The 144,179-nt window shown below is 44.1% G+C and overlaps 1 protein-coding gene and 1 long non-coding RNA gene across 2 annotated transcripts; one reads left to right on the plus strand and one right to left on the minus strand.

Annotated features, from left to right (window-relative positions):
* The first annotated feature begins 22,433 nt into the window (after positions 1–22,433).
* On the plus strand, positions 22,434–87,195 carry SLC27A6 (solute carrier family 27 member 6). The gene is made up of 11 exons (XM_040415982.1): positions 22,434–22,719; positions 22,806–23,433; positions 45,384–45,593; positions 47,798–47,956; positions 52,455–52,579; positions 62,907–63,101; positions 67,723–67,813; positions 68,317–68,515; positions 70,247–70,344; positions 75,400–75,530; positions 86,843–87,195. Exons 2-11 carry the CDS (start codon positions 22,953–22,955, stop codon positions 87,017–87,019), a joined length of 1,866 nt encoding a protein of 621 aa, XP_040271916.1. The 5' UTR covers positions 22,434–22,719; positions 22,806–22,952; the 3' UTR covers positions 87,020–87,195.
* On the minus strand, positions 54,085–69,174 carry LOC120988489. The gene is made up of 3 exons (XR_005776136.1): positions 69,134–69,174; positions 68,165–68,169; positions 54,085–54,204 (listed from the first exon to the last, which is right to left on the minus strand). It is a non-coding gene; the product is annotated as an uncharacterized LOC120988489 (long non-coding RNA).
* Positions 87,196–144,179: the final 56,984 nt, after the last annotated feature.

Consider the following 144,179-nt stretch of genomic DNA (forward strand, 5'->3'; position numbering starts at 1 on the left):
TCTACTGAGCTGGAGTTTCTGGAACTTGCCAGTATGGCTTCTTTAACTGGAAAGTGCAAAAACTTGCAAATCACATCCCTGGGTGGTTAGCTAGCTTGCGGCTTTGGGCGGAGTGCTCTGTGAGCCCTTTCAATTAGGACCTCATGTGCAGAGTCCGGACCCAGTAGTTTAAGGCAGATCTGGATAACCGTTTCAGGAATATCTACTGCTGGAATTGTTTCAGGAATGCCTATGAAGCGGAGGTTGTTCCGCCTACTGCTGTTCTCTTGATCTTCCATTGTGGTATATAAGGAGTTAATATGATTCTGAGCTAGAGATAAGCTGGAGGTCACCTCGCTCTGATGTTGTAGGATTGCTGCCTGGGTTTCTTCCAAGGTTTCCACCCTCCAACCTATGTGGCGTACGTCCTCCTTTATTGAGGAGAGGTCCAGGCTAAGGGGTCCCAGAGCGTCTGCCAGGGCTTCTTTAAGGTAAGCTCTGGAAATGGGTAGGCAGTCTATATCACCGGGATCTTCCCCTACCTTATCGCCGCCTATAGCCGCTGCCTGCTTGTGGCTTGAGCGAGGTGTTCTGGGCGCCATCTTGGATTCCCTGCTCACTGCTGCTGCAGCCGCCTTTTTAATAAATTTCTCCATTTCTCCGGATTGGCTCAGAGATTGGGTATGTCCCATCTGGTCAGCGGGTTTCTGGCCACCTATTTTGACCATTTTGAGGTCCAGTGCGCTGAAGATAAGGAGCTATGAGGGATATGCTGGCAGGAGAGCTGCACCTCACACAACCATCCGACTCCGGTGCAGGCTCCGCCCCCTTGCCTCTTCCCTTGTTCTGACGTTACCTCCTGGACTGACCTCAGCTAGTTGACCCGCCTCGCCTTCAATTTTTGTTCTACCTCTTGTCCGCTTATTGTAACTTCTCAGTGGCTGTCCTCTTCCCTGCTGTCTCTTTCTCTCTGCTTGCACTTAGTAGGTTAGGGAGTGTCGCCCAGTTGCTCTGCGTCACCTAGGGCGGGTGGTGCAAGTAGGCAGGGACAGGGGACCGGGTGGCAGCTCAGGGGGTGCACCTCCGTTCTATCTTGATTCCCGTGACTCTACCAGTGACAGAATCACAGACCCAAATTCAGCATGGACCCTATACAGAGCCTCACCGAACATGTGCAGGGTCTTGCTCAAATAGTACAGGAACTTGGGGAGAGACTACAAGTTCAGGAGACCGTCCGAACTCCCCCTATTCTTGCTCCCGCCACCGTTCAGGTGGAGCCTCACATTAAATTGCCCGATCGGTTTTCGGGTGACCACAGAACTTTTTTAGCTTTCAATGAAAGCTGTAAACGTTATTTTCTACTACGACCTTACTCCTCCGGCCCTGACCACAGAGGGTTGGTATTATCATTTCCTTGCTTCAAGGGGACCCCCAGGAATGGGCCTTTTCTTTACCACCAGATTCCCCTTGTCTTAGCTCTGTGGACCTCTTTTTCCAGGCGTTAGGGGTTCTTTATGATGGCCAGATAATGTAGCAGAATCCAATCTTAAGGCCCTCACTCAGGGAAATCGTCCCGTGGAGGATTATTGTACGCAGTTTCGCAAGTGGTGCGTTCCTTCGGGCTGGAACGAACCAGAGCTCAAATGTCAATTTAGGGCAGGCTTGACTGAAAAGTTAAAGGATATTTTGGTTTGTTATCCCTGTCCTGACTCTTTAGAGGAGACCATGATGCTAGCCATCAGACTAGATAGACGGATCAGAGAGAGACAGCGGGAGCATTTGTTTTCTCCTCATACCCTTCTTCAACCTGAGAGACTCCCCCCCTTGAACCCAGGATGGAAGCTCACCCGGACGAGCCCATGCAACTCGGGATGACGCGAAGAGAACTACGTTGTCGTCGCGGCTCTTGTTTTTATTGTGGGGATCCCGAACACTGGATCCGTCAGTGTCCTAAAGCTCCGCCTTCTGGAAAATCATCCAAGTCTGAGGGATTCAAGGACAAGGTACTCCCGGAGGTGGTAAGGAGTAAACTATTGCTGCCGGTTTCTATTATCTGGGGTCTTAAAGGGGTCAGGAAATGCCTTTGTGGATTCGGGGTCAGCTGTTAGTTTTATTGATTACAAATTCGTTGATCAGATTCCTATACTAGAATTCCTATACTAGAACTACCCACCCCGATCCAGGTTGTCGCCATCGATTCTACTTCCCTGCTAGGGGCACAGTAAAACTCTGTACTCCGGAGGTTACCCTATCTGTAGGGATCTGCCACTCTGAGAAATGTTCCTTCTTTGTTTTAGAGAATCTTCCAGTTCAGGTAGTCCTTGGTATGCCCTGGCTTCAGCAACACAATCCGGTCATTAACTGGAGTTCGGGCGAGTTAGAGAGATGGGGGCCTAACTGTAATTCTTGCTTAGCCGTAGTTCAAGCTGGGGTCTCATCAGATATTCCTCATTTTATTGCTGATTATTCAGATATTTTTTCCACGACTGAGACAGATACTCTCCCTCCCCATAGGTATTATAACTGTGTTATTGACTTGATACCTGAGTCCAAATTTCCTAAAGGATGGATTTATAATCTGTCCGGTCCTGAGCGCAAGTCCATGAAAGACTACATCCAGGAGAGTCTCAAGAAGCCAGAAGAAACACACCATTTTCGATAATGCGGTGCAATATTCCTCCACCGGCCTGTTTCCATGACTAAGAGACTTTTATTGACACTCTGCCACTGCAGACTTATCAAGCTTGTTGTAAAGTATACCTAGTGCCTGTAAAAACGTCTCAACAGTAGTCTGACAAGGGGAGACCGTGGTGAGAGAATAAGCCCATTCTTGCGTGTCTCCCTGCAACAAAGAGATAATAATGCCTACTCTTTGTTGTTCAGAACCTGAAGAGTATGGGCGTAAACAAAAATAGCTTGCAGCTCTCCTTGAATGTCACAAAATGTTTACGATCTCCTGAAAACTGATCAGGCCACTTAACATGAGGTTCAAGATTCTGAAGAGAGGAGGCCGCTATAGGCGGGGTCTGAAGCAACTCCTGCTGCTGCTGCCTCTATGCCAGTTCCTGCACCATTTGGGCGACATTCTGCACCTGATCGGCTAGGACTCTCATGGCATCCATGGTTTAGGTAGGGCCTCTGATTCTGTCACAAACGGTAGGGATAAGCGCAGCCCTGAGCTCCACCCACACCACTTTCCCTACCTACTTGCACGGTCCATCCTAACCGACGGTGCACAACTGGACGGCAGTCCCTGGCTTAAGTACATGCAGAGGCCTACAGGAAGGAAACAAGGTGGAAGAAAACAAGAGACTTAGGGCTCTTTCACACTTGCGTTCTTTTCTTCCGGCATAGAGTTCCGTCGTCGGGGCTCTATGCCGGAAGAATCCTGATCAGGATTATCCCCATGCATTCTGAATGGAGAGAAATCCGTTCAGGATGCATCAGGATGTCTTCAGTTCCGGAACGGAACGTTTTTTGGCCGGAGAAAATACCGCAGCATGCTGCGCTTTTTGCTCCGGCCAAAAATCCTGAACACTTGCCACAAGGCCGGATCCGGAATTAATGCCCATTGAAAGGCATTAATCTGGATCCGGCCTTAAGCTAAACGTTGTTTCGGCGCATATCCGGATCCGACGTTTAGCTTTTTCTGAATGGTTACCATGGCTGCCGGGACGCTAAAGTCCTGACAGCCATGGTAAGTGTAGTGGGGAGCGGGGGACCAGTATACTTACCGTCCATGCGGCTCCCGGGGCGCTTCAGAGTGACGTCAGGGCGCCCCACGCTCATGGATGACGTGTCGCATGGATCACGTCATCCATGCGCATGGGGCGCTCTGACGTCATTCTGGAGCGCCCCGGGAGCCACACGGACGGTAAGTATACTGCTCCCCCGTTCCCCACTACTATGGCAGCCAGGACTTTAATAGCGTCCTGGGTGCCATAGTAACACTGAACGCATTTTGAAGACGGATCCGTCTTCAAATGCTTTCAGTAGGTAAGCTACCAGGCTGGGTAGAAACCAAACAAGCAAATAACAAACAGTAAGCAAAATCAGCACACAATGGAAGCTGAGGTAAAGTGCCAGGAGGTCATGTCTGTACAAAGGAATAACACAGGATCAAGGTCAAATACAAATCGAGTTCAGGAGCCTGGAGATCTCGTCAATACAAAAGGATTACACAAGATCGAGGTCAAATACAAGTTGAGGACAGGAACCAGGAGGTCACATCAGTACGAAGGGATTACACAGGATCAGGTTTCAAATACAAGCCAAGGTCGAGTTCACAAAATCACACATGCAGGAAAACGCTAGTGAGCAGTAAGACCAATCACAGGCAACTTGTGGCCGGCAAGTTGCCTGTTAAATAGGCCAGACTAAATGGTCACGTGACGTGGTCAGCGTCACGTGACCCTGCGTCAGCCCCAGCCAAAACTCTGAGCGCCGACTCATATCCATCCGTGCTCGTCCCTGCCCCTGCTCGTTGCCTAGGGGATGGAGGATGCCGGCCGCGCTGAGCAAGGGTGTGCCGCCAGGTCCTCCCAACGCCCTTGTTACCAGTGAGATGAGGACAACAGCCGCGTACGACGCCGGCTCCTCCTCCCTCTCTATCAGCGGGACGCCGGCGGTGCTGCAAGGAGGGAGCGCACCGCCGGCTCCCTATTACACATTTACAATATGAGGACCTTCTTAAGATGGCTCCTCTGCCAGTTTTCTGAGGCCAAAACTGCTTTCCCTCACTTCCCATACACACTTGCTGTAGCCAGCAGCTCCCTGCCAGCCAATCAGATTAGATTACTGAGAGACACGCCTCCTCACTCTGAAGCCTAATGCAGGCATGCAGTGTGGAAGACCGCCCCTCTGTCTTCTGTTTATACTTATCACGGTCGGCGTGGCTATCACATACGTGACACAGAGGGAGGGAACGAGGAAGGCCCTGACCAAGTGAGAGGGAAGATGGTGACCCCTGACTCACCTGGCGGCTGGCACCTGGCTGCCCTGACGTCCCTAGACGGGTTCCTCACCCGTACGCCGATCACGTGCCTAAAGCCCTGGCTTTCCCTGAGCTGAGCCCTAGGTAGTGAACAGGGCGATGGGAACACTAGTCCGCACCACTAACTCTAAGGGAAAACACCAAGGGGAGGACAGACAACACGGACTCAACATATATTCCCAGGTGGGCGACAACAGGAGACAGCAATAAGCCCAACAGGGATCCGGAGGGTAGCTCTCAGGAACGACAACCAGGATAACCACTCCAGTGGGTCAGTATAGATGTCCAGGCAGGAAGCTCTATAACTGGCAACTAGAGAAGTGTGAGGGGAGAATATAAGGAGGTAGGGAGTGGCAGACAAGAAACAGCTGAGGAGGAGAAGCTACGGATCCCTGAGAGAGACAAAAAGGATAGCAAGGCAAACACAGAAAACAATCACAAAGAAACAAAGTGATCTTTCGATATAGAGCGCGCAGCCACCCGCTGCGACTTCCTGACCCCGGGTATAACGGAGTCAGATGTGGCTCTTGATACCCTCGTGACAATACTAAAAGGAAAACAGATAAGCCCTAGCAACGGTCTTTTAAGGGAACGGTGGAAAGGGACAGAGGACATTAATGAAAGCTGTTATTATAAGGTAATTACAGATCTTTTGACAATCATTGACAGACTAACTCAGGTATACAGTACAGACCAAAAGTTTGGACACACCTTCTCATTTAAAGAGTTTTCTTTATTTTCATGACTATGAAAATTATAGATTCACACTGAAGGCATCAAAACTATGAATTAACACATGTGGAATTATATACATAACAAACACGTGTGAAACAACTGAAAATATGTCATATTCTAGGTTCTTCAAAGTAGTCACCTTTGCTTTGATTACTGATTTGCTCACTCTTGGCATTCTCTTCATGAGCTTCAAGAGGTAGTCCCCTGAAATGGTTTTCACTTCACAGGTGTGCCCTATCAGGTTTAATAAGTGGGATTTCTTGCCTTATAAATGGGGTTGGGACCATCAGTTGAGTTGAGGAGAAGTCAGGTAGATACACAGCTGATAATCCTACTGAATAGACTGTTAGAATTTGTATTATGGCAAGAAAAAAGCAGCTAAGTAAAGAAAAACGAGTGGTCATCATTACTTTAAGAAATGAAGGTCAGTCAGTCAGCCGAAAAATTGGGAAAACTTTGAAAGTAAGGGCTATTTGACCATGAAGGAGAGTGATGGGGTGCTGAGCCAGATGACCTGGCCTCCACAGTCACCGGACCTGAACCCAATCGAGATGGTTTGGGGTGAGCTGGACCGCAGAGTGAAGGCAAAAGGGCCAACAAATGCTAAGCATCTCTGGGAACTCCTTCAAGACTGTTGTAAGACCATTTCAGGGGACTACCTCTTGAAGCTCATCAAGAGAATGCCAAGAGTGTGCAAAGCAGTAATCAAAGCAAAAGGTGGCTACTTTGAAGAACCTAGAATATGACATATTTTCAGTTGTATCACACTTGTTTGTTATGTATATAATTCCACATGTGTTAATTCATAGTTTTGATGCCTTCATAGTCATGAAAATAAAGAAAACTCTTTGAATGAGAAGGTGTGTCCAAACTTTTGGTCTGTACTGTACATGCCTAGCTCTAATAAACTAGCAAATAAAGAAAAATATGACAGTTATCCTTTAACATTTAAGCTCCCAATGACCGTCAACTGTCCTTCCTACATAAAGTGATGAGACATGTCCATAAACTAAAAAAGGGTAAATTGATTATGTGGGGGGACTTCAACTCCATAATCGACCCCTCCCTAGATTCCACCAACTCATCTAGATGCTCTACTAGTGGCCTATCATCCTTTTTTCATTCTGAGGGACTTATTGTTCTCTGGCGAGTGCAGCATAGTCAGGAGAGAGATTACACCTTTTTCCCCACCTTTCACGGGTCTTACTTCCGAATAGATTTATTTTTGGTAGACCATACCACGCTGTTCCACACCACAACATCGGAAATTGGCATTATTGGAGGGTTAGACCATGCCCCCATCACTATCACTCTGGAGGATCAGTACCAATCTCATTCATCCCCTGTTTGGAGGAACAATACATTCCTGTTTAACCACCCTAGATATATCGCACTGAGATATTACATTCTCTGCAAGAGTACTTCCTCTTTAACGTGGGATCAGTATCAGATCCTTTTATAATATGGAAGGCCCACAAGGCCTTTATTAGAGGCTTGCTTATCAAAATTAACCACAAAGACAAGAAAAGAGAAAGCAGTCATGTTAATAATAGAGAAAATCTCTGTGCTAGAAAAAATAAATAAACAAAACCCCACACCCCATACCTCAGCAGAGTTGTGGATAGATAGGGATAAGTTGAGATCTGTACTGCTTCAGGATTATGAAAACGGTCTACTTAGACTGAAGTCTAAGTACTATGCACAAGGCAACAAAGCAGGACGACTGCTAGCTCAACAGCTTAAATCTCAGCAAGCTAGGTCTAATATCCCACATATCATCAATCCCCATACTCGTGCTAAGCTTATAGATCCAAGAGATATTGCTGAACAATTCAGACTTTTCTCCATTAACTTATATAATCTTTGCTCCCTTCTCTTACACCTTCCCAATTGGATGATTTAAATACCTCCCTCACTGAATCTGAAATTCAAAAACTGATCTCATCTCTCCCACAAGGGAAAACCCAGGGCCTGACTGTCTGTCTAACGAATACTATAGATAATTCCACTCTACATTAACTCCTCATCTATTGCATATATTTCAACAATGCATGACGGGCACCCCTTTCCCCACAGGCATGCTACAGGCCCAAATTATCACACTCCATAAACCGGGCAAACCTAGTGATGCACCTCAAAATTTTAGGCCTATTTCCCTACTGAATTCAGACATTAAGATATTTGCTAAATTAATTGCCTCTAGATTATCCCCTATCCTTCCATTGCTTATTAATGCTGACCAGACAGGCTTTGTTAAATGGCGCTTAGCATCTGACAATACCCGTAGGGTACTGGATTTATTTAATTATGCGGAATCTCACCGATCTCCTCTCTTGGCGGTGACCCTGGATGCTGAGAGGGCGTTCGACCACCTACATTGGGCGTTTTCTTTCTCGGTCCTTGGAGTTATGGGCTTTCAGGGCCCTATTCTAAGTGCTATATCCAGCTTGTACTCTACTCTGACCGTGAAAGTATTCGTGAATGGAGTGCTATGTACCAGTTTCCCAATCTCCAATGGCTCACCCCAAAGCTGCCCACTGTCACCCCTGTTATTTATTTTAGCCCTGCAGCCCTTAGCACAACATATAAGGAACACTGTTGGAATAAGTGGATTTAATGTCGGCTCCGCCACTCACACTATATCACTGTATGCAGATAATATTATACTCATCCTTTCAAACCCAACCCAATTCCTTGAAAAGGCATTGATGACAATCTCCCACTTTGGCTCATTATTCTATTACAAGGCCAATGAATCGAAATCTCAGGCCCTTCCCATCCACTTCCCACCTAATGAGTTGAGACAGCTTAAAGCTCTTTATCCCCTGGACTGGCAGACCTCTCAGTTGACATACTTGGGAATGAAACTTACCACCCCTAGCTCTCTCCTCTACAAACAGAATTATGAACCATTCCTTTCTACTCTAGCCCAAGATCTTAATACATTTGCTATGCAAGACGTATCTTGGGTGGGCAGAATAGCCTCATTCCAAATGATGACCCTGCCCAAACTAATATATATATTCAGGGCTCTTCCCATCCCTGTACCAGAATCCTTCGTTAAGAGAGCACAAACCCTCCTGAATAAATATCTTTTGAAATCGGGTCGTCCCCGAATAGCATATAATTTGATGACGCGGCGAGGAGCAGGAGGTTTAGGCCTCCCTTTCATTAAAGATTACTATAGAGCTATAGGCCTATCATTCCTCAGGGAATGGTGGAGTGACTCCTAATAAATCATGGATTCAAATTGAATCAGGGTCAGTTAGTAGAAGTTCCCTGAGAGATTATCTCGTCCAGATCTTGTGGAACCCAACCCCTCCCAAAGCCAATTTGCTCACAGTGACTCACGCTGGGACTTTATGGCAACATTTCCACAGTTCCCATGGAGACCAGGGCAACCTTCTCTATAAGTATGCCTCAACTTATATACTAGAAAGATGTATTGAGGGCCTTGATCTCTCTGTATGGCACATGGCGGGGGTAAACACAATTGACCAGATTGTCCAGGAAAACTCGGTGCTTCCATTTAAGTCAATACATGACTCTTTTCATATCCCATACAGGGAAATCTATAACTACTTGAGAGCGCAACATTATCTTGATACAATCACGAAAGCTACCCCAAAAGTTAACTCTGACATTATTAGATTATACCACAATCCCTTATTACATAAAAAGAAAACTACAATATATATATATATATATATATATATATGACCTATTAGGTGATAAAGCGATATTTGTCAAGTCTAGACCCATTCTATCATGGGAATTAGACCTTGGGAGATCTTACCTGGAGGAACAATGGACCAAAGCTATAGTTTTCTTTCATCTAACTTTAAATGTGTCACTCACTATGAAGCAGGGGTGAAGACCCTCTTGAGATGGTACTTTACACCTGACAGGTTGAGTCGTATACAGGGAGTGCAGAATTATTAGGCAAGTTGTATTTTTGAGGATTAATTTTATTATTGAACAACAACCATGTTCTCAATGAACCCAAAAAACTCATTAATATCAAAGCTGAATATTTTTGGAAGTAGTTTTTAGTTTGTTTTTAGTTTTAGCTATTTTAGGGGGATATCTGTGTGTGCAGGTGACTATTACTGTGCATAATTATTAGGAAACTTAACAAAAAACAAATATATACCCATTTCAATTATTTATTTTTACCAGTGAAACCAATATAACATCTCAACATTCACAAATATACATTTCTGACATTCAAAAACAAAACAAAAACAAATCAGTGACCAATATAGCCACCTTTCTTTGCAAGGACACTCAAAAGCCTGCCATCCATGGATTCTGTCAGTGTTTTGATCTGTTCACCATCAACATTGCGTGCAGCAGCAACCACAGCCTCCCAGACACTGTTCAGAGAGGTGTACTGTTTTCCCTCCTTGTAAATCTCACATTTGATGATGGACCACAGGTTCTCAATGGGGTTCAGATCAGGTGAACAAGGAGGCCATGTCATTAGATTTTCTTCTTTTATACCCTTTCTTGCCAACCACGCTGTGGAGTACTTGGACACGTGTGATGGAGCATTGTCCTGCATGAAAATCATGTTTTTCTTGAAGGATGCAGACTTCTTCCTGTACCACTGCTTGAAGAAGGTGTCTTCCAGAAACTGGCAGTAGGACTGGGAGTTGAGCTTGAATCCATCCTCAACCCGAAAAGGCCCCACAAGCTCATCTTTGATGATACCAGCCCAAACCAGTACTCCACCTCCACCTTGCTGGCGTCTGAGTCGGACTGGAGCTCTCTGCCCTTTACCAATCCAGCCACGGGCCCATCATTCTGGCCCATCAAGACTCACTCTCATTTCATCAGTCCATAAAACCTTAGAAAAATCAGTCTTGAGATATTTCTTGGCCCAGTCTTGACGTTTCAGCTTGTGTGTCTTGTTCAGTGGTGGTCGTCTTTCAGCCTTTCTTACCTTGGCCATGTCTCTGAGTATTGCACACCTTGTGCTTTTGGGCACTCCAGTGATGTTGCAGCTCTGAAATATGGCCAAACTGGTGGCAAGTGGCATCTTGGCAGCTGCACCCTTGACTTTTCTCAGTTCATGGGCAGTTATTTTGCGCCTTGGTTTTTCCACACGCTTCTTGCGACCCTGTTGACTATTTTGAATGAAACGCTTGATTGTTCGATGATCACGCTTCAGAAGCTTTGCAATTTTAAGAGTGCTGCATCCCTCTGCAAGATATCTCACTATTTTTGACTTTTCTGAGCCTGTCAAGTCCTTCTTTTGACCCATTTTGCCAAAGGAAAGGAAGTTGCCTAATAATTATGCACACCTAATATAGGGTGTTGATGTCATTAGACCACACCCCTTCTCATTACAGAGATGCACATCACCTAATATGCTTAATTGGTAGTAGGCTTTCGAGCCTATACAGCTTGGAGTAAGACAACATGCATAAAGAGGATGATGTGGTCAAAATACTCATTTGCCTAATAATTCTGCACGCAGTGTATACCCGGGGGTGTCGGCTTGTTATTAGAGGGAATGTGGCTGCACTGGCACTTTCATATTCTTTGGTCATGCCCCCAAATTGGAATGCTATTGGCAGCAAGTGTTTGCACTGATCTCCCAAATTACTTTAGTCTCGACTACAGCTTCCCCTGAATTGGCCCTGCTATTTTTGGGCATACATTACTTTCACCAAGTTTAGGCTACTTTCACACTTGCGTTCAGAGCGGGTCCGTCTGATGTCTGCACAGACAGATCTGCTCCTATAATGCAGACGTTTGGATCCGTTCAGAACGGATCCGTCTGCATTATGGTTAAAAAAAAATTCTAAGTGTGAAAGTAGTTCAGACGGATCCGTCCAGACTTTACATTGAAAGTCAATGGGGGACGGATCCGTTTGAAAATTGAGCCATACTGTGTCAACTTCAAACGGATCTGTCCCCATTGACTTACATTGTAAGTCTGGACGGATCCGTTTGCCTCCGCATGGCCAGGCGGACACCCGAACGCTGCAAGCAGCGTTCAGGTGTCCGCTTGCTGAGCGGAGCGGAGGCTGCATCCACTCAGAATGCATTAGGGCAGTACGGATGCGTTCGGGGCCGCTTGTGAGACCCTTCAAACGGAGCTCACAAGCGGAGCCCCGAACGCTAGTGTGAAAGTAGCCTTATAGCATCCTTGTAGGCCATAAGTTATTAAGTGCCAAATTAGTAATTACTCGCCACTGGAGGTCACTTAACCCTCCAACCATACAAGAAGTGATACTTGCGGTGAATACCACCTGTTGATATGAAAGGTCCCTAGACTCCCTACCGATCTCTATGACTCTATAACTCCCGAAAGAGAGACAAAACATGGGCCCCTTGGTTAACACACCCACACTACACCCTGTGATGGTAGCTTATGTCTTTTTGACCTCTATGATGTGGAGACGCTGCCTGAGAGACATGTTTGTTGTCACCTGTTTGGTTTTCTTTTACTTTTGTTTGCTTATGCTAAGTACTGTTTAACGGTATAAAATACTTACCTTCTGTGCGAGAATAATCCCATAGAAAGACTCATGTTATTATCTCATCACCATTGTTAGGGCCTCGCCCCAACCATATTTTCTTGACATCTGTGCTTTTTCATCTTATGTAATCATACCATTGTCAACTTATTATGTGCATTTGATGTAAAACTGCTCACTTTTACCATGTATGTCAAACCATTCATGAAAAATTGATAAAAATGATTATTCACAAAATGACATACTGACCGGTGTGGGAATTTTTCATCAAGTTGCATGGGGACGTCAGCGTGACCATATGTACGATCTGTGGGCAGAAGGTGAAGCATGGCCAGTGCCGATGTGTGGAGCAGTAACTATGGTTAAGGACAATATATGTTCTTTATGGCCCACTGGGTACATGTGGTTCCAACCCAGGAACACCAGCAACATGGCCAGGTGATGGCAATGCCGCCTCCGAGTTCTCATGCTGTGATTGCGGCGCTATTGTCCTCCTCTGCCTCCTCATCCTCCACCTTGTCTTCATCCTCCACTGTAGGCACAGTTCGGAGTGGTCCTCCAGCATACCACTTGGAACCGAACCCGAGTTAGGGAAATTGTTTTTTTACAGTACAAATTAATTTATGAAGTTATTGCGCGAATTCTCGCAAGACTTTGCAAAGCAATAACTTCGGCTCATCTGAGCCAATACATTCTAATACTACTGTATGGAGCTCCTGCTCCATACAGTATTAGAACAAAGTTTTATGCGAATCAACTTCGGATGTATCATCCAAAGTTGATTCGCTCATCCCTAGTATCAACTGCTATAACATCTGACGTAATATTGCCCCTTGTCCACTGATGATTCTGGGGCATGAAATATTTTGATGAAACGCTTTGGGACACACATCTTTTTGTACCACCTTTATTCTTTTCTTTTGCCCCCTAGTGAGCACATTGACTCCAATAGGTAGGGATGTCCAGGGCCTTCAGATTAGAGAAAGGTCCCGAATGGGGCCGCTCTTTTCAGGTCGATAACTCAGTATTAGGAGGTCCTGTTCCTGTAATGAATGCTCACCACAGGTCCTGTTCAACAAAGGAGACAGACGACAAGCCGGGCAGCGCGATCAAGTGGACAAAGGTGAGTTAAATTATTATTATAATTTTTTTAACCCCTCCAGCGCTATTTTACTTTAACCATGTTATAAGGGAAAATAATACAATCTACAGAACACCGATCCCAAGGTCAAACTTCTGTGAAGAAGTTCGGGTTTGGGTACCAAACACGCGCGATTTTTCTCACGCGAGTGCAAAACGCATTACAATGTTTTGCACTCGCGCGGAAAAATCGTGCGTGTTCCCGGAACGCACCCGAACATTTTCCTACAACGCCCATGTGAAAGGGGCCTAACCTTTTAAGTTATTGTGAGACAAAACCAGGTGCAGGTCAAAAACATGTAAGAGATGAAAATCTTTCCATTATACCTTATCTTTGTATAGGCTTCACTACTGGTTTTGGCTCACATTAATTTGCAAATTGCGGATCCACAAAACACGGATACCGGCCACGTGCATTCCGCAATTTGCGGAAAGCACATGGTCACAACCATAATAGAAAATGCCCATTCTTACTCACCATTGTGGACAAGAATAAGACAAGCTCTATCATGGTGTGCTGTCCACATCTTTTGCGGCCCCATTAAGTCCTAACTGATGAAAATAACTGACCAAATAACTGATGTGTGAACTGGGCCTTAGGGCTCATGCATAACTGCAAAACACAGATACCGGCCGTGTGTGTTCCACATTTTGCGGGATGGAACGTCCTGCCCTCTATAGAAGGATCCTATCTTAGGCCTCTTTCACACGAACGTGTGCGCTCCGTGGCCGTATTGCGGACCGGATTTGCGGATCCGCAATACGCGGGTGTTCCGTGGGCCTTCTGCATCACAGATGATGACCCATTCACTTGAATGGTTCCGCGAATCCGGAGATGCGGAACGGAAGCACGGAACAAAACCTTACAGAAGCACTACAGAGTGCTTCTGCGGGGTTTTGTCCCGTACTTCCGTTCCGTAAAAAGATAGAACATGTCCTATCTTTTTGCAGAACGTGCGGATCGCGGACCCATTAAAGTGAATGGGTCCACAATCCGCTGCGGCTGCCCCACGTTGGTGTCCGTGCATTGCGGCCCGCAATTTGCGGGCCGAAGCACGGCCACGGGGTCTTTGTCCATAAAACAGACAAGAATAGGACTTGTTCTATTTTTTTGCAGGTCTGCAGAATGGACATACGAATCTTTTGTGGTTCGAATGAGCAGACTTGTAGGCAGTAAATACAACAGTTTAGTCAGTATGGGAATATACGGGAACACAATATTAATAGCGCAGTGATCATCTCATATACTTGTGGGCAGGGTGCATTGAGGGTCAAATATATGCTGCCCTAGAATCCAGATATCCTCTGCCCAGTCTTAGGCTACATGCACACGACCGCTGTGTGTTTTGCGGTCCGCAAAACACGGATGGCGTCCGTGCGCGTTCCGTAATTTGCGTAACGGCATGGACAGCCTTTAATATAACTGCCTATTCTTGTCCGCAAAACGCGGACAAAAATAGGACATGTTATATTTTTTTTTGTGGGGACCACAGAACGGAGCAACGGATGCAGACAGCACACAGAGTGCTGTCCGCATCTTTTGTGGCCCTATTGAAGTGAATGGGTTCGCATCCGAGCCGCCAAAACTGCAGCTCGGATGTGGACCAAAACAACGGCCGTGTGCATGAGGCCTTATGCCTTAGGCCTCATGCACACGACTGTTGTGTGCATCCGCGTCCGTTCCGTCATTTTTCACAGTTTAGCGGAGGTCCTATTTATTTCTATGGAGCTGTGAAAAAAAAATGATAGTTCTGTTTTTTTCTGCGCGTCCGTGATCCGTGATTCCAGTCCGTCGAAAAAATATAACCTGTCCTATTCTTGTCAGTGGAAAACGGAGGACGGACCCATTCAAGTCAATGGGTCCGTCAAAAAAAACGGATGCACAACTGGTATGTCATCCGTGTCCGCGTCCGTTTTTACACTTTTCATTAACCTTCCTTTTTTTCCCCTGTCAGACAAAAAAAAAGGAAGACACAAGGAAACACAACTGAAGCAAAATCGGACACGGACCACTGAAGCCAAATCACTGACAGTGAAAAAACACTGTTGTGTGCATGAGGCCTTAGGCCTCATGCACACGACCGTTGTTTTATTCCGTGTCCGTTGTGCCGTTTTTTGTGATTTTCTGCGGACCCATTGACTTTCAATGAGTCCGTTGAAAACTCGGCTAATGCACCGTTTGTCATCCGCGTCCGTGATCCGTGGTTCCAGTCCGTCAAAAAAATATAACCTGTCCTATTATTTTCACGGAAAATGGTTCGCGGACCCATTCAAGTCAATGGGACCGCTAAAAAACACGGAGGCACACAAGATTGTCATCCGCGTCCGTTTTTTTCCTATCATTTGCATGGCAAACCTGTCTTAGATTTTTTTTTTACTTTCCTTCATGTCTGGTGATCCTCCAAAAATAAAGGAAGACACACGGAAACAAAAACGGAAAAGGATCACGGAACAACGGAACCCCATTTTGCAGAACGGAACACAACAACGGTCGTGTGCATGAGGCCTTATTCACACAATCAGTGATTTCCATCAGTGATTTTGAGCCAAAACCAGGTGCGGCTCTAAACACAGAACAGGTGCAGATCTTTCCCTTATACCTTATGTCTGGAGGCTCCAATCCTGGTTTTGGCTCACAATCACTGATGGAAATCACTGACCAAGACACTGAGGTGTCAATGAGGTTTCATTTAGGCCTCATTCACACGGCTGTTGTGCGGCCGTTTCATGCATTGGGGACTGCAAATTGCGATCCCCAATGCACGGGCAATATCCGTGTGGCAGCCGGGTCGGATTGAGACCCATTCAACTTGAATGGGTCTGTGATCCGTCCGCACCTTAAAAAAATGCGGACAATAGGCATTTTCTATTAAAATGGCGGCCATGTGCGGGCCGAAAATTGTCGGCCGGTATCTGTGTTTTGCGGATCCACAATTTGCAGATTGCAAAACACTACGGTCGTGTGAAGGCGCCCTAAATCAATGAATTAACTTTAATTTCACATATGTGGTATACTATATTCAATGTTTCAAATGTAAAATTGCATAAGTGAGTAGCACTTCCCGTAAATTAAAGACTAGGATTCAGATCAACTGAGGGATTCTAGTAATTTTGGAACATTCAATTCGTCAAATGTGTTCTGAATGTACATTCTGGTAATTTGGAGAGTTTCTCGTTTCATGGTATAGAACGGGTTAATAGACCTGTGAGGGGAGGAGAAAGGAGATAAGCTCTTCTGAAACCTGAGTTTCAGGGTTTTTATGTAGTTTTTGAAGCAAAAACCAGGAGCGGATTGGAAAATAGTGGAGAAGTTGCTGCTCTTAATACTTTCTCTCCAATGATCCACTCCTGATTTTGGCTTCACAAACTGCATCAAAAAGCCTGAATGTGTGGCAGCCCACTGAGGCATTTTGGATCCTAATGCTAACTGCCTCCCTGGCAGGTTCCAGTCACAGGTCTAATTTATTGTCTTTTTCCCCTCTTTTTGGATTGCTTTTAATGCTTTTGTTATAAACTGATTTTACCTGCTTATCACTGTATATAGGTGGGTTGGGTGGTGACTGTCCCCAGGTGTAGATTGTTGCATTCTCGTGGTTGGGATGTGTCTGCTGCCTTGTGCAAATAGATCTAGCATGCAGGTCATGATTATGGACAAGTGTTGACCTAGGTGTCTTCTGGGTTCATGTGTTTCTGCTGTGCTCCACCAATATTGTTTAGATGATCTTAAAGGATTGAAATAAAGATGATGGTTTTATGAAGATTTTGATGGACTTCATTCACATGTTGCTGTTTTGGAGACTTGGTTTTCCATACACAGCTAGGTCAGTTGATTGAGGAACTTTTTGTTTACATGAAATGGGTTCTCCAGGCAAATCGTCTAATCGGTAGTTGTTACTAACTTTTAGAAGGAAGATCTTTTTACGAAGTACTTGCCTGTCTCTCGCTGATGTTGTTCTTCCGCCTGGGTTCCGACTCTATTTGGTTTCTTTTCTTGTTCAACTGCATATACTACCAGCACAGGATAATGTGACCACATCTGGTCGGGACTCGGGTAAAATAGCCTACAGTCTAGTACAGGGATGTTCAACCTGCGGCCCTCCAGCTGTTGTAAAACTACAACTCCCACCATGCTCTTCTGTAGGCTGTCCGGGAATGATGGGAGTTGTAGTTTTGCAACAGCTGGAGGGCCGCAGGTTGAGCATGCCTGGTCTAGTATGATGGAGATGGCAGCATCAGCAGAGCGAGGGTTGGGTAAGTACCCTATAAGAGATCTAACTACTGATCAGATGAAATGCTGGGAGAACCCCTTTAAAGGGCTTCTGTCACCCCCAAAACCCCTTCCTTCTTTTTTTTTTTTTTTTTTTGGGCTTGTTAAAATCCTTATTTAACTACTATTCCCTATATAGGGCTTTTACCTTTTTGTCTGTGGCTTCTTTTCCTTAAAAAAAAATCTTTTAAAATCTGCAAATCCCTTCACTACCAGCAAGTAGGGCGTCTACTTGCTGGTAGCCGCCGCAAAAAACCGCCCCCTCCTCCTGTTGATTGACAGGGCCAGCGAGCGCTCTCCTCCTCCGGCTTGCCCTGTCATCATTTCAAATCCCGCGCCTGAGTGCTGTCCGCATCTTTTGTGGCCCCATTGAAGTGAATGGGTCTGCATTCGAGCCGCCAAAACGGCGGCTCGGATGTGGACCAAACCAACGGCCGTCTGCATAAGGCCTTAGAGTAAAAAAAAAGTTGCCAAAATGCCCTTTGCAACTATTTTTTTCCGCTAGACGACCTTAAAAAAAAAAAAAAAAAAAAAAAAATGCACCTTCCCCCACTATCCGTTATCATAAGAGTAATGTAACACAAATGGCTTTTTCTTAAAAATTTCCTTATTTATTTTTTCGCTCTGTTGCCAAATACTACATTTAAAATCTGTAGTGAAATTTGAAGCCCTACATAGAAAGCAGTTTGGCATTTTAGGCTACTTTCACACTAGCGGCACGGACCTCCGGCAGGCTGTTCCGTCGGGTGAACAGCCTGCCGGTTCCGTCCTGCCGCTAGTGACCGTGTGCCTCCGGGCTGCCGTTCTGTCCCCATTGACTATAATGGGGGCGGAGTTCCAGCAAGGCACGGCGAGAGGCTGCCGGAATAAAACTACAACATGTCCGACAGTTATTCCGGCAGCCTCTCATGTTGTAGTTTTATTCCGGCAGCCTCTCGCCGTGCCTCGCCGGAACTCTGCCCCCACCCTCATCATAGTCAATGGGGACGGAGCAGCAGTCCGGAGGCACACGGTCACTAGCGGCAGGATGGATCTGGCAGGCTGTTCACCCGACTGAACAGCCTGCCGGAGGTTCCTGCAAAAAAACAGAAGTTACTCCGTGTGCATTCCATTTCCATATGTCCGTATTTCCATTCCGCAAAAAAATTGAACATTTCCTATTGTCCGCATTATGGACAAGGATAGTACAGTTCTATTAAGGGACAGCTGATCTGTTATGCTATGCACACCGCAAAATACATACGGTTGTATGCATCAGCCCTTAGAGGAGAGACTTTTTAAGGCCAGTAGGTGGCAGCATTGCAAAGCTATGCTGCCTCCTACAGGTACTGAACAGCTAGCCCCAATACATGGCAGGTCAACTGGCTAGTGAATGAACACAATAAATCTCTCTAACCAGAAGTGGCTTCATGAGGTACTCCTATGTCGTCCTTATATTTGGTGAGTGATTGTCAGGGAGGTCAGATTTCTCCTGAAGTAGTCCCCTGCTTATTTTTATTACAAGCAGCAGATTTATGGGCTTTTTATTTATTTTTTTAAGTGTCCCAGAGGCCCTTCCACCTACTGTTGCAAACTCTCCCCTTACAGAGACCCTGGCAAGTTGTCTTTGCCCAGTTCCCCTTCCTGTTGCTTCTGCCCTTCCCCCCCCAGAAACTGGATCCTTTCTCTCTTGATACTTAGTACCTAATAGTCTTGCCAGTGGTGTAGCTAGAAATGACTGGGATCCACAGCAAATTTTTGAATGGGGCCCCCCTCCCCCAGTAATTATTTTTTATTTTATTTTTTTTCTCTCAACCCCTTCCTTTCATGCCGCCCCCATTCTTGTGGCTAGTAAAGATCGCTCTCTCAGACCAGGCCCGGCAGCTGTTCCATCCGTTTTCTACACTGTGTATACCAGGCATCCTCAAACTGCGGCCCTCCAGCTGTTGTAAAACTACAACTCCCACAATGCCCTGCTGTAGACTGATACCTGTAGGCTGTTTGGGCATGCTGGGAGTTGTAGTTTTGAAACAGCTGGAGGGCAGCAGTTTGAGGATGCCCGGTCTATACTGTCACTGTATATAATTTAATTATGTAATACTGTTGAGGGGGCCCTGACAATCTTTTAGTCCTCCTCCTGGATGGGCCCCAAAGCAGACGCTTCTCCGATAGTTACGCCCCTGAGTCTTGCTAGTGAGAAAATAGACACCCTCCTTCTGTCCTGTCAGTCTAATTTATGGACCCTCATATAAATGACTGCAACCTTCCACCTTTGGGTAAATACTGGAGGTATGAACCTTGAGAATGTAGTGTCTGGCATAACAGGAGGTATTAGGGTAAATGGACATGATCAGGATTGCGTGCAGAAAATCCGCCCGTAGGTCATGTATATTATATTCTATGAGAATTTGAAATTCTTATGCACACGATGCAGATTTAGTTTTTTTTCCGTGCTGATTTTAAAATCCACAGCATGTCAATTTTATTTTTCCTCACTGGATTTTCTCCATTAACTTCAACGGGGAGAGTAAAATCTGCACCAATTGATGCGGATTGACTACACAGTTTTCCCTGCGGATTGTCCGCACACAAATCCTGAACGTGTGCATTTACCCTTAAATCATTTAATTTCTACTTCGCTAGTGACAGTCGCAAGAAACCCATTCAAGGCGGATTTTTGTGTGACACCATAGACTAGCATTATAAAATGTCATGCGACACATGTTGCAGTGTAGTTGTACCCTGTATGTCGCCGTGTAGCCCTAGCCTTAATAGCGGCGGTCAGTGGCGTAACTACCAGGGAAGCGGCTGCTTCGGGGCCTGGGCTGACAAGGGGCCTGGGAGCAGTGTCTCGCACACATTACTGTGTGTACATAATTTTTCATTTTCAGGCCGGCCCCACCCCCGAAAACAACCCCTCCAAACCCCCCCCCCCCCTTTACATTTGGTGCGGTCACATAGGGGCCGGGCCCGCCCATCCATCCTACATCCCCATTCATTAAGAAATGGCCCGTTTTGGCGGGCATCTGCCTGCCTCCATCCATGATTATCTGCTGAGCTTCCTGCAAGCATGCCACCCGCCAGAGAACAAGTCGTCAGTGCTCTATGCAAATTAATCTCTTCAGGCAGAGCAGTGGCAGCGCGCCCACCAAGTGAAGTCCTCCTGAAGGGGCGAAGGGTGGCACAACAGGCCTGCACAGCACTCATTTTTTCAGGTGTGTGCCCTGGGCTCTCCCCCCCTTGCCCCACCCCTTGCCTGCTGCTGCACTAGTACACAGTGGTTCTGGGGCTTCTCTGGGCATGAGGAAAGAGGAGGGCAGGGCAGCGTCAAAGTAGTTCACCCTTTCCTCCTCTCCTCTCCCAGTCTGTCAAGTTCACAGGTACAGCAGCAGCCAAAGTTCTGAGTGTGCAGCCATGGCAGGCTGCCACAGGCTGCCATCCCAGTCCCACCAGCCATCTATATAATAAAATGCATGCATCTGCTTCTGTTATAGTACAGGAGGCTGGGATGGCCACCTGGCAGCTGCATGCTAGTAGCCAGATCACAACCTCTGCCCACTCTTCCTCTGCCAGCCTCCTGTACTATAGCATGCGGTACGTGGTAGCCCCCCCCCCCCTCCCTGCTCGCTGTTCCGCCATCTACTAATGCTTATTATGGCACTCTTAAGTTACATATACACAAATGTGATGGTTCTGGGCTGGCATCGGGTGCATGCGGAGGTAGAGAGGGGAGACTGCCATGTACCGCATGCTATAGTACAGGAGGCTGGCAGAGGAAAGAGTGGGCAGAGGTTGGGATGAAAATTCCAATCAACCCCTTTCACAGTGTTTTAAATATAGGTAAATAAACATAAAAAAAATTGCCATGTCCAAAAATGTCTTCACTATTAAAAAAATAAATAAAATTTTAGCCAAAAAGGGTACCAATAAAAACTACAATTCATCCATCTGAAAAAAAGCTTCAGCTCTTTAGGCAGAAATATAATAAAGTTTTAGCTATCAAAAAATGGCAATACAAAGACAAATAGTTTTTTTTTTTTCAAAGGTTTTATTTTAAGTAAGGGTCCATTCACACGTCCGTTGTTCTGGGTCCACATCCGTTCCACAATTTTTGCGGAACAGGTGCAGACCCATTCATTTCAATAGGGCCACAAAAGATGCGGACAGCACACCATGTGCTGTCCGCATCTGCAGTTCCGTTCCGCAGCCCCCCGCAAAATAAGATGGAACATGTCCTATTCTTGTTTGCAATCGCGGACAATAATAGGCGTTTCTATCATGGGGAACTATCAAAATGCGCAACGCGCACGGCTGGTATCTGTGTTTTGCGGATCCGCATTACCCTTGCGAATGTCTGAATGGACCTTAAGTGAGGGGGGCTCTGTAAAAAAAAAAAAAATTAGCTGTGGGGCCCAGTTAGTTCTAGCTACGCCCCTGGCGGCGGTTAGATCCGCCAAAGTTGTGTAGAGGCCGGCGCCTCTACCTAACTTCAGCGACTCCACCGCAGGGGCTTAACTGTGCCCCTTTGTGTCTTTGATTAGGTAACAGGCTACTAAACAATGATCGCATCCCAGCTAAATATTTTGGGGAAAGGTATACTTGATCCTATATATGCATCGTAAGTAAATGGGAAATACACAGATTTCTTCACATTGCTGGAGAAGTCCGACTCCTGCACTGGGAGCCTGAGATGTCCCTTTAGCTTTGCAGCTTCTTGTATAACGTGCTGCACTTCCTCTTTGTTTCTGCTCCCTCCCTGCCAGGCTTCCCCACAAGCCTTCATTGCACTGAGAGGCGTTGATCTGGGTGTTATCTAAGCTTTGGCCAGTAAACAAGTAGGTGGTGGCTTTAGTTCACTCTTGGGAGTGGACAGATTGGATAGCTCATTGTCAGCTTTCACACCCCCCCTTTTTTTTCCCCTAAAGAAATGCAGTAAGCCTATAATGCTTTCGTCTCGGGCTGAGTTGGAGACTTTCCCCTGTAGACTTGCAGAGAAAAGCATGGAGTCAGGAACAAAGTGTGCCTCCTTGTATCACACTATGTAAGGGACTCTCTGCAGACACAGTGAGAGGGGAGACAGACCATATTAAGGAGAGACTGCCCTATTATCACCACATTTTGTACTGCTCAGTCACTAGGTATATCTGATCCTGCTCAGAATCCATTGCTGTTGTTACTTTTACAGGACTTTGTGGTTGTTGATGTTCTGCTTTCTTTCTTTTAGGTTCCCGGAGACGAGGACAGTTACTTGTGATCTATGGCCATACCTTCCAGGAAAACCTTCCTTACTTAACGTGCAGTTCTTCATTAATAAGGTCACTTGATTTGTGTGAACTTTGTTTCTATACGATTAGCCCTGTGCACCAGCAGCATGGCTGTAAGTTGGATAGCCGGACTTGTCACAGGCTTGGCAGCTCTTCATTTTCTACAGAAGAGGTTTTTTCCATACTTCTGGCTGGATCTGAGATATATGTTGAAAGTAATCAGTTATGGTCTGGAGCTTGAGAAGTATAAAAGGAACGCTCATGTGGTGAGTGTTGTGGATCGCTTTGTCCAGCAAGCCCAAAACATCCCTGACAAGCCTTTCATAATATTCCATGGAGAGGTCCACACGTATGGGGAAATGGATAAAAGAAGCAACAGAGTGGCCAACTTCTTCATGAAGCACACGGCGCTGCAGAAGGGTGACACAGTGGCTATGCTGATGAACAATGAACCTGACTTTATTAATGTTTGGTTTGGATTGGCGAAACTTGGATGCCTGGTGGCATTTCTTAACTACAACATCCGATCCAGATCTTTACTGCATTGCTTTCATAGCTGTGGAGCCAAGATCCTTATTGTGGGAGCAGGTAATACCGTTGATGTCATTAGATTACACATGACTGTATGTTCGATCCGCATCCAATCTGCATTTTTTTTGCAGATTGGATGCGGAGCCATTAATATTAATGGGGCCGCCAAAAGATGCGGACAGCACTACATGTTCTGTCCGCATCAGTATGTCCATTCTGCGGCCCCTGAAAAAAAAATGGAACCTGTCCGTTATGCGGACAGTGATAGGACATCTCTAGAGGAATTTGGAGAAAAAAAAATGGTGTCATGCACACAGCCAGGATCCGTGTTTTGCGTACCTCAAAGGGAACACTGTTGTGTGCATGAGCCCTAAGGCCTCTTTCACACGGGCGTTGCGGGAACACACGCGAGTGCAAAACATTGTAATGCATTTTGCACTCACGTGAGAAAAATTGCGCATGTTTGGTACCCAAACTTCTTCACAGAAGTTCGGGCTTGGGATCGGTGTTCTGTAGATTGTATTATTTTCCCTTTATAACATGGTTATAAGGGAAAATGGCATTCTGAATACAGAATGCATAGTAAAATAGCGCTGGAGGGGTTAAATTATATATATATATATATATATATATATATATATATATATATATATATATATATATATATATATATAAATATAAATTTTAAACTCTCCTTAATCCACTTGATCGCAGAGCTGGCATCTCCTTCTGTCTTCATCTTAGCTGTGTGGAGCAACAGGACCTGTGGTGACGTCACTCCGGTCATCACATGATTCATCACATGATCTTTTACCGGAGTGACGTCACCACAGGTCCTGTTGCTCCACACAGCTAAGATGAAGACAGAAGGAGATGCCGGCTCCGCGATCAAGTGGATTAAAGTGAGTTAAATTATTTTTTTTGTTTTTAACCCCTCCCGCACTATTTTTTACTATGCATTCTGTATTCAGAATGCTATTTTCCCTTTATAACCATGTTATAAGGGAAAATAATAATGATCGGGTCTCCATCCCGATCGTCTCCTAGCAACCGTGTGTGAAAATCGCACTGCATCCGCACTTGCTTGCGATTTTCACGCAGCCCCATTCACTTCTATGGGGCCTGCGTTGCGTGAAAAACGCAGAATATAGAGCATGCTGCGATTTTCACGCAACGCACAAGTGATGCGTGAAAATCACCGCTCATGTGAACAGCCTCATAGAAATGAATGGGTCTGTATTCAGTGCGGGTGCAATGCGTTCAACTCGCGCATCGCATCCGAGCGGAATACTCGCCCGTGTGAAAGGGGCCTAAGGGTTCTTTTACATGGCCAGATAAATTGCCTATAATGAGCACTGATTGATGAACTAGTACAGAGATGGCCAACCTGTGGCTCTCCAGCTGTTGCAAAACAACTCCCAGACTGCCTACAACAAGGCATGGTGGGAGTTGTAGTTTTACAACAGCTGGTGAGCAGCAGGTTGGCCATCCCTGATCTAGTAAGTCAATCTGTGTTCGTTTACTACATTTATATGTTGCAATTATTGGGGACGGAAGTTTCTATGGACAGCCGTTGGTTTCTTCTCATACTCATTTCATTATTGGCAGCAGCACGTTTCCTATTTACTCAAAATGTTTCTTGGCAGCACATTCCCTTATGCCATCCTAAAATATGCATCAATGACAAACAAGCGAATCCTTGATTGTCCTTCTATTGCTGGACAAGTTTACATGGGTCAATGATCGGGAATGAATGATCATACAATGGTTCTGGAAAGCATTTGTCCAGGTGTTTTATTTATTTAATTTGCACCCTAGCATGAAATATCAGTGGAGAAATCCATAGTCACTGCTTCAGCTTTGTGGTCCCTGGCTCTCTTCACTAGTCTTCCAGTCCCCATTTATAAACTTATGTATGGACAGGGTTATATGCATAGATGTGGCTGCAGCGTTGACGTTATCTGGCAGTGATGTCACTTGGGGACATGTCACCACTGAAGCCAGTCATTGGCTGCAGCAGCACACGTGAACTTGTCCATGTGGAAGTTGACAGATGAGGCTGGAAGACCAGTGAAGAGAGGCGGGGTGCAGGTGGGGGTTATCTTTCTCCACACATATCGAAACCTCACATATCTAGTTTGATTAATGTGCCCCCTAAGGAAAACTATATTAATAGACCATTGTGGTGGTAGGTTATGATTCCCAGTCTCTTCCTAAGGAATCTGGTGGGAATTTCAAACTGCAATGAGAGTAGATTCAGCTAGTCAATGGACAGGGATTGGTGCTTATCCCTTTATTTCTACTACTCTTTGACAGCTGTCCTGTCAACCAAATGGCTTGGAGAATGTAAGTGTTTTCCCCGGTGCCTTCACAACTGCACTCGCAGAAGGGTGTCCCTGCCCCCAGGGCATGAAACAACGCAGAAGCGCATGATTAAAAAAGGCCGCCTCCCCTTACCTATTCAGTCGTTGTTTCCTATCCTTTGGATGCGTGGAAGCCTCTCAAGTGCCAGGAATGATTTCTTGCCCAGCCTTGATTCCTTTCCCCACACTTTGTGGGAGGGCTGGAGCAGGTAACGGGAACCCCGGGGACGCACCCCCTCCCTTAACCGTTCCTAGGTGTAAGCCCTGCATGCAGGCTGCCCCGGGCTCGCGATACTCCTGGGTAAGTGGATATCATGTGGCATCTGACTTGCTGACATCACCAGGCGAGATTCTCCTTGGGCAAGAGAATCTCGTGCTCTAACGTCCACCTCCGGGTGCCTCGGCCGTCGAAGTTTAAAAGCTGTGAAGATTATTCTATCCCGCTATCACCGCCAGCAGCATGCTTGCCCCGGTGGATGCTGAATCCGCAAGAAAGCCTGGAGATCCCGCTAGCTGTGCCCTCGGCCTGGTATTCCTGGCCCTATAGTCCCTTTTATTTTCCCGTAGGGCCCAGAGACCATGGCACCTTAACCAGCTGGGGGAGATTCAGGACGCAAGAAGTGCGCTATCTGCAGGAGGACTTTTTCCTCTAAAACAAAAAAGTCTTTGTCAAAAAATGAACAGAGAAGGAGGTCACAGAAGAGTTGCCACTCGCCATCCTTTCTTGATTCCATGAGAGCCATAATTAAGGAAGAAGTAAATGCGGCGGTGGAATCAAAAAATGACACCTCACTCCCCAAGCCAATCCATGTCTCATAGATCCTTTATTTCTGACTTGGGGGCTCGAGCTGGATGAAGGAGAGTTAGGCTGGTTTCACACGGGCGTTTATTCCACGCGGATGCGATGCGTGAGGTGAATGCATTGCACCCGCACTGAATACTGACCCATTCATTTCTATGGGGCTGTTCACATGAGCGGTGATTTTCACGCATCACTTATGCGTTGCGTGAAAATCGCAGCATGCTCTATTCTGCGTTTTTCACGCAACGCAGGCCCCATAGAAGTGAATGGGGTTGCGTGAAAATCGCAAGCGCGGATGCGGTGCGATTTTCACGCACGGTTGCTAGGAGACTATCGGGATGGAGACCCGATCATTATTATTTTCCCTTATAACATGGTTATAAGGGAAAATAATAGCATTCTGAATGCATAGTAAAACAGCGCTGGAGGGGTTAAAAAAATAAAATAAAAAATAATTTAACTCACCTTAGTCCACTTGATCGCGTAGCCCGGCATCTCCTTCTGTCTCCTTTGTTGAACAGGACCTGTGGTGAGCATTCTTTACAGGCCAAGGACCTGTGGTGACGTCACTCTGGTCATCACATGATCAATCACATGATCTTTTACCATGGTGATGAATCATGTGATGACCAGAGTGATGTCATCAAAGGTCCTTGACCTGTAAAGAATGCTCACCCCAGGTCCTGTTCAACAAAGGAGACAGAAGGAGATGCCGGGGTACGCGATCAAGTGGACTAAGGTGAGTTTTTTATTTTTTTTAACCCCTCCAGCGCTGTTTTACTATGCATTCTGTATTCAGAATGCAATTATTTTCCCTTATAACCATGTTATAAGGGGAAATAATACAATGTACAGAACACCGATCCCAAAGATTTTTTTTTTCTCACGCGCGTGCAAAACTCATTACAATGTTTTGCACTCGCGCGGAAAAATCGCGGGTGTTCCCGTAACTCACCCGCACCTTTTCCCGCAACGCCCATTTGAAACCAGCCTTAGTATCTGATCCAGACTCTGCCTCTTCAGATGACTGCTCGGGAAAACCCCCACCCACAACCGCACCACAGAGGATCCCCCCCCCCAGGGACAGGAAACCGCTAGCCTAGGAGATCCCTGAAATGTGCTGCAGGGCTATCACGCCATAGTTTTGGGCTGACAGGACCCTGGAACCGGGCGGGGGGGGAGGGGTCCAGGCCCTCTGTCCGGTTCTTGCGGCAGGAGCCTGGGCCCCTCAGTGGAATAAGGCCACGCGATGTTTAAAGACCAGATCCATGGGTAAGAGGAAGCAGCCCAGAGGGGTATTACATTCCACTGCATGGAGCACGAATCCTTGGAGGGAACATGTATTCTGGTGCATTCTCCGGCATGCGGCACAGATGAGGAAGAAGGAGCCTAGATCATGCAGCTTCTATGGCTGTGAAAGAAGGTACTCCTTATAATGACTCAACTTAAGTTACACAGCAAATATTTGGGTTGTCTGCCTCATGGCTTTAGGGCCTGTCTGCCTGCCTCGGGAGGACTGAATGACTGTCTTCAGGCCGCCTTGCCTGAATGTCTGTTATGTTGGTTTTTCTGATTACTAATGCCTGTATGACTAAAGGTCTTTACATATATGCCTGCTTGGTGGAATGTCTGTCTTTTTTTCCTGTAATTTTTTTTCCTGTAGGTCGGATGAACGCCTGTTGCATCTATACTTGTTTGGCTTGCATCTACAGCATCTGACTCCTGGAGAGTCTATGCCTGGTTGACTGAATGGCTGGCTGCTTTTGGGCCTATCTAGCTGGCTACCTTTTTGAGCCTGTGCCTGTTTGGCTATAGCTATATAAAAATTTGGAGCCTTTGGCTGACTGCTTGGAATCCAGGCTGGCTACATTTTGGTATTTGCCTGGTTGACCTCATGTACCTAGGGAGCAGTTTGCTTCTGTATTTATGCTTGCTGGGATGACTGCTCTTGCTGTCTCCTTCTGCTGTTGAGTTTATCTAGTGTGATCAGCGGACAGCTCCACATGGCCAACGGCTACTGGCAGCCGTGTCTGCATGGCTGGTGTCTTCTGTTGCCATGTCTAAATAGTGGACCACTCATGCAGCAGTGTCTGGATGAATGAACTTGGCTCTGAGTATCGGTGTCCAGCGGTGCCTAGGGTGCCGCCAAGTCTTTGTGGCGGTCTATCTTGGTGGCTATGCTGGCAGGGTTAACTAGTTCTGTGCCTATGTTTGGTTGTCAATTTGTAGTTTAATAGTCTACAATAGGCATAGCTCTTCAACAAAGCCCTATAATACTCCCGATGAGGAGTGAGAAAATGGGGGGCTGGACCATATTGCTTGAATGGCCTACAGTATGTATGGTGTATCAACAGAGCCGTATATGGCTCCTGGTGGGGAGTAATAAGATGGACTGGAACATTTAGTCTGGATGGCCTACAGTAGGTATGGCGCACCAGCAAACTCTATAAATACTTTCTGCGGATCTAGAATTCCAAAACTGAAGGGTCTAGTGTGCTCTTTGGACCTCTGGCGGCAGTCCAGTGAGCTCTCCTGGGGATGGAGGCCACAGTAGTTTTCCATCATTGATACCAGATTGCGAGGAAGGAGATTTGACGTCTAAAGTTCTTCTGGTAGATGTAACACAAGGCCTCCAGTGGATCTTGGATCAAAGCATCTGTCTCGTAATATATTCTGCACCAAAGGAACTGGTGTTCAGCAATCGTCTTCAGTTGGTCATTCCTTGTCAAGTACTTCTCTAAGATGTTTTGTTAAAATCTGTTACGATTATTTTGATAAACACTTGATGAAATACCCATTTTATAAGATTATGCTAGATTTTAGGTATAATGTCCAGTTATCATTCCTAGAATATTATTGATCTGACTTCTGATAAGCCCAGGAATCTAAAGGAATACGTAGCCACTGTCCGGACTTTTTGGAGATGCCTTATACGTTACCTAGGGGTAACTAAGGATTGGAAAAGTCCTCCGCGCTTTTTTGTTTCCTTTTTTGCCATGAATAAGGGTAAGGCGGCCTTGAAGAGTTCACTAGCCAGATAGCGTAGGTTTTGTGTGGGTGTTTATTTATTTTTTTTTTTTTTCTACCCCCTCTGGCTTACATCTCTTCTGGAATCGCAGCTAAGACAGTAGCCTGTCAGAGGGTCAGTAGGCCAAGGCAGTATAGAGTATTCAGAGTACCAGCCTAATTAAACACTTAGCCTTTATTCAAAGCGCTAAAATTACCCAACACAAAATATGCAAAACAAAAAAGAAATAGTAAATCAAAAAAGCTGTGTAAACTCTCAGCAGTCATTCGTATTCCACAATAAGGGATAGGGCAGATTTCTAGGCAGGATGGTGAAGGTCTGATGGGGGACCTTTCCCTGATTCTCGCCCTATGCTATCGATCCCTGCCTATAGAACGGAATGGCCACCCTGATAGGGGCAAACCCGTATTCAGAAGCCTCCTACAAGCCCTCGGATGACCCTGAAGACAGATATGCAAGGCACCTAAATAAGGTGGGTCTATTAGATACCCTACTATAAATATGAAAAATTATAAACGCTGAGTACACAAAAAAGCTAAGTACATCAAAATAGATGCTGAGTGCATCAGAGTAAAACAGTGCTGAATACATCAAGTTGAGTCATTGCTCAATACAGAATGATGAGTAGATGCTCAGTACAATTTCTGCAATATCGAATTGTATCCTGATTTAACACAAAAAACCTTCAGTTTGCAAAGGTCATCGCAATTAATTTATAGGTCCCTTTTATTCAAATGCGTTTCCCCCAGTGTGTAACGTGGGCTCATCAGGGGACACAGATGCAGTATTTTAGATATGCATCAGAAGTATTTCACAAAAGATCCAACCTGGTGTCCAATTTTTTTTTTATTACACCAGTTGGTCATGGGTAAAAGCTAGATGTTGATATTCATTCAGCAAAGGCAATAGTGAGAAGGTAGGGAAACTTTTTCTACTTGCGCAGTCTACCTCTTGGGAGGGGAGGGCTAATGTTTCTATTGTGCAAACCTGTTAGGCTGCCACGTGGTCTTCTCCTTCTACCTTACCATCGCTATTGGCTCCAGCTAAATGCTGCCTCTGTTCTTCTGTTGGTAAGAAGTTCTGCAAGCGGTGCCCCCCCCCCCATTAGGAAGGGGTATTCTTCTCTGTAAATCCTTTGTGCTGTCATGGGGGAAGGGAAAACTGATGATTACACTTACCGGTAATCAGATTTTCCAGACCCCACAACAGCACCCTTCCTTATTCCCTCCCTGATTTGAGTAAATAAATATATAAATTTAGATGAACTAACCTGGGCTGGAGTCCCTCTCATGCTCTGTAAACCACTGAAGTGGCAGAGAGGCTCCACCTTTTTTATTCTGCAGGTTTCCTGTCTCTGGGGGCGGATTCTGTCTGTGTCATCCGATTACTGGTAAGTGTAATAATCATTTTCTACCTGAAGAGACTGAATGTCTTCTAAAAACCATAAGAGCCACTATGGACATTGAGGAGGTGAAAGAAACCCACTCTGTCCAGGATCAAATGTTCCAGGGGCTGGGGGAAAGAAAAAGGGTCTTCCCCATCCATAACATAAAATCACTGATATCCAGAGAATGGAGGGATCTTGAAAGAACTGACAAATTCCTTTAAAAGGAAATATCCCTTTGCAGACACAGAATCTAATCTGTGGGACAAAACACTAAAGATCGATGCCCCGGTTGCCTGTATTTCAAAAAAGACCTCTTTGCCATTCGAGGGCATGGGTCTTTTACGAGATCCCATGGACAAGAAGTCTGAAAATGTATTGAAGAAGGCCTGGGAAACAAATACTTCCATGCTGCGAGGGAAGAGATCTTTTCTTCCTTGCCTGTTTTTAAGAAAGCGTCACATTTTTTTGCCAGATGCATCTGCAAACCTAGTCAGAATCTCCGCCAGGTCAGCTGCTCTGTCTAATGCCGCTCGTAGAGCAATCTGGCTTTGTACATGGTCTGGTGACACTGGGTCAAGAAACTGCCTTTGCTCTTTTTTTTTTTTTCTCCTGTGAGGGAGATTATTTGGCTTGGGGTTAGACTATATTCTTGAAAAGTCCTCGGATAAGAAAAAAAGATTTCCCCCTGGAAAACTGTTACTTTCATTAAAGACTGTCCTTTCAGAACCAGAAAAAAAATTGAGGCTGGATAAGAAGAAAGAAGGGTCAAGGAAGTGGCAGCCTTCTAGGGGCTGTTCATGTGTAAGGAGAGAACAATGTAATGGCCAACTTCCTCAGCAGCCAGACTTTGAAGGAGGGAGACTGGTCACTGAATTCTCAAATATTCCAACAGATCTGCAAAAAATAAATAAATGGAGTCCCAGATCTAGATCTATTTGCCACAAGGGGCAACAAACAGATCAGAAGGTTTTGCTCTCTTCCAACAGGACCAACCATTATAGGTAGATGCACTATCCCAGCCATGGCCAAAATCTCTTCTTTATGCTTTCCCTCCCTTAAGTTTGATTTTAAGAACTCTAATGAAGGTAGAGGAAGGAGCCCAGGTAATATTCATTGCTCCATTGTGGCCAAGGAGGTCTCGGTTCCCCCTCCGGCTCAAACTGTCAGCAGGAGTATTCTGGACCTTCTTCACCAAGGACCAGTATTTCATCCCAGACTATATCGGCTAAACGCTTTACCTTGAAGAAAAAAGGGTTGACTGATGCGGTAATCTCTATTATGATGTTGAGCCGAAAGCCTATAACATCATAAATGTATTTAAGGACCTGGAAAGCTTTTTTTTTTTTGTCCTTCTCAAATCACCTTTCTCCAGACATTCCTCTTTCAATTCTAAGTTTCTTAAAGGCGGGATTAGATAAGGGACTCCAGCCTGCAACACTCAAGGTGCAGGTTTCAGTGCCTTGCTGGATAAGAGGCTGGCGGACTCCCCACTCATCAAGTGTTTCTTAAAGGGGGCGACAAGAAGTTTACCTACCTGCTGTTCCATAATTTCCCCCCTGGGACCTGAGCTTGGTCCTCTGTCCTAACTGAACCTCCGTTTGAACCAGTTAAACTGATTTCTTTAAACATGCTTACCTGCAATAACTGCTAGAAGAATTGACGAAATTCAGGCGTTCTCTCGCAAGCCTCCATATCTTACGGCCCTGGACGACTGCATAATTCTCAGACATTGCCCTGCTTTTCTTCCCAAGGTGGTTTCCAGGTTTCATTGTGAACAGGAAGTTTAGTTGCCTTCCTTCTGTCTATCTCCAACTACGGAAAGAGGAAATTCCACAACCTGGATGTGCAAAGAAGCGTATTATCCTACCTGCATACAACCATTAACTTCAGACAGTCAGACCATCTCTTCCTCCAATATCTGGGTCCAAATAAGGGACAGGCGGCCAGCAAATCTATAGCAAGATGGATTAGAGATGTTATTGCCTTTGCTTATGTCCAAAAGCATCTTCATCCCCCTTCCTGGATAAAAGCTAATTTTACCAAAGCGGTGTCGTCTTCCTGGGTGGAATCCACTTCAGTCTCATTAGACCAGATCTGCAGGGCAGGCACGTGGGCAAGCCCTATGACTTTCTTCAATCATTATAAATTAGACGTTCTCTAGAACAGGGATTTATCCTTTGGCCGCAGTGTCCTTTCTACCATGGTCCCTCCCTGATATTGATTACTTTGTTAATCTTCCTGTGAGTGTCGTTTATGGAGGCGCCGGGGTAAAGGGTAAATTACTCTTACAGGTAATTGGTTTTTCCAATAGCCTCCACAACGCCACTAGGATTTTTCTCCCTTTTTTCCTTTTTGCCGATGTAATTTGTTAATGGTTAATGCATATCTTGTTCTTGCATCACTTCCGTGTCCTTTCTTATTGACTGAATAGGTAAGGGGAGGAGGCCTTTTTAAATCATGTGCTTCTGTGTGGTTTCCTGTCCTGTGGGCTGGGACACCCTCCTGTGAGAGCCGTTGTGGAGGCTATTGGAAAAATCAATTAGAGTAATTTACTCTTTTTATAAATCCACCAGGACTTGGTTATAACGGACAATTTTTGTGGCTTGTAACCCATTCTCTATGCCTCTAGTCACATGGGATATTATGGATTTGTTCTGGTAGAATTGTGTAACGGGGTTCCGAAGGTGCACTCGGTCCCCCATTGCCTGCAGAACTGTTGCTTAGCTTTGGGAATGAGGATCTGTGTTTGACCTCATTCCCAGGGTGGCTTTACTGCTGGGTGGCTCCCTGCTCCTAAGTCTGCCTTGAGCGCCGAGCTGATCACTCGGTGCTCAACTGGTTGGTCTGTCGGTCATGTGATGCTGGCCACGTCACATGACCCTCACTCCCCACTATAAATACAGGCAGCCTGCTAGCCACAGGTTGCCTGTTAATTTCTAGGTTCCTGGCTATTTGTTGGACTACTGAATACTCACCTGATTCCGTTCCCTGACTATCCTTTGCCTGCTTCTCCTGTACTGCGCATCCGTCCTGGTATTGTGACCTCGGCTCCCACCTGACTAATCTCTTAGGTCTCCTCTGGTACTTCTCTACTTTCCTGGTATTTGACCCCGGCTTCTCCTGACCATTCTTTGCTTAACCCTTTGTACTGCGTAGCTCTCTTGGTTCTGACCCAGTCCGTTCATGTTCCTTTTTTTTTTTTTTTGTCTTGTCTGTCTTCCCTGCACGTATCTTAAGTTAGGGACTGTTGTCCCCTGTCATCAGGACTCGTGAGGCAAGTAGGCAGGGCCAGGGGTGAGGGTGGAGCGCAGTGGTCACTATCCTTCCCTGTGTGTGTGTGTGGACGTGACAGTTACAAATTGAAGCTTTACTGTTATAAAGCAAGGGTTGGGAACTAAGTGAGGAGCAAAATGGCTGATCTCAGATGGGACGCATTTTAATGTAAAGATTAAGTTTACTCATAAATAGGATATTTTGATGGCATTTCTTTAATTTGCAATCCTGAGGTCATGGTTGCGGCAGCTTGTGCGTTGTGACCCCCATTCACTTCAGTGGCTTCAGTGCTACACAGCGATCAGTGGTCGCGGGACAAGTGTTGCAGCTGAGAACACTGTGTAGCCCCAGCTAAATATCGACTCGAGCATTCAGATTATTTAATTTGCTAACTGCACATTTTGGCAGTGTCAGATTAGTATTAGGCCCACTTAGGGATGTATTTCACAGGCCAATGATCGGCCAGATCATTGCTAGTGCGGAGAGGTGGATCTTAATTGTTATTAACAAGCATTCGTAGGAACACTCGTTAGCGATCTGCCAGTGGCCCCTGATTATCCAAAGCGTTTCGCTGGGTAATCTCATCTTTCATGCGGTCACAAAATCATTGTTTGGCAGTAGATCATGCCGTCTAAACGTGCTCTGCTGCTGGCAAATAATGATGCCGGGTGAGCGATGGAATTGGCTATCGCTCCTCCCCATACTGTCGAGGAGATCACTGCGTTTAAATGCAGCGGTCTCCTTCCCTGACAAGGAGGCGCTTGTCAGGAAGGAAAGCTTCCTTCCTGACAATCATTTGCTAAATCTAGAAGTGTAATAAAGATTTTAGAGTATTTTAATGGCCTGCCCTGATTTGTTTTGCTAGTTTTAATTGCATAGTAAATTCAACTGTTGCCTTTCACGCATAAAACAAATGACAAGTATGTGGTAGTACATGTTTAACACTGAAGGGTCCTTTGATCCCCTCTTAAGCCATTCAAGTTCTGGACTGTAGTTTTATGTAACATTAATTTATACCAATATTAAATAGAGATATATATATATATATATATATATATATATATATATATATATATATAATGTGTTATTATCACTGACAAGTAAAAGGGTAACAATGTTTTGAACTTTTGACTTTCAGGCCCCATATCTCACTATCCACTACATCTTAGAATGTGAGACTACCGTCATTTTATAGACAATCCTCTTGGCTATCTCATACATAAATTGGACTTGCATATGATTTTAGTTATGCAGATTCTTGTCATGTAACTGCAGGCCCAGTATCCAATGGCCTGGGCGGAGCTAAGCTCCATTCAAGGCCATTAATACTAGTCGTGATGTCACTGGGCCTGCGGTAAATAGTGAGAAGGCCGCGGCGCCAGCGCCGCTGCCTTCTCAAACAGCTGATCAACAGCGGTCCCGGGTGTCGGAGCCCCGCCGTTCAGATGACGACCTATAAAAAAACTGCAGAACCTCCTTTAAGCATGTCTCGACTGAAATCTGTTCCCAGGTCTCAATGTTGGTGCATACTGGTCGACTCGCAAATACAATTATTTTTTTATTTTTTCTCTCTATCAACTTGTGTTCAATTGGGCTGAAGTCTGGGGACTGTGGGGTGCCAAGCCAGCACCTCTACTTCCATGTCATAGAACCATTTCTTCACCCATCTCAACATATGCTTCGGGTCATTATCCTGCTGGAACAGTGTTGTCCTTTTCATACCGAACAGTACTAGAGTGTATGAAGTAACTCATCTTGTGGGATATTCACATATAGCTCAGCAGTGAGACCACATCGATCCTGGTAAAGTATCCAACACCTTTTGGCTCTGAAACAATCCCATATCATCAGGCTTCCTCCACCGAACTTGACAGTTCCTTCAATTTCTTGATCCATTAGCCCCCTTTTCCCTTGTTTCGTCCAGACCCATTTGCTCCCATTAGAGCCCAGTCTATTGACTTTCGTCTCATTGCTCCAAATCGTCTATTTCCAATTTTCTACTGTTCACATTTTTTTTATTTTTTTTGTAAACTCAAGCCGACGCTTTATAACGATATTGAAGTCAAGGCTTCTTCACCTTTTTTTTTCAGGCCACAATTCCAGACTTGTGTAATGCGTGGTGCTTGCATGGACTTCTGTGATCTCACTATTAGGAAGCATATGAATCACCTCTACTGCCGTGTTTGTTGTGCCAGAACTGATGGAGACCACCTGTTGACTCCAATATTTTGCCTGGATGTCCGCCTCTTGGCTTTTGAATGGATAGACTTCTTCATTTTGTATTCTTCCAACTGTCATGTCACTCACATTATGCAGTTTGGCAATTTTTCTTGGCTGAGATACCGCTATAGATGAGGTGGATGATGCGGTTTCCCTTTTCTTGGGAAATCTTCATGGCTGCTCCTGCATTAAATCCAGTAAAATTTTGCTTGGGAATCAACATAATACATAATGGCACTGAGCAATTGGGGAATGTGAGAACCAGTTGTAATTTGTAGTATACAAGAAGAAAGAGCAAAACAGTAACAATACAGTTACATGATAAGGATCTGCATAACTAATCATAGGCTAAATAGTTGCAAGTCCAATTTATGTATGAGATGGCAAAGAGTCTATAAAATGATGGTAGTCTCTTGTTTGAAGCTGTAGTGGATGGTGAGAGATGGAGCCTGAGAGTCAAAAGTTCAAAACAGTTACCCTTTTGCTTTTCTGTGTAGATTATATCAAATAAACAATATTTACTACAAAATATACTGCAAAGAAATTCCCTGTAAGTGTTTCCATTCAAGAACACAGGGGTAGACCTATCATGTGTAACATAGGGAGCTGCACAGGAGCCCACTACGCAATGGATTTTCCACCATGAAACTGGGGCCGTAAAATCTGTAGCAATTTACAGTTGCAGTAAAGTAGACCCAGACTTTTTAAAATTTCATTCGTATGCTGCAGAAAATCTGCATGGAATCAAAATTAAATTGATATCCACTGGGAATTTTAAATCCACAGCATGCAAATGTATTTGGTTTTCCATTGTGAATTCCAATTCCAGGGTGAACTTCAAAATTCACTGCAAAATCTGTTATTTTTTTTTATTTTTTTCCAGTGGATTCGAGACTAGGTTTTTATCAGCTTTTGTCATGTTTGAATGTGCAGCAAGCCAGTGCAGAGGATGGGAGTGGTCACGGTGTACTCCCTCAGGCCGTCGCTCCTTTGGGTTTGGTGCAATGGAAATTTAGTTGGAAGAATTAGGTCAGAAGTGAAAGTATAAGGCCCATTTCACACGGGCAAGTATTCAGCGCGGATGCGATGCCTGAGGTGAACGCATTGCACCCGCACTGAATACCGACCCATTCATTTCTATGGGGCTGTTCACATGAGCGGTGATTTTCACGCATCACTTGTGTGTTGCGTGAAAATCGCAGCATGTTCTATATTCTGCGTTTTTCACGCAACGCATGCCCCATAGAAGTGAATGGGGTTGCGTGAAAATCGCAAGCAAGTGCGGATGCGGTGCGATTTTTCACTCACGGTTGCTAGGAGACTATCGGGATGGAGACCCGATCATCATCATTATTATTATCCCTTTTTAACATGGTTATAAGGGAAAATAATAGCATTCTGAATACAGAATGCATGGTAAAATAGTGCTGGAGGGGTTAAAAATAAAATAAAAAATAATTTAACTCGCCTTAATCCACTTGCTCGCGCTGCCGGCATCTCGTCTGTCTCCTTCTTTGCGGAACAGGACCTGTGGTGATGTCACTCCGGTCATCACATGACCCATCACCATGGTAAAAGATCATGTGATGACCGGAGTGACGTCACCACAGGTCCTGTTCCTGGAATGAATGCTCACCACAGGTCCTGTTCAGCAAAGGAGACAGACGAGATGCCGGCAGCGCAAGCAAGTGGATTAAGGTGAGTTAAATTATTTTATTTTTTTAACCCCTCCAGCGCTATTTTACTATGCATTCTGTATTCAGAATGCTATTATTTTCCCTTTATAACCATGTTATAAGGGAAAATTATACAATCTACACAACCCTGATCCCAAGCCCGAACTTCTGTGAAGAAGTTCGGGTTTGGGTACCAAACATGCGCGATTTTTCTCACACAAGTGCAAAACGCATTACAATGTATTGCACTCGCGTGGGAAAATCACGTGTGTTCCCGCAACGCCCGTCTGAAAGAGGCCTAACAGTCTCTTAGGCCCCTTGCAGACAAGCGAGTATTCTGCGCGGGTGCAATACGTAATGCAAACAAGTTGCGCCCGCACGGAATCTGGACCCATTCATTTCAATGGGGCTGTGTACATGTGCGTTGGTTTTCACGCATCGCTTGTGCGTTGCGTGAAAATCGCAGCATGTTCTATATTATGCGTTTTTCACGCAGGCCCGATAGAAGTGAATGGGGCTGCGTGAAAATCGCATCCGCAAAACTCATTAAATCGCATTGCACCCACGTGATAAAAACTGAACGCGATCGCAGGCAAACTGAATGACTTTTCTTGCAAAAGCGCGCATTTTTCATTGAACGTATTCTCAACGCATCCGGACACGCTGGTCTGCAAGGGGCCTTACTTAGTACAAAATCTAACTTGATGTAAATCTAGTAGCAGGAAATTCAAAATGCAGATTCTGGCACCAGTTGATGAGATACGGTGGCAGGATGGATGACTATACAGGTGAAACTTTTTTTTTAAATTAGAATATCGTGCAAAAGTCAGATAAGGGCTCTTTCACACTTGCGTTGTCCCGATCCGGCGTGTACTCCATTTGCCGGAATTACACGCCGGATCCGGAAAAACGCAAGTGAACTGAAAGCATTTGAAGACTGATCCGTCTTCAAAATGCGTTCAGTGTTACTATGGCACCCCCAGGACCCTATTAAAGTCCTGGTTGCCATAGTAGTAGTGGGGAGCGGGGGAGCAGTATACTTAGTCCGTGCGGCTCCCGGGGTGCTCCAGAATGACGTCAGAGCGCCCCATGCGCATGGATAACTTGTCCATGCGATCACGTCATCCATGAGCGTGGGGCGCCCTGACGTCACTCTGGAGCACCCGGGGAGCCGCACGGACGGTAAGTCTACTGCTCCCCCCGCTCCCCACTACACTTTACCATGGCTGCCAGGACTTTAGCGTCTTGGCAGCCATGGTAACCATTCATAAAAAGCTAAACGTCGGATCCGGTAATGCGCCGAAACGACGTTTAGCTTAAGGCCGGATCCGGATTAATGCCCTTCAATGGGCATTAATTCCGGATCCGGCCTTGCGGCAAGTGTTCCGGATTTTTGCCGGAGCAAAAAGCGCAGCATGCTGCGGTATTTTCTCCGGCCAAAAAACATTCCGTTCCGGAACTGAAGGCATCCTGAACGGATTTCTCTCCATTCAGAATGCATGGGGATAATCCTGATCAGGATTCTTCTGGCATAGAGCCCCGACGACGGAACTCTATGCCGGAAGAAAAGAACGCAACTGTGAAAGGGCCCTAAGATAAGACAGAATTTATAATCTTTCCCCCATCTTGTTCAACCCCCTCAACAGACCTATCTGTCATGATCAATGGCTGCACACTCTCAACAAAGTCCGCTGCCTTGGAGTGACCTTGGATTCTGCACTATCCTTCCGACCGCAAATCCAAGCTCTTTCCACCACCTGCCGCCTCTAACTCAAAAATATCTCCCGCATCCGTGCTTTCCTTAACTTTGAATCTGCGAATATTCTTGTACATGCCCTCATTATCTCCTGCCTAGACTACTGCAACATTCTCCTCTGTGGCCTTCCATCTAGCACTCTCGCACCCCTCCAATCTATCCTAAACTTATAGGTGTCCACTGTAAAGTTCAGACTTGAGCTTTATCTGACCTAGTGGTGGTCTTGATGGTGGATGTCTGAGCCATAGTCCCTTACTTTGCAACAATGTCTGTAAGCGATATTTTGTTGCTTAACGCTGCGTTGTCTCTCAATTGCTTTCTTGAAGATGAATTTTGTTGGTCTCTGGAGAATCCTATATCCTTCCCAGGAGTAAGGGCTCTGGAGTGTACTTCCTCTCCTTTCCCTAACTAGAAAGCAACTTCCTCTCCTCCTCTTGGTAGGAGTGGGCTGGCCCCGTTTCCTGCCAGGAGTGGTCAGCCCTGTTCCTGCCAACCTTTACCAGACATACCTCATCTTCTGGAATGAACGACCATATAACATAAAATGCATACTATAACAATACAAAACTATTTACAATTGCAGGTACCCCAAGGTCTGGGGTAATGCAAATGTACCCATGGCGCAGCTTCCTACTGTCTATAAGCAGTGGTGTAGCTAGAAATGACTGGGCCCCACAGCAAACTTTTGAAAAGGGGGGGCCCCCCTCCCCCAGTAACTTTTTTCGCAACCCCTTCATTTCATGTCTCCCCCATTCCTGTGGCTAGTAAAGATCGCTCTCAGGCCAGGCCCGCCAGCTGTTCCATCCGTTAATTACACGGTCTATATTGTCACTGTATAACATTTCATTGTGTAATACTGTTGAGGGGGCCCTGACAAAATCTTAGTCCTCCTCCTCCTGGATGGGCCCTTTCTGGGTCAGGGCCCCATAGCTACGGCCCTGTCTAGAAGACTGGGTTAACACACAATAGTAGTGAGCAGTCTGGCCAATTATGCACACATTTATTGCAAATTGTTGCAATTTTGTGATAACTGCAGCGCAAAACAGCAGCAATTCAGATTAAAACACTACCATTTTTCTGCTCAGTAATTGGGAGCACAGCACAATACTTCAATGTTTGAACCAAGGCTTACAGATAGATGTACCAGTGGGACCTCTTGGCTATTGGGCCCTTTACATTGCATGTAAGAACCTGAGGTAATGAATTTTCAGCTCACAATTGCTGTCGAAGAGGGCATTATGGGGTGAAGCTATATGATTGGAAGGCATTGGGCCCATATATGTACTTGGACAGTGGCCCACGGTTTTTTGTCTTCCTCTGCAAGGGCATCTGTTGAACACATGTTCTTAAGATTTGATCCACTTTACAGTATTGGATCTGTACAGCACAGTCTTAACTGCTATCCTATGTCTTTTTTATAGATTGTGCAGGCAGCAAAACTAACTGATAACAAACCTCTAAAAATAACGTATGAGCAGCTGTTGAGTGAAGCAAGAACCCTCAATCTACACTGAATATCGCAGGTTGTCTAAGGACTTTGAAGGAAATCTTCAGGCTAAGGCCTCATGCACACGGCCGTTGTTTGGGTCTGCATCCAAGCTGCCAAAACGAGGGCTCGGATGCGGACCCATTCACTTCAATGGGGCCGCAAAAGATGCGGACAGCACTCCGTGTGCCCTTCCGCATCCGTTTCTCCGTTCCGTGGCCCCGCAAAAATATAGCATGTCCTATTCTTGTCCATTTTGCGGACAAGAATAGACATTTCTACAATGGGCCGCCCGTTCCGCAAATTGCGGAAGGCACACGGGCGGCTTCCGTTTGCGGACCGCAAAACACGAACGGTCGTGTGCATGAGGCCTAACTGGATGCATCTGCTAACCGGAGAGGGAATACTGGGCAGGAATAAGCTTGTTTCATGATGGCAGTGTTAAATGTAACCCTTGTGCGCACACTTTTTGTGCTTCTTTCCCTTTTTAAATGGCAGGCTCTGTCATAAAGTGGTTAATTCACAGCAATTCAGGGCCTCAGTCAGGGGATGGCTTTTTTTTTTTTTTTCTCCTCTACTTACTGCCATGCGTTATTCTACTATGAAACTTGTGCATTTCATAAGAGAACTGGAGCCAAAAGTGAGTCTACAAAGTACTGCATGCTGATCATTTGAACCAATTATGCGAAGTAAACATTTCATACTTTATCAGCCTTGCTGTTTTTTGAGGCAAGAGGACACGTTGTCTTTCTAATTTTAAAGGCTGATCAGGGTTGTACCTGATGCTTATTAAACGCGTATTGTTGGGGTATGACCATATAGGACAGGAATGATGTGGCTGAAGCCTGGAACCTAAAGTAACATGCAGTTGATCTGTTTTTTTTTTTTTTTTTTAACTTTTAGGCCTCTTTCACACGGGCGAGTTTTCCGCGCGGGTGCAATGCGTGAGATGAACGCATTGCACCCGCACTGAATCCGGACCCATTCATTTCTATGGGGCTGTTCACATGAGCAGTGATTTTCACACATCACTTGTGCGTTGCGTGAAAATCGCAGCATGCTCTATTTTGTGCGTTTTTCATGCAACGCAGGCCCAATAGAAGTGAATGGGGCTGCGTGAAAACTATCGGGATGGGGACCCGATCTTTATTATTTCCCCTTATAACATGGTCATAAGGGAAAATAAAAGCATTCTGTATTCAGAATGCTAAGTAAAATTGGGCTGTAGGGGTTAAAAAATTTTTATTTTTATTATTAAGCTCACCTTAATCCACTTGTTCGCGCAGCCGGCATCTCTTCTGTCTTCATCTGTGAGGAATAGGACCTTTTGATGACGTCACTGCGTCCATCACATGGTCCATCACATGATCCATTATAATGGTGATGGATCATGTGAGGAGTGTAGTGACGTCAAAGGTCCTATTCCTCACGGATGAAGACAGAAGAGATGCCGGCTGCGCGAACAAGTGGATTAAGGTGAGTTTTTAATAATTTTTTATTTATATTTTTTTAAACCCCTACAGCCCAATTTTACTTAGCATTCTGAATACAGAATGCTATTATTTTCCCTTTTGTATCATTTCCCCTTATAACATGGTTATAATCTACACAACCTTGAAACCAAACCTGAACTTCTGTGAAGAAGTTCGGGTCTGGGTACCACCATTCAGTTTTTTTATCACGCGCGTGCAAAACACATTGCACCCGCACAATAAAAACTGAACGGAACGCAATCGCAGTCAAAACTGACCGCAATTGCGTACCTACTCGCGCGGGTTTGCCGCAACGCATTCCAGACCTTATCCGACACGCTCGTGCGAAAGAGGATTTCAATTGATTAAATGGCTGCATGATTTTGTTGGAAAACATCTGGTTTAGGGTCCATTCACACGTCTGCAAATTGAGGATCCACAAAACACTGACCTATGATAGAAATGCCCATTCTTGTCCTTGATTGCGGACAAGAATAGGACATACACTTTTTTTTTTTTTTTTTTTTTTGGGCCGTGGATCGCAACACAGTGTACTGTCCGCATGTTTTGCGGCTCAATTGAAATGAATGGCACCGCACCAGTTCCGCAAAATTGCAGAACGGATGCAGACCCAGAACAACGGACGTGTGAATGGACCCTTACTTGCTAAACAGTTTGTAATGGCCACATGGTTCTAAAGGCTGAAAAAGCCGTTTCCTGGCAAAATCACGTGGCCACTTAATGATCAGTTAATTCATCTTGGCCACATGCTATTACCGTCTCCACCCTCAGACTCTGTGCACAGCTATGGTCAATATCTCCAGAATAGAGGGGATATTCTGCTGATATATCCAATAACAGTACAGTTGTTGCTCGCGTTGTAAGAACATAATGGAGGAATTTATCAATCCCTGGATGCCAGAATTCTGGCTTCAAAAAGTTACAAATGGGGAGTTTTTTGGGTCTCTTGCGGAAACCTTTTTCAACATTTTGAGCATTGCTCCTTTCAGTGCCACCTACAGATGTGGAGGGAAAAATAACTCCAGTATAAAAACTAACCTCAAATACACCTTTTTTACACAGTTCTGAAAATGTGAAATCCTGCTTTTGTCACATGACCACAGCGGTCAAAATGCAAAAGAAACAGTGATGTACCCTTTGGATTCAGATAAGTCCCCAATGTTACATTAAATTTTCTCCCATTTAACCCCCCCCCCAGTGTATGTGAGAGAATATGCGTTTATGCATCATTCACACGTCAGTGATTGTGAGCCAAAACAGGAGTGGAGCCTCAACAGACATAAGGTAAAGATCTGCACCTGTTCTGTGTTTAGAGCCACACCTGGTTTTGGCTCAAAATCACTGATGGAAATCATTGATCAAAACACTGACATGCAAATGAGGCATTAGGTAATTTATTGAATGTACCTTGAAATGATAGAGGTCAAACGAAAATCAAAGTTAAAGGAGCTACAGCATAAATGACTTATAAAATTACAGCCATAGATAACTTGCATAAGATGCTTCAACAGGCAGACTTCTTTGGGCTCCATGTTGTAGGGGAAAAATACTAGAGTACTGGCAAAAGTGCATTAGGCAGTATGCATAGTAGGAACATAAAAAAAGTGATCGGGCTCCATATCTGTATCCATATCATATACTGTAGATAATGATCCAAAATTAGGGTAGCAGATGTACTTTGTGTCAAGTGTAAACTCTTGCCCCAGTAAACTTCGAGAGCCTCATATTAAGGGGGTTGTCTGGGATTAAATACTAATGACCTGTCATTAATATCTGATTGGTGGGGTCCAACTCCCAGCACCCCCGCTGTTTCAAGGGGAAGCAGCACATGGATGACCTATCCTGAGAATAGGACCTCAGTATTTTAAAGCCAGACTACCTATTTTGAAAAGCTTGTCTGAGCTTTTGATATTGATGGCCTATCAGCAGAGATCCAACTCCCTGCACCCCCACCAATCAAATGTTTACAGAGACCACAACGATGCAGCCTCTTCCTAGATTAAAAACCTCATGCTCATCGGTCACATGGCACAGCTCAGTCCTACTGAAGTGAATGGGCCTGGACTGCAATACCAAGCATGGCTGCTATCTGAAGGATGGCACTGTGCTTGGTAAGCTGCGAGGATGACCTGGGCATCAGTCATCAATATTAAACACCCGGAAAACCTCCCCTTAAAGGTCCATTTCACACATCCGCAAAACACTGACATCGGCGATGTGCGTTCCGCATTTTGCAGACCGCACATCACCAGCACTTAATAGAAAATGCCTAATCTTGTCCGCAATTGCGGACAAGTATAGGACGTGTTCTATTTGTCCGCAATTCCGGATCCAGGCAGCACATCGTGCTGCCACATAGAAATTGAGTCCGCAATTCCGTTACGCAAAATGCGGAACGAAATTGCGGACGTGTGAATGGACCCTTAGGTTATTGGGTGGAAAATGAAGAATGGCAGTATGGTTGGTTGTTTTTTCTTTCTGCTGCTTTTGTATTGATTATGGTTTTTGTTTTTATTTTACAAGATATGCTTGATTCATTGGAAGAAGTCTTGCCAAATCTACAGGAAGACAACATTTCAGTTTGGGTAATGGCTGCAGAAACTACTCTTCCAGGTGTAAATACTGTCTTGGACAAACTGGACACTGTATCTGATGAACCTGTGCCCCAAGAGCTGCGCTTTGTCAGCAGCATAAAAGCTGCAACACTGTTCATTTTCACTTCAGGGACTACAGGTATGAACATATGATGTCCACAAATGGCTTTTTATGTAATGCCTGTTTGTTATATACGGAAACTCTCTAATAAATGAAGCAATTGTCATAATCTGATTTATATGGAAATGAATGAATATTACTGACCATGTCTACAGTTCCTGATATAAATCCACTTTCCATATTTAATTGGGTAATTGTTATAGTTTAGATGTCAGCAGGAAACCACTTTATTATATTTCCTATATACTTAGAGTTGTATGAGATTAAGAAACATAAGAACTCATTTACTAACCAGAAAGTAAGTCATAATAATCCAAATTATACCAAATAAAGGCTTGAAATATCTCGCTTTGCATGTAATGAGTCTATCTCATATGTTATTTTCATCTTTTAAGTTGCATTACAGAAATAAATGACCTTTTGCACAATATTCAAATTTTTCGAGTTTCACCTGTATATTGGCACGTCTAGGTGTCCACTGTAGAGTTGAGACTTGAGCTTTATCTGACCTAGTGGTGGTCTTGATGGTGGATGTCTGAGCCATAGTCCCTTACTTTGCAACAAATGTCTGTAAGCGATATTTTGCTGATAACTCTGTCTTTCCATATTTAATTGGGTAATTGTTACAATTTAGATGTCAGCAGGAAACCACTTTATTATATTTCCTATATACTTAGAATTGTAAGCGAGATTAAGAAATATAAGGACTCCTTTACTAACCAGAAATACGCCTATATTGGACGTATTTCTGGCGCAAATTGCGGTGCAAAGGTCTTTTTCCCCACTCCCGCCTAAAGTGGACATGCCATGTGGGGAAGGGTCGGCAAGATTGTCTCCATTACCATTCTCTATGCCTGGTTTAGGTGTACAAAATGGCCCAAATGTAAGGAATGCTAGGAAGCCTCCTCACATTTTAGAAGTGGCGGTGGATCTGCTGAGGTTATGTAGAGGCAACTCCGGTAGATCCACCACCAGCAGTAGGGTATATTAAGACCGGTGTCTAAAATGCTGGTCTTAATAAATGACATGCCCCCCCCCCCCAATAGTTTTGTCCAGAACCAGTTCCACGCTTGTCTGAGTTTGGTATTAATGTTCAGGCCTATTCATTTAAAGGCGTTTTCCGAGATATGCTAACTGATGAACTGGCCTCTGGATAGGCCATCAGTATCTGATCTGTGGCCGTCCAAAGCCCAGGACCGTGGCCGATTAGCCTAGGCGATGTGACCTCCCATTTATTGGTCACATGGGCTAGGTGCATCTTGGGCCCCACCCCATTGAAGGTAATGAGGCTGTGATGCCAAGCACTGCCAGTATACAATGTACAGCGGTGTGCTGAAAGGACGCGGCATCACTGAGTGCCGGTGGCTTCTCAAACAGCTGATCGGCGGGAGTCCTGGGTGTCAGACAACCACCAATCGGGATACTGATGACCTATCCTAACCCCTGAAGGGAACAGTGTATGGAAGCTGGCAGTCATGTTTTAGACTTTTATAACTTTAATTTTATGGCCAATTATGTTTGTTTTTTACAGCGGATAGCGTCCTCCTGCACTTCAGCTTTTGTGAAACTACAGCTCAAAGCATGTACTCTCTCTAGGCTGTCCTCAGAACACTGTTCTAAAACAGCCTAGGGAAGTACTTAAAGGGTTTTCGTCACTTCAGCAAATTTAAACTTTCGCTACATAATAAATGCTAATACAAGGCACTGGATTAATTTTTCCTTCATATTATACACTGCTCATTTCCATGGTTACGACCACCCTGCAATCCATCAGCAGTGGTCGTGCTTGCATACTATAAAAAAAGCACCAGCCTATGTGAGCTGCAAAGGTGCCGGTCACCAGAGAGACTGGCATATTTTTTTTTTTCTCATAGTATGCAAGCACGACCAACACTGCTGGATTGCAGGGTGGTCGTAACCATGGAAACAAGCTGTGTATAATGTGATGGTAAAATGAAGCCAGCCAGAAAATGAAGCAATATGGACAATCACAATACATTAGTAAGAGCCTTGTATTAACTTTCTCTACATGATAAATGCCATTTCCTGAAGTGAGACAACCCTTTTAATACATTCTAAGCTCTGTAAAGGATTTATGGGAAACATAAGTACATTTTGGATTTACAGTTATGTCATATGATATTGATTTACATAAATGTTGCATTTCTAAATGGAGTATCATCTGCCACTTTTCTATTAGAAATTTTTCTTATTTTTCACAGGTTTGCCTAAAGCGGCTGTTATTAGCCAGCTACAAGCACTGAAAGGGGCTGCTGGCATATGGGCATTTGGGGGCACCCCGGATGACATAGTATACATCACTCTACCTTTGTATCATAGTGCTGCTTCTCTCATTGGGATTGGTGGATGTGTTTATCTAGGTACGGTTAATTTATTTATTTTTCACTTTACAAAGTGTGTTTTCTAAAATAAAAAAAAATAAAAAAAAAAAATATATATATATATATATAACCTAATCACCTAACCCAGTGATTGCTAACCTCCAGCTGTGGTGAAACTACGACTCCCAGCATGCTCAATTTCATTTCTATGGAGTTCTGAGAACAGCCAAGCAAGTGTGCATCCTGGGAGTTGGTTTTACTACTGCCGGAGGTTAGCCATCACAGTCCTAACCTATGTGTGTTCTCCTCCCTGACTGCGAACAATACATACATTGTATACAAAGGACAATGTGTGGCTGCAGTGGGGAAAGCCTCTGCATACAGCAGATCCATACATTGTATAGACATGGAAGACCCTCTCTTGTGGATTGGAGCATCATGTTTACAAGTGCATCAGTGGGCGCCACTGGGAGGCCGCTATGGGTATGGCCACACAGTCAATTTTTCTGATGCAATTTTGGGAGCCCAAAACAGGAGTGAATTCAGAAAAGAGGAGTCGTATCTGTCCTTTTACATGTTCTCTCCTTTTATACACTCGTGGTTTTGGCTATCAAAAGGAACCTGAAAGTGTACCTTTTTACCCTTATTTGTCAAAAATAAGACCAAGAACAAGAAAGCTGTATGAAGACAAGCCAAGTCCCAAACAATCCATTTAAGGACATTTATTTTCTTTCCGTGTCCGGACAAGGATAAGATTGTAACGCAAAATACGGAATGCAGATGGACATCATCCATTTTATTTTTTATGCGTATCTGTGTTTTGCAGACCACAAAATGCATATGGCCGTGTGCATGAGCGCTAATGTGGCTGTGTATATTACAAACGTATGTATATTATAAAAGATTTATTAGAAAAGTGTGTGTGTCTCCCAATCCGCTGCCAAATTCAAAGGGAATGTTGGAATTTAACATGACCAATCTAAGCTGCTGCTAAACATGTGCTGCTGTGGGTTTTATTTCTTTTCCAAACTTTTATAGCGCTGACCTATTCTGTAGTGCTTTACAGACATTGTCATCACCTACTGTCCCAGTGGAGCTGACAATCTAAGTTCCTATCAGTATTTCTTTGGAGTGTGGGAGTACCCGGAGGAAACGCACACAAACACAAGGAGAACATACCAACTCCATGCAGATGTTATCCTTGGTCAGATTTGAACCTAGGACCCCAGCGCTGCAAGGAAACAGTGCTAACCACTGAGCCACTGTGCTAGTTTTAATTACATGCCACCCTCTTAATGGAAATTCACACTGAATCCCACTGATGACACTTTGTGGACATGTCTGAGCAACTGTTTTAAAATGATTTCACCCTAGAAGATAAGAAATAGCAATATATTAATAAGATACCAGAACTGCAGCCAATCTGGGGTTATGAGGTGTCACCTCTCCTCCTGACACGTCTATTTTAGCATCTACTTGCACTCCCCATGTAATAACAAGCCTGGAGCATCTATGAATAAATGTTGTGCCATTACCTTTTTATTCCTGTTTGATGTTAGGATGAGATACCAGCAGTTGGCAATAAAGGCCTAGATGGGTGTTACCAGTCTGACACTGGCAGCGCTAACTGGATAGTATCAGACAGTGCAGGGACACAGTGTACCTGATGACACCCATCTGGACTTTCATTGCAAATTACTAGTAATTCACGCCTAACTTCTAGCAGGAAAAATGAATAAATGGCACATCGTAGAGTCATTAAAATAGGTGCTCCAGAATTGTTACATGGGGAATGTAAGTAGTTACTAAAACCGATATACGGCTCCTCTTGAAAGGAAACCTGTTGCTATGAAAATGCAAAATCTGCAGGCAGCATGTTCTAGAGCAAGAAGAGCTGAGCAGATGGATTCTGGGCTCTGAAGTCAAGGAGACGGTCCTATCGGTGACTGCCAGCTATCTCTGTATACACAGTCATAGAGGGCAGGCTGTCGGTCACTGATAGGACCATCTCCTTGACTTCAAAGGCCAGAATGAGCAGGAATTTAAATGAATAAAATACAAGTTTTTATTGACACGTCCCACAAAGCGATCAATCTGCTTAGCCTCTCCTGCGCTGATATACTGCCTTCAGATCAGACAATGTTCAATGTGACAAGTTCCCTTTAAAAAATAAAAAAAAATTTCCGAAGAGCTTTTGATGTCATCGGTGGGGTTCTGAGTGCTGAGACCCTGACTGCTGAAATGAGGAGTTTAAAAAGTCCTCACACAGAATACAGCTTCTCCTCGCTGCTTAAGACAGTCTGAAGACTGCTTCATAGTAGTGATGAGCAAGCACCAAAGTATGCGGGTGTTCGGCCCGAACACATTGCTATATTCGTGCGCTCGGCCGAGCACCCGAGTATAATGGAAGTCAATGGGAGACAACCAGGCACCCCCTGCTTGGAAGAGAAGAGGGTGTCTGGTTCATAAAAATAAAAAAAAGTTTGAAATTTGATGGAAACGCCACCAAAATGGTTTGGAAACCGCATTAAGAGGATGGCTGGATGCATCTTGGACTTCTATTGTACAACATACAATAGACAACCACACAAAGGCTATATGCCAAAAGCCAGGTATGTGCAAGCCATCAATCTATCCATGAGATGGATAACAGCCAGCATACCTTACAATGGCAGTCTTGTGCACTGAGATATATTCCAAACCAGCTCTCATCTGACTGAGAACCAGTAAACCTCAGTTATTTTGCATCTGTTGGATGGCTTGGGTGGACCTGCACATCTAGATCAATATCATTAGGGAGACAAAAAGTTTTCCGATTGTCCTACTTCATAGACTTTCTAGACTTCAACAGTACTTCTAATCTCTATCTCCTATACATTGGGCTAACAGCAACATACAGTATACCAAACGCAAAGATGTATTTTTGGCAGTCCACCAGAACATCAGAGTCTCTGCACAAAAGAGGGGTTGTACCCACTCTGCCTGGTAGGACAAGCCATGCTCTGTATGCTGGTGTCATTGAGTGCTTTGTATATATTATATTGCTCTTTACTTCATATACTTAAAGGGGTTGTTTAAAGCCTGCTCAAAACAACAAAATCTAGTAAAATAAAAACTGAAACCATCCACTGCTACCATTCCAGTCCTCTTCTCCAGTCTGTTTCTGCAGAGTTGATGTAGTCATATATACCATGTGACCGCAGCAGTCAATCACTGGGCTCACTGCTGAGACTAGTGTTTGGTTTTAAGCATGTCACCACTGCAGCCACGTAAACCAACACCATCGCAGAGACCTGAAGCTGCAGTGCTGGAAATGGCAGGAGAGTTGGGCTACTTTCACACTAGCGTTAATATTTTTCGGTATTGAGATCCGTCATAGAGTCTCAATACCGGAAAACACTTACGTTTTGTCCCCATTGACAATGAATGGGGACAGAACTGAATGCTCCAAAATGCATTCTGTTCCGTTTGGTTGCATTCTCATACTGGAGAGCAAGCCACAGCATGCTGCAGTTTGCTTTCTGTCATGGGAAAGCGGAGCAAGACCCACAATGCAAGTCAATGGGGACGGATCCATTTCTGAAGCAATAGAAAACTGATCTGTCCATTGACTTTCAATGGAGTTCATGACGGATCCGTCTTGGCTATGTTAAAGATAATACAACCGGATCCGTTCATAACGGATGCAGATGGCTGTATTATCAGTAACGGAAGCGTTTTTGCTGAACCCTGCCGGATCCAGCAAAAACACTGGTGTGAAAGTAGCCTAAGGCCTCATGCAAACGACCGTTTTTCGGGTCCGCATCCGAGCTGCAGTTTTTGTAGCTCGGGTTCGGACCCATTCACTTCAATGGGGCCGCAAAAGATGCGGACAGCACTCCGTGTGCTATCTGCTCCCATTGCTCCGTTCCGTGGTCCGCAAAAAAATATAACCTGTCCTATTCTTGTCTGTTTTTTGCGAACAAGAATCGGCATTTCTACAGAGGGCCACCCGTTCCGCAAATTGCAAAAGGCACACGGGCGGCTTCCGTTTTTTGCGAATCTGCGGTTTGCGGACCACAAAAAAAGGAATGGTTGTGTGTATGAGGCCTAAGGCTAGTAAAGCTATCCTGCAGCCTGTTCCTCTGCCTGATGGCTTTACTGCAGGTGTTTCTAACTGTTAAGTATAACTTTTATTATTTGATTATATTTAGTGGTTTCAAAGTACTCGGGCTAATCCTTTTTTAATATTACCTTAATTGGAGCAGAAAACGCTAGACTTTCGCTAGTTTTTAGCACATTACTTGTCAGTACACTGTTACAGCTCAGAAATGCCTTCCAGGTATAATTTTCAGTCTCCACTGTCTCCTAAATGAATTGCCAATGAGTCCTTAGGCCTAACAGGTGGTGATAACCTAATTTCTTTATTACGGTTCCATTGCCTCAAAGCTTAGGTGTGCTCATTAATATACATTTTATGCCATGTACAAGAACTTTTAAGAGCGCAGCCTCATGTCTCCATTTAACCTGATTTTACTATTTTATGTATACTGAACAGGATCAACATGTGTATTGAGAAATAAGTTCTCGGCAAGCAAATTTTGGGATGACTGCAAAACGTATAAGGTTACAGTATTTCAATACATTGGGGAGCTCTGCCGATATTTATGCAAACAGCCTGTGGTAAGTCTGCAATTTAACTATTTACCCATTTTAGACATTTAAATAGCATCCATCAGTAGGATAACCTCCTATTAAACCAGGAATACATCCTGGTAGGGTTGATTCTGCTTAATAAAATGATACCTGCCTTGTGAAAATCAGTAGCCACATTCTTGAAGATACCTTTATTTCATTCTTTATGGAAATGAGGGCTTCAGTGCACATCAGCTACTCAGCTTTCCAGTCCTAGGTGTGGTCCTTGGTGCACTGAAACTCTTGTTTACATGTCGTCCACATTGTGAAAAATCAGTGGTGGACTTCATTTTAAAATACTACTAACTCTTTAAAACAATATAAAAAAGAAAATAAAATAAAAAAAGACAAAGGGGCTAATACAGTGTATGTGTACTACTGCTTGTACTAGTATTGTTGCTTTTGGTACTATGGCTGGTACTGAGTGTAAATAATACTGCCAATAGCATTGGTACTATGGTTGGTACCATAATGCCTCATGCACATGACTGTGGAAAAAAAAAACGTCCGTTAAAAACGGACACAGTCAGTTTTTCATGGCCATTTTGCATCATGTGTGCATCCATTTTCTGGCTGTGTGTCCGTTTTTAATGTCAGTTTTGGATCAGTTTTTCATGTCCCTTTTTAAAGGGGTTGTCCAAGTTATATTTATTGATGACCTATCCTCAGGATAGGTCATCAATATCACATCGGCTGGGGTCGGACACCGGCACCCCCGCCGATCAGCTGTTTGTATAGAAGCGATCCGTACCATTGAAATGAATAGGACGGCTTGGGTGTAATTACACCTGCTCACCACTACAGATGCAACGGCGAGCAGGTAAACAATGAAGAGGAGGCATTATGAGCCGATCTGATATTAATGACCTATCCTGAGGATAGGTCATCAATAAATATAACTTGGACAACCCCTTTAAAAACTGACATGAAAAATTTATAAATTTGGCAGTTATTTCTAGACCCACCCTTCTGAGAACACCCAAAGGATGGTAGACCCCCTGCTAAAATAATGTCCCCCATGTAGGCCCCCAGCTACATAAATGTCCCCCACAGTGTGTAATTTTTTTTTTTTTTTTTGTCACCAGCTTTCATAATGCCCCCATGGTTTATATAATGCCCCCATAGAGTCCCACAGCCAAAAATAATAAATCCTCATCTTATCCACTTGCTCGCGCCGCAGCAGTCTCTTCTCTCTTCACAGAACGAGACCTGCCGAAGGTGCGCGATGACGTCACTGCGCGCTCCCATGTGGTAACATCACCACGCAGATCGCAGGTGCTTCTGCAGGTCCTGCTCAATGAAGATAGAAGAGACTGCCGCTCTGCGAGCAAGTGGATAAGGCGAGTTACCCCTAAATGGCCTGTATACCCGTTTTTTAACGGCTGTTAGACGGGTGCACTCCTGTCAATCGGCCGTTGATTTCAATGGGGTCCGTCCGGCCGTGAAAGGCCAAAAACATGTCCTATTTTTGGATGGACACTATTCACTGGTCGTTAAAAGAACGGCCATGTGAATAGCCCCATAAACTTTCACTGGTGCTAAAAATGTACGTATGACGGCCGTTACTTAGACGGCCGTCACACGGCCATTTTTCACTGTCATGTGCATTTAGCCTTAGTGTAGTACTGTTGGTGCTGTTAGCACTATGGCTGGTACTGTGTGTCTGACTGGCATTGTTACCACATTTATATTATACAGGGTGGCACACAACAAAGTAGCCCGCCTCTAGCGATCGTATTACAAGATGAACAAGCAAGTAGATTGTGTGGTGTGTGTGTTTTTTTTTTTTTATTATTTTTTTATTACCCACATGCTTGCAAAAAAATGCGAAAAGTAGTCCCAGTTCACATCTCTATGCCTCCTTTAGGCACGTCAGATTATGTTGGCTGGTGCTGTGGATAGTGTTTTTGACGTTTGTTTTCCTTGAGTTCATCCAAGGGATGTGGATCGTTGTATAAAATTTCCCAGAGATAAAAATCGCATGTGGCAAAGTCTGGGGAACGTAGTGGCCATAACAGTTTGCTCACAGTTCACTCCTCCGTAAACAGTTGATGAACCCGTGCCAGTGAGTTCCGGGAGGTGCGGCATGTTGCCCCATCTTGTTTGGAAAAGCAGGACATTTTTTCTTCTGCAGTATCACTGAAGAGCAGCAAGCAGTTTCAGCCAACATAATCTGATGTGCCCAAAGATGCATAGACGTGAACGGGGGCCACTTTCAGCATCTTTTGTGACTTGTGTGTAATTTAACAAAAATAATAATCCACTTGTTCGTTCATCTTGTCATACTATCGCTGGAGGCGGGCTACTTTTTCGTGCTATTGGTAACTGGGAGATTTCGTCAAAGAAAATGGCTAAGCTCGCTGTGTAGATCAGTATGAAGCATAAACCCAGCCCCCCACCTCGTAAACATCCTGGCTCACGTGCTAGTATAAGAGGGGGAGAAGCGAGAAAAGAGATGGCTGGATCTCCTTTTCCTGAAATTTTTACTTTTGACAAAACAAGAAGAAAAAATAGATTGTTACGAATTGTTTGAGGTTCTTTGGACTCTGCTGACAGGTCCTCTTTAAATGTTTTGTGGCTGTATAACGCCTTATCCATGGACCCTGCAGCATGCCATCCGGTCTGCATTATAGAGCTGTGTGCAATTCATAAACTGCAATACGTTGACTGTCAATGTGCCTAAGGGAAAGGTGGATATGAATCTAAGAAAGAAAACCTCTGTGCCTCCAAATTAAACATAACACATGGATCCATGTGTTAGCTATATGCATAACCTTTTAATATGCATCGCTAAGATTGACCAAGAGAAACTGGTAATATATACTGGGCTGTCTAACTTCATATAGTTTAAGTACCCCGCTCCTACCCAGCGGGACTGGTCAAGGGAAGCATACTTGCCCACTCCTGTTTTCCACTGTGATTCAGTCCAGTCATGTGCCCCACAGTGGTTTTGTACCCACCGACTGGCATGTCACTGCTGGGTCATATGGCAATTGGGGGCACATCACCACTGCAGCTAGTCATTGACTACAGTGGCACATCTTTCCCCATTCCTACCAGAAGTTTACACAAAGCATAGTGAAGACTGCGTAGAGGACCCAGAACTTAATATTGGGGAGCAGGTAAGTATGCTTTCCTTGACTGATTCTGCTGGGTGGGGGAATAAAAAATAAATGGTGTTGGACAACCCCCTTAAACCTGTGTTTCAGTGTCAGTCATTGCTGGCTTACAAGAGTCATCAAGTACAGTACCTGTATATAGATGTAGTATATACTTTATTATCAGTGGAGAAAGGCAAGCACATGATATTTGCCATAGAATAACCCATACATACTGCGTGAAATATCTAATAAAAATAAAGACAGGCCATTCATATTGGGGGGGAAAAGTCTGTCTATGGCCAGCTTATCTCACTGTATGTGCTACAATATACAGCTTCAAGGGACCTTCTGTCCCAGCCAAGGTAACCTGATCAATTTGGCTTGCAATGGAAGAAGTTTGGGAGCCTGTATACATTTGATGCCAAGTTAACCTCTTATGGTGTGACACTTTTGCTGAACCTCAAGTCATTTAATGTCTAGTCAAGTAGCCATGGATGAGGTGTAGGGATCATGGGTGGTTGAATAAGCATACACTCTTCTTGCATTTATGAATTTCTTGGCTTCAGTGGGAAGTAAGGTGGAAAAGCTACACTGTTGGTCCCCATGACCTTGAAGCGGTAAGATACAAGGAATTTGGCAACTTTGTGTATAAGGTGAAGGATATCTAACAGGTTAAAATAATGGACATCTAGGTTCATCTACTGCACCACAACTACTTATGAACACTGGTCTAGCACACTTAGAAACCATGTAATGGGTCAAACCTTGTTAAGCTTTTAAGGCTCTCTTCACACTCCATTACACTATTGTGTGCATGTCCAGCACAAACCTATGCATAGGACCTTTATTGACTTGGGGTAAACCAAAAGATTGTATTTTTGGCATATGTGGGCTGTTATGCATTGATATTTTATATTTTTAGAGCTGTATGAAATAACATAATGGACTATGCCTTGCACAGGCATATAGTAAACATGCCTACTATACTAAAGAGTGGCATCCACTGTAGTTATACATCAGGAAATCCTCTGACAGAAGGCAAAAAACAGACTAGAACCAGACAGATACTAACTTAAATGGATTTGTTGATGGTAGGTTCCCTTTAAATTGTGCACTCTAGTGTTTTATCTGCATATTTAGTAATTAGAGAGAAGTCCCAGGATTCCAAGTCTTGATCTCCAACATATTAAGTAATTTCACAATGTATGGAAGTCATACAATCGTTATTTTGTCAGTCAGTATGCAGGAAAACTTGAGTAGCTGGTCATTGCAGAATTTCCTAGTCTTTTTAATAGAGTACAGTTCAATTCTAGCTTTTATTAAAAAATATCATAAATTGACAAAAAAAAAAACCTTCGAGCAATAAACAAAATGCTATACAAGACCCTAGTGTGCCTCACTCCCTGGGTATCCCTGGCCTCTAACCTACTCAATGTTCTATTGTGCAAGATTGTGTCATAGAAAACGGATCCATCCACATTGACTTGCATTGTGTGCCAGGATGGATCCGTTTGGTGTCCGTCTGCAAAGTGGAATGAAGACTGAACTGATGCATTCTGAGCGGATCCTTTTCCATTCAGAATGCATTAGAATGCAAACTGATCAGTTTTGGACCGCCAACTGGAGAGCCCTGAACGGATCTCTCAAACAGAAGGCCAAAACGTGAGTGTGAAAGTAGACTAAAGTGCCCTAACTGCTAGTAGATGACAACAAGATGGGCAGTGGACACTCTAAAGGAGAAATGGTAGGAGCAAAGTACGTAAACAACCATACACATTAGGGATCGACCGATTATCGGTTTGGCCGATATTATCGGCCGATATTGAGGATTTTGAACGTTATCGGTATCGGCATCTATTTTGCTGATATACCGATAACCTATTGGGAACACAGAACGCGCTGCTCTCAGCGCGTTCTGTGTTCCCTCAGCAGCACAGGGGAGAAGGAAGCAGTGTCTCCCTCCCCCTGTGCTGCCGCTGCCGCCGCCGCCAATGACAGGAGAGGAGACAAGAGGAGGGGAGGGGCTGTGGCCGCTGCGCCACCAATGAAGATGAGTCTTTCATTAATTCATATACAGGAGGCGGGAGCTGGCTGCAGAATCACATAGCTGACTCCCGACCTCTATGAACGGCAGCTGTGGTCCGCGGTAGTTAACCCCTTAGGTGCCGCGGATCGCAGCTACCGCTCATAGGGGTCGGGAGCCGGCTATGTGATTCTGCAGCCAGCTCCCGCCTCCTGTATATGAATGAGAGACTTATGTTCATTGGTGGCGCAGTGCGCCCCCCCAAGCCCCCTAGTATTAATCATTGGTGGCGCAGTGCGCCCCCCCCACCCCCATCCCAATAGTAAAAACATTGGCGGCGCAGTGCGCCCCCCATCCCAATAGTAAAAACATTGGTGGCGCAGTGCGCCCCCCACCCCCATCCCAATAGTAAAAACATTGGTGGCGCAGTGCGCCCCCCCCCCCCAGTATTAATCATTGGTGGCAGTGGCCACAGGATCCCCTCTCCCCTGCTCCTCCGATCGGAGCCCCAGCAGTATAAGCCTGGGGCTCCGATCGGTTACCATGGCAGCCAGGACGCTATTGAAGCCCTGGCTGCCATGATGAGCTCCATGCTGCTGTGTGCACAAAGCACAGAGCAGCAGGGACAGTGTGAGGTCTTATTCACCCTGATAGAGATCTATCAGGGTGAATAGGACAAGGGTTCTAGTCCCTAAGGGGGCTAAAAGTTAGTAAAAAAACAAAAACAAAAATATTAAGTATAAATTAAAAAGATTTAAAAAAAAATAATACACGTTAACAATAAACATTAATTTTCAGCAGATTTGTGTAGGAAAATTTTTTTTTTTTCCTCAAAAATAAAAATACCCAGAATATCGGTATAAATTATCGGCTATCGGCCCTAAAAAATCAATATCAGTCGATCCCTAATACACATTATAAACCAACACCATGTGTAGAAAAATATGTTCATAAAGCAGAGATACATAATTCTGTCAAAATGGCACCTAAACAAACACACACACAAAAAAAAAAAGGGTGCCATGATGTTGGCGTAGAGTATAGTCACTCTCAATGACAAAAAGGACAACTGGCAAGTTGAAAAACAACAAAATAGGTCTTTAAAAATGCTAATATTGTGAGAACAAGTTATAATGTAAGTACAGATAAATAAAACAAACCAACTACATGGCAGAAATGAGCAGAGCATTCGAATGCAATAACTCACGACCCCCAGGCTAGGCACTAAGTAGACCTTCCAAACTAAATACAGCTGGCCGGCTCAGGTATGTGGAAGAAGCTCAGTAATGAGGTTGATGTATCAGATCTTTGCAACATAATTGGTTTTAATTTTTTTGCTGGCATGTTGAAAAGCGAGCTGTGATTGGTTGCTATGAGTAACTTCACTTTTTCCTTTGTACTAAATTTAATGTTTTATACATCTCCCCAAATATTACACTCTTGATCTTCTGATATTGAATAGGAAGTCTAAACTTGTAGTCTGTGCTGCAGCATGTAGGTCTTTGTGTCTCTTCTGGAAGCTTCTATAGCTGAAAGACCCTCTTTGTTATCTGTTAAAAGGAAAAGGAAATTCTCCAGTGAATCGGGAACAGGAATGTGGTCGGTCCTGCTCAGTGAGCGGTGCCTCTGTCTGTATACCCTAGTGTGTTTTCACTCCCTGCGGTTTCTAAAAGGGCAGTTTGTCTACGCCAGGGTTTTGTCCCATGTATTAATGCGACTTTTAGTTAATGGGATGCTTCTGATGGATGTCGCTAGAATACATCGCATTAAATATGAAATGCTAGAATGTACAATTTGTCCTTTAAAAAAAACAAGCCCTCATATGGCTATGGGAATAGCAAGACAGATTAAATAAATTCTATAAAATATATTCAATCCGGGTCCTACAATGTGCCGATTAATGGGACTCGAGCAGTTAAGGACAAATTAAACACAACATATATTTCTCAACATATACAATAGCTACTAGATGTAATATGTTGACTTCTTGGTCTTGAACTTAATTGTACCATCAACGCTCTGTTTTTTTTTTTTTTTTTTTTTGCGGGACAAGTTGTACTTTTCTAATGGAATCATCTTAAATTGGATACAATGTAGTGGGAAGCTGTAAAAATCTCCAAATGGGGTGGAATAAAAAAAAAAACTATTCTGACCCATAGCAACCAATCAGATTCCATCTTTCATTTTTCACAGCTCCTTTGTTATAGGAAATTAAGCCAGTTTACAGTTCCCTTTACACCAATTTGATCTTCCCTTTAAAATTTTCATATTTTTGTATGGTTTATATTTTTAAAGACTTACCGTAAATGTAATTTTTTTAAGAACTTTCCTAGAGCACTTTGACATGCAATCATCTGATCATTTCTTCCATAGAGAGCAATGAATTATCATGGCAGTCTATGGGAGATTCACTGTTACTATGGAGCCCTGTCAGACAGGCAGGTCTCTGATCCTTCAAAGCCAAATGGCTCCCTCAATCTCCGCACAATTGACCATAGCATCTGAGGGGTTAAATGTCCATGATCAACAATATCACTGATAGCAGACATTGTCTCGAAGTGTCTGATGTGTAAAATGGCAGGCATCGGGTGGGTGTGGCCATGTTTGGACCCCAGACGTTCACATCCGTGACATTCCAACTCACTGGAATCCCACGTTGCATTAACTGGATCATTTTTATGAGCAGAGTAAAGTGGTAAATAATTGCATTGTTCCCCTGACAACTACAGCAGGGAGCATGTGTTACTTGGACCTCAGTCAGTGGCAGCTCATAAGGGACGCATGTGGAGTACTTGGGCTCTTGGAAGGGGACCCTTGTCAGTAGGGACACCTGCCGCATAAACAATGCCACCCCCCTGATATTTATCTTCATTCACACGCTGAAACTGATGCAACAAGGGATGGTGGAAGAACAGCTTACACATCTTGTTGGCTGTTGGGTACCCACACAGACTATCCCATGGATGAAGATGAGGAGCTACCACTGGAGAAGGAGTAGCTGGTAGTAGAGAAGGATGAGGCCAACTATGACGCTGGCCATAATGACTAATTATTGCAGTGGGGTTGGAGCCGGAAAGAACTAGATCCTTGGGCAGGCTGGCAAGCTGTGTGCTTGCGAACCTACTGATGGGAGACTTTTTCTGTTTTTGAAAGGGAGGAAAATTTGCTGTATTACCAGGATACCCTGTGTATGCAGTTTGTGGAGACAGGCCTGCCACCACTTGGCCCTTATCCACCTCTTCTGAGTTGCCAGCCTCCTGCCATCTCTATGACCACAAGTAGCAGAAACTGCAACAGAACAGTCTGAACATGATGCAGCAGTCTTTTCATGTGCCATGCCAGACTAATGCACATCAGCAAATTGTAGATGTTCGCCTGAACAACCAGGGTCAGTACTATGTCAGAGAGGTTAAGAGTGGCAGGTGGCATTACACCCAAAAGGACAAAGTTGTAGCCCACAAGTGTACAAATAATCACATTTCTCAAAGGAAAAAATAGCTTTATATGCTTTTTTAACAAAAATAGATAAAATAAGGAATTGTAAGATGGCAAACTAAAGGGGTTAGGCTACTTTCACACTAGCGGCACGGACCTCCGGCAGGCTGTTCCGTCGGGTGAACGGCCTGTTGGATCTGTCCTGCAGCTAGTGACCGTGTGCCCCCGGACTGCCGCTCCGTCCCCATAATTGGGGGCGGAGTTACGGCGGAGGCACAGCCGCACACGGCGAGAGGCTGCCGGAACAAATGTCAGACATGTCGTAGTTTTATTCCGGCAGCTTCTCGCCGTGCCTCCTCCGGAACTCTGTCCCCGCCCCCATTATAGTCAATTGGGACGGAGCGGCAGTCCGGGGGCACACGTTCACTAACCCACCCTTATTACAAAGTAGCCTAACCCACCCTTATTACAAAAACAGATGGCCAGCAGGCCTGTGTTCAAAAGTAACATAAAAACACACTTTTTAAAGCACCACGGCTTCTAGCAGCCCCCATCGGACCTGAAGTGACTGGAATTTGTTCTTGGTCACATGACTGCAGATCAAAAGTGTGTTTTTGTTTAATTTTGAACACAGGCCTGCTGGCAATCTGTTTTTGTAATAAGGCTAACTACTAGATGTAATATGTTGACTTCTTAGTCTTGAAACTTCATTGTACTATCAACGCATTCTGGAGCGAAATGTGCTGCCCAGTGTCAAAAAGGTTGGTCTCCGTTGCAAGTGACTGGTCCTCCAACAGGATAATCCAAAACAGTCTGTCTGAAGAAGGTACCCTTCAAACCTGAGACAGCTGGAGCAGTTTACTCATGAGGAGAGGGCCAAAATACCTGTGGATAGGTGCAGAAGTCTCATTTGGGAGTTAAAGAAATCGCTTGATTGCAGTCATTGCCTCAAAAGGTTGTTCAACAAATATTAAGTTTGAAGGTATTGTCGTATTTGTCCATGCCAGTTTCGTTAGTTTTGTTTTATAAATTATTCTGTTGAACCACAATTCAAAAGCAATGTTTTTTAGTTTTTTTTTTTTGTAGTTTTTTTTTATCAGCTGATTTTTAGTAAATGTTCATTTGTTACTTTTGTCAGTTTCAAGTTATTTCAGTGACCATTGTGGGTCCTTCTTTCTTTAATGGAAGGGTGCCAATATTTTTGCGCACGTGTATGTATATTCAATATTGCCAATTGCAGCCTGTTATGGTGACATAACTATGGATGAGTTCACTGCTGAGCTCAGGTGATGTTTACTATGGACTACAAGTTGGGGTTCCTGACTAAGGTATCTGGCTGATATGGGGACTCCTGGCTTGTTTGGCAACCACTGCATTGATGAATGTAGCGTAACAACTAGATTTTCTCAGCTGGCGTGTCTACTTTATTTCTGCTATAGTGCACAACATCTCCCATAACATGGTATCTGCATATTTAACAATATTGTAGTTGTTAACTTTAGGACATTTTAGGCCCACCCCAGGAATCCTCAAACCCAGCTTGCCAATTCCACTCTTAGGTAGGGTTTACATAAGCCCTATCTATTTTTGCCCATAACAGCCCAAGTTTGCTGGAACTGTCTCTTTAAAATTCTTTAAAATTAAGCACAGTCCCTGAAAGTTCTGGACTGTTGGCAACTGTTTTTTTTTTTTTTTTTTTTTTTTCTCAAGCAATATAATATTCTTAACTTTTTTTTAATTTTTTGTGTTGACTCAGAGAGAAAATGAAAGGGATCACAAAGTCCGCATGGCTGTTGGAAATGGTGTCCGAACTGATGTCTGGAAAGATTTTGTCACAAGATTTGGAGATATAAAGATTTGTGAGCTATATGGAGCCACAGAGGGTAATGTTTGTTTTATGAACCACACTGGAAAAATTGGTTCTGTTGGCCGCAGCAATTTCTTCTACAAGGTAAGGCATTGTGCTAGTAATTTAAAATCAATTTGTAAAGGGAGTCAATCAGCACATTTGACCATGCTAAACTTCTAACCAGGGGCGTTGCTAGGGTCTCAAAAGATCCAATAAATATGTTGCCCCCTCCCCCCGCACTTTGCTGTACTTGCTATACAGCAGCACTTACCTGTCACATCCAGGGCCTCCAGGTGACGTCTCCTCTCTGTCATCATCCTCTCTGTAGATCTTCTCTCTCATTATCTTCTCCACACGGTCTGGACAACTTCTCTCAGCCGCCTCCTCGTCTCTGCAGAGTGTGACACACAGACATCTTAGTTTCCTCACATTCTATCATTATCCCCCAACTGGAGTCCCCACAGTGTTATCCTGCTGCTTGCTGTGCCCCCAGGAGTGTAGCTATAGGGGGTGCAGAGGTAGCAGTCGCTACCGGGCCCAGGAGCCTGAAGGGGCCTAAAGACCCTTGTGCCACATAAGACGCACAAAGCACTGAGGGAAGGGGGGCCCAAGCTGAACTCTTGCACCGGGGCCCATGAGCCTTTAGTTACGCCCCTTCCCCCTCCCCCCAATACCCCAAAATACTATCCTGAAGAAACATTACTGCCCCCCATAGTAATAGTACTCCTCATAGTCCCACCAATAGTAATTCCCTTCTAGAATGCCCTCATTAGTAACACTGCCCCAACCGTTATAATGTGCCTCAACATTGCCCCCATTAGAAGAGCCCTCCCATATTAATAATACCCTCACAGTCCCCAGTAGAAATAAGGCCCCCTATTGTTCCCCCAGTGGTAATAAAGCTCCCTACAGACCCCTCAGTAGTAATAAGGCCCCCATAGTGCGCTTAGTAGAAATAAGGCGGATCTATAAGACCCTCCTATAGAGCCCCCAGTAGTAATAAGACCGCCTAGAATGTCCACTGGATCTGCAGTGCCCCCTGCAGTTATAATTCTCCCTTCACCATACAGTCCCGTGTAAATAACATCATCACCTCCTCCCCAGCCGCCTCTAACGCACAATCCCATGTAAACATCACCCCCTAAGGCTACTTTCACACTTGCATCCGTGCGGATCTGTCCTGTACTTGTACAGGACGGATCCGCATCGATAATACAAACAAATGCATCCGTTCAGGACCGATTCGTTTGTATTAGATTTGAATTTCTGAGTCCCAATACGCATCCGTCCTGACTTACATTGAAAGTCAATGGGGGACGGATCCGTTTACAATTGCACCATTTTGTGTTAATGCAAAGGGATCCGTACCCATTGACTTACATTGTAAGTCAGGACGGATCCGTTTGGCTCCGCAAGGCCATGCGGGCACAAAAACGCTGCTTGCAGCATTTTGGGGTCCGCCTCCAAAACGGAACAGGGGGCCGTACGGAGCTGAACGAATGTATTCTGAATGGATCCGCATCCATTCAGAATGCATTGGGGTTAAAATGATGCGTTTGGGGATCCGCTTGTGAGATCCGTTTCAAGGCTCTCGCAAGCAGCCCCAAATACAAGTGTGAATGTAGCCTAAACATTAAGTCCCATGTACATAATCATTCCCCCCCACCATCCACTTTCAACATACAGTCCCATGTAAATAACATCCCTCCCTCCCCCAGCCACCTCAAGCACACAGTTCCATGTCAATAACATCCCTCCCTTCAGCCCTAACATACATCCTAGTTAAATAACTACAACTCCCAGCATTGCTTTGCCTCTCCCTTCACTTACTTTTTCTCATGTACAGACATCACCATTAGGCTCCTTCTCCTCTTCACTCCGGTCCAATCCTGCACTGGTCACATGATGGGGACATCATCCAGGTCATCCTATCACAGCCTGTTTTACGGATCACATGACCTGTGATGTCACCACAGGTCCTTCAGCTCTTTCCAGTGTATTAGATTCAATTGTATTGCCGTTCTGTGTACGGCAATACAGTTGTATCTGGCAGGCAGGACATTCAGGGCATGGGACAAACCTGTGACGACCCTGCTTTGAACAACACTAGGTAGGGGCTGCAGAGCCAGTCAAAGGCAGTACAAACATAAATACAAAACATAGCTTTTGTGCTTTTTTTTTATTTTTTATCGGAAGTAGTTTGAACATGAAGTTATTCTGCTCCTCAAGTGTGCTGGTAGTGGGATTTCACTGTAAAATGCTTTCTGCATTGACCTACAGTACTTCCAAACCCTCCTCCCTGCTGAGTGACGGCTATAGTGGTCCCCTGGTGACATGCTATATCTGTCTCAAAGAAAAGAGGCTGTGCACTTGAGGCATAGAATTTGTCAGAACAAACTTCATATACACACTACTCCTGATAATAAAAGAATCCTCAAAGGTTATGTGCAGCAAGCCCCTGTGGGAGCCAAAACAGAGGATGGGAGTGGTAGTGGCCCTGATGAGATGTAGTGTCATGGTGTCCAACATCAGGACGTTGCTACTTGGGGTTTGATGCAGTGAATAAAATGATGATGAAGGAACCAGGCAGAGATGGTTGAACATATAGGGGCACATTTATTAAGACTGGCGTTTTAGACACTCTCTCCTCAGCAACTTTAGACTGACTCTACATAGCTCAGCCCCACCCATGGCATGAACTTGGACCAGTGCACTCCCACCTGGAGGTCAGGAATGGAATGTTAAATTCCATTTCTGTTGCCAAACATCTGCTAGTTAACAAGGCGTATTACATGAAAGGTGGCATAACGTACAAAGCATTACTATACCAACCAATTGTAGTACCCCCAGTTCTTTGTTTATCCTGTTCTCCCCAGCCCCTACCTAGTGCTGTCAACAGCTTAGCATGGTCAAGACTAAAATCACTGGCCAATATATATAATTCACCATTGCTAGGTTTAAGGATAGGTCACCAATATCTATACCACAAAAATTGTTATAGGTAACCGGTCACCATGAAATGCAGTGCAATCTGCAGGCAGCATTTTATAGAGCAGAGGGAGCTGAGCAGTTTGATGTGTTTTTTTTTTTTTTTTTTTTATGGGAAAAGATTCAGTAAAGTGTGTAATTGTCATTTAAACCTCTGCACTTTCTATGCATAGGGGTCATGTGGACAGTCCTATTCATTCTTCACCATATGCTCAGTCATGCAGAGTTAGATCAGGCACTGATGGTACCACCCACATGGCTCCCAGGCATAGAAAAGTTTAAACAAATCTTCCATAAAACTACAGATCAATTTGCTTAGCTCCTTCTCTAGAACATGCTGCTGGCAGATTGCGCTTATGTTGACAGGTTCTCTTTGCATTTAATTTAACTGCACATGAGTTCACTCATGTGCTTGTTTATTCCCATATCATCATCTTGCCCATCCATGTATGATTATTTTAATAAGGAGAGGCAGACAAACCACTACCAGCCACCTTTCATCCAATGATTTCCTGATTTGGAATTCAAAATCACAGGCTATTTTTACAGATGCAAGGCATCATGCAGACTTACTTTCATGTTATAATCACCAAAATCTGATCCTGGTTTCCCCTGAGAAAGAGGCTCTGATGCAGATTACATTGATGGACCAACAGATATCTATTGGATCTGTGGATATCCAGCATCTGCTGGTGGGTTTGGCCAGTTTTAGAATCCAGAAGGGTAGAATTGTACTCTAACCAAAGAAAGGGAAAAAAAGATATTGGCAGTGTTAGTAAGGCCATACATACTACCAGAAAATGAAAAAAGAAACTACCAATTTAGACTTGGTGTTCTAACAAGATAATGCCCACCCACATACACACTCGCTGCGCTACACAACATGCACTTCAGGGTAAGCAGAAGCTCCCCAGGCCAGCTCTATCATCAGATCTATCTGCCATTGATGATGTCTGGGCTGGATGGGGCAACATATTTCCCTGTAGCCAAAAACCACCTTGACTGAACAGTCAAAGTTGAATGAATTAGGAATGACCTACCACAGGAGGATATGACAATAGCAGCTTGCATAGCAGCAAGGGGAGATGCCACCCGGTATTAATGTGATCCTGCGTAAAACATATATACCCTGCTGCAGAACCCAAAATAAAGGATGCACCACCTTGGTTGTGTGGTCATTGACCAAGCATCACTAGCAGTTTATACTCTGTCAATGTCAACTCCATCACATTAAAGAGGTTTGCCAATTTTTAAGTCGACACAACCCCTTTTAAAATGATTTGAGTAGGAGTTAACTAGCTGATTGCCGGGGGTCCGACCACTAGGACCTCTTATTCACTAAAGCAGGGGTCCCACCCTCCTGTTCTGATGGAGCGGCAGGTTGTGCATGCACACGGCCGCTCTATTCATTTTCTATAGGGGCACCAAAGATGGCAGAGTACAGTGTTATCTCTGTTGCTCCCGTAGAGAATGAATGGAGCGTAGTGCGCTTGCACGATCTGCTGTTCCATCACAACCGGGGAACTGGACCTTTTGTTCTTGTGATCTGTGGGGATCCCCCGTGATCAGCCAAGCTGATGCATATGGGAGAATCAGGAATGGTAGTGTTTTCTTGTGTGTATGGCGAGCCTTACTATTGAAACCTGATCTGCACTGTGTACTGATCACTGTTTTTATCATGTTTAGACAAAATCCTAAATTATTTTATTAATACATCAATTTGGTTTGTTTCCAGCTTCTCATTCCATTTGAACTCATTAAATATGACATTCAAAAAGATGAACCAATCAAAAACAAAGATGGCTGGTGTGAAAGCGTAAAAACCGGTAAATACTATAGTACTACTTTAAGTATGGGTTCAAACTTACAGGACTCCTAAAACTTATGTTCAATTATAAGCCACGTGCACTTAGTGACACGCAAGTATGTTCCAAACTACTAATTTCACTAGAGGGACACATTTCATACCCAATATTACCGTCTTATTCCTAGGAATATCTCCCACTATCTAGTCATTATAGACATGTCCAAGCACTGCACACTACATAAATATCCTATGATGTAGCATTACAACCTGGATTTTAAATTTTTTATCAACTGTATATTAAACACATCCAAGGGTTAGTGTTGGAAGTTGCATCTAAAAAAAAAAAAAAAACATTCAGAACGATCTGAACCCAAACTAAAGCCACATATCTATGCATGACCACTGTGACTCATGCAAAACACCACCCCGTACACTGTATATATGTATAATATATTTGCATCAATTTTATGAATTAATAGTCTTTCTTTCTTTCCCCTCTCCCTATTCCTCCTCCTCCCCAAGGTGAAGCTGGACTTCTGATATCCAGAGTGAATCATGCTAATCCTTTCTTTGGTTATGCTGGCAATAAAAAGCACACGACCAAGAAACTGTTGTGCGACGTATTTAAGAAAGGAGATGTTTTTTTCAACACGGGAGATCTGATGGTTCAAGATCATGATGGTTTTCTTTACTTTCGTGACAGAATTGGAGATACATTTAGGTCCGTAAAATATATGGAAGTGTTCTTTCTTTTTACATTTGGACTCCGCAGCAAAGTTTCACATGGGGAGGCAGATTTTGTGGATAAAGATTCAATACTTGCTTCAAATGTGTGTTTATTCATTTAAATCTGTGCAGTTTCTAGGCTTAAGATTCTGGTCAGCAGTCTTGAGCCTCATTCACACACCAGTGTTTTGGTCAGTGACTGAACACTGACGTGTTGATGAGGCATTACTGAGTGATTGCCAGCCTTCTGTGTATGTGTGCAGAACGAGATGGTTGTCAATCGTGGAATACCCCTACTTATTAGACTCCTAAACAGAGGTTAAAGAGGACCTGTTGCCACAAAATGCAAAGCAATCTGCAGGCAGCACGTTATAGAGCAGGAGAAGCTGAGCAGATTGATATATAGTTTTGTGGGAAAAGATGCAGTAAAACCTGATATATCTATATACTTATCACAGGAGGTGAACAAAACAATCGATACAGGGAGGTGTCCTCAGTGACTGACAGACATCTCTTACACACACAATGCTGTCAGTCACTGATAACTCCTCCCTCCTGTACCGATAGTGGTTCACAGGAAGTCAACAAAACAGATATAAATTATTTAAATTACAGGTTTTATTGAATATTTTCCCACCAGGCTATATATCAATCTGCTTGTCTGAAAGGGGCCTAACACTTGCTCTTCAGAGTTAATGGCCAGCAGTGTGGGCAGCCAAGTGTAAAAAGATTGAGAAGCTGCCAACTTTTAAAACCTTGTGCAACTGGGCTACCAACATGTGAATGACTAGACTCATTGTGAAGACATAAGATGACACAAGGAGGTGGCAGGGGCTGATTCAGAATGTACAGTATGTTAGAAATCAACAGCTATGATTTCAGTGTTTCGGTCAATGACCTTAGGAAGTTTTAAAAGGAGAGTAAATGAATAGAACATTTACTTATTTTCAGTTGGCTCCTTTAATGTGCATGCAGAAATATTGCAAATGTAAGCACTATTTTACCTATATGTCAGCAATATTTCTCCACCACAGTGGTTTGTAATACTTTCTTGAAGGTTATGTCCACGTATGACATAACTTAGTAATGGAATTCATTTAACAAAAAAATAATTGAGTAACTTGGTAAATACATTTCAATACTTATCTTGCACTGATCCAGACTTGTTCAGAATTCCACAGGCTTCAGGACTCGGATAGCCAGCAATGCCGGATATGATTAACACCGGCAGGCTGTCCCTCTGCCGGAAGATTTTAGCAGTAGTGTGAAAAGTCTTTGGCGGAGTGCGACGTCCAAGCGGTTTCCAGAGTGTTAAGCCTGAGAACAGAAAGTGGAGAGGAACAGCAGGGGTATAACAGGGGCCTAATTTTAAAGTAGGATGGTCCAATGCCACAATAACAAAAAGTGGTATAAATTCCTGTGCATGAATTATAGAGCCAAAAGCTTCACAAGGTTTTCCCATAAGACTATCCGTAGGATGTAATTTCACTCCCACATTGCTTTGAGTCATGGATAATGGTGCTTCCTGTGTAGATTTTAGATGTTTTCTTGGCTCACACTTCAGCTAGGTCTACAGATGTACATTATGGGATAAGGTTGTAGCTTATCACTTATTCTTCAATCACAATCTTCAAAGGGATTGAACTAGGATCCTGGTACAAAAAATGAAAATATGCTTGGTACAACTATGAAAGATGCTTAATAAAACAATGGCTCCTCTTTCTAGGTGGAAAGGAGAAAACGTTGCAACAACAGAAGTCTCTGATATAATTGGAATGCTTGACTCCATACAAGAAGCCAATGTCTATGGAGTGGAGGTACCAGGTAAAAATACAGATTACATAAATTAAAGCCGATCAGTCACACTCTGATCTTCTGTAAACTGATCGCAGTATAGCATATAAAGGGAGAGGTTCCATATTTACATATATAAAGATGTTTAAATGCTACTAGGGCTTTTATAGAAAGCTTGTGAATCCCGATTCTCACACCCTTTTTTGACTTCCTTCTAATTGTATAAGGGGAGAGGGGACAATCGCTCTGTCGGCGATGGAAACTGGACTTGGTCCTGGCAGCAGTTAATAGGGTATTTCCACGAATAGCCTAGGGGCTATAGTGCTGCTGTAGTCCGGTGGCGCCTTCACTATTTTTACCTGCGCGCTCACACTGCAAATTAATGTGCACAGAATTGGTGGGGGGTCTCAGAGGTCAGAGCTCCACTGATAATTAAGTGATGGCATATTCTAGCAATCTGCAATCATTTATGGGAATACCCCATTCCTTATGAGAATGAACGGTGAGATGGCTTCCCTGGATTTTGAGACCGTGGACTGTGATATCTTCCATAAGCCAAACAGCACTTTTTTTTTATTTTTTTGTATTTTTTTATGCCTTTTTGGATGAATAGGAAAGGAGAACCATATGTGATGTGTGCCAGAGGCGTAGCTATAGAGTGTGCAGAGGTGGCAGTCGCTACTGGGCCCAGGAGCCTGAGGGGGCCTAAAGACCCTTGTACTGCAAAGACACCAGTATTATAGAAAGTGCATGCTGGTCAAGTTACACCTCTGGCTGGAGGGAAGGGGTAAGGTCAAGAAATTGGCGTGGGTTGGGTTGGCAATGTGGTTCCCTGGCCACAAAGCACTGAGGTAAGGGGGGGCCAAGCTGAACTCTTGCACCAGGGCACATGATCCTTTAGCTGGTGTATGCTACACTTGTAGAATGCCTACGACAATGCTATTAATTGTACAATAAGTATACTACAATATTTCAAATAGAAATTGAAGTCTTTCTGAAAAATGATCTCAAACCTATAAGAGAATCTGTACCACATAGGCCTATCTAAAAGGAGATTTACTATTTGACCTCTGGTAATGCTTTCTTTTTGAATATACAACAATTTAAAATCTTGTCAGGCATGTTCTACAAGGTCTGATAATTATACAATTTGAATAGAGTTGAGGAAAAGGCAGGTATAGCATGTTTTGCAGGACTGGCTTCACTTTGTAAATATATAGGTGCATTAAAACTGGAAACTCCAAAATTATATGACTGAAGAACATTAATTGTATTTATAAATTCATATTTAGTGCTTTTTTTTTTTTTTTTTTTTTTTTTTGCTGTAACTCAAGTTTAATAGATAATTACTTCATAGTTTTTATAAAATATCAGATTCAGTAAACTGCTTGGACTTGGCAAAAAATGTTCTGTAGTCCCATCTATTGCAAAGCAAATGAATTCTTCCTCCGTGACACTAGCAACAATAAAATGTAAATACTGTGGCAGGGAAATTACACTCATACTTAATAAAACCTAGCAATATCTGTCCCTATATTGGATAAAGTACGTGTGGCAGAAAAGGGAAAGTCGCTCATAGAGTAGTATGAAATTAAGAGGGTATTCAGAAACAAAAGGTGCCAAGAATTGTGCTCCACTTTTAGTGTTGTGCATAAGTGGGCACAATACTCGAGAGCGGTGGGACAGTGTTGCCGGTACCTCTCAATCCTCGTAAGTGTAGTGGACGGTTCTCCAGAGGAGTAATGTGAGATTCAGTGGGGGGATGTGTACCAGGACAGTACACAAATGTGATACCTCTTGGCACAAACACTACTTCAATGAATGTTTATAAAATCTTTTTTTATTTAGTAATAAGTGACAATGCATTTCAGAGTAAGTGTCCTCTATTCTCAGTCTGTGGGGTCCGTGCTGATGCAGATGGCGTGGATTCTCACATGTGGATAGTAAAAGCTGTGGGATACATGCTTTGAGAATCCACACTAATTGCATCAGCACGGACCCCACAGACTTGAGAAAGGAGTACACTTACTCTGAAACGCGTTGTCTCTTTATTAAATAAAAATATTTTATAAACATCCATTGAAGTAGTGTTTGCGCCAAAAGGAATCACATTTGTGTACTGTCCTGGTACACATCCCCCCCCCCCCAGAAAATTGGATAAAATGTTTAGGGCTAGGTTCATATCTTACATAGTTGGTAAGGTTGGAGAAAAACCTACTGTATAATCCTCCATCCAGGGAATCCATATGTTTATTCAGAGGAAGGCAAAAATCCTTATAAAAGAGATGCCAATTGTCCCAGATTAAGGGGGGAAAAAAGTGTGTTCCCTACTTCAAATGTAGCAGTCAGAATAAATCTCTGGATCAGCGTTCCATCTTCAGAAATCTAGTACCTGTAGCCCGAAAAATATTACATTCAAGATTCAAAGCATTCAGACCCTTCCTGAACTTGTCCAGTGATTCAACAATCACAAGTTCTTCTGGAAAACAGTTTCATAGTCTCTGATCTTACAATAAAGAGTCATTTAGTTATCCTCTAAGCTGTCTTTTTGTCCCAGACGAAATAAATCCAAATTTGTTAACCTCTCTTGGTACTGAAATCCAGCAATTCCTTTAATTATCTTCGTTGTCCTCCTTTGCACCCCCTAGCCTTCATATACACACAAGCCCAACATTGTAAACAACATTCCGTATACAGTCTGACCAATGAATTGTACAGGACGAAAAGATGTTCTCGTCATGGAGATCTATGCCGCTTTTATGCATTCCATTATTTTATTTGACTTTGCAGCCACTGCCTGGCATTGGACACTAAAGCGAAGTTTTCCCATCCACCAATATTCCTATTATGTATCGGTGACCTCCACATTTTCTGTCCTGGAAAAATCCTGTCATTTTTGCACTAAAACTAATAGGATCCACTTTGTGGTCTTGACTCTGTACAGATAACTTTACTGCATGGATCTGCTTATTACAGGCAGGATTAGAATGTCAGATATCACCTGTATATAGATAACACAGGATCCACCATTCACAATAGGTGGTATCACATCTTCTCTATTCTTTCCTTGTACAATGATCTCTGCACAGGTCACAGAGCATGCCTAGAGAACTCTTATAGAAGTCTGTGTCCACTCCAAACAATTTTTTTTTCTATTGCCCATGTGTCTGCTGTAAATTAGATTGTAAGCCCTCAAGGGCAGGGCCCTTTCTCCTTCTGTATCAGTCTGTAACTAGTCTTCTCCATGGTTATTGCAATTGTGTATGTGTACCCCTTTTTATATGTACAGAATAATAATAATAATAATAATGAGTGGCTCAGGCAGGACAGCTGCCCCTATAATCATAATTTAAAAAAAACAGAAGCAAACAAGGACTAGAAGTAGCAGCACACTGCTTTATGCACAAAGACACCTACAAACACTGAAAACATTAATAAATGTAAACTGCATTACTGCTATACTATATGAAAATTAGAAGCTCCTTGTACATATTTCTGATCAAAAATGTATGGCCCATCTCCCAGTGACAAGGTGGCTTCTGTCAGATGGGACCTACACTAACAGTCTTGCCTAGCCTGGGCTTTTGGCTTCCAAATTTCAGGGCAATGTAGAATCCAGCTATGGGATACTCTGATTGGAAGCACTAGGCAGATGGGCAGCCGTTCGCTAAATAGGGGAAGCCACTGATCAAATATAAGTAAGTATAGCAGTAATGCAGTTTACATTTATTCATGTTTTAAATGTTTTGCATGTATCTTTGTGCATAAAGCACCAGTCCTTCTTTGCTTTTGTACTGCAGCCATGGTAGCTTGCACCTGAACCCAGTGGTGTAGCTACGACTTTCGTGCACACAGCAAGGATTCAGCATTGCGCCGCAAAAAGAATAATCACATAAGGAAGGGATTGTAACTGCCCCTATGAAAAACCCCAGCAGGGGGTGCTGTGCTGTCCCTATAAGACCGATCCATCCCAATGTATAACCGGGTAATCTAGGGCATTTCCCCTTAGTGCTACTACACAGTACTAATGACCACATTGTGCCCCTTCTTGGTAGTTATGCCCACCTTTGTCCCCTTTCACAGTAGTTATGCCCACTTTTTGGCCCCTAGTGCCAGCTCCATGAAAAAAAACATACTTGCCTGCTTCCCTGATTGATATTTAATGGAGTGGCTTACTCTACTTGGACCATGAACTCCTGCCCATCAGCGTAGTGCTTTTTCCAGAGGTATCCCATAGCTCTGTGATGGCTAACCTCTGGCACTCCAGCTGTAGTAAAACTACAACTCCCAAGATGCACACTTTCTTAGCTGTTTTCAGAACTCTATAGAAATGAATGGAGCATGCTGGGAGTCGTAGTTTCACCACAGCTGGAGTGCCGTAGGTTAGCCATCACTGCCATAGCTGGATTCTACATTGCCCTGAAATTCAGCCAAAAGTCAAGGAGAGGCAAGACTTAGTGTAGGTCCTGTCTGATAAAAGCCACCTTGTCACTGGTAGATGGGCCCAACATATTCTTGATCAAAAACATGCACAAAGAGCTTCTAATTTTCATATAGGAACTATAGCAGTAATGCAATTTACATGCATTCATGTTTTCAATGTTACCACGTGTCTTTGTGCATAAAGCAGTGTGCTGCTACTTGTAGTCCTTCTTTGCTTTTGCATTGCAGTCATAGTGTGCACCTGAACTCCCTTTTATTCAGTTTTCTGCAAAAGAGTTAGACCAGCACCTCCAAACTATGTATAAAAGTCTTCAGAAAGTAAAAACAGATTAGAAAAAAGGATTTGTTATCTGGTTTAAACTGGCAGAAAAAAAGTCAGGGACACATTCCCTTTGAATTAGTGTGTATGTATAGAAGTCTTTTCTGCGTTCCATGAACAGATTTGTAGCACAAAGGCCATTATTTTATCATTGTGTTTTTTTAACTATTTGAAGAAAGCGGCCAGAAGGCACAACTGGCCAAATACACTACCTCCCCCCACATCTTTTGTACAGTAGATCTGTCGCCTTTCAAAAAAAAACCTCTATTATATTTTCACTTGTTAAGCACTATCATTTTTATATGCCTTTTCTTTTCTTTTAGGTCATGAGGGAAAAGTGGGAATGGTATCAATAATTCTGAAGCCTGGCATGACATTAGATATAAAGAGCATCTATGAGCATGTTGTGAACGATCTGCCTGGTTATGCATATCCACGATTCTTAAGACTGCAGGTACTGTTGCTTGAAATATGTCATCTATTAGAAAAATAGTCAAGTGTTATGATGTTTTCGAGCTCAGACAGCAAGAGTTGAATAGTTTGCAGAGCTACATTTATGTCAGATACGTGGATCGCTGAGACCGTATTATAGGTCATTGGGATTTGATTTATTGTGATCAACTAAAAAAAATTAAAAATTTTTTTTACCAGTTAATGTTGTGCTATGAAGATGTCACCCTAGTGTTTATCGCGGGGTCAAGCCTCCTATTTCTGAAATCTGCCACTAAAATCTCTAAGAGTATCACTTTAAAAGGTAATGTCATCCAAAATCTCCAGTGCCCCTAATTGCTTGTTACTTGACTAGAGTGTTCCTTTAAGAATGTTTTAAGCCATACTATTTATCGTGTTGGGCATTTGACCGCAAGAATATGCCCCCCCCCCCCCCCCCTTCTCATCCTCCTTTTTATTCCATCAAATTTCTGAGAAGTTACAAAAGGTATTCTGACCACAGCTAATGTTCTCAACAGGATTAGAGGATAATGGAAGAGAATTTCAATCAGTCTCTCATGGACTAGACTTTAAATTGTAACTCTTATTTTCATTTTTTTTGTTAATGTGTAGGGTAGAGCTGTTGCAATACCAAATTTTTTTATTAGATTTTGATACCATAAAGTATTGTGATACTCAATACCATTTGATACCACGCAAAAAAGAAAACTCCAAAAAGCCACATGCATTCCGCATTTAAAAAAATTGCGAATCACGTGATTTTTATTTTCTGTTCCGGCTTTCACCGCATAGATATTTTTTTAAAATAATTTCATAATTTGGACTTTTCGGATGTGGCGATATGTTATTTTTATTTATTTATTGATATTTTATATGTAAGATTAGGAGAGGGGGTGATTTTCTACTTTTTTTTTTTTTTTTTTTTTTTTTTTTTTTTTTTAGAACTCATGAAAAGGTAGTCTTTAACTTTTAATACAGAAGGCAGTTAACTGCCGCTGATCGCAGCTCTCTGTCAGAGGCAGGGTGCCGGCTATGCGATTCTGCTGCCAGCAGCTGCCTTCTGTATTAAAAGTTAGACTACCTTTTCATGAGGCCACATAGCTACAGGCGATCAGCTTCTCTCCTGGGCGTTCCTTCTCCTTGGCTGTAGCGCTGTCCAATCGCAGCGCAGAACGTCACAGCCAGGGAGAAGGAACGCCCAGGAGAGAAGCTGATGTCTCCTGCCCATTGCTCCGATGGTAGTAATTAGCATACAAAGCAGGAGACTGTAATGGGGGCACAGCGGGCAAACTGAGCAGCTCCCAGGAATAATGGTAAGTGCAGGGAGATCCCTGGGCGCCTCTCTATGTAGCCTGATAACTTAACAAAGTCCAGACCCATTTAAAGTCCTGCTATCTTTGGTGGTACAGTGCGCCCGCCCCTCTCTCATTGGTGGCGGCAGCGGCACAGTGGGGAGGGAGAGACTGCTTCTTTCTCCCCTGTGCTGATAGCAGCACGCTCATGTTCTGTGATACTAGACTGCGCAGCCCAATATCGAAAAAATGGAAGTCCCAGTATCATATCGATACCAGGACAAAAGTATCGATTGGATATCGAAATTTCGATACCTGCAACAACCCTAGTGTAGGGACAGGGAACATTTTTCTAATATACAGTACTTTATTTAGGGAAAACTTGGGCTGAAATGTCCCTTGGCATCAATCTTTTCAGAGCAGTTGCTAAAGGACATCCATCTTCCTAACTGCACAGTGTGGTGCTAACTAGGAAGGTGGGCTGGGCTGGTAGCTGGTGGACGCGCCCTCAGTGAACCCTCATATAGTAGGAATAATACAATCTTAAGATTAAATATATTGTAAGGGATCACTCGCTCTCAGGGGTCAGCAATGATAGACTTCTCATCAAACGGTGCTTTATTTGTCACACCGCTCATCACATTTACAAGTTTAGCATCACTCGGCACCATGAAGTCACAACTTCACCTCACAATGTGTTACATCAACACAAAACAACAAACGCTTGCCCGGCTAGGCACTCGCTATACAGAGGTCTCCCTAACTCGCCTCTAAATCCGTGTAGAAAGAGTAATAATTTAAACCATTTTTTTGATCGGCGCTGCAGGCAGGAAACTTGATATTAGTTGGTTCTTGGTAAAAGGAAAGCTTTTATTATGTCAACGTGTTTCAAGGGCGCACAGCCCTCTTCATCAGGACAATCTAATGCAACCTGAGCAGTGACAACATAAGTGATTTTTAACAGAATGGCAGGAGGGTTGCGGGCGGAGTATTAATTTGAGTGGCAGTGTGGGTGGGTATCGGTTTTCAGCCTCTATTGGTTAGTCTAGCAGCGGGGATGTGCTGTTGTCACGCCCCCTGTGCTGCGGGATACACACTAGCAGGGGAGAAGGCTGGGAGAGGGCAGCTCGGGTGTATCCGCCTCTTTCTATTTGTATGATGGCGGAGAACTGTCCAAGGACAGCCCACCTGTCAAGCGATGTCCGGCCGAACAGGAGTGACAGCTGATTCACCGCTCAGACGCAATTCACACTATTGTATTCAGCTTCGGTCTGACAGCCTCCTAGCTGTTGACCAGTGCAACCCACCAGTCCTCGTGGTGGAAGCAGCGAAATACCTTTTGGGGGGGGGGGGGGGGGGGGGGAATATGGTCTAGCAGTCCTCCTGACTCTGACAGTGTGACAACTTTCTATAGGCGTCGCTGGGTCCCCCAAAAAACTCAGGCTTCCTCAGCCTTCTCCAGGTCTGTTCCCTGGGGCCTAACTCAGGTCAGGTGATTGTGGGGAAAACACAGCAAATCTTAACATATAGCTACCTCTAATGGCTATGAGGCCTGTCGGTGCCTCAAAAAATAAATAAATATATATATTTTTAGTTCCTGCTCACTGATCAGCATGGCCAGTGTCAGTGAGCTCTTCTCCTGTACTCCCAACGCACGGTGTAATGAACCATTAGCTGGGAGAAGAGCCTGATGACCAGTGAAGTGCTCGATACAGGCAATGCAGGGGGGGTGGCTATTTTACTGTATATAGGAACAGTTATATACTACACTATAACTGTGTGTATGTATATGTGCGTGTATAATATATATAATTTAGTTGAACAGCTTCTCCCTGCATCTCTAGTAGTGACCGCCTATTGCTCACTCAGACGCTGTTCAGTGAGCATGAACGAAATGTATATATTTTAATCTTGTTAAGATTGTATTGTCCCCACCTATATAAGGGAGCAGTGAGGGTAGGTGCCCACCAGCACCAGCCCAGCCTGTCTTCCTAGTTAGTCTTCCAATATCAGATCTGTGAGTGGCAAAAGTTTGTGACCCTTTGCTTTTAGTATCTGGTGTGACCTCCTTGTGCAGCAATAACTGCAACTAAACAATTCAGGTAACTGTTAATTAGTCCTGCACATCAGCTGATGCTGCCACCCTGCCTGATATTTCTTTAAAAATAATCGCCCCTGCACCCCCCCCCCACCCGCACAATTTTCGCGCTCAATATGCTAATATTGAGCATCTGTACAGGGAGCAGGAGACACCAGAGTTTCTCAATGGGCGTCTCCTTCTCCCTGGCTGTGCCACGATCCAATCACAGCGGAGAGCGTCACAGCCAGGGAGGAAAAAAAAAACTAAAAAAATAACTCACCTTCCCTCTGGCTGTGACACTCTCCACTGTGATTGGGTTGCGGCACAGCCAGGGAGAAGGAGATGCCCATTGAGAAAGCCTGGCGTCTCCTCCTCCCTATACCGAGCGCAAAAAATTGTGGGGGGCCGATATTTTTAAAAATCAGGCAGGGTGGCAGCATCAGCGGGGGGTACCCCCAAAGTAAAGGTATTTATCACAATTAATTCAAAACCATGAAGGGTCCTCTTTAAACTTCTAAGATTCTAGCAAAGTGTCCAAATACTGCTTTGTCCTCCTTGCTAGGCAAAGATCAGGTGGGCTTCGGATGCCAAACCCCAGACATCAAACCTATGACCCATCTCATTCATGCCTGTAATACTAGAGGTATCCCCGCCATAATGCTCTTGCTGGATATCCACAAGGCCTTTGATAACCTAATGGATGAAGATAAGAGAAATGAATACGGCAGCACTGCCCTTACTGATTTGCAGCCCTAGATTGCAAGGAGCCGGTGCTGTGGTTCAATAATACTTCACTTTGCGGTGCTCAGCGTTAGAAGTAAGGCCAAAACGATATACAATGTATGGAGAAGAAGAGAAGAAGTTTGCGGCACTCGCCGAAGTAGTAATTAAGTTGCAGCTTTATTCAAGACTTCATTTAGAAGACAGTGCACAGATAGGATCCTGGGGCGGACACACAGTAGCAAAAGGTAGCAGCTACGGCCGTTTTGCGCGTGGGATCGCACTTCTTCTGGCCGCTATAGACGTCTTGCGCTTTATAGGGGCGGACTCACTGCAGCCGGTACCATCAGCCACAGCTGTGTGCCGCGGATCAGTGACATTAATAACCTTTAAAAGATGTGAACAGGGGAAGTAAATGCACATATAAGTAATAAGGGGGATATCCATGGAGGTACAATTAAGATACAATAATGCCAATTATGATGCACATTACAAATCACATTTTGGCTAAAGGTATGTGTAGTAATTGTCAGATCACAGATACTAGGGGCAAAATGTACCTAGCCACTGACACAGTAACAGTAAGCCGTTTATAAGAAGACCGACATGTCGTTCCTGTCATTTAATCCTGCAGCTCCCATGGCCCCAGTCAGCATGATCCACCTTGCTTCCCTCTGCAGGAGCAGGCGATGCCGATCCCCCTCTAGGAATGGGTCGGACATGCTCCACTCCGGCAAAGGAAAGACTACGTGAATGGGCACCATGGGTAGTGCGGATGTGCTCAATTAAACGTGCGCAACCTCTGCCCGACCGTATGGAACCGACATGTTCACGGATATGTTCGAATAAAGGGCGGATTGTTTTGCCAATGTAAAATCTTTTACAGGGGCAAAAGACAACATATACAACATAGGGTGTACGACAATTGATAAACTTGCGTACCACGTGCCTAGTTCCTCCTATCTCTAACTCTTTACTGCAAGTGTTGAGTGCACAAAAAGAACAGTGACCGCATCTATAGTTGCCTCTAGGTTTCTTAAGCCAGGTCTCTTCCTGCAGTGTACTGAATACACTTTTGACTAGCTTGTCCTTGAGGGTGGGGCACCTTCTAAATGTCACTAGGGGTCGTTGGTTAGAGAAGCTATTCAAAGAAGAGTCCCCTTTCAATAAATCTCAATTCTCATTGATAGCCCACCTAATTGCTTCAGCGGCAGGGATACTTAAAAGAAAAGGCAAAGCGGAGGGGTGTCCTATTCCTACTTTTTTCCATAAGTAGGGAATTGCGGTCCAGCTTAGCGGCCCTGCAAAGGGCTGCTGAGACGCTCCTCGATGGATAACTCCGATCCAGCAGTCTGTCTTTTAAGTTCACCAGCCTGTTTGAGAAACCCGGCATCTGTGTCATTAATCCTCTGTAAACGGACAAACTGTCCGTACGAGACAGCGTGCTTCACCGATGGCGGGTGAAAACTGGTCTGGTGGAGGAGCGAATTAGTCGCCGTGGGTTGCAAAAGCCCCTGGTGTGTACAGCACCATCTTTCACAGTAACGCGCACGTCCAGGAAATCAAGGGACGCACCACCAAAATTGATGGTGAATCTCATGTTCATCTGGTTGCGCGCGTTGAGGTAATCGACAAATGCATGGCAAGACGCTTCACTCCTCGACCAGCCCAGAAAAATATCATCCACATATCTCAAACAAGTGGATAGACTGCAGGAAGGGGTTATCCACCGAGAAGACTTGCGTCTCTTCAAATACCGCCAGGTACAGGTTCGCAAATGTGCACGAAACCGCTGTGCCCATTGCGGTACCTAGTACCTGGCGGTACCACTGGCCATCGAACTGGAAAACGTTGTTTGTGAGAACGAGATCCAATGCTTCATGGATGAAGTTTTTAAACACCGTGTCCTTGTCACTTGTACTAAGGACAAGGTTGATAGCCCTAAGTCCTAGGTCATGGGGATTCTAGTATATAGGCTCTCAACGTCCAAGGACAACGTCCTTTTGATAACCTAGCCTGGCCTTATTTATTCTGTCCTGAGCACCTGGTGTTTCCCCACAGAGTCTCTTACCTGGCTTTGTGTGCTTTATGCTAACCTCCAGGCATCTGTCCGCTAGAAGGACTTTCAGTCTAAACTGTTTCCGATCCATTCGGGCATGCGATAGGGATGCCCCTTGTCCCCTTATTTATATTGGTATTGGAGCCCCTAGCTTTCCACATATGTAACAACCAACCTCGATGCAACACAAAATGTTTGTTTGCAGACATCCTTCTGTTGCTTGCTTCCCCTCATACTTCTGTACCTTTATTTACTCCTGGTTGTCCACTTTTGGGGTAGTATTAGTAGTGCTAAATCTAGGGCTTTTAATATATCACTCCCACAATTGGTGGTTTCACAACTTTGCTCCAATTTCCCTTTTCAGTGGTCATCAGGACATCTGGGCTATTTGGAGGTTTGCCTTACAGCCTCCAATACACTGTATTTCCATTACTATCTTCCTCTCCTCTGTAAATTGAGACTACTTCTGGAAAGCTGGAGCTGCTACCATATTTCATGGATAAGAAGTGTTAATTCTCAAGTCTTTATTGCCTAAACTAGATCTATATATTTCTACAGATCATCCAGTTGTGGTTGTCTGATTTTCTGTGGAAAGACTAAATTCCTAGAGTAGCATGCTCCACCTTATACAGTCAGATGGAGGGGTTTCCGTTCCAAACCTCTCATACTACGGGGATGCTCAGATTGCCCACTCAGCACTTCTCTATTTGTCTATGGATGCCCATGTTTATCCTTCCCCCAAGGCCCTGGAAGCTGCCATCTCATCAAATGATTTCATTCTTTGGTTGCTTCCAGATTCCCACCTACCATTATCAACCCTGATATAAAACATTCCCTCAAGGTCTGGGACTCTGTGAAATACTTGGCTCATCTAATCTCTCCACACCTACCACTCTTACTGATTAAAAGAAAAAAAAAAAAACTTCAGTTCCCTCAGGGTAATGACTCATCTAGGGGCGTTTACACTCTGGACTGATAAAGATCTATCCAAGATCTGCCATCTGCTTTCCCTTGAAGGTGTTTAGTTAGGCTGCGTTCACATCAGTTCTAGGAGCCGGAGAACGTAAAGGACGGATTCGGCACATAACTGAGCCTAAGGACCCCATAGACTATAATAGGGTCCGTTAGGTTTCCGCTCAGAAGATGATTTTGGAGCAGAGGGAAAAGTCCTGTGCGCAGAACTTTTGTAGACGCTCCAAAATCATCTTCTGAGCGGAAACCTAACTGACCCCAGAGCAGAACTTTATCGGATCTTGGTCTATTTCCTTAAGGGCTCATGCACACAAATGTATTTTCCGTGTCCGTTCTGTGCGGTGTGTGTTTTTTTTTTTTTGTTTTTTTTTTCAGAACCATTAATTGCAATGGGGCTGTTTTCCGTATATCCGTTCCGCAAAAAAATTGATCATGTCCTATTATTGTCCGCATTATGGACCAGGATAGCACTGTTCTATTAGGGGCCAGCTGTTCCTTTCTGCAAAATATGGAATGCACACTGACATTATCCGTATTTTTTTGCAGACCTCAAAATACATATGGTCATGTGCATGAGCCCTAAGTCTGTAATGGTGCACAACCTTTGGAAGGACACCTGGGAGTCACTGCCAAATAGGAGGATCCCCACAAACTCCCAGAGACGGATTGTGTTTGTGTGTTTTTGTTTTTTATCCTAGCTACCAAACCGTTTACTGCGGATCTAGACTTCTGTGCAGTCAAAAGATGATTAGAATTTTAAATGATTAATTAAAAACTTACTTTCATCTTAGTGGTTTGCCATGCAACATTTTTGGAGGTCTGAAATAATTTAATTGACTACCCCATTTCCGATCAGCAGCACAGATCGCTGCTGTCCATTTGAGGACATATGTCATTTCCTATTTTACTGAGGGGTTGCACTTTCCCTCCCTTTCTTTAATTCTAATATACACAAATCTAGACTGCCTTTTGGCCAGATTTTGGAGGACTTCACTACAGTTTACAATATTAGTGTGCATAACAAAGGTCAACTATTTCCTGTTCATTACTTTTAGATTATTATGCTTATGTATCCAATGTCAAGCTTGAATGAAATTGGAATTGTATGAAAAAAATTGTATACAAATTTGGGGGGTCACTTATTATACTAAAATAAGCCTATATTGGGCATATTTCAGCCGCAGATGGCATCGCAACGGTAAGATTATGTCAATCTATGTGACGAAAGGAGCAGATTCGGAGGACATAGGCGGTGCTGGGTTCCTTCACAGGGGGGGCATGGCTAGGCACCAGGAAGGTTCGTACAGCCCCTTGGGCACCTTACAAGGCTCATTTACATATCTCTAAAATCATTTTTTAAACCAAATAAAAGGACACAGCCCTATATAGGACCAGTATATTGCGGACATGCTAGCGGCGATCTAGCCGTGCATGTCCGCAGCTCTATAACCGAAAAACGAGGTGACAGAATCCCTTTAATGCTGTAGAATAAATGGTCATACAGACAAAACATGAGAAGAGTACACTCTTTTGCCATACGTGCATCTAAACCTATATCTTGGCATACCGTAATTTGTAAACCAAGTGTATTCGCCAAATGTTGAGCTCAAAGTGTGAACATACTGTTACTTTTCTAGATGTCCTATAATTGGACAATAGGCAATATAAACCATGATACAGGGAATAAAGTAAATAGGCATTATTTTGCTGAACCATGTCGTAACATTCAGGGCTTACGTTTTAGGTAAAGCTTTCTGTGACCTTTTTAAAGGTGGTGACTTGTACAGTATAATCGCCATTTAAGAGAGACCTTTTAATTGGATTAATGTTTAGCCTAAAGCTTCAGCTTGAACTTGTACAAATTGCTTTAGACAGATGAACTCCGCATGGTGTGTCTGAACTCCTGATGCTCCTGCAAGCTCATCCACTTGCCAGGACTTCCAATATTAAGGGCCCCTTTTATATGGGCTGGGCAGACTGACGATGCAGATATCAGGAATGAATTATTCATGCCTGCTCATTAGAGGAGGTGCAAGGCGGCAGTTACATGCAGCAATCATCTCCTCTTTTGTGGGGACCAGCCAATCAGTGGAACCTTTTTAAACAGGACAATTATCAGGAATGAGTGTTCATATAAACATTCACTCCTGATGATGATCCATATAGTTAGAACTTTTAGGGTCCATTCACACGTCCGCATCCGTTCCGCAATTTTGTGGAACAGGTGTAGACCCATTCATTTTCAATGGGGCTGGAAAAGATGCATCCGCACTTCCGTTCTGCAAAAAATAGTCCTATTCTTGTCCACAGACAAGGGCAAGAAAAGGCATTTTTATTTATAGTGCCTGACCTGTCCGGTCCGCCGGTGTCTGTGTTTTGCGGACCGCAAAACACTTGCAGATGTGTGAAAGGACCTTTACACATGAGAGATTGGACATTGTGGAGGGATCTTGGGTATTGCACTCCTCCATAATTCTGTCACCGAAAGGTCACAAAACAAGTCTTTGTGACTTTTTAGTTTTTTTTTTTTTTTGCAGACATTTTGACACTTTGGCATTGTACACCATACAGTCGTTTTTGAAAGTAGATGGGGAAGTGGGCTTGGTTAGCCTGTCAAACTGAATTGAGCAACATTTATCAACTATGGCCAGTAATGAGCAAATTTCCGAAAAATTTCTTTATTTTTGGTCCAATTAGTCAGAATCAAGTTTTCAATTCTATTTGGACCCAAATTGATTCTGCCCTAATGAAGTGCCTTAATCTCTGGAAAGCTGTACATGACATTCGGGTCTCTCTCGTCAGTGAAAATTGCAATTCGAATTACTAGAAATTTAGATTTCTATAGAATCCAAATTTTTTAAAAATCCCTCTGTGGCTGTTTAAAAAGTAGAAAATTGTCTCAATCTTACTCCAATAAAGGGATGTCATAGAAAGTAGAGTAACTTTTCAGCACGGCGGTGTTGAGCCTCATTCACATGTCCGTGCTTAAATCTGTGAGAAGGTGGTCAGTGACTGTTCCATGTGTCCGTTTTTTTTGCTGTCAATGTGTCATCCTTGTTTCACGGACACTGAACAGCTGAAAAATAAATTTTCAAAGCATCTCTTCCTAATGATCCGTGAAACACTGGCATCCGTGGTTTTCACGGACCCATAGACTATAATGAATGTGATGGATCCATGAATATGGACAAAATAGAGCATGCATCCGTGCTGAAAACGCGGACTGTGCAAAAATACTGATGTGTGAATACACACATTAAGGCCTCATGCACACGACAGTATTTTTTTTCACGGTCCGCAAAATGGGGTTCCGTGATCTGTTTCCATCTTTGTTTCAGTGTGTCTTCCTTGATTTTTGGAGGATCACCAGACATGAAGGAAAGTGAAAAAAACTAAGTCAAGTTTGTCTTGCAAATGATAGGAAAAAAGCGGACGCAGATGACAATCTTGTGTGCCTCCGTGTTTTTTCACGGACCCATTGACTTGAATGGGTCCGCGAACCGTTGTCCGTGAAAAAAATAGGACAGGTCCTATTTTTTTGACGGACTGGAAACATGGATCACGGACACGGATGACAAACGGTGCATTATCTGGGTTTTCCACGGACCAATTGAAAGTACTGGTCCGCAGAAAATCACGGAAAACGGAACAACTGACACGGAACACAACGGTCGTGTGCATGAGGCCTAAAATGAATGGGTAGGTATGCTGTCTGTGGAGAACATGTCCGTGGAACACTGACCTGTGAATGAGGCTTTACTGCTCATGCACACAACCGTGTGCCAGCCGGGCACGTTTTTGCACCGCATCATGGATGTGGACCCATTCACTTGAATGTATCCGGAAGGTCCGGTGCGGAACGGAAGCACTACAGAGTGCTTCCATAGGGAAGCACTAGTTTTGTGGTGCGGAGGGACCACTGACCCATTCAAGTTGAATGGGTCTGCAGAATCTGCACGGATATTGCCTGTGCATTGGGGAACGCAAATTGCGGTCCACAATGCACGGAACGGGCAATTAACGGCCGTGTGCATGAGCCCTTTGACTTAAAAATGCACCAAATTTATCAAACATCATGCGACATTTGATAAATCTGGTGGAACTTGCATCACTTCAAAACTTTTTCAGACATGAGAATTCTCCCGTGGTATTTAATAAACCAATTATTTTATTTTTGTTTCTTTTTTTGGTAGGAAAACATGGAAATCACTGGGACATTCAAACAACAGAAATTTCGTCTTGTGGAGCAAGGATTCAATCCGTCGTTAATATCAGATCCACTTTACTTCTTAGATGATTCTCAAAAGTCTTATGTGCCAATGACCAAAGATATTCATGATAAAATCTTGAATGGTCAGTTAAAATTATAATTTTCCTTCAAGTGTCTGTGAAGCATACCATTCCCTCTCACTGAAATACTGGATACTGTGATGTAAACATTTCAGCAGATTAAAAACATGTTATCTATGCTTTATTGAATTTTTAAAGGGGTTATCCAATTTCTCAAACAGCCCCGCACTCATGTGCCGGGCCCCTCACAGGTAATATACTTACCCCACTCCCTGCGCCGCTCCTGGTCCCCGCACCGCCGCCGCTTCTCCCTGTACATGGCTGAAAACATCTGGTGTCGGGGAGCAGCCAATGGCAGGCAGGGATGGGGATGAGCCTCCCTAGCATCACGGGTGACGCTAGGGAGGCTCGTCCCTGCTTGCCATTGGCTGCTCTCCCTGACACAGGATGTTTTCATCCGTGTACAGGGAGAAGCAGCGGGGGTGTGGGGACCAGGAGCGGCTTGGGGAGCGGGGTAAGTATATTCTCTGTGAGGGGCCTGGCACATGGGGGGGCTGTTTGAGAAAATGGATAACCCCTTTTTAATGGTGACTGCTAAAACATGGGGTAGACATATTGTCCTTTACATAATGTTTGTATGTATAATTAAGGCTATTGGCACCTTTTTGAGTCAAATTTTATGATTGATATATATATTCATATATTCAATTGGGTTTTATTAACTTTTCTGCAGCTTTACATGAGTTAAATCTGTCTTTTTGCAAGCTGTCCATCCTAAGTTCTGTCAACCGATGGCTCATGTGAAGCCTTATCTCTGATATACTAAAATCTCATTTATAGCGAAACTCTTATCAAACTGATAAGAATATGGCTTAAACAGTTATTTATGATGTCAGGAGATCAGAGATAAGGCTTCACATGAGCGGTTAGCTGAGGGAACTCAGGAGGGACAGTCTACAAATAGACTGGATTATTAAAAATCTTTTTTTTTTTTTTTTTAACCATGTGCTTCACAAAAAACTGCTGAAAATTTTTAATAGAGACCAACTGGAGAAAATTATTTATCGGAAAATGTAAAATTCAATCATAAAAAAACTGTTCTGAAGGTGGCCACAGTCCATTAAACATTTTTCATTCATACAATGACACCACTGCATACTAAACTTACTTATACTTTCATTTCATGTGTAATTTTACAATACTGAACAATATGGAAAATACTATTCCTGATGTAGAGGTTGTGTTTTTTTTTTTATAAGTTAACTGTCAATTTATTCATGTTATGATGTTACAGAAATAGTAGAAATGTCTGCGGCTGACTCACAGGACAACTTTCAGTTTTTGAAAATGTTTTGCTCCGTTTGTCAGTATTGAATTATTTTCTAGGAACCTAAGAAGCCAGATGATTTGATAAAGATAATCTCTTAACAAATAAACTGTAAGCAGCATACATATACTGGCTAGTGTTGTAGCGGCTCGACAAAGATACCAAAACAGGACTGGTGCTCACCCCTAGGTATCCCCAATACCACACTAAAGAAAAAGGAGAAAATGTGAAGATGGGGGGCACTCTATAACTGGCAATACATGGACTATCGCAATCGTCTAAAAACCATATATTTAATGATATCACATCAAAAAACACACATCGATTTTATAATAAAAAGCATAGAAAAAATGGCCCTATAAAATGCTGTAAACACAATCTATATACCCACTATAATAGTGCTCTCAGTATATAGCTAACTATAGTTGGTATTATGCCACAACCTATACTGGTGGCATTATATACCACGATAGATGGTCCTACTGAATAAGTGGTCCCCTATCTTGGGACGTATAGCGGTATGTATATTTTAGGGCCATTGATGTCCACAGCCTTCATACATGGGGTGAAGTCCTCCAAAATACCATATAGTGGAGGGTCACATCTTATAATTTGTCATGCAGACCTTTCTAATCTGGAAATATCTGATATCCAGACTGTTTGGCCTGTGGGTTGAGACCAAATTTATAGTTGTATTCCGTACGTTACCAGTCCCGTATTAAAGATGTATGCCCACTCGGTATCTGGGCTCCTTGACTGGGGCCGTCCAGGAAGCACACACTTGGAGCTGCAAGGACCTTCATGTCATCCCAAATGAGGAGATGCATTTAAACAGGAGCGGTCAGATCTCCAGTCATAACTCTTCTAATAATATACCTCATGAATTAACAATTCTGGAACATCTTTTATTTTTTAGAATGTTGCACTGTTTATTTTATTTTTTTTCGATTCTTCCGGGAAACTAATGGAATAAATTTCAATTTGTGCATTACCATTCTCCTGGTCAGTGGGGAGCGTCCATATAATGCTGCATAAATTGGACAGTGGCCAAACTATGTAGGGACAAGACATGTTGACAAAGGGAATGGTAACACTTGTCTTTATTTTTTAACATTTCCAGAAGGAATAGGAGAGGAATTGCACAATGTGTAGTTCTACAAAAAAAGTTATCCACACAACTTACAGTATAAAAGAGGTGAAGGTCACTTTTTTGGCTGCCATGTTACACCACTATATTGAGAGTATTTTGCCACGAAAGTAAATGTGGGCCAGTGTCCTTAGTGATGCATATCTTGTGGCCATGTGGTTTTCTTAGCAGCAGGATGAATATGTTCCAGGTCACAGTTTAGCAATGACTGGGTGAAGCATACAGATCACCACACTGTAAGTGCAGGTGGCACCGGAGAGGGTGCATTTCACACCTCCTGTTATGCAGCGCTATTACTTACACATCAGTAAAGGCTACTTGTTACCTGTGATACAATTGTCTGATAATACATAACATCAATGTTCACTTTGCACAGTATCCTCTACAGTTTATCATAATCAAATGTGTATTTCATACACTTAAAAACTACATCAAACTGGTTAATAAGCAGAAACTAGAATTTCTATGCTTTTTGCATTCATCTGTAAAACGAATATTTGATACTGAGGACATTCAGATATGCTGTAACTGAGTCTAGTAATAAAAGCATGACAACAGTTGTGTAATGTCTCCTTATTGATGTGACCTTTTCATTATTGGCTACTGCACCATGGACTATTATCACATGTGCTTCTCGTGGTGTAGAAACTAGAGTTGAGCGGACACCTGGATGTTTGGGTTCGACGAGTTCGGCCGAACTTAAAAAATAATTTCGGGACTCGAAATTGACCCCGAACCCCATTAAAGTCAATGGGGACCCAAACTTTTGCGCACTAATGGCTCTAAAATAGTCCTGGAAAGGGCTAGAGGGCTGCAAAAGGCATCAAAATGTGCTTAAAAGCATGGCAACTGTTCTGCAAGCAAATGTGGATAAGAAAATGACTTAAAAATGACGCTCTCGCTTTTTGGTCAATGAGCTCAGGGCAGGGTAAAACGATTGTGTCCTGCACCCACACAACTATTTCTAGGTAGATCGCTTAGTTAGATTCTCTCCTATGCTCTCCCTGAAATCACAAGTCCAGCAGCATCCTCTCCCTACACTTGTAACAGCAGAGTGACGTGCAGCGCTACATGACCCAAGCTTATATAGAGCCTGGGTCACATGCTGCTCTTGCCAATCACAGCCATGCCATTAGTAGGTATGGCTGTGATGGCCTCTTGGGGCAAGTAGTATGACGCTTGTTGATTGGTTGCTGTGCAGCCTATTAAAAAGCGGCGAACACCGAACCCGAACTTTTACAGAAATGTTCGGGTCTGGGGTCCCAAAATCCTAAAGTTCGGGTTCGCTCAACCCTAGTAGAAACACAAAAGATCTTACGTGTGTGGAGATAAGATTTAAAGAAGGGGGGTCTCACTTTGGCAAATGGCATCTATCACGTAGACAAAGTGAATACAAGGCACCTACTAATGTGTTGTGATTGTCCATATTGCTTACTTTGATGGCTTGATTCATTTTTCTATCACATTATACACACTGCTTGTTTCTATGGTTACGACCACCCTGCAATCCAGCAGTGGCGGTCATGCTTGTACACGGTGTCTGATTCCTTGATGCTCTCTACTGTAGCTTCAGGACCTTCTGAAGTGTTGTGACCGTCTGAAGATCCTGCAGAAAATTGCAAATTTTATAGGAGTTTTGGTAAATTATTGTAAAAACTGCACCATGCTTTGAGTTTTGTAACCAGGTATAATAGCAAAAATCTGTTTTGTTGTAGTTTTGCCATTATTCACGGCACAGATAGCAATAAAACCGGAATTTGCATAAAATGTTTAGAAAATTTGCATGGCTGTAGGGTCCTTGGACGGCCACCCGAATTTTCCATATTATACTCCGCCATTGATGGCTTCTAAAAAGGGGTATCAGGGGGACTTGAGGTATTATTGATACATATGTATGTGGATTTACCTTCCCTTGTAATGAGGCATCTGTGCACCCCATGAGATTTCAGGACACTACTTCCATTGCATGAAGTATCGAATGAGCATATTCAACGTTTTGGATATGTTCTACTTGGGCCTCATGCACACGGTCGTTGTGCGGCCGTTCTGTGCATTGGGGTCCGCAACTGCGGTCTCTAATGCACGGGCAACATCCGTGCAGCGGGCCGGACCCATTCAACTTGAATGGTCCGTGGTCAGTCCGCACCGCAAAAAAATAGGACCTGTAATATTTTTTTGCGGTCGGGAACAACGGAAACAAACACCATGGAAGCACTCTGTAGTGCTTCCGGTGTTCCGTGACTCCGGTCTGCATCTCCGGAATTGCGGACCCATTCAAGTGAATGGGTCCGCATCAGTGATGCGGGTTGCACACGGCCGGCGGCCGTGGATTACCAACCCGCCATTTGCGGGCCGCAATACGGCCACGGCCGCCCAACGGCTGTGTGCATGAGGCCTTATTGGTATATTTTATTTAGCATCTGATTTAATACTTGATCTTCAAACTGTACTTTAAAATTATATACCTAAATTTGTAGTTAAATTGTAAATTCCAAGCCAAAGATGTGTATTCTGAGACACTGATACAACTGCTAGCATTTTCTCTTTTTGGCTACTTTCACACTTGCGTTCAGAGCGGATTCGTCTGGTGTCTGCACAGACGGATCCGCTCCTATAATGCAGACGTTTGGAAAAAGTTTAGAAAAAATTCTAAGTGTGAAAGTTGTTCAGACGGATCTGTCCAGACTTTACATTGAAAGTCAATGGGGGACGGATCCGTTTGAAAATTGAGCCATATTGTGTCAACTTCAAACGGATCCGTCCCCATTGACTTACATTGTAAGTCTGGACGGATCAGTTTGCCTCCGCACGGCCAGGCGGACACCCGATTGCTGCAAGCAGCGTTCGGGTGTCCGCCTGCTGAGCGGAGCGGAGGCTGAACGCTGCCAGACTGATGCATTCTGAGCGGATCCGCATCCACTCAGAATGCATTGGGGCTGGACGGATGCGTTCGGGGCCGCTTGTGAGCCACTTCAAACGGAACTCACAAGCGGAACCTCAAACGCTAGTGTGAAAGTAGCCTAAAATGGGTTTTCTGGCTTCAACAATTAATGCTTATTCATTGTATAGTGGTCCCTCAAGTTAAAATGGCCCCAGGTTATATACAATGGCAAGGGACCTTGTAAGGGCTCATGCACACAAACGTATTTTATTTCCGTGTCCGTTCCGTATTTATTTTATTTATTTATTGCGGAACCATTCATTTCAATAGGTCCGCAAAACAAACTGAAGTTACTGCGTGTGCATTCCATTTCCGTATATCCGTATTTCCATTCCGCAAAAAAATAGAACATGTTCTATTGTCCACATTACGGAAAAGGATAGTACTAGTGTTCTATTAGGGGGCAGCTGTTCCGTTCCGCAAAATACAGAATACACATGGATGTCATCTGGCGTCATCAAGTTTTTTAAGCCCTAACTCAAAGCTACATTCGGGATCTAATCAGGATGAACATTTCACTGATTAAAGGGGTTCTCTGGGAATTAAGAAAATGAAAATACTAAATAAAATGTATGTGTATATACACTGCTCAAAAAATAAAGGGAACACTTAAACAACACAATGTAACTCCAAGTCAATCACACTTCTGTGAAATCAAACTGTCCACTTAGGAAGCAACACTGAGTGACAATCAATTTCACATGCTGTTGTGCAAATGGGATAGACAACAGGTGGAAATTATAGGTAATTAGCAAGACACCCCCAATAAAGGAGTGGTTCTGCAGGTGGTGACCTGACCACTTCTCAGTTCCTATGCTTCCTGGCTGATGTTTTGGTCACTTTTGAATGCTGCCGGTGCTTTAACTCTAGTGGTAGCATGAGACGGAGTCTACAACCCACACAAGTGGCTCAGGTAGTGCAGCTTATCCAGGATGGCACATCAATGCGAGCTGTGGCAAGAAGGTTTGCTGTGTCTGTCAGCGTAGTGTCCAGAGCATGGAGGCGCTACCAGGAGACAGGCCAGTACATCAGGAGACGTGGAGGAGGCCGTAGGAGGGCAACAACCCAGCAGCAGGACCGCTATCTCCGCCTTTGTGCAAGGAGGAACAGGAGGAGCACTGCCAGAGCCCTGCAAAATGACCTCCAGCAGGCCACAAATGTGCATGTGTCTGCTCAAACGGTCAGAAACAGACTCCATGAGGGTGATATGAGGGCCTGATGTACACAGGTGGGGGTTGTGCTTACAGCCCAACACCGTGCAGGACGTTTGGCATTTGCCAGAAAACACCAAGATTGGCAAATTCGCCACTGGCGCCCTGTGCTCTTCACAGATGAAAGCAGGTTTACACTGAGACGTGACAGAGTCTGAAGACGCTGTGGAGAACGTTCTGCTGCCTGCAACATCCTCCAGCATGACCGGTTTGGCATTGAGTCAGTAATGGTGTGGGGTGGCATTTCTTTGGAGGGCCGCACAGCCCTCCATGTGCTCGCCAGAGGTAGCCTGACTGCCATTAGGTACCGAGATGAGATCCTCAGACCCCTTGTGAGACCATATGCTGGTGCGGTTGGCCCTGGGTTCCTCCTAATGCAAGACAATGCTAGACCTCATGTGGCTGGAGTGTGTCAGCAGTTCCTGCAAGACGAAGGCATTGATGCTATGGACTGGCCCGCCCATTCCCCAGACCTGAATCCAATTGAGCACATCTGGGACATCACGTCTCGCTCTATCCACTAACGTCACGTTGCACCACAGACTGTCCAGGAGTTGGCAGATGCTTTAGTCCAGGTCTGGGAGGAGATCCCTCAGGAGACCGTCCGCCACCTCATCAGGAGCATGCACAGGCGTTGTAGGGAGGTCATATAGGCACGTGGAGGCCACACACACTACTGAGCCTCATTTTGACTTGTTTTAAGGACATTACATCAAAGTTGGATCAGCCTGTAGTGTGTTTTTCCACTTTAATTTTGAGGGTGACTCCAAATCCAGACCTCCATGGGATAAAAAATTTGATTTCCATTATTTTTTTTTTGTGTGATTTTGTTGTCAGCACATTCAACTATGTAAAGAACAAAGTATTTCAGAAGAATATTTAATTAATTCAGATCTAGGATGTGTTATTTTTGTGTTCCCTTTATTTTTTTGAGCAGTGTGTATATATATATATATATATATATATATATATATATACACTGTATATACTGGCGTATAAGACTACTTTTGAGCCCTAGAAAATATTTTCTAGAGTGGGGGGTCGTCCTATACGCCGGGTATGGCGGGCGCTGCAGTGCCGGGACGCCCGAATTATCAACAGAGAGAGCCCGGGCTATTGCCTTGTATCCCCAGCAGCTGAGAGCTGCGATGTAACCCACGGCATATGCCCCCCCTGCTCTGTACCTTGTATGCTCCTTGTACCGCCATCCTCCCGGCCGCTCGCATCTCGCTCCTGCGCATGTGCGAGATCTCCGTGCGGCGTATCTAAGTGCGGCGCAGATGTGCATATGTGAATGTGAATATGAAGAATAACATAACAAAAACATGTTCAGGGTATAGGTGGCACATGTTTAGGGTCTGGAAGGCAGGGAGGGAGGGAGGACAAGGAAGGTGGTGGGATGCAGGGATGGTGGTGATACCATGGGATGGCGGTGGTACCTAGGGATGGTGGTGGGATGCAGGGATGGCAGTGGTATCTAGGGATGGTGGTGGGATGCAGAGATGGCAGTGGTACCCAGGGATGGTGGTGGGATGCAGGGATGGCAGTGGTACCCAGGGATGGTGGTGGGATTCAGGGATGGCAGAGGTACCCAGGGATGGTGGTGGGATGCAGTAATGTACTGCTGTGTGTTGAAAAAGGGGTAGTCTTATACGGCGAGTATATCCCAAACTCTATATTTTCTGTGTAAAAGTTGAGGGTCGTCTTATACGCCCAGTCGTCTTATATGCCGGCATATACGGTATATATATATATATATATATATATATATATATCATAAATATTTTGCCAAATACCTTTCACTAGTTATAATGGCTTGTTTTGTTGGGGAGTAATCATTAAAAGAAATAAAATGGCCGCCGTCCTATTAGTACACACAACCTGTCCTAATCACACAGGAGGACAAGTTGCTTCACAATGCTGATCTGAAGAGCTGCCTCGTCATCCTCTCTGCTTGTTAAGGATTAAGATCCTGAATACAGTTTAAGGCCTCATGTACACGACCGTTGTGTGCATCCGTGGCCGTTGTGTCGTTTTCCGTTTTTTTTCGCGGACACGTTGACTTTCAATGGGTCCGTGGAAAAATCGGAAAATGCACCATTTTGCAGCCGCATCCGTGATCCGTGTTTCCTGTCCGTCAAAAAAATAGGACCTGTCCTATTTTTTTGACGGACAACGGTTCACGGACCCATTCAAGTCAATGGGTCCGTGAAAGAACACGGATGCACACAAGATTGGCATCCGCGTCCGTGATCCGTGGCCGTCGGTTACTTTCATACAGACGGATTCGAAGATCCGTCTGCATAAAAGCTTTTTCAGAGATGAGTTTTCACTTCTTGAAAACTCATATCCGACAGTATATTCTAACACAGAGGCGTTCCCATAGTGATGGGGACGCTTCTAGTTAGAATATACTATGAACTGTGTACATGACTGCCCCCTGCTGCCTGGCAGCACCCGATCTCTTACAGGGGGCTGTGATCCGCACAATTAACCCCTCAGGTGCTGCACCTGAGGGGTTAATTGTGCATATCATAGCCCCCTATAAGAGATCAGGGGCTGCCAGGCAGCAGGGGGCAGACCCCCCTCCCTCCCCAGTTTGAATATCATTGGTGGCTAGTGTGCAGCCTCCCCCGGCCCCCTCCCTCTATTGTAATATCATTGGTGGCCAGTGTGCGGCCTCCGTCGTCGTCCCCTCCCTCCCTTTATTGCAGTGCTTCTCAATTATTTTCTGTCATGCCCCCCCCTAGGAAGAAGAAAACATTTTGCGCCCCCCGCGCGACTGTAAATAGTATCATTTGTCTATAAAATTGTTATAAGTACACCTCTGCATAACACTGTATCCTTATTAACGTATAAGAGAATAAAAAAAGAAAGAAATGTGGATCGGACACACACTTATGGGGGGATCTGTGGATGACGGACACTTATGGGGGGATCTGTGGATGACGGACACTTATGGGGGGATCTGTGGATGACGGACACTTATGGGGGATCTGTGGATGACGGACACTTATGGGGGGATCTGTGGATGACGGACACTTATGGGGGGATCTGTGGATGACGGACACTTATGGGGGGATCTGTGGATGACGGACACTTATGGGGGGATCTGTGGATGACAGACACTTATGGGGGGATCTGTGGATGACGGACACTTATGGGGGGGATCTGTGGATGACGGACACTTATGGGGGGATCTGTGGATGATGGACACTTATGGGGGGGATCTGTGGCTGGCACTGTTACAGGGGGATCTGTGGCTGGCACTGTTATATATGTGCCATCCACAGACCCCCCACCCCATAACAGTGCCATCCACAGTGCCCCCCCAGCCTATAACAGTGCCATCCACAGACCCCCACCCCTTAACTGTGCCATCCACAGATTTCGTGTGCCCGCCGCCGCCGTTTAAAGTTATTAAACATGCCCCCCTCACTCCTAATAGTACCGTATATCCGAATTTCTTCTGTATAATGCCGGCAGGCGGGCCGGGCGGCCGGCGCGTCTCTCAGTGACGTCACTTGTCTGCGCCGCCTGCTTCATTCATAAAGCAGGCGGCGCAGGCACGTGACATCACTGAGGGACGCGCCGGCCGCCCGGCCTGCCTGCCGGCATTATACAGAAGAAATTCGCACACCCCAAAGGCCGGCCCTGAACGAGCCCCCCTTTACGGAGCCTGGCGCCCCCCCTGGGGGGCGCGCCCCACTATTTGAGAAGCACTGCTTTATTGTAATATCATTGGTGGCAAGTGTGCGGCCTCCGTCGTCGTCCCCCCTCCCTTTATTGTAATATCATTGGTGGCCAGTGACTTGCATTGTAATTCAGGACGCATCCGTTTGGCTCCGCACGGCCAGACCAAAACGACTTTTTTTTCATGTCCGTGGATCCTCCAAAAATCAAGGAAGACCGCAAAAAAAAAACGGTCGTGTGCATGAGGCCTAATATGATCTTCAGCTGAATCTCTGTGGGAATGGAGTTCATGAGGAGACATGAAGTACAGAGAGGACGGACAGGACCGATTGTGATAATGTGGGGCTCTGGTAATGGAGACTGCATTCAAGTGCTGATGCCCATTAGTCATAGGCCCACCTCCTCTATGTACTACTTGTCTCCTCATAAACTTCCTTCCTACAGGGATTCAGTTGAAGATGTTATCATCTGGATTATAATCCCTGACAAGCAAAGTAGAGGGGAGGTTGAGGCAGCTCTTTAGCTCAGTATTATGAAGTAACTTATCCTCCTGTGTGATTAGGATGGTGGCCATTTTATTTCTTCTAATGATTGCTTCCAAGACAAGATAAGCCATTATAACTAATCAAAGGTATTTGGGAATGTGTCTATAATAAAGTAGTATTTTAATTTTTCCCCTCCCCACGACAGCACCTTAGAAAGATGGCTCCGCCTCCAGGACAGGAAACCTGCAGCATAAAAAGGTGGAGCCACTCTCCCACCTCAGTGAGGTTTCCTGTCCTGGTGCAGGAAGCCTGCAGTTTGGGTTTGTCATGACCTGGAAGCCCCGGTAGATACTGGAGGGTCAGTGACAGCAAGATTCTTACCTGCCACAGGTTCCTCTCCCATAGGTTTGGGGCTGGAGGAATAGGAGAGAGCGGCGGCTGTCCAGGAGTCCGCAGGTCTCCCTAGCAGGCAGGAGGTGTTGGTCCCTCAGGTGAGGAGAACCACACTATCATAGCAGGTGTGGCCAGAAGGCCCCAGCAAAGCACAGACCAGCCAGGACACCACGGGACACGGGAGCAGAATGATGACATCATACAGGAAGTCAATGCGTTCCACGGCCGTGCGCTTCCAGTCAGGTGACCGGAAGTTTGGCATTTCAGCGTTTTCAAGAGCGGCAGCAGGTATGGTAGCGATCCGGAGGCGTCGGAGTGAAGTTGTCCGGAGATAGACAGCAGAATTCCTGTCTCAGTGGTGTCCGTGGAGTGGTGGGTCTGCAGGATGCATTGGATCTTTCAGATGAGAGGGGAACTCTGGTGGCACATGGTAATCGTTTACAATATTGATTGTATGAGTTGTAATTTCACAACAGCTGGAGTGCCAGAGGTTGCTGACAGGATATGCCTAAATACCTGATGGGTGGTGGTACCTCCTCTGGGACATCACATTTTGGGAAAATGGGGAACTGGTGACCCCATTTGCTGATTGCCAGACCCCACTCTACTTATCCTTCAGAAGAGAGGTTGTCATGCTTGTACATGCATGGCGCAAGCCATGCATTAATGAGTAAAATAAAATGCCGCTAACTGACTCAGAATAGTATAATCATGAGGTCCAGAGTCCAGTTTTTTTTTTTTGTGTTCATATGGTAATACAGCACAATGCCAGCTTTTCTCACATACATCCAGTAATTACAACCCTTGATAACTTGTCACAGAACTAAAATATTTTTGAAATCACAGATTATGAAAAACACTTTTTATGACAAAAGCAGCTAAAGGATGCACAAAAACTGACAAATCACAAGTTAAAAAAATAAATAAAATTAAGCCCCTACAATCCCTTTCTAACATACATAGAAAGAAATTAAAGTTCAGGAAATGGTGAACAGAAAAAATTTCAGTTTGGCATTTCCTTGTGGTAGTTTTGTTTTCATGACTTATGCAGTTTTTCAGTACTAACAGTCAGAAAGGAGGCAATTCATTCCCCATGCAGTATATCAAGCAGTCAATCTGTAAATAAATTTCACATCACATTGTCCCATGAAAAATATTCTAGATTTTTAAAATCCGCACCTGGATCTGAATATTTGTAATTGCATGTAATTAAAAAGTTGGTATAGACACTTAGTTATTCAATAAAATTAGCACCATCTGCTGTTTGTTCTTTTCCTGATTCCTCTGTCCATGTTGTTGAGGTGGTCGCATATGCTCAGTTCCATTCTTCAACTGCCACCAGCCCTATCTTCTATTAGAAGTTGTAACAGTTACAGGGAGAGAGCTGGAGCTGAAGAGACATGTCCCCTGAAATAAATATAGAAAAGCAATTCCAGCAATGAATGGGGAGATCTCTGGATCCATGTGAGGTTACAGGGCTGGTTCTAGCTTTAAGAGATTATATTCTATGTAATTTTCATATTTTTACATCAATCATGTGATAATCCCTTTGAATATTAGAATTCTGTTACATTACACAAAATACTGTAATTTTTTTCACTTGCAAACATTAAAAAAAAAATGCTATGATTTGCTGTTACATAATTGTTATGGTGCCTTCTGGTGTTCTTATGATGTCCACCTAATGACCCAGATTTACTAATCCTAAAGATGACCTAAGCTTTGTGGCAGGCGCAGCACTATGAAGTGCCTTTTGCGCTGTGGCATTAGAAGAATTCTGATATCTCTGACTTTTTAATCTAACCAGACTGTCTATTACTCAGTAATTCCTCTAGCGCTTTTTTATGGAAACAGTAGGTTTAAAGAGCACACCAAATGCTTCAAATAACTTCTTTATTAACTTCAACTTTTCTTCATATATAACACTGCCGCATCCGCCATGTACAAAACACGTGTTGCATAAAGATTCATAAAATGGTGGTATGTATAATATGGTGGTTCAACTGTTCAATCTTGTCATTCAACATAAAATGGTGGATATATTTCCCTCTTGAGTATCTGTACTCTCACTTTAAGTTATTTAAGCACTTTATGATCTCTCTGAGGTCTAACTAATAGTTCTACTTGCTGAATTTGGTCGCAATTTGCAGTATGCAGTTAGCAGTAACTATTTTCAGATTGGTTGAGTATGATCTGGTATGGTTGTATGCAATTTGGATTGCAATATGGAATTTGAATGTGCAATTTGTATGGTGGAACTGTAAGTAAACATACATATAACTAGTTCTAATCACTATATTAACAGTATGAACATTATATAAGTTTTAAATACCTATTTTGGCCTCTCTGCTTCCATAAAACACAGCTCTTAGCTGAGTGAATGTCTGTTCAGTTCCTCTCCTCTGGTGTAATTATTCTAGCAGCTCCTGCTAGGGCGATTCCCTACACAGGCTGTGTGTGAGGCTGGCTGTGATTGGTCAAAACTCCTGCCCAGCAACAACAGTTTAACTCTATGATTTCTGTTGTTTCTGCTGTGTCATTGAGCTTATCTTACATTATATAGTGAATCTTAAAGGCATATTATCTTTTCTGCTTCTGTGAACACACAATATGTTATATGACATCCAAACAGGAAGTCGCTGTAAATAACTCTGCTTTTGTCTTTAACACACAAACATAGGAACTGTATTAAGGTTATTGGCAGGTCTAGCTGTATGAACACACAAGCTATATTGGTAACATTGGACAGGTTTTAGCTGGCCAGCTACAAGCTTAGCCAGGCTGTCTAGACCAGCACCAGAATGGATCATAAATGTGCAGGGATTAACCTTTTCTCTGACTTTATACCAATTGATTGGTTAGCTAATTTTGAGATTGATTTTTACTCTGGAATTGTGGCTGGCACATCTTTGGCCCTACTCTTTAATGTGAAGCTCCATGTCCCATTTCCCTAAGTGCCACCCTCTTATCCAGCATGTTGGAAAAGATTGTAGAAACACTAGATGCACCAAACTGAACCACTTTGTAGACAGATTTTTGGCTCCAACACATTAGTAAATTTGGGCCAATGTGTCCAGTGCTGGTGATAAACCACTTATATTGAACCAATGCTTAATGACCAGGCTTGATTTGGGGTGGTTGAGATGTGCTGCCTGCATCCCTGAACTTCATCCATTTATAAAATGTGCATCGGGACTGAACTTTATTGTTGTGTACTGAACTGCTGGCACCCCAGTGAAGTTAAAGGGAACCTGTCACCATGAACGGCACTGCAATCTGCAGACAGCATATTACAGAGCAGGCAGGGGCGTAGCTAAAGGCTCATGGGCCCTGGTGCAGCAGTTCAGCTTGGGTCCCCCTTCCCTCAGTGCTTTGTGACAGGGGCCGGGAAGCACAAAGCCTTAGTGCTGCCCGAGGCAAAAATTAAAGGGCTTCTGTCACCCCACTAAAGTCATTATTTTTTTTGGGCTACTTAAATTCCTTATAGTGCAATATATGAATATATAATGCTCTTACTCATTTTCCTTCAGCAGGTTCTTCAAAAAAACTGACTTTTATAATATGTAAATGAGCTCTCTACCAGCAAGTAGGGCGGCTACTTGCTGGTAGCAGCCGCATCCTCCTTTCATAAAGACGCCCCCTCCTCCTGTTGATTGACAGGGCCAGCAAACGCCCTCGTCCTCTGGCTGGCCCGGTCTGCGTTCAAAATCTGGCGCCTGCGCCGTACCTGTCTTCAGTCGGCGCAGGCGCACTGAGAGGAGGGCGCTTGCTCGGCCATTCCTTCCTCAGTGCGCCTGCGCCGGGTGTAGATGTGACGTCATCGGTGCAGGCGCATTGAGGATGGAGCGGCCGAGCGAGCGTCCTCCTCTCAGTGCGCCTGCGCCGACTGAAGACAGGTACGGCGCAGGCACCAGATTTTGAACGCAGACCGGGCCAGCCAGAGGACGAGGGCGTTTGCTGGCCCTGTCAATCAACAGGAGGGGGCGTCTTTATGAAAGGAGGATACGGCTGCTACCAGCAAGTAGCCGCCCTACTTGCTGGTAGAGAGCTCATTTACATATTATAAAAGTCAGTTTTTTTGAAGAACATGCTGAAGGAAAATGAGTAAGAGCATTATATATTCATATATCGCACTATAAGGAATTTAAGTAGCCCAAAAAAAATAATGACTTTAGTGGGGTGACAGAAGCCCTTTAAGACTGTACCACCCCTGCCAAATTCTTGACCTTACCCCTTCTCTCCAGCCAGAGGTGTAACTTGACCAGCATGCGCAAGGGTCTTTGGGCCCCCTCAAGCTCTTGGGCCCGGAAGCAACTGCTACCTCTGTACCCTCTATAGCTACGCCCCTGAGAGCAGGAGAAACTTTTCAGATTCCTATAGTTTTGTTGAAAAAGGTTCAACAAAACCTTTAATTTCTACATTGTAATCTGTTCTTTGAGCTCAGTTGCCCATGTGGGTGGTCTTATCAATGATTAACAGCCTTCCTGTGTAAATGTGTATACAGATATAGTTGTTAATCCCTGGACTGAAGGAATCCCTAAAGCAGGCATGCTCAACCTGCGGCCCTCCAGCTGTTGTAAAACTACAACTCCCACAATGCCCTGCAGTAGGCTGATAGCTGTAGGCTGTTCGGGCATGCTGGGAGTTGGAGTTTTGCAACAGCTGGAGGGCCACAGGTTAAGCATGCCTGCCCTAAAGAATTCTGCTCAGTACAACTTGAGAATGAGATGTTGCAGTGTAAAATTGCCTTGACAGCTTGCAGAGTCTGTAACCTTTAAGCTGTGTGTTTTCCAGAGGCTGTAACCATTATGCTGTGTACTCTCTCTAAGGCAGACCGTAACAATTCAGCCTTGTGTCCTCCATAGAACTGTAACTGCAAAGCTCTGTGCCTGTAAGAGACTGTTTTACCACCATGCCTTGTACTCATTTGTGAATGTAACCAATAAGCTAGATGCCTCACATGTAACCACCAACCGTCATGCCCCAGTGGAAGCAAGATCTAATTAATGTTCACTGCTACTTATATGCCTTTTACTGTGCCATCCTCAAGTGCAGTCCAAGTTAAAGGTCTTGGCCACACAAAGAATGTGAGTGATCCTCTTTACCACTTCATTGGACATTTTTGTTTCAAATAAAAATGTCCATCCTCATTTCAGTGGTTTAGAGCAGCAGCTGCTTAACTCTTTTATGACATGTCCCCTGATGCTTCTGTAAAAGCCAGTACCAAAAATTTCGACTGGCGATGGCACTTAGTTAAAATGCACTGGATTTCTTAAGAAAGTATACTTCCTGATTTCAAAAGCCAACCAGTAATAAGGTTATTAAATTGATTTAATGACATGTTTGTGTCATTATTTATTGGTTGTGTGTGATAATTTATGGGCCTGGATAAATGCCTTTTTTTTTTTTAATTATGAAATCCAAACTGGTGAAGAATAAATCTGATCCTCGCAGAAGGAATTCATTGTTACCTATTTCCTGGTCACAGCCTGGGCCACATTAAATGCATCAGTAATCGGATCGGACTGTGAGACTGGTCTTTTACTGTTCAAGCTTTGAGCAGCCTGTATTCATCTAATGAAGCATGCTATACAGCCCTGCCAGCATACTAATCATGCCCACTGCTGTGCCTCTGCCACAAGGACGTATCATCGCCTCACTGTAGAACTATGGGGATGACTGAATTGATGGGGACATCTTTCTTCTAACAATATTATATATGGGTAATACAGTACAGACCAAAAGTTTGGACACACCTTCTCATTCAAAGAGTTTTCTTTATTTTCATGACTATGAAGGCATCAAAACTATGAATTAACACATGTGGAATTATATACATAACAAACAAGTGTGAAACAACTGAAAATATGTCCTATTCTAGGTTCTTCAAAGTAGACACCTTTTGCTTTGATTACTGCTTTGCACACTCTTGACATTCTCTTTATGAGCTTCAAGAGGTAGTCCCCTGAAATGGTTTTCACTTCACAGGTCTTCCTTGTCAGGTTTAATAAGTGGGATTTCTTGCCTTATAAATGGGGTTGGGACCATCAGTTGCGTTGAGGAGAAGTCAGGTGGATACACAGCTGATAGTCCTATTGAATAGACTGTTAGAATTTGTATTATGGAAAGAAAAAAGCAGCTAAGTAAAGAAAAACGAGTGGCCATCATTACTTTAAGAAATGAAGGTCAGTCAGTCAGCCGAAAAATTGGGAAAACTTTGAAAGTAAGGGCTATTTGACCATGAAGGAGAGTGATGGGGTGCTGCGCCAGATGACCTGGCCTTCACAGTCACCGGACCTGAACCTAATCGAGATGGTTTGGGGTGAGCTGGACTGCAGAGTGAAGGCAAAAGGGCCAACAAGTGCTAAGCATCTCTGGGAACTCCTTCAAGACTGTTGGAAGACCATTTCAGGTGACTACCTTTTGAAGCTCATCAAGAGAATGCCAAGAGTGTGCAAAGCAGTAATCAAAGCAAAAGGTGGCTACTTTGAAGAACCTAGAATATGACATATTTTCAGTTGTTTCACACTTGTTTGTTATGTATATAATTCCACATGTGTTAATTCATAGTTTTGATGCCTTCATGGTCATGAAAATAAAGAAAACTCTTTGGATGAGAAGGTTTCCAAACTTTTGATCTGTACTGTATATTATGTATATTCAGTCTAAAACGTGGTAGCGTTGAATCCTGGTCCCTTGAAAGTAACTGACCTCATTTACTGCCTGTGACACACCAGATGCAGAGCAGCCAGGTTAGGAAAGTATGCTATACTCATTTATAGTAAACCATTGGTAACAATATTTCCTCTGATATTGTGAGAAAGCGTTTGGCTAGTTCATAAAAGGCAGTCCTACTACAAACAGAAGTTTGGCTAAAATAGTGGTAGTTCTCAATAGGGAACCAGAGCTAAGGAAAATAAAGATGATGGGCAAAGCTCTACTGATTAGGGTGAGCACCAAAGTGCTCGGGGTGCTCTACCGAGCACAATGAAAGTCAATGGGAGAACCCGAGCATTAAACCAGGCACCCCCTGCTCTGAAGAGAGGCGGGTGTCTGGTTCACATGAAAAAGTAAAAAATTGATGGAAACACTACTGAAATGGTGCGGGAACAGCATGGGGAGGATGTCTGGATGCATCTTGGACTTCCAGGTCGCTGCTGGGAACGATGTTGTCCGAGTAGTACGCCAATTTTACAGACTGACAATACTACGCACCAAACCGAAGATAAAATCGATTTTAGAGGAAAAATTGTTAGGAAACATTCTTTCCTGTATATTTACTTGTATATAAAGTACAAGTGCTGCCAAAAATTACAAGGAAGAGGCACTCCGATACAACCTGTATATCACATAAAGGAGAGCCTCATTCACATTGTGGTACAATTGTTCAGGTAGTGGGACTCCTACACTCATAAAGCCTATGCTGCCAAAAATTACAAGGAATCGGCACTCCAATACACCGTTTATTACACATTAAGGAGGGTATCATACACACCCTTGAAAAACTATGATTGACGGCCTGCTGGTGACCCTCAAAAACATTAGGAGCAAGGGCCTGCTGGTGACCATCTAAAACATTAGGGGTGAGAGCCTGCTGCTGATCTGACCATCTAAAACATTAGGGGTGAGGGTCTGCTGCTGAGCTGACCATTTAAAACATTAGGGGTGAGGGCCTGCTGCCGAGCTGACCATCTAAAACATTTTGTGGGTGAGGGTCTGCTGCCGAGCTGACCATCTAAAAAAAATTGTGGGTGAGGGTCTGCTGCCGAGCTGACCATCTAAAAAATTTTGTGGGCAAGGGCCTGCTGCCGAGCTGACCATCTAAAAATTTAGGGGTGAAGGTCTGCTGCTGAGCTGACCCTCAAAAACATTATAGTTGAGGGCCTGCTGGTGACCCTCAAAAACATTATGGGTGAGGGCCTGCTGGTGACCCTCTAAAACATTATGGGTGAGGGCCCGCTGCTGAGCTGACCCGCTAAAACATTAGTAGCGAGGGCAGCCTAATAAGCATGTTGATATGATGGAGGAGAAGGAGGACAAGAAAAGGGAGATTGAACCATATACCCTTTTTAGTGGTGGAAGGGGTGCATGGGAATACAGTGTATTCAATACACCATAAAAGCCACATTTAGAGTTCATTTATGTTCAGCCGCTTTCCTCTGGTGGAGTAGAGAAGTCAGGGGCAATCCAGGCCTTGTTCATTTTTATAAGAGTCAACCGGTCAGCATTTTGAGTTGACAAGTGGATGCTCTTATCATTTATTATGCCCCTAGCAGCAATAAATACCCGCTCTGACAAAACACTGGCGGCGGTGCAGGCCAGCACCTCCAAGGTGTAGAGTGCCAGTTCGTGCCACGTGTCCAGCTTGGACACCCAATAGTTGTAAGGCACAGAGGGATCACTGAGGATGCTGACATGGTCTGCTACGTACTCTTTCACCATCTTCCAAAAATTTTCCCTCCTTGTGACACTAGGCCACACATCAGGTTGAGGGTGCTGGCGGGGAATCATAAAACTGTCCCAGGCCTTGGAGAGTGTTGCCCTGCCTCTGTTGGAACTGCTGTGTGTCCCCCTAGTCTCCCCTCCTCATTTCGCCAAGGAACTACGTACTCTGCAGACAGCGTTGTCAGCTGGAAATTTTTGGAGCAATTTTTCCACAAGGACCTTCTGGTATTGCACCATTTTGCTCGTCCTCTCCACCACAGGAATGAGAGATGAGAAGTTCTCTTTGTAGCGGGGGTCGAGAAGGGTGAACAACCAGTAATCAGTGTTGGCCAAAATGCGTACAACGTGAGGGTCACGGGAAAGGCAGCCTAACATAAAGTCAGCCATATGTGCCAGAGTCCCAACAGACAAGACTTCGCTATCCTCATCAGGAGGATGACTCTCAATCTCCTCATCCTCTTTCTCCTCTTCTAGCCATCCACGCTGAGCAGATGGAATCAAACTTCCATGGGTACTACCCTCTGTAGCGGAGGCAACCGTCTTCTGCTCCTCCTCCTCATCATCATCCAATTAGCACTGAGAAGACGAACTGAGGGTGGTCTGGCTATCACCCTGTGTACTTTCTTTCTCCATTTCCACCTCTTCCACATGCAAAGCGTCTGCCTTAATTGAGAACAGCGAGCGTTTGAGTAGACAAAGAAGTGGGATGGTTACGCTGATAATGGCGTTATCGCCGCTCACCATCTGTGTTGATTCATCAAAGTTGCGTAAAACCTCACAGAGGTTAGACATCAATGCCCACTCGTCGCTTGTGAAGAGCAGAAGCTGACTGGAAAGGCGACGACCATGTTGCAGCTGGTATTCCACTACTGCCCTCTGCTGCTCAAAAAGCCTGGCCAACATGTGGAAGTCGAGTTCCAGGGCGTGCTCACGTCGCACAACAGTCGGTGAGCTGGCAATTGCCTCGTTGTAGGTTGAGTGGCGAGAGCCACAGGTCAGTCTGGTCCCTTATCCCCTGCCACAGCTCTGCGGCGGTGTGCTGTTTGTCACCTAAGCAGATCAGTTTAAGCACGGCCTGTTTCTGCTTCCCCACTGCAGTGCTACACTGCTTCCAGCTACCAACTGATGGCTGACTGGAGCTGCAAGATGATAATTCAGAGGTGGAAGTGGAGGAGGAGGTAGAGAAGGAGAAGGGGGGGGGGGGGGGGAGGTTGCAGCCACTAAAGTAGGTGGCGTCCAAAACACTGATGGAAGTAGGGCCCGCAATCCTTGGCGTCGGTAGCACCTGTGCCATCCCAGGATACGACTCGCTCCCGGCCTCGACAACGTTCACCCAGTGTGCCGTCAGGGAAATGTAGCATCTCTGGCCAAAAGCACTTGTCCCTGTGTCAGTTGTTAAGTGGACCTTCCCAATAACTACGTTGGTCAGGGCACGGGTGATGTTAGGGGACACTTGCTGGTGTAAGGCTGGGACTGCACACTGTGAAAAATATTGGCACCTGGGGACAGAGTACCGCAGGACAGCCGTCGCCATCAGGCTGCGTAAATCCTCAGTGTCCACAAGCCTAAATGGCCACATTTCCAAAGCCAGCAAATTCGGAAAGGTGCGCATTTAGTGCTATGGTCTGTGGGTGAGTGGCTGGGTATTTGCGCTTTCGTTCAAAGGCCTGGGGTATAGACATCTGTACCCTGCGCTGGGACACAGAAGTGGATGTGCTAGCTGATGGTGCTTGAGAAGGTCCAGGTGCATGGCAGGAGGCATCCGGGCCTGCGTCTTGGACAGGGGATTGGCCAGCATGTAACAGAGGGGATGAGGAGGCAGTGGTGTGACCCGTGTGAGAGATGGGCTTTATATCTCTATATAATGTGGTGTGAACATTCTGTAGTACACATTTCTGTCCACTAGATGGCCGCAAACCATATGTATGAGAAGGTCAATAAGGGAGGGGGAAAATGGGGATTACATTACAGTTTTCAAATATACCTATTACGTATACTTAGGACCTGACCTGAGTAAGGTTATTTCACTAGTTTATTTACAAATGCCTAAACAGGCAATAGAACCTATCTTGACCCAGGTGAAAATTAATACTTCACTTTTATTATGTTAAATATTAAAACCTAAACACTCAGTCTGTGCATAGTGCACTCTTTAATTATTTTTAAACAGAACCAAAAATAAAGGGGTATTAAAAACCCAGTCACCACTCCACTGATAGTAGTGTTTGTTGATCAGTTATACAGTAACTTGCCACCCTTATCACTGTAGTGGCAAGTTACTGCCGTAACACAGTCTGCAGTGTTATTGCCAACTGAGTAGGGTTGTCAAAACAACCATGTAATGTAGCGGGAAAATCGGCGTGTCTACCCACTATGAACTTAGCGCCTTGGGCATCTCATGTACTATCAGACTGACATGAGTGGCGGTTAGCACCGCAGACAGACGTGATACACAGTAACACATGCCGTGTGTAACTAGTTGTTGAACTGCAACTAGCAAAGAGGGCCAGCCGGACCTCTATCTGCTGATTGACAATGGAGTGGTGCACAGCATTTAAAAACTAAAACTGCCCCCCGACATGTTTCGCCAGTATTCTGGCTTCTTCAGGGGTAAATGGGCAGCCATGTGTGACCCCGACCAGCTGGAAGTTTAAATACTATGTGTGGAATATTGACAGGCTTGCCGTCCCAACTATCTTACGGGCAAAACGCTCAACCAACCAATGGTATCCAAGGACACTCCCCCTCATGCTAATTGGAGTGCCAGACTCCGTCGCCTACTTTGCGCGTCATCAGTGACGCGCTGTACTAGACATACCTGCGCGAACACTTAGAGCCTGTCAGCTGATGCTATGAAATTGAGCATGCGCTGCGCTATGTATGACTGCGCACCGACTTAGAAACCGGCATGAGAATGACTTGCTCAGAAAATAGCTGCGCTAGCACTTGAAGGTAAAAACTAGTGTTGTTGGAAAGTAGACACATGCTGCGCAGTGCAATGATGCGCATACACACTACCTAAAAACGAGTACTGTGCGGTGCGCCACTGCGCATGGGCCAAGACATAGACAAATGCTAGAGAGATATATAGTTACTCATCTGCTAGTTGCTGTAACGTGCAGGCTATAGAACGACAAAGCCCTACAGAGCAGACCCGAGTGTATGTCTGTGATGCAAATGCAGATAGTTTATCCTAACTGTCTTGGATTCTTAACAGAGGAATTTAAGTTGCATTATAATGACACATCATTTTCAGTCCTAGGGCTATACGGTTGAGGGGGTGGCATTGGTATTTGGGCTGGCAGTCCATGTACTTTTTGCCGAGAGAAATTGTCAGTATTTTTGTTACAAATAACTGACACTAGATGTTCCAACAAAAACGGAATTATTAGTCAAACCAGTGGAAGGGGTACACAAATTTTTTTTGGCTCAATGTCTGTATTATCGTATTTTTATTTTTTTACAGATTCCCCAAAATTTGAGTACCTTGTAATCTCCACCGTGATAGGCTCTAACATGCCTGGAGATGGAGGTGTCTGCCATGGTGTTTATACAGCTGATATGTTGGCAGATCCTTCTCCTGAACTCTTGGGATGTCTTTCCAACATAGATCTTGAGACAGGGACATTGGATGGCATATACAATGCCTTTGGTCTTGCAATTGATATATTGCCTTATCTGATATTCTCTTTTGTCCACAGTATTGACAAAGGATCGACATCTCTTAACAAGAGGACAGAAGACACAGTCCCCACAAGGGTAAGTACCCACTATCTTAGATTTTAGCCAGGTAGTTTTAGGCGGTGCTGGACGAAAGAAACTGTGGACCAATACGTCCTTTAGGTTTCTACCTCGACAGTAAGTTACACTGGGATTCTGCGTGATTACTGCCCTCAGGTCATTGTCCGCCCACAGGACGTGCCAGTGTTTCTTCAAAACACGAAACACCTGGTTGTTTTGGGCATCAAAAGTGCCAATGCATCTGACAATATGTGTCTTAGGGTCCCTAGAGGCAGGTCTTAGCAGTTCCATCCTATTGGTGTTACTTGCCCTAGCATAGGCCTGATGTAATACCTTTTTAGGGTATCCCCTGGCACGAAATCGATCGTATAAGGTCTTACACTCCTTAGCAAAACTAGCTTCATCTGAACAATTCCTGCGGGCCCTAATGTATTGGCCTACAGGTATTCCTTTCTTAAGGGGTCTTGGATGGTAACTGCTCCACTCTAGTAAATTATTCGTCGCTGTGGGTTTACGATGGATTTCAGACTGGATGTGGCCATCAGGGTCCAGGACAAGTCTGAGATCCAGAAAAGTGATTGTGCTATCTCAGAAGTGAATGCCATACCTATAAAATTGTGATTAAGTGTGGAAACAAATTGGTGAAACTTATCAGTAGTGCCTTCCCAGAGTATTAGTACATCATCGAAGTATCTACCCCAGAAAAGTATGTGCTGTGTGAATTCAAGAAATTCAGGTGTAAAAACAATTGTACTCCCACCACCCTAAAAATAAATTTGCGTAATTTGGTGCACACTTACTTCCCATCGAGGTCCCAACAGATTGGAAATAGCCCTAGGACTGCAAATGATATGTCATTATAATACAACTTAAATTCCTCTGTTAAGAATCCAAGACAGTTAGGATAATCTATCTGCATTTGCATCACAGACATACACTCGGGTCTGCTCTGTAGGGCTTTGTCATTCTATAGCCTGCACGTTACAGCAACTAGCAGATGAGTAACTATATATCTCTCTAGCATTTGTCTATGTGTTGGCCCATGCGCAGTGGCGCACCGCACAGTACTCGTTTTTAGGTAGTGTGTATGCGCATCATTGCACTGCGCAGCATGTGTCTACTTTCCAACAACACAAGTTTTTACCTTCAAGTGCTATCGCGGCTATTTTCTGCGCAAGTCATTCTCATGCCGGTTTCTAAGTCGGTGCGCAGTCATACATAGCGCAGCGCATGCTCAGTTTCATAGCATCAGCTGACAGGCTCTAAGTGTTCATGCAGGTATGTCTAGTACAGCGCGTCACTGATGACGCGCAAAGTAGGCGACGGAGTCTGGACTCCAATTAGCATGAGGGGGAGTGTCCTTGGATACCATTGGTTGGTTGAGCGTTTTGCCCGTAAGATGATAGGACGGCAAGCCTGTCAATATTCCACACAGAGTATTTAAACTTCCAGCTGGTCGGGGTCACACATGGCTGCCCATTTACCCCTGAAGAAGCCAGAATACTGGCGAAAAATGTCGGGGGGCAGTTTTAGTTTTTAAATGCTGTGCACCACTCCATTGTCAATCAGCAGATAGAGGTCCGGCTGGCCCTCTTTGCTAGTTGCAGTTCAACAACTAGTTACACACGGCATGTGTTACTGTGTATCACGTCTGTCTGCGGTGCTAACTGCCACTCATGTCAGTCTGATAGTACATGAGACGCCCAAGGCGCTAAGTTCATAGTGGGTAGACACGCCGATTTTCCCGCTACATTACATGGTTGTTTTGACAACCCTACTCAGTTGGCAATAACAATGCAGACTGTGTTACGGCAGTAACTTGCCACTACAGTGATAAGGGTGAGAGATAGTGCACATCTCGTCGCCCCCTATAACTGATCAACAAACACTACTATCAGTGGAGTGGTGACTGTGTTTTTAATACCCCTTTATTTTTGGTTCTGTTTAAGAATAATTAAAGAGTGCACCATGCACACACTGAGTGTTTAGGTTTTAATATTTAACATAATAAAAGTGAAGTATTAATTTTCACCTGGGTCAAGATAGGTTCTATTGCCTGTTTAGACAAATATACCTCAGTTGAAGATGCTGAAACCACTCCTATCAGGTTAAGGAGCCAATGGTCTCTACTTAAGGAACACCCCATTTTGTGATGTCATGTCTGCTATTTAAGTCAATGTAATGTGAATAAAGCTCTCTCTTCTACCATGGCTCAAAGGGGATGAGAAGATTCTTTCATGAAACCACCTAGTGTGTCTGGTCTCATTATTAGAGTTGAGTGGACACCTGGATGTTTGAGTTTGGCAGGTTCGGCCGAACTTGAAAAAAAAGTTCGGGTTTGAGACCCGAACTTGACCCCAAACCCCATTGAAGTCAAAGGGGACCCGAACTTTTGGGCACTAAAATGGCTCTAAAATAGTCCTGGAAAGGGCTAGAGGGCTGCAAAAGGCATCAAAATGTGCTTAAGAGCATGGCAACTGTTCTGAAAACAAATGTGGATAGGGAAATGACTTAAAATAACATAAAATACAGAAAAATTAAAAATAACAATCTGGATCTAGGAGTAGGAGGTTGAGGAGGCGGTGGATGGGTGGATGTGGCGGTGTAGGTTGACGTGTCGGTGTAGGTGAAAGCGGCGGTGAAGGAGGAATAGGTAGCCAACACTGATTTGTGTTATTTTTTATTTTTAAATTGGGGTATCCCCCAAAATATTGGGACATATAACAAAAAAAAAATAAGAATAAGTGCACTTGAGTACAGGAATGGATGGTTGAGGCTGGTATAAATGTCTATTCTGCACAAGGTACGGACAAGTCCTGTGGGATCCATACCTGGTTCATTTTAATAAACGTAAGCTTGTCCACATTGGCTGCGGCCTGTGATAATGCTCTCTGCCGTACTAAACACACGTTCACACTATACACTGGCTGCAGGGCAGGTCAGCACCTCCAAGGCTGACAAAGCTTTTCCACATTTTGGCCATGCTAACCCTGCCTTCTCAGGTTCTGGTGGTGCCCCAGCTGCATTGGCGACCTCTTCCTCCTCCTCTGCCTTCGCCTTGTGCTTCCACTGTGCCCCCGCTGTCAGGTGGGAATGCTAGCATCAGCATGCGCTTGTAGTCGCACATTCTCCGATCAGTAACAGATGTTTTCACTAAATTTAGTACCCTGTCAGCAATGCAGAACAGGGGTTCATTCACGGCAAAAGGGGGCTCATGTCACCCAGCAATACAACAGAGGATTTTGAGAGATTTAGGCCCCTGTCAGCAATGCAGAGCAGGGGTTCATTCACGGCAAAAGGGGGTTCATGTCACCCAGCAATACAACAGAGGATTTTGAGATATTTAGGCCCCTGTCACCCAGGCACAGCAGACATTCATTTACGGCAAAAGGGGGATCATTTTACTCAGCAATACAACAGAGGATTTTGAGAGATTTAGGCCCCTGTCAGCAATGCAGAGCAGAGGTTCATTCACGGCAAAAGGGGGTTCATGTCACCCAGCAATAGAACAGAGGATTTTGAGAGATTTAGGCCCCTGTCAGCAATGCAGAGCAGGGGTTCATTCACGGCAAAAGGGGGTTCATGTCACCCAGCAATACAACAGAGGATTTTGAGAGATTTAGGCCCCAGTCACCCAGGCACAGCAGGGGTTAATTCACGGCAAAAGGGGGTTCATGTCACCCAGCAATACAACAGAGGATTTTGAGAGATTTAGGCCCCTGTCATCCAGGCGCAGCAGGGGTTCATTCACGGCAAAAGGGGGTTCATGTCACCCAGCAATACAACAGAGAATTTTGAGAGATTTAGGCCCCTGTCACCCAGGCACAGCAGGGGTTTGTATACGCCAAAAATGGTAAAATGTCACCCGACAATTGAAAATAAGAATTTTTTCAATTTAGGGCACTAAAATTGGCACTTTTTTTAAATTAAAATAGCTCTAAAATAGTCCTTGAAAAGGCTAGAGGGATGTAAAAGGCAGTAAAATGTGCTTAAGAGCATGGCAACTGCTCTGCAAACAAATGTGGATAGGGAAATAACTTAAAATGAAATAAAATAACTAAAAATGACAAATTATTAACCTGCAACTCAGAGAAGGAGGTGGATATGGAATCGGAGGTTGAGGAGGCGGTGAATGTGGTGTTGTAGGTGGAGGCAGCAATGGAGGAGGAACAGGTAGCCAACAATGTTTTTTTTTTTTTTTTAATCGGGGTAGGTAGCCCCCAAATTATTAGCACAAATAAAAAATAAATAAAACAAAGAATCATTGCACTTGACTTGAGTACAAGAATGTATGTTTGATGGTGGTATAAATGTCTATTCTGCACAAGGTACAGACAAGTCTTGTGGGATCCAAGCCTGGTTCATTTTAATGAACGTGAGCTTGTCCACGTTGGCTGTGGACAGGCGGCTGCGTCTGTCTGTAATGACGTCTCCTGCCGTGCTAAATACACGGTTAGAGAGTACACTGGCTGCAGGTCAGGCCAGCACCTCCAAGGCATACAGGGCAAGCTCTGGCCATGGGGACAATTTGGAGACCCAGAAGTTGAATGGGGCAGAACCATCAGTCAGTACGTGTAGTCGTGTGCACAGGTACTGTTCCACCATGTTGTTCAAATGCTGCCTCCTGCTAACACGCTCCATATCAGCAGTTCGGGCCGGTTGTTGCGGCGAGGTGACAAAGCTTTTCCACATGTAGGCCATACTAACCCTGCCTTCTGAGGTGCTGGCGCTGACACAGCTGCGTTGGCGACCTCTTCCTCCTCCCCTGCCTTCGCCTTGTGCTTCCACTTGTCCCCCGGCGTCAGTCGGGAATGCTCTCAGGAGCGTGTCTACCAACGTGCGCCTGTAGTCGCGCATCTTCCGATCACGCTCCAGTGAGGGAATTAAGGACGGCACATTGTCTTTGTAACGGGGATCCAGCAGGGTGGCGACCCAGTAGTCAGCACACGTTAAAATGTGGGCAACTCTGCAGTCGTTGCGCAGGCACTGCAGCATGTAGTCGCTCATGTGTGCCAGGCTGCCCAGAGGTAAGGACAAGCTGTCCTCTGTGGGAGGCGTATCGTCTGTGTCCACCATATCCCCCCAGCCACGCACCAGTGAAGGGCCCGAGCTGCGTTGGATGCCACCCCGCTGTGAACATGCTTCATCCCCATCCTACTTTTCCTCCTCATCCTCCAGTAGTGGGCCCTGGCTGGCCAAATTTGTACCTGGCCTCTGCTGTTGCAAAAATCCTCTTTCTGAGTCACTTCTAAAAGACTGGCCTGAAAGTGTTAGAGATGACCCCTCTTCCTCCTCCTCGTCCTGGGCCACATCCTCTTCCATCATCGCCCTAAATGTTTTCTCAAGGAGACATAGAAGTAGTATTGTAACGCTGATAACGGCGTCATCGCCACTGGCCATGTTGGTGGAGTACTTGAAACAGCGCAACAGGGCACACAGGTCTCGCATGGAGGCCCAGTCATTGGTGGTGAAGTGGTGCTGTTCCGCAGTGCGACTCACCCGTGCGTGCTGCAGCTGAAACTCCACTATGGCCTGCTGCTGCTTGCACAGTCTCTCCAGCATGTGCAAGGTGGAGTTCCACCTGGTGGGCACGTCACAAATGAGGCGGTGAGCGGGAAGGCCGAAGTTACGCTGTAGAGCAGACAGCCGAGAGGCGGCAGGATGAGAACGCCGGAAGTGCGCACAGACGGCCCGCACTTTATGCAGCAGCTCTGACATGTCGGGGTAGTTGTGAATGAATTTCTGCACCACCAAATTCAGCACATGTGCCAGGCAAGGGATGTGCTTCAAACTGGCTAGTCCCAGAGCTGCAACTAGATTTCGCCCATTATCGCACACCACCAGGCCGGGCTTGAGGCCTTACTGGCAGCAACCACTCGTCGGTCTGTTGTTCTATACCCAGCCACAACTCCTGCGCGGTGCGGGGCCTGTCCCCCAAAAACATCAGTTTCAGAACGGCCTGCTGACGTTTACCCCTGGCTGTGCTGAAGTTGGTGGTGAAGGACTGTCGCTGACCAGATGTGGAGGTGGTAGAAGAGGAGGAGGAAGCCGAGTAGGAAGAGGAGGCTACAGGAGGCAAAGAATGATGCCCTGCGATCCTTGGCGGCGGAAGGAAGTGCACCAAACAGCTCTCTGCCTGGGGCCCAGCCGCCACTACATTTACCCAGTGTGCAGTTAGGGAGATATAGCGTCCCTGGCCGTGCTTACTGGTCCACGTATCTGTGGTTAGGTGGACCTTGCCACAGATGGCGTTGCGCAGTGCACACTTGATTTTATCCGATACTTGGTTGTGCAGGGAGGGCACGGCTCTCCTGGAGAAGTAGTGGTGGCTGGGAACGACGTACTGTGGGACAGCAAGCGACATGAGCTGCTTGAAGCTGTCTGTCTCCACCAGCCTGAATGACAGCATTTCAAAGGCCAGTAGTTTAGAAATGCTGGCATTCAGGGCCAGGGATCGAGGGTGGCTAGGTGGGAATTTACGCTTTCTATCAAAGGTTTGTGAGATGGAGAGCTGAACGCTTCCGTGTGACATGCTGGAGATGCTTGGTGACGGAGGTGTTGTTGTTGGTGGCACATCCTATGTTTGCTGGGCGGCAGGTGCCAACTTTCCTCCAGAGGCGGAGGAAGAGGCCGAGGCAGCAGCAGAAGAGGGAACAGGAGGGGCCTGAGTCCTTTCTTGATTTTGAAGGTGCTTACTCCACTGCAGCCCGTGTCTCGCATGTAGATGCCTGGTCATGCAGGTTGTGCTAAGGTTCAGAACGTTAATGCCTCGCTTCAGGCTCTGATGGCACAGCGTGCAAACCACTCAGGTCTTGTCGTCAGCACATTGTGTAAAGAAGTGCCATGCCAGGGAACTCCTTGAAGCTGCCTTTGGTGTGCTCGGTCCCTGTTGGCGGTGGCCAGTAGAAGGCGAACTGTTTTGGCGACGGCTGCTCTGCTTTTGCACCCTGCTCCCGCTTTTGCTACACTGTTGGCTCGGTCTCACCACTGCCTCTTCCTCCGAACTCTGAAAGTCAGTGGCACGACCTTCATTCCATATGGGGTCTAGAACCTCATCGTCCCCTGCATAGTCTTCCACCCAGTCTTCCTCCCTGACCTCCTTTTCGGTCTGCACACTGCAGAAAGACGCAGCAGTTGGCACCTGTGTTTTGTCATCATCAGAGACGTGCTGAGGTGGTATTCCCATGTCCTCATAAGGAAACATAAGTGGTTGTGCGTCAGTGCATTCTATGTCTTCCACCCCTGGGGAAGGGCTAGGTGGATGCCCTTGGGAAACCCTGACAGCAGAGTCTTCAAACAGCATAAGAGACTGATGCATGACTTGAGGCTCAGACAGGTTCCCCGATATGCACGGGGGTGATGTGACAGACTGATGGGCATGGGTTTCAGGCGCCACCTGTGCGATTTCTGCAGAAGACTGGGTGGGAGATAATGTGAACGTGCTGGATCCACTGTCGGCCACCCAATTGACTAGCGCCTATACTTGCTCAGGCCTTACCATCCTTAGAACGGCATTAGGCCCGACCAAATATCGCTGTAGATTCTGGCCGCTACTGGGACCTGAGGTAGTAGGTTCAGTAGGACGTGTAGATGTGGCAGAACGGCCACGTCCTCTCCCTGCACTAAAGGCTCCACCAACACGACCATGACCGCGTCCTTTATTAGATGTTTGCCTCATAGTTAGCGTTCACAAAGCAAAGTAAAAAGTGGTTAAGTATGTGAAAAATAATTAACCGCCAATATAAACCCTAATGTAGGGTATTGCACTCTATTATTATTTTTTAACTCTATATGACAGCAGTATTTGTGGCCTAAATGTGACACTCACTTCTGCATGTCTTATCCCAGATGTGCAGTATTTCAGAGGGTTTTTTTCACCCCAGTATGCCAAAGCCATATTTCTGTCCTAAATGTGACAGTGACTTATGCACGTGTAATCCCAGATGTGCAGTATATTAGAACGTTTTTTCGACCCAGTATGCCAAAGCCGTATTTATGGCCTAAATGTGACAGTGACTTATGCACGTGTAATCACAGATGTGCAATATATTAGAGGGATTTTTCACTCTAACCAAAAAAGCTGTATTTCTGTCCTAAATGTGACAGTGACTTATGCACGTGTAATCCCAGATGTGCAGTATATTAGAGGGTTTTTTCACCCTAACCAAAAAGCTGTATTTCTGTCCTAAATATAACAGTGACTTATGCACGTGTAATCTCAGATGTGCAGTATATTAGAGGGTTTTTTCACCCTAAACAAAAAGCTGTATTTCAGTCTAAAATGTGACAGTCAATTATGCATGTGTAATCCCAGATGTGCAGTATATTAGAGGGTTTTTTCACCGTAACCAAAAAGCTGTATTTCTGTCCTAAATGTGACAGTGACTTATGCACGTGTAATAACCAGATGTGCAGTATATTAGAGGGTTTTATTACCCCAGTATGCCAAAGCCGTATTTATGGCCTAAATGTGACAGTGACTTATGCACGTGTAATCCCAGATGTGCAGTATATGAGAAGCTTTTTTCACCCCAGTATGCCAAAGCCGTATTTATGGCCTAAATGTGACAGTCACTTATGCACGTCTAATCCCAGATGTGCAGTATATTAGAGGGTTTTTTCACCCTAACCAAAAAGCTGTATTTCTGTCCTAAATGTGACAGAGACTTATGCACGTGTAATCACAGATGTGCAGTATATTAGAGGGTTTTTTCACCCTAACCAAAAAGCTGTATTTCTGTCTTAAATGTGACAGTGACTAATGCACGTGTAATCCCAGATGTGCAGTATATGAGAAACTGTTTTCACCCCAGTATGCCTAAGCCGTATTTATAGCCTAAATGTGACAGTCATTTATGCACGTCTAATCCCAGATGTGCAGTATATTAGAGGGTTTTTTTACCCTAACCAAAAAGCTGTATTTCTGTCCTAAATGTGACAGTGACTTATGCACGTGTAATCACAGATGTGCAATATATTAGAGGGTTTTTTCACCCAGTAGGCCAAAGCCGTATTTCTTTCCTAAATGTTACAGTAATTTATGCATGAGTAATCCCAGATGTGCAGTATATGAGAAGCTTTTTTCACCCCAGTATGCCAAAGCCATATTTATGGCCTAGATGTGACAGTCACTTATTCATGTCTAATCCCAGATGTGCAGTATATTAGAGTTTTTTTTTACCCTAACCAAAAAGCTGTATTTCTGTCCTAAATGTGAGAGTGACTTATGCACGTGTAATCACAGATGTGCAGTATATTAGAGGGTTTTTTTACCCCAGTATGCCAAAGCCGTATTTATGGCCTAAATGTGACAGTGACTTATGCACGTGTAATCACAGATGTGCAGTATATTAGAGGGTTTTTTCACCCTAACCAAAAATCTGTATTTCTGTCCTCAATGTGAAAGTCACTTATGCACGTGTAATCCCAGATGTGCAGCATATGAGAGGCTTTTTTCACCCAAGTATGCCAAAGCCGTATTTATGGCCTAAATGTGACAGTCACTTATGCCCGTGTAATCACAGATGTGCAGTATATTAGAGGGTTTTTTCACCCTAACCAAAAAGCTGTATTTCTGTCCTAAATGTGACAGTCACTTATGCTTGTCTAATCCCAGATATGCAGTATATTAGAGGGTTTTTTCACCCTAACAAAAAAGCTGTATTTCTGTCCTAAATGTGACAGTGACTTATGAACGTGTAATCCCAGATGTGCAGTATATTAGAGGGTTTTTTCACCCTAACCAAAAAGCTGCATTTCTGTCCTAAATGTGACAGTGATTTATGCACGTGTAATTCCACATATGCAGTATATTAGAGGGTTTTTTCATCCTAACCAAAAAGCTGTATTTCTGTCCTAAATGTGACAGTGACTTATGCACGTGTAATCCCAGATGTGCAGTATATTAGAGGGTTTTTTCACCCTACCCAAAAAGCTGTATTTCTGTCCTAAATGTGACAGTGACTTATGCATGTGTAATCCCAGATGTGCAGTATATGAGAGGCTTTTTTCACCCCAGTATGCCAAAGCCGTATTTATGGCCTAATTGTGACAGTCACTTATGCATGTCTAATCCCAGATGTGCAGTATATTAGAGTTTTTTTTTACCCTAACCAAAAAGCTGTATTTCTGTCCTAAATGTGACATTGCCTTATGCACGTGTAATCCCAAATGTGCAGTATATTAGAGGTTTTTTTCACCCTAACCAAAAAGCTGTATTTCTGTCCTAAATGTGACAGTCACTTATGCACGTGTAATCACATATGTGCATTATATTAGAGGGTTTTTTCACCCTAACCAAAAAGCTGTATTTCTGTCCTAAATGTGACAGTCACTTATGCACGTGTAATCCCAGATGTGCAGTATATGAGAGGCTTTTTTCACCCTAGTGTGCCAAAGCCGTATTTATGGCCTAAATGTGACAGTCACTTATGCATGTGTAATCCCAGATGTGCAGTATATTAGAGGGTTTTTTCACCCTAACCAAAAAGCTGTATTTCTGTCCTAAATGTAACAGTGACTTATGCACGTGTAATCACAGATGTGCATTATATTAGAGGGATTTTTCACCCTAACCAAAAAGCTGTATTTCTGTCCTAAATGTGACAGAGTTATGCATGTGTAATCCCAGATGTGCAGTATATGAGAGGCTTTTTTCACCCCAGTATGCCAAAGCCGTATTTATGGCATAACTGTGACAGTGACTTATGCACGTGTAATCCCAGATGTGCAGTATATTAGAGGGTTTTTTCACCCCAGTATGCCAAAGCCGTATTTATGGCCTAAATGTGACAGTGAGTTATGCATGTGTAATCCCAGATATTCAGTATATGAGAGGGTTTTTTCACCCCAGTATGCCAAACCCATAGTTATGGCCTAAATGTGACAGTGACTTATGCACGTGTAATCCCAGATGTGCAGTATATTAGAGGGTTTTTTCACCCCAGTATGCCAAAGCTGTATTTCTGGACTTGCAGATAGCCTATGCTGGTGCACTATTGTTGCATAAAATGGCTGCCGATCATGTATTGATATTGACTAACTGAAGAAAAAAAAGTTCATTTTCAGCAGTAGTTGGCTCAGGGCAGGCTTAAAAAAATTGTGCACTGCACCCACAAAACACTTTTTCTGTAGATCGCTGAGTACATAAACCAGTTCTTGATAAGATTTCTCCCTGATCTCTCCCTCACAGCAGCTGGAGCCTCTCCCTACACTAATCTGAGCAGAGTGACGGGCGGTGCTACGTGACTCCAGCTTAAATAGAGGCTGGGTCACATGCTGCAGTTGGTCAATCACAGCCATGCCAATAGTAGGCATGGCTGTGATGGCCTTTTGGGGCAAGTAGTATGACGCTTTGCAGCCTTTCAAAAAGCGCCATAAAAATCGCCGAACACCAAACCCGAACTTTTATGTAAATGTTAGGGTTCGGGTGCCGAAAACCCTAAAGTTTGGTACGAACCCGAACTTTACATTTCGGGTTCGCTCAACTCTACTCATTATTAAAGCAGTATGGCACGTGCATACTTATACTTCTAATTGATTTGGCACCACACAAACAAGATGAGAAGCGCATTAATTGCGCTAACAAATGGCGTCCTCTGGGTGGGCAGACAACTGGCATAACTTCCAATTCAAACGCCATGAGAGCGACTTTTACGGAACCATCAGACGAGATCACATGCCGGCAAGGTAAGAAAGCTTTATTTCTTACGATTCTCCTCTGAAACTTCCGCTTTTGTGGGTTCTCAAGAGTTGAGTTGGTGTTATCGCGATAGAAGGTTTCAAATTATAGCTGATTTGTCCGTAAGAACCCGTTTGAGTATTCCTTCTTTGTGTGGATTTTCATGTGGTAGGACATGCTGGAACTAAGCGGAAGTTGTTAGACAGCTGACAGTTGCATATCCTGTGACGTAGTATTGGATCCCAGCCAGACTCTGACTAGAGTTTTTTTGGAAATAGGAACCATTGTATTCCCAGATCGGAAGGATCTAGATTATATATAGTATTGAGTTCCCCTATTCGGAAGAATCTATATTATATAGGTTTAAGTTCCCCTAATTGGATGACTTTTAGTTTGCTTCTTTTTTTTTTTTTTTTCTGTTTGTTTATTTTTTTTTTTTTTTTTGTGAATTCCCAAATAGGAGGAATCTAGGTTGCGAACTTTGTGATTTCCCGTTTAGGAAGAATCAAGGTTAAACATTTTGTGATTTCCCGTTTAGGAAGAATCTAGGTTAAAAATATTTGTGGTTTACCCGACTAGTAAAAATCTAGAAATTAACATATAAAATGGGTAACTCTAATGTTACAGGATATAGTGAGGAGATGTAACAGCAGCTCAGTTGATGCAAGAAAAAGAGCAAATGTTTCAGTTAAAAAGATGAAAGCATTAAGTCATACTATGTAGCAGAATTATCCGGTATTATCCGGAAATACGTAGTATTGTATAAGAGTTCCCCTAGAGGCTGCATATCGAAACTAAAGTTTCAGTTATAAAGTTAAAATCGTTCATGTGTGTAATTGATATTCCAGAAACCGGTAGATTAAATAAAAGGATTGTGGATAAGTGTATTGAAGGAAAAGAGAAGTTGGTTAAAGGGTAATAGGCTGGTGCAAGCTGAGTTATGGTGGAAATTGTCTATGAAAGGGACTGAAAATTTAAGTAAGTTTGAGAAATTATGAGCATTTCTTATTACAATATGGAGGATTTTGAATCCTATGAGGAACAAAAAACAAAACAAAAAAAAAACATGCGGCATCCCTTCCCCCACCACATCTGCTGTAACTTTCAAAAGTAATTATGGTTATTGTAGTTCCACAATAACTTTTCCTGTTTTTTCTCCCTTTGGAATGTGCTCATCTAGAGGGAACCCCTCCCATCGTGTATTTTGTTCCTTTTGTTTCCATGTGCTCTTACTGAAACCCCCCTCCTCAGGAATTCAACCCCCCCTCCATATGGGGGTTGGGGGGGTGAGGGGGGCTGGTAACTGGTAATACATCTGCAGACTGTGAAGATAAAAACACAGAAATGAAGTGGCAATTCTGGAGGAGCTGCTCAGCCCCTGACACTGTGGCGTGTCTTTTATTGGGGGAGCAGCCCCACCGCATGCGGACCGCAATAATCGACTAACCCCAGCAAAATATGCATACAATGGAGGACGTCGACGCGGTCCACATGCACCACAAGAGCAAACTACACAGAATGTAGCAAATAAACATATGAAACACAGAGAGGAAATGCACCAAACAGAAATGCTACTGACTATACTGGGAAGTCATACATGCAGGTATTAAAAGCTGAGACTTTCGCCAATATGTTCCAGTCAGGAAGATATCGGAGCCCATCAATGCACCACGTCACGGTCACTCAGCATGGCAAAGGGTCCTAGCCGCTACACTAACTATGGTGTGAACATGGTCTGGGGGTGATATAATTCAGCACACAGCCAAGCCTCCACACAAAGGCCCAGCATGAATACTGTGGTAGTACAATGTGAATGAGGCCAGGCCGTGAGCCACACCTATGCCAGACCATGTGATGGAGGTTACCAGGTGCAACAGAGTGTCCAAACACACTCAAATCTAACAAGACAAAAACACAGAAATGAAGTGGCAATTCTGGAGGAGCTGCTCAGCCCCTGACACTGTGGCGTGTCTTTTATTGGGGGAGCAGCCCCACCGCATGCGGACCGCAATAATCGACTAACCCCAGCAAAATATGCATACAATGGAGGACGTCGACGCGGTCCACATGCACCACAAGAGCAAACTACACAGAATGTAGCAAATAAACATATGAAACACAGAGAGGAAATGCACCAAACAGAAATGCTACTGACTATACTGTGAAGATATTAACATGTGTGTTATCTATAGATCTTCCAGACAGGGCTCCATTCATTAATCTTTCCCAATTGTATGCTTCACTAGTTAAGAAAGTGCCCACAGTGATTGCTCCATGATGCCAATTGGAAGTGTCCAATCATATCAATCTAAGGTTGCACCCATTCTAAGTCCTTATTTAGATATGAGTGAAAGTGTAGGGATATCTGCATCATTGTATGATGTATGACATATACCACACCCAGTAGTAACATCAATTTTGCCATGATAAATAGAACTTACTTATGCTGCTTTATAAAAAATTAGTTAAAATATGGAGAGTTTTCTCATGTTATTGGTGAGATTTGGAAAATTTTGTCCAATGTAGAGCTGGGGATTTAATGCATAGTGAAGATCATTGAGTCTAGGAGGACGCGTTTAGGTCAGGCATGCTCAACCTGCGGCCCTCCAGCTGTTGCAAAACTACAACTCCCAGCATTCCCAGACAGTCAACAGATATCAGCCTGCAGCAGGGCATGGAGGGAGTTGTAGTTTTACAACAGCTGGAGGGCCACAGGTTGAGCATCCCTGGTTTAGGTCATCAGTCAGTCACATTGTCATCAGGACAGGACAGAGAGTGTGGAGAAAGTTTTCACTAGACTCCAGGAAAGTTGGGTGGATTTGGATTTCTGATGTTACCTTAGATATGGATGAGAAAATCCTAAGTGCTGCCTTTGTGGATGGTTTTAAGAATTATCTGGAAAGGTCTAGTGTTGGCTAGGCTTGAGAGAAGTTCATTTTGTCCCTCCATGTTGTTAAAGGTGTATTGAACAAAGGCCTAAGGTGGGCATGGCTGCCTATCAGTCCTCCCCACTAGAGGGGGAAAGGAAGACTTTGTATGTACTTGCCCACTTCCTCGCCCGTGGGAGGAGCTACGAATGCAACGCCCATAGGGAATTAACAATCCAGAATCAAATGCTGGATCCCTATTAGCTATACAATCCTTAGGATCTAATTCCATTGCCTCATAGCAAACATGCTCCATGATCTCTCATGGCTAAGGGTAGTATCACATGTGTAGGAGTAGATAGTAATGCAATTCCTACTCCTCTCACAAATTAATCACTGTCTTAAGCGTGTACAAAATTAGATCCAACTACTCTGCTGCATCTGAAGGGGGGGAGGCTGGGAGTAGTAAATAAAAATACTTTCCCACCTATGTAAATAAAAATAAAATGTGCTTTCTGGGAGTAGTAAATAAAAATTCAAATTCACATGACTGTCTCCAATTAATAACCACATTTTTGAGTTTCTGGTAGATAATTTCAGGTTCCTAGAAGATGGATCATCTCTGACAAGACATGTTGTTCCTACTTAATCTGATGTTGTCAAGAAAGAACCACTCCCTCCAGCAATGTTAGTGCAGGAGACAGAGCTGAAGACTGAGGTTTGTAAGATGGCTGAAGGCAAGACTGCTAACATCAATATTAATCCAGGTATCACTCATTATTATGGTCAAATCTGGTGAAGCAGAGGTTTTGTTTGATCCATGGGTAAGCCCATCAATAATGAATGCTGAGTGTATGAAAGATGTTTGATGCCCTGATGCTGCCTGAGAAGGTAGAGGCTAAACTGTTACCTGAAGTCTACGCTAAGTGGAAGCCTGTGTGATATGGGATGGCTTAGTGGACTTCCAAAAAGTTTGTCTTTTTCAGATACAGGCTACAGAGGCTGAAAGGAAACATCAAAGGACAAAAGTAGAAGTGATGATTGGACTCTGGAGAGTTGGTAAGAAACTCTTCCTTCAGAGGGCACTCTACCTAAAGAGGATGGATTTAGAACATGGGCAAATCAAGAGAGAGAGAGAAGGTGTGATTGGGTTCTTGGTGGATTGCTCCTGGGTTCAACAATGCTGCCACTAGGTTAGTTGAAGATGAATGCTGTAATAATAATGGGAGAACTATGGGAGTTCCAGGAAGGCATATGCCAAGGTCATCTTACCCATTTCAGAGACTGCAGATTGACTACATTCAGAACAAAAGTGGAACAGTGTGAATTTGTCTGTGTCTGTATTGATCTCTTTCCAGGATATTCAGAGATTTGGCCTGTAGCAAAGGCTACAGCTAAAAGATACTGACTGTGGTGAGAGTACCTACCCCTGGGGGTTTTCTCCATCCGATATACAGTACAGACCAAAAGTTTGGACACACCTTCTCATTCAAAGAATTTTCTTTATTTTCATGACTATGAAAATTGTAGATTCACACTGAAGGCATCAAAACTATGAATTTTATTACACGACACGGAGGCTCCTATTGCTATCTCTTTCTTTACTAAAACTTATAGCAGCAAAGAAAAAAGCATCAATCAAACAGATAACCATGGCAACCAACTCCTCCCCACTGTGCCAGTATAATAGTCTCTGACTCTGCTAACTCCTCCTCTTTCTTTGCTGCTCCCTCACAGATAAGTACTGCTCCTTATATCTGTGGGTGGATGTATATGATTTATGCTTTAGGGGATATATTTTATGATAATTTTCTGGGTTTAACGAGGTATTCTCTTAGTTTGTTCTAGGGTTGTGCCCTCTAGGCAGTAATATCCTTGTTCATTTGATCGACCCCCCCCCCCCTTTTTCCCATATTGCCTTTCAGGTTTGCTCCCCGTTTATTTCCGATTCCCCTAACCGTTTGTATAACTTGTACCTTCCCTCCGTTCATCTTTTCTTTCATCCTGTCCCGTTTGCGGCGTTGTTTTTTCTACTGCCGTTCCTCCGTACGCTTCTGCTTGCGGCCGAGATCTCGCGAGATCTCGGCCGCCGTCTTCTTCCCCTTCTGCAGCTAATTTCGCGCTCTCCACAGTGTTCTCGCGGGAGAGCGCGAGACTTCCGCCTGTGTCTCAGTCGGCAGCACCGGGAGTTGCTGCATACAGTTCCGTCCTCACAGGTCTCTTCGTTTTTTTCAGTCAGTTATAGGAGCCCTCCTGTTACTAGCCCATAATAATACTACTTAGGCCCACCTTATTTGGCACATATATTTGGTTTTATTTACCGATCAGCCTGTCACTGTTGTAATATTACATCATGTCCAAGGCTCCCTTTCAGGTGTCTAGCCCTGTCCCTGAGGGCATGGATTCAGTGCCTCACATACAAGATTCTGACGCTGTTACTCCTGAGGCACAGTCCTTAGCCATACAGCGCTCTGTGACTGCTGCTATACAGGCCGCCATGGGGTCTATGTCCTCGGCCATTTCTAGTTCTATTACTGAGGCCCTTATGGCCGGCCCTTCCTCTTCGGCACCTTTGGGGCCCTCACCACCTCAATTACCATTACCTGCCTCCAGAACCACTATGACTGGTGGAAATATAGCCACCCTTGATGGCGCGCATCGATCGCGCAAAAGAGCCTACGCCCGCCAGGCAGAAAAGGCGAGGCAGTGGAAATGCGCCAGAGCGCAACAGGATAACGAATCGGGTTCTGAACCAGATTCTGATGAGGAGGCTCAGTATCAGTCTTTGGACTTGGTGGAGATAGTGGAGGAGGATCCCTTGGATTCGGACCTGCCAGGCCCGTCCTCGGGATCGACAGCGCCCATTGAGGTTCCGTTTGATACCTCAGCAATTTTGGATCCTGTAGGGGAACCCCTTTTTGACCCGAATGCTCTCCACCATCCAAGGTCGGCGGAATGGCTTCCGTCCTCTCATATTGCAAAATACTTAGAGGCCCGCATACGCCAACCTCTATCTAAAGAGGCGCGTAATAAACTAAAGGCCGAGTGTCCCGGACCTATTATACCTAACAAAGTCTGCGAGACACCCGCAGCTGACCCAAAAATGTGTCAATTCTTAGCTAAGTCGGGCTGGAACCCCATGAAGGGCCTTGAATCAGCCCTGAAGTCCTGTCAGGACAAGTTATTGGACCTTTTGGGCCCATTGCCGAAAATCTTTGAATTGGCTGAGTCAGCCAGAACCCAGAACACACTGGTAGACCCGGAAGAACTCCGGGGATGGATACAACATGCCGTGTGTATCACGGGCAACGTAAACACTTCGCTATCAATTGAGCGTCGGAAGGCAATCCTATTTAAAATAGAGCCTAAGTTATCCAATTTAGCCCTTACTGAGACAGGAAAAGAAGCTCAAGGCTTGCTCTTTGGAGATTCCTTTATTAAGGATCTCTCCCGATTTGTGGGAACCTTCACTGCCCTCGATAAGGCTCAAACATCCATGAAGAGAGTGTTCCAAGGACGGGTCTCTAACAGGACCGGAAGCTCTAGGGGCCGCCTGTCCGGCCATTCATCATACCAGACCCGCGGGTCTGGCAGAGGCTCCTTTTCTTATCGACCCTCCAACCAGGAGTTCCGTCAACCGCCTGCTTTCTTCCCCTCCCGAGGTTCGTCTTGGCGTTCACGTGGAGTCAGAGGTTCATCTTCCAGACGTCCTTTCGGTAAGTCTGATGTCACCATTTTCTTTGACTCCTTGTGTAGGGGGCAGGCTCTGTCTTTTTTCCCATGTTTGGAAAACCATCACGACAGACCCTTGGGTCCTTTCGACTGTTCAGGGGTTTCACATAGAGTTAGTTTGTCCCCATATCCAGATTCCGTCCCCGTATCCCACGATTCTCCCGGCCTCATCACAACTCCTTTTGCATCAGGAACTGTCAGCCCTATGTCAGAAGGGCGCCATAGAGCGGGCCCCCCCTTCCTTGGAAGGTGTTATCAGCAGCATTTTCTTAGTGGCCAAAAAAGGAGGCCAGATGAGACCCGTGATCAATCTCAGGGCACTAAACGCTTTTGTAAAATATCGACACTTCAAGATGGAGGGTATCCACCTCCTCAGGGATTTGCTCCTACAGGGAGATTGGATGGTCAAATTGGACTTGAAGGACGCCTACCTGACGGTTCCGGTGGCCGAACCATCCAGGGACCTCCTTCGTTTTCTCTGGGACTCGGAGGTTTGGAGGTTCCCCTGTCTGCCCTTCGGTCTCTCTTCTGCCCCTTGGTGTTTTACCAAGCTCCTTCGTCCGGTAATTTCCTGTCTCCGCAGTCAAGGAATTCGTCAGATTATTTATCTGGACGATATCCTTATATTGGCTCAGAAACCTTCCGTTCCTCTGACCCATCTACAGTGGTCCATGGACCTGTTATCCCGGCTGGGATTCCTCCTGAATTTGGAGAAGTCGTCACTTGTCCCGGCCCAGTCCATAGAATTTTTGGGATTCACAATCGATTCTTCCACAATGTCTCTCAGCCTTCCATCTGCCAAGGTTCGTTCCATCCGCAAGGAACTTCTTCATACTCTGTCTCTCCAACAGGTTCCCTTACGGCATCTTGCCCGTGTCATAGGTCTCCTCTCCTCGTCCATTCAGGCGGTGTTTCCGGCTCCCTTACACTACCGCGGCATGCAGCGTCTCAAGATTGCTCACCTCCACGCGGGAGCATCTTACGCGGATGTAGTCACCCTGGACGAGGACACCAGAGAAGAACTGATGTGGTGGATCCACAACTTGGAGACCTGGAATGGGAAGGCCATAGTTGGTCCCCTTCCGGACTTCACGATAGATTCGGATGCCAGCCTTCTCGGCTGGGGTGCTTACTGCGAGGGTGTGATGACAGGAGGACCCTGGTCTCCAGAGGAATCCAAGTTCCACATCAACGCCTTGGAACTTCTGGCGGGTTCCTTTGCCGTTCGCAGTTTTGCCAGCGGCTTGTCCAAAATTTGCATCAAACTGCGGATGGACAACATTTCCGCAGTTCGGTATGTCAATGCCATGGGAGGCACACATTCAGCGATTCTGTCCAGTCTGGCTCGGGATTTCTGGACATTCTGCCTAGACAGAGAAATCACAGTTTTGGCGGAGTATTTGCCGGGACTCCACAATACTCACGCAGACTGGAGCTCACGTTTCCTCTCGGACTCGGGAGATTGGAAGTTAGATTGCACGGTGTTCTCATCCATATCTTCCCATTGGGGTCCGTTCTCTCTAGACCTCTTTGCGTCCCGTTTGAACGCCCAACTTCCACGCTTTTACAGCTGGCGTCCGGATCCAGACGCGGAAGCAGTCGATGCGTTCCTCCAGGATTGGACCGGCCACCTGGCTTACGCCTTTCCCCCGTTTGTGATGGTGTCTCGAGTGTTATCTCAGACCCACCGCCAGAGAGCGGATCTTGTGCTCATAGTTCCGTTCTGGCCCACGCAATCATGGTTCACTCAGCTTATGGAATGCCTGGTTCAATGCCCTCTACTTCTTCCGGTTTTTCCGGGCCTCTTGTTGAATCCAGAGGGTCTAGATCATCCTCTCATCCTCGACGGCTCTCTTCATCTCCTGGCATGCAGAATTTCGGGGAACCCTGGGACATCGCTGGAATTTCGGAAACAGCTCGACGTCTTTTGGACGAAGCGTGGGCACCAGGAACCAGACGAGCTTATCGATCAGCCTGGAAGTCTTGGACTGATTGGTGCCTGGCTAGGCACCAGGATCCCGTATCGTGTCCTGTGACCGAAGTTCTTCAGTTTCTCGCTTCACTTTTTGAGGACAGTAAGGCTTACCGTACCATCAATTTATACCGTTCTGCCATTTCCGCATTTCATCAAGGGTTTAACGGGTGTCCTGCCGGTCAACATCCTCTTGTCTGCAGACTTCTCAAGGGTTCCCACTTATCCCGACCTCCTAGACCTCGTTTCTCTTCAACTTGGGACGTCTCTTTGGTGCTTACCTTGTTCTCTTCGTAGCCGTCTAATACGGACCTTTCTCTTCGTCATCTTGCAGCCAAGCTGGTGTCTTTGTTCTGCTTGATATCATGTAAAAGGGTGTCGGACGTTCGCGCTTTGGATCATGATGCTCGTTCATATACTCCTGAGGGAGTCACGTTCAACATCTCGCGTCGCACCAAAACCAGTATTCGTTCGGTGGCTTACCCCAGTTTCCCAGATTCTCCGGCTCTTTGTCCGGTGTTGTGTCTTCAGGAATATGAGGCTCGTATGGCTTTGCATCGTTCCTCTTCTTCTCCAGAACTTTTTCTATCTTATAGGCGTCCTTTCCGTCCGGTCTCCACTATCACCTTGGCCCGTTGGGTGAAATGGGTTATGGCTTTGGCAGGTGTGGATACTGCGATTTTCACGGCTCATTCTACTAGAGGAGCTTCTACAACTTCTATGGCGGTGGCTGGAGCGCGTTTAGAAGATATTATGAAGATGGCGGATTGGTCTCGTGTATCTACATTCCGTGAGTTCTATTTCAGGCCTTCTGTACACGTTTTTTCCTCGGTGGTAGGTCAGCTTTGAACTCGCAATAGGAGCCTCCGTGTTGTGTAATAAAATTACATGATTTTCCTATTTTATGACGTAAAGTCATGATTTTATTAAAGACACGGAGGCGAGTATTGCCCCTCCCATTTGATATACCCTCCCTGAGAGTTTGAGTTTTTTCTCTGTTATGCATTATTTATTTGTCATTGTGCTTTGATTTTATCATCTGTTTATACTGTATGTTCATTACCATGCACTGATGTCAATCTTTGATATGATATTGGGACGTTTTTCAACCTTTGTCTTGTTTATTTATTTCATAGGTTGAATATGCCGTCTTCTGGACGCGATTTGTGTTTGAGTTTCCAGCTTCCTTCTTCCGTTGAAGAACCGGTCAGTTTGCCGTTGGATTTCGGTTTCCGGGTTTGGAGAGTTTGGTTCTAATCTTCAGAGTTCTGGTCGTCGGTCGTTACCAAAGAAAGAGGAAGAGTTAGCAGAGTCAGAGACTATTATACTGGCACAGTGGGGAGGAGTTGGTTGCCATGGTTATCTGTTTGATTGATGCTTTTTTCTTTGCTGCTATAAGTTTTAGTAAAGAAAGAGATAGCAATACTCACCTCCGTGTCTATAATAAAATCATGACTTTACGTCATAAAATAGGAAAATCATGTAATTAACACATGTGGAATTATATACATAACAAACAAGTGTGAAACAACTGAAAATATGTCATATTCTAGGTTCTTCAAAGTAGCCACCTTTTGCTTTGATTACTGCTTTGCACACTCTTGGCATTCTCTTGATGAGCTGCAAGAGGTAGTCCCCTGAAATGGTTTTCACTTCACAGGTGTGCCCTGTCAGGTTTAATAAGTGGGATTTCTTGCCTTATAAATGGGGTTGGAACCATCAGTTGCGTTGAGGAGAAGTCAGGTGTGCATACACAGCTGATAGTCCTACTGAATAGACTGTTAGAATTTGTATTATGGCAAGAAAAAAGCAGCTAAGTAAAGAAAAACGAGTGGCCATCATTACTTTAAGAAATGAAGGTCATTCAGTCAGCCTAAAAATTGGGAAAACTTTCAAAGTAAGGGCTATTTGACCATGAAGGAGAGTGATGGGGTGCTGCGCCAGATGACCTGGCCTCCACAGTCACCGGACCTGAACCCAATCGAGATGGTTTGGGGTGAGCTGCACCGCAGAGTGAAGGCAAAAGGGCCAACAAGTGCTAAGCATCTCTGGGAACTCCTTCAAGACTGTTGGAAGACCATTTCAGGTGACTACCTCTTGAAGCTCATCAAGAGAATGCCAAAAGTGTGCAAAGCAGTAATCAAAGCAAAAGGTGGCTACTTTGAAGAACCTAGAATATGACATATTTTCAGTTGTTTCACACTTGTTTGTTATGTATATAATTCCACATGTGTTTATTCATAGTTTTGATGCATCATAGTCATGAAAATAAAGAAAACTCTTTGAATGAGAAAGAGTTTCCAAACTTTTGGTCTGTACTGTACATCTCCATCCTTATGAAGTACTCTTTGGGAATGCCCCTGGATTCGGTCTCTATTTCCCCAATAGTTCCAGATGCAGCATAGTAGGTTTTCCAAAATTATGTTGTCTGTTGCACAAATTAATTGTCTAATGTGTATTTCCAAGTTTTAGTTGTTTTCTAGAATTCAAACTGTATAGAAACAATAAATTCTTCAGAATCAGGAGATTGGGTAGTGGTGAAACGAGAGACACGTGGAGAGTTCTAGAGCTACGGTTTGAAGATCTACATCAAGTCCTGATAACCGCTGCCACTGCTTTCGACTTGAAAGGAGAAACTGATTGGATCTACGTGTCATATTGTAATCAAGTGCCAGGACTATAAGAGCCATAATGTTTTGTTTCATGTTGTATTGTTTGTTCCATAATGTACAAGGGGGAAATCACAGTCAAATCAAATTCCAAAAGTGTTATAGTATCAAGATGAGTCAGGGACAACTAAGTTGACTTTTGCAGTATAGTGGACTGTAAGACAGATGACAGATAGGACACTTGGTTTTGGTCTGATAAGTACATCTGTGTGCCATTAACCTGTAGATTAAATGAAAGGATTGTGGATAAGTGTATTGAAGGAAAAGAGAAGTTGGTTAAAAGGTAATAGGCTGGTGCAAGCTGAGTTATGGTGGAAATTGTCTAGGAAAGTGACTGAGAAAAATTTAAGTAAGTTTAAGAAATTATGAGCATTTCTTATTACAAGATGGAGGATTTTGAATCCTATGAGGAACAAAAAAAACAAAAACATGTGGCATCCCTTCCCCCACCACATCTGCTGTAACTTTCAAAAGTAATTATGGTTATTGTAGTTCCACAAGAACTTTTCCTGTTTCTCCCCTCTTTGGAATGTGCTCATCTAGAGGGAACCCCTCCCATCGTGTATTTTGTTCCTTTTGTTTCCATGTGCTCTTACTGAAACCCCCCTCCTCAGGAACTCAACCTCCCCTCCATATGGGGGTTGGGGGGGGGGGTTAGGGGGGCTGGTAACTGGTAATACATCTGCAGACTGTGAAGATACTAACATGCGTCTTATCTATAGATCTTCCAAACAGGGCTCCATTCATTAACCTTTCCCAATTGCATGCTTCACTAGTTAAGAAAGTGCCCACAGTGATTGCTCCATGATGCCAATTGGAAGTGTCCAATCATATTAATCTATGGTTGCACCCATTCTAAGTCCTTATTCAGATATGAGTGAAAGTATAGGGATATCTGGATCATTGTATGATGTATGACATCTACCACACCCAGTAGTAACATCAATTTTGCCATGATGAATAGAATTCCCAATTCAGAGAACTTACTTCTGCTGCTTTATAGAAAATTAGTTAAAATATGGAGAGTTTTCTCATGTTATTGGTGAGATTTGGAAAAATGTTTCCAATGAAGAGCTGGGGATTTAATGCATAGTGAAGATCATTGAGTCTAGGAGGACGCGTTTAGGTCAGGCATGCTCAACCTGTGGCCCTCCAGCTGTTGCAAAACTACAACTCCCAGCATTCCTAGACAGTCTACAGATATCAGCCTGCAGCAGGGCATGGAGGGAGTTGTAGTTTTACAACAGCTGGAGGGCCACAGGTTGAGCATCCCTGGTTTAGGTCATCAGTCAGTCACATTGTCATCAGGACAGGACAGAGAGTGTGGAGAAAGTTTTCACTAGACTCCAGGAAAGTTGGGTGGATTTGGATTTTTGAGGTTACCTTAGATATGGATGAGAAAATCCTAAGTGCTGCCTTTGTGGATGGTTTTAAGAATCACCTGGAAAGGTCTAGTGTTGGCTAGGCTTGAGAGAAGTTCATTTTGTCCCTCCATGTTGTTAAAGGTGTAATGAACAAAGGCCTAAGGTGGGCATGGCTGCCTATCAGTCCTCACAACTAGAGGGAGAAAGGAAAACTTTGTATGTACTTGCACACTTCCTTGCCCGTGGGAGGAGCTACGAATGCAACGCCCATAGGGAATTAACAATCCAGAATCAAATGCTGGATCCCTATTAGCTATACAATCCTTAGGATCTAATTCCATTGCCTCTTAGCAAACATGCTCCATGATCTCTCATGGCTAAGGGTAGTATCACATGTGTAGGAGTAGATAGTAATGCAATTCCTACTCCTCTCACAAATTAATCACTGTCTTAAGGGTGTACAAAATTAGATCCAACTACTCTGCTGCATCTGAAGGGGGGGAGGCTGGGAGTAGTAAATGAAAATACTTTCCCACCTATGTAAATAAAAATAAAATGTGCTTTCTGGGAGTAGTAAATAAAAATTCAAATTCACATGACTGTCTCCAATTAATAACCACATTTTTGAGTTTCTGGTAGATAATTTCAGGTTCCTAGAAGATGGATCATCTCTGACAAGACATGTTGTTCCTACTTAATCTGATGTTGTCAAGAAAGAACCACTCCCTCCAGCAATGTAAGTGCAGGAGACAGAGCTGAAGACACTGCTGAGGTTTGTAAGATGGCTGAAGGCAAGACTGCTAACATCAATATTAATCCAGGTATCACTCATTATTATGGTCAAATCTGGTGAAGCAGAGGTTTTGTTTGATCCATGGATAAGCCCATCAATAATGAATGCTGAGTGTATGAAAGATGTTTGATGCCCTGATGCTGCCTGAGAAGGTAGAGGCTAAACTATTACCTGAAGTCTACGCTAAGTGGAAGTCTGTGTGATATGGGATGGCTTAGGGCCAGTGGACTTCCAAAAAGTTTGTCTTTTTCAGATACAGGCTACAGAGGCTGAAAGGAAACATCAAAGGACAAAAGTAGAAGTGATGATTGGACTCTGGAGAGTTGGTAAGAAACTCTTCCTTCAGAGGGCACTCTACCTAAAGAGGATGGATTTAGAACATGGGCAAATCAAGAGAGAGAGAGAGAGAGAAGGTGTGATTGGGTTCTTGGTGGATTGCTCCTGGGTTCAACAATGCTGCCACTAGGTTAGTTTAAGATGAATGCTGTAATAATAATGGGAGAACTATGGGAGTTCCAGGAAGGCATATGCCAAGGTCATCTTACCCATTTCAGAGACTGCAGATTGACTACATTCAGAACAAAAGTGGAACAGTGTGAATTTGTCTGTGTCTGTATTGATCTCTTTCCAGGATATTCAGAGATTTGGCCTGTAGCAAAGGCTACAGCTAAAAGATACTGACTGTGGTGAGAGTACCTACCCCTGGGGGTTTTCTCCATCCGATATACAGTACAGACCAAAAGTTTGGACACACCTCCTCATTCAAAGAATTTTCTTTATTTTCATGACTATGAAAATTGTAGATTCACACTGAAGGCATCAAAACTATGAATTAACACATGTGGAATTATATACATAACAAACAAGTGTGACACAACTGAAAATATGTCATATTCTAGGTTCTTCAAAGTAGCCACCTTTTGCTTTGATTACTGCTTTGCACACTCTTGGCATTCTCTTGATGAGCTGCAAGAGGTAGTCCCCTGAAATGGTTTTCACTTCATAGGTGTGCCCTGTCAGGTTTAATAAGTGGGATTTCTTGCCTTATAAATGGGGTTGGAACCATCAGTTGCGTTAAGGAGAAGTCAGGTGTGCATACACAGCTGATAGTCCTACTGAATAGACTGTTAGAATTTGTATTATGGCAAGAAAAAAGCAGCTAAGTAAAGAAAAACGAGTGGCCATCATTACTTTAAGAAAAGAAGGTCATTCAGTCAGCCGAAAAATTGGGAAAACTTTGAAAGTAAGGGCTATTTGACCATGAAGGAGAGTGATGGGGTGCTGCGCCAGATGACCTGGCCTCCAGAGTCACCGGACCTGAACCCAATCGAGATGGTTTGGGGTGAGCTGGACCGCAGAGTGAAGGCAAAAGGGCCAACAAGTGCTAAGCATCTCTGGGAACTCCTTCAAGACTGTTGTCATATTCTAGGTTCTTCAAAGTAGCCACCTTTTGCTTTGATTACTGCTTTGCACACTCTTGGCATTCTCTTGATGAGCTTCAAGAGGTAGTCCCCTGAAATGGTCTTCCAACAGTCTTGAAGGAGTTCCCAGAGATGCTTAGCACATGTTGGCCCTTTTGCCTTCACTCTGCAGTCCAGCTCACCCCAAACCATCTCGATTGGATTCAGGTCCGGTGACTGTGGAGGCCAAGTCATCTGGCGCAGAACCCCATCACTCTCCTTCATGGTCAAATAGCCCTTACTTTCAAAGTTTTCCCAATTTTTCGGCTGACTGACTGACCTTCATTTCTTAAAGTAATGATAGCCACTCGTTTTTCTTTACTTAGCTGCTTTTTTCTTGTCATAATACAAATTCTAACAGTCTATTCAGCAGGACTATCAGCTGTGTATCCACTTGACTTCTCCTCAACGCAACTGATGGTCCCAACCCCATTTATAAGGCAAGAAATCCCACTTATTAAACCTGACAGGGCACACCTGTGAAGTGAAAACCATTTCAGGGGACTACCTCTTGAAGCTCATCAAGAGAATGCCAAGAGTGTGCAAAGCAGTAATCAAAGCAAAAGGTGGCTACTTTGAAGAACCTAGAATATGACATATTTACTGGTGTGTTTCACACTTGTTTGTTATGTATATAATTCCACATGTGTTAATTCATAGTTTTGATGCCTTCAGTGTGAATCTACAATTTTCATAGTCATGAAAATAAAGAAAACTCTTTGAATGAGAAGGTGTGTCCAAACTTTTGGTCTGTACTGTATATAATTCCACATGTGTTTATTCATAGTTTTGATGCATCATAGTCATGAAAATAAAGAAAACTCTTTGAATGAGAAGGTGTGTCCAAACTTTTGGTCTGTACTGTACATCTCCATCCTTATGAAGTACTCTTTGGGAATGCCCCTGGATTCGGTCTCTATTTCCCCAATAATTCCAGATGCAGCATAGTAGTTTTCCAAAATTATGTTGTCTGTTGCACAAATTAATTGTCTAATGTGTATTTCCAAGTTTTAGTTGTTTTCTAGAATTCAAACTGTATAGAAACAATAAATTCTTCAGAATCAGGAGATTGGGTAGTGGTGAAATGTTTTGTTTCATTGGGTAGTGGTGAAATGTTTTTTTTCTTGTTGTATTGTTTGTTCCATATTGTACAAGGGGGAAATCACAGTCAAATCAAATTCCAACAGTGTTATAGTATCAAGATGAGTCAGGGACAACTAAGTTGACTTTTGCAGTATAGTGGACTGTAAGACAGATGACAGATAGGACACTTGGTTTTGGTCTGATAAGTACATCTGTGTGCCAGAAACCTGTAGATTAAATGAAAGGATTGTGGATAAGTGTATTGAAGGAAAAGAGAAGTTGGTTAAAAGGTAATAGGCTGGTGCAAGCTGAGTTATGGTGGAAATTGTCTATGAAAGTGACTGAGAAAAATTTAAGTAAGTTTAAGTAATTATGAGCATTTCTTATTACAAGATGGAGGATTTTGAATCCTATGAGGAACAAAAAATAAAATAAAATGTGGCATCCCTTCCCCCACCACATCTGCTGTAACTTTCAAAAGTAATTATGGTTATTGTAGTTCCACAAGAACTTTTCCTGTTTCTTCCCCCTTTGGAATGTGCTCATCTAGAGGGAACCCCTCCCATCGTGTATTTTGTTCCTTTTGTTTCCATGGGCTCTTACTGAAACCCCCCTCCTCAGGAACTCAACCCCCCCTCCATATGGGGGTTGGGGGGGGGGTTAGGGGGGCTGGTAACTGGTAATCCATCTGCAGACTGTGAAGATACTAACATGCGTCTTATCTATAGATCTTCCAAACAGGGCTCCATTCATTAACCTTTCCCAATTGCATGCTTCACTAGTTAAGAAAGTGCCCACAGTGATTGCTCCATGATGCCAATTGGAAGTGTCCAATCATATTAATCTATGGTTGCACCCATTCTAAGTCCTTATTCAGATATGAGTGAAAGTATAGGGATATCTGGATCATTGTATGATGTATGACATCTACCACACCCAGTAGTAACATCAATTTTGCCATGATGAATAGAATTCCCAATTCAGAGAACTTACTTCTGCTGCTTTATAGAAAATTAGTTAAAATATGGAGAGTTTTCTCATGTTATTGGTGAGATTTGGAAAAATGTTTCCAATGAAGAGCTGGGGATTTAATGCATAGTGAAGATCATTGAGTCTAGGAGGACGCGTTTAGGTCAGGCATGCTCAACCTGTGGCCCTCCAGCTGTTGCAAAACTACAACTCCCAGCATTCCTAGACAGTCTACAGATATCAGCCTGCAGCAGGGCATGGAGGGAGTTGTAGTTTTACAACAGCTGGAGGGCCACAGGTTGAGCATCCCTGGTTTAGGTCATCAGTCAGTCACATTGTCATCAGGACAGGACAGAGAGTGTGGAGAAAGTTTTCACTAGACTCCAGGAAAGTTGGGTGGATTTGGATTTTTGAGGTTACCTTAGATATGGATGAGAAAATCCTAAGTGCTGCCTTTGTGGATGGTTTTAAGAATCACCTGGAAAGGTCTAGTGTTGGCTAGGCTTGAGAGAAGTTCATTTTGTCCCTCCATGTTGTTAAAGGTGTAATGAACAAAGGCCTAAGGTGGGCATGGCTGCCTATCAGTCCTCACAACTAGAGGGAGAAAGGAAAACTTTGTATGTACTTGCACACTTCCTTGCCCGTGGGAGGAGCTACGAATGCAACGCCCATAGGGAATTAACAATCCAGAATCAAATGCTGGATCCCTATTAGCTATACAATCCTTAGGATCTAATTCCATTGCCTCTTAGCAAACATGCTCCATGATCTCTCATGGCTAAGGGTAGTATCACATGTGTAGGAGTAGATAGTAATGCAATTCCTACTCCTCTCACAAATTAATCACTGTCTTAAGGGTGTACAAAATTAGATCCAACTACTCTGCTGCATCTGAAGGGGGGGAGGCTGGGAGTAGTAAATGAAAATACTTTCCCACCTATGTAAATAAAAATAAAATGTGCTTTCTGGGAGTAGTAAATAAAAATTCAAATTCACATGACTGTCTCCAATTAGTAACCACATTTTTGAGTTTCCGGTAGATAATTTCAGGTTCCTAGAAGATGGATCATCTCTGACAAGACATGTTGTTCCTACTTAATCTGATGTTGTCAAGAAAGAACCACTCCCTCCAGCAATGTAAGTGCAGGAGACAGAGCTGAAGACACTGCTGAGGTTTGTAAGATGGCTGAAGGCAAGACTGCTAACATCAATATTAATCCAGGTATCACTCATTATTATGGTCAAATCTGGTGAAGCAGAGGTTTTGTTTGATCCATGGATAAGCCCATCAATAATGAATGCTGAGTGTATGAAAGATGTTTGATGCCCTGATGCTGCCTGAGAAGGTAGAGGCTAAACTATTACCTGAAGTCTACGCTAAGTGGAAGTCTGTGTGATATGGGATGGCTTAGGGCCAGTGGACTTCCAAAAAGTTTGTCTTTTTCAGATACAGGCTACAGAGGCTGAAAGGAAACATCAAAGGACAAAAGTAGAAGTGATGATTGGACTCTGGAGAGTTGGTAAGAAACTCTTCCTTCAGAGGGCACTCTACCTAAAGAGGATGGATTTAGAACATGGGCAAATCAAGAGAGAGAGAGAGAGAAGGTGTGATTGGGTTCTTGGTGGATTGCTCCTGGGTTCAACAATGCTGCCACTAGGTTAGTTGAAGATGAATGCTGTAATAATAATGGGAGAACTATGGGAGTTCCAGGAAGGCATATGCCAAGGTCATCTTACCCATTTCAGAGACTGCAGATTGACTACATTCAGAACAAAAGTGGAACAGTGTGAATTTGTCTGTGTCTGTATTGATCTCTTTCCAGGATATTCAGAGATTTGGCCTGTAGCAAAGGCTACAGCTAAAAGATACTGACTGTGGTGAGAGTACCTACCCCTGGGGGTTTTCTCCATCCGATATACAGTACAGACCAAAAGTTTGGACACACCTCCTCATTCAAAGAATTTTCTTTATTTTCATGACTATGAAAATTGTAGATTCACACTGAAGGCATCAAAACTATGAATTAACACATGTGGAATTATATACATAACAAACAAGTGTGAAACAACTGAAAATATGTCATATTCTAGGTTCTTCAAAGTAGCCACCTTTTGCTTTGATTACTGCTTTGCACACTCTTGGCATTCTCTTGATGAGCTGCAAGAGGTAGTCCCCTGAAATGGTTTTCACTTCATAGGTGTGCCCTGTCAGGTTTAATAAGTGAGATTTCTTGCCTTATAAATGGGGTTGGAACCATCAGTTGCGTTAAGGAGAAGTCAGGTGTGCATACACAGCTGATAGTCCTACTGAATAGACTGTTAGAATTTGTATTATGGCAAGAAAAAAGCAGCTAAGTAAAGAAAAACGAGTGGCCATCATTACTTTAAGAAAAGAAGGTCATTCAGTCAGCCGAAAAATTGGGAAAACTTTGAAAGTAAGGGCTATTTGACCATGAAGGAGAGTGATGGGGTGCTGCGCCAGATGACCTGGCCTCCAGAGTCACCGGACCTGAACCCAATCGAGATGGTTTGGGGTGAGCTGGACCGCAGAGTGAAGGCAAAAGGGCCAACAAGTGCTAAGCATCTCTGGGAACTCCTTCAAGACTGTTGTCATATTCTAGGTTCTTCAAAGTAGCCACCTTTTGCTTTGATTACTGCTTTGCACACTCTTGGCATTCTCTTGATGAGCTTCAAGAGGTAGTCCCCTGAAATGGTCTTCCAACAGTCTTGAAGGAGTTCCCAGAGATGCTTAGCACATGTTGGCCCTTTTGCCTTCACTCTGCAGTCCAGCTCACCCCAAACCATCTCGATTGGATTCAGGTCCGGTGACTGTGGAGGCCAAGTCATCTGGCGCAGAACCCCATCACTCTCCTTCATGGTCAAATAGCCCTTACTTTCAAAGTTTTCCCAATTTTTCGGCTGACTGACTGACCTTCATTTCTTAAAGTAATGATAGCCACTCGTTTTTCTTTACTTAGCTGCTTTTTTCTTGTCATAATACAAATTCTAACAGTCTATTCAGCAGGACTATCAGCTGTGTATCCACTTGACTTCTCCTCAACGCAACTGATGGTCCCAACCCCATTTATAAGGCAAGAAATCCCACTTATTAAACCTGACAGGGCACACCTGTGAAGTGAAAACCATTTCAGGGGACTACCTCTTGAAGCTCATCAAGAGAATGCCAAGAGTGTGCAAAGCAGTAATCAAAGCAAAAGGTGGCTACTTTGAAGAACCTAGAATATGACATATTTACTGGTGTGTTTCACACTTGTTTGTTATGTATATAATTCCACATGTGTTAATTCATAGTTTTGATGCCTTCAGTGTGAATCTACAATTTTCATAGTCATGAAAATAAAGAAAACTCTTTGAATGAGAAGGTGTGTCCAAACTTTTGGTCTGTACTGTATATAATTCCACATGTGTTTATTCATAGTTTTGATGCATCATAGTCATGAAAATAAAGAAAACTCTTTGAATGAGAAGGTGTGTCCAAACTTTTGGTCTGTACTGTACATCTCCATCCTTATGAAGTACTCTTTGGGAATGCCCCTGGATTCGGTCTCTATTTCCCCAATAGTTCCAGATGCAGCATAGTAGTTTTCCAAAATTATGTTGTCTGTTGCACAAATTAATTGTCTAATGTGTATTTCCAAGTTTTAGTTGTTTTCTAGAATTCAAACTGTATAGAAACAATAAATTCTTCAGAATCAAGAGATTGGGTAGTGGTGAAATGTTTTGTTTCATTGGGTAGTGGTGAAATGTTTTTTTTCTTGTTGTATTGTTTGTTCCATATTGTACAAGGGGGAAATCACAGTCAAATCAAATTCCAACAGTGTTATAGTATCAAGATGAGTCAGGGACAACTAAGTTGACTTTTGCAGTATAGTGGACTGTAAGACAGATGACAGATAGGACACTTGGTTTTGGTCTGATAAGTACATCTGTGTGCCAGAAACCTGTAGATTAAATGAAAGGATTGTGGATAAGTGTATTGAAGGAAAAGAGACGTTGGTTAAAAGGTAATAGGCTGGTACAAGCTGAGTTATGGTGGAAATTGTCTATTAAAGTGACTGAGAAAAATTTAAGTAAGTTTAAGTAATTATGAGCATTTCTTATTACAAGATGGAGGATTTTGAATCCTATGAGGAACAAAAAATAAAATAAAATGTGGCATCCCTTCCCCCACCACATCTGCTGTAACTTTCAAAAGTAATTATGGTTATTGTAGTTCCACAAGAACTTTTCCTGTTTCTTCCCCCTTTGGAATGTGCTCATCTAGAGGGAACCCCTCCCATCGTGTATTTTGTTCCTTTTGTTTCCATGTGCTCTTACTGAAACCCCCCTCCTCAGGAACTCAACCCCCCCTCCATATGGGGGTTGGGGGGGGGGGTTAGGGGGGCTGGTAACTGGTAATCCATCTGCAGACTGTGAAGATACTAACATGCGTCTTATCTATAGATCTTCCAAACAGGGCTCCATTCATTAACCTTTCCCAATTGCATGCTTCACTAGTTAACCACTTCCCATCTGGGCCCTTTGCCCCCTTCCTGACCAGGCCAAATTTTGCAAAACGGACATATCTCACTTTATGTGGTAATAACTTTGGAACGCCTTTATTTATCCAAGTCATTCAGAGATTGTTTTCTCGTGACACATTGTACTTCATGATAGTCATAAATTTGAGTCAAAATATTTCACCTTTATTTATGAAAAAATCCCAAATTTACCCAAAAATTTAAAAAAAAAACGCAATTTTCTAAATTTCAATTTCTCTGCTTTTAAAACAGAAAGTGATACCTCATAAAATATTTATTATTTAACATTCCCCATATGTCTACTTTATGTTGGCATCATTTTGGAAATGTCATTTTATTTTTTTAGGACGTTAGAAGGCTTAGAAGTTTAGAAGCAATTCTTCAAATTTTTAAGAAAATTGCCAAAACCCACTTTATAAGGACCAGTTCAGGTCTGAAGTCACTTTGTGGGGCCTACATAGTGGATACCCCCATAAATGACCCCATTGTAGAAACTACACCCCTCAAGGTATTCAAAACCGATTTTACAAACTTTGTTAACCCTTTAGGCGTTCCACAAGAATTAAAGGAAAATGGAGATCAAATTTTTAAATTTCACTTTTTTGGCAGATTTTCCATTTTAATCAATTTTTTTCTCTAACACATCGATGGTTAACAGCCAAACAAAACTCAATATTTATTACCCAGATTCTGCGGTTTACAGAAACACCCCACATGTGGTCGTAAA

Source organism: Bufo bufo, chromosome 2, assembly GCF_905171765.1.
Source record: "Bufo bufo chromosome 2, aBufBuf1.1, whole genome shotgun sequence".
Lineage (NCBI taxonomy): Eukaryota > Metazoa > Chordata > Amphibia > Anura > Bufonidae > Bufo > Bufo bufo.

Bases quoted from the DNA above. Each gene is read 5' to 3' on its own strand.
- SLC27A6 (XM_040415982.1), top strand. From the start codon at position 22,953: ATGGCTGTAAGTTGGATAGCCGGACTTGTCACAGGCTTGGCAGCTCTT. The intron at 45,594-47,797 runs GTATGAACATAT...TATTTTTCACAG, and splicing joins TTTCACTTCAGGGACTACAG to GTTTGCCTAAAGCGGCTGTT. The intron at 67,814-68,316 runs GTAAATACTATA...CTCCTCCCCAAG, and splicing joins GTGTGAAAGCGTAAAAACCG to GTGAAGCTGGACTTCTGATA.